This window comes from Bufo bufo, chromosome 3 (genome assembly GCF_905171765.1).
Source record: "Bufo bufo chromosome 3, aBufBuf1.1, whole genome shotgun sequence".
NCBI lineage: Eukaryota > Metazoa > Chordata > Amphibia > Anura > Bufonidae > Bufo > Bufo bufo.
Window position 1 is genome coordinate 65,552,490 of NC_053391.1, and position 144,179 is coordinate 65,696,668.

At 44.1% G+C, this 144,179-nt stretch overlaps 1 protein-coding gene across 1 annotated transcript; it reads left to right on the forward strand.

Annotated features, from left to right (window-relative positions):
• The first annotated feature begins 16,055 nt into the window (after window positions 1-16,055).
• Window positions 16,056-94,356, forward strand: NRIP1 (nuclear receptor interacting protein 1). The gene is made up of 2 exons (XM_040423227.1): window positions 16,056-16,243; window positions 87,998-94,356. The coding sequence occupies exon 2, from the start codon at window positions 88,293-88,295 to the stop codon at window positions 91,695-91,697; it is 3,405 nt and encodes a 1,134-aa protein (XP_040279161.1). The 5' UTR covers window positions 16,056-16,243; window positions 87,998-88,292; the 3' UTR covers window positions 91,698-94,356.
• The last annotated feature ends 49,823 nt before the right edge of the window (window positions 94,357-144,179 follow it).

Genomic DNA, 144,179 nt, shown 5'->3' on the forward strand with positions numbered 1-144,179 from the left:
GTACATTGGCCTTCTCATAGGCCGTGTGATGTCACGTTCACATGGCCGAGGCCCAGCTCAGCACCTTTCAATGCTTCACAGGTTTTTTTTTTGTACACATGGAGGTACCGGGTTAGGGAACTTACCAAAAAGTGCAGTACTAGTGGTTAAATGGTGGAATATACAGAATTGGGGGCATTGCAAAGATCAAGAGCATTATGATGCAGTACAGAAGGACCTAGTGTTGATTTCCATGTGTATGCACTTTCCATGATCCTTGGACCAGTTATCCACCCCTTTACCCAATACTGTGTTTCCTTTGGAGGGGAAAGTCATGCAGAGATACCCAGTAGCAAAGGACTTGCCTCTATGGTACTGTTTCAGGCTATAGATCTTTGAGTATGCACTAGTGATACACAGAGAAGATATCACTGACCGATCAATCCTGCAGTTGAGGAAACCTCAGAAAGTCCTATTCTGGTGTGAACGGGAGAAGAGTTTTAATAAAAAAATAACTGTGATTACTTCACTGGACTCTCACGTTTCTAGTAATATAAAGATGTAGGGGGTCATTTACTAACAGAAATTCACCTATTTTTGGTGTATTTCTGGATCAGATTGCAACACAAAGGTTATTTGCGCCATAATGAGCAACTTTTCCAGGTCTAAAAAAGGGGGTTTGGCATCGGCGAAGAAGGGGATGGGCCGGCAGGCCAGTCTCATTAATCGTTTTCTATGCCTGGTTAAGACGTAGAAAATGGTCTAAACTTAAGACAGCAAGGAAGCTGCGTAGATTGAGACCGGTGGTTGATGTGCCAAACTCATGTAGAGGCCGGCGCCAATTCATAATTTTGACAGATCCACCACCAGCACACAGGGTTATTAAAGCGGTTGTCCAGGTTCAGAGCTGAACCCGGACATACCTCCATTTTCACCCAGGCACCCCCCCCAGGCTCTCCTTTGCCCTGCTCTAAATCGCGCAGGGCAAAGGCATTTTCAGGAGTTCCGGTGACGAACCGGGCTCTCCATGGGGCTGCCAGGAAGCCCGGTGACGTCACCGGCACTTATGGGCGGGCTTTAGCGCTGCCCTAGCCAGTAAAACGGCTAGGGCAGCGCTAAAGCACGCCCATCAGAGCCGGTAACATCACCGAGCACACTGCCGGTCGAAAGCCTCCACCCGGCAGTGTGTTATTGTAAACAAAAGAGCCCGTGCACTGCGCGATCTAGCGCAGGGCAAGGGAGCACATCGGAGCATGAGATGCTCCGATGCTAACATCAGGGAGGCTGCCTGGGTGAAAATATGGGTATGTCCTGGTTCATCTCTGAACCAGGACAACCCCTTTAAGACTGGCGTCTAAAATGCTAATCTTAATAAATGACCCCCTTAGTCTCTCAAGGATGTAGTACACAGGAGGTTGATCACGGAACATAATATATTTCTAAAGGCATTAATTTATCTTATGAAGCAGCTTGAACCTGAAGAACAAGTTTGAGCTCTGCAAAACAACCTAGAGGACAATATCCTGATTAATCCACCCTTAAAGGGGGAGTATTCCGGAGCAGAGGGCTTCACTCCCAACTGTGACTCACATCAGAGGTCACCATCTAAGATGCCATCAGCAATGAGCCTAGACATAGGTCAAAGACCGTTAGGGTCACACTAGCAGGAAAAGCTTGAATGAATCTTACATGCTAGAACTAGATTAGAAAGCCTGCTAGACTTTGCTCAATTTCATATATATTGTATGCATATTTTTCTTATTTTTAGCACATATTTGATCTTCATTCAAACTGCATAAAAGAATAAAGGAGGCATAAATCTACAAAAAGAAACAAACAAACAATTGCAATAATTCACAACTATAGCATTCCCTTCTGGCTCTAATACCTGGTATTGCTAATTTGTAAGAGAAAGCCCCCAGCAGGCATTTCACATTTGTATGCCAGTATCCCACAGAGACTTGGAAAAAGTTTACAATATATTTTTATTTTTTTGCATAGTCAATTTCAAATTCCTGTCACAGCATCTCAATTGGATTTAGAGCCGAACTATCCTCTGTATAGGTCATCAGTACCTAATCAGTAGGGGGCTGACACTCGGGTGCCCAGCCGATCAGCTGTTGGAGAAGGCACCAGCGCTCCTGTAAGTGCCGTGGCCTGTTCACAGTTTACCAAACACAGCGCCGTACATTGTATAGTGGCTGTGCTTGGTATCGCTGCTCAGCCCCATTCACTTGAATAGGGCTGAGCTGCGCCTAGGCCGCGTGACCGATGACATCACTGGCCTAGGGTCAGCAGCAAGAAGGCTGCGGCACTCACAAAAGCGCTGGGCCTTCTCAAACTGCTGATCGGTGGTTCAGGGTGTTGGACCCCCACCAATCAGATGCTGATGATACGTAGGTCATCAGTTAAAAATAGTCGAATGACCCGTTTAACAACAATCCAATTTTCTTTCTCAAGCCATTCCTTGGTGGATTTACTGGCATGTAAAGGAAATGTGTCACCAAAAATGTTGTCTGCCATTTTTTCTAATCTGTTTTTATTTTCTGGTTGTAGATCTTTTTATTTTATTTTCTGAACATGAATATGGGGGCTGCCACCATCTTGCCTGAGCTGTTCTTAAATAGGTTGTCCAGGCTTTTACTATTGATGACCTATCCTCAGGATAGGTCATCAATATCAGATCGGCGGGGGTCCGACACCCGGCACCCCCACCGATCAGCTGTATTAGGAGACGCAGTACGCATGTGCCATCTGCCTTTTCTCTTCCTGTCTGCTGCTGTTAGACAGCCATAGACAGCAGCAACGGACAGGAAGAGAGAAGGGAGACAGCATGTGCGCACTACGTCTGCTCATACAGTTGATCGGTGGGGGTCCGGGTGTCGGACCCCCGCCAATCTGATATTGATGACCTCTCCAGAGGAAAGGTCATCAATATGAGAAAAGCAGACAACCATATTAAATGTCCGATAGGGGCTGGTCCCTGCGGGAGGTGAATACCTGCGTTCGCGGCTCTAATCATTCACCACTCTAGGACTTCCAAAAAAATAGTCATTTTGCGCTTAGTCAGCTACTTTCAAAAGTCCCACAGCAATTAATGGAGAACTGCACATGCGCAGACTCCTCTTTATTCCCAGTCAAAATGAAAGGGGTTGTGCAGGCAGTATATATGGATGACCTATCCTCAGGACAGGTCATCAATATCTGATCGATGGGGGTCTGACACCCGGCAACCCCAGTCGATCAGCCGTGGCGCCCCATGTGTCATCTCAGAAGTGCAGTGTAATGACCAGTGCTCGCTCTATTCAAGTGAATGGAGCGGGTTCTCGTAATTACACTGTGCTGACGAGACTTCCAAGAAAATGATGAAGCAGCTGATAGGCAGGGGTGCCGGGTGTCGGACCCCCGCCGATTAGATAGTGATGACCTATTGATGACATCAATATAAACAGGCTGCACGACCCCTTTAAAGATGGATTCATTTTTCACCATTTCGGCCTTCATTGTCATCTACAATTGGAACGCGGCTCTGGAATAGGAAATTTGCCCACCGCCAAAATTTCGGCTGGGTGACTTTTCACAGATTTGCTCATATTTACATACGTCCCAAATCTTACAGGAAACTTTGCAGGCTTCCTGTCCGTAATCTTGCGGAGGAATACTCTCAGACTGTACACCACTGCACGGCAAAGACAAGTTTCAGCTTAGTGCCCTATATATGTCCATCTGAATGGCAGGCGGTCAGGGTTCACCCTGTGTTACAGGACTTCCTCTTTAGTGAATAAATAACAGAGATAGCATGACTGTCAGGTTATGTGCAGGAGCACTTTCCAATATGTGGAAGCATAACATAGGAGCATGCAGGATCGCTGCGCTGCGCAGAAAGGCACCAAAAATTACAGCTTAAAAGGGGTTGTTCATACTGACGAGCCGAGATATTCAGAGCCGATCAGATATTGATGGCCATAGGCTATAGATTAGGCCGTCAATATTAAAGGGTTGGTGCAGTGCAAAAGATATTGATGACCTGTGCACAGGTTAGGTCATCAATATCCGATCGATGGGGGTCCCACTCCCAGCACCCTCGCCAATCAGCTGTTTGAAGGGGTAGCATCGCTCATTAGAATGCTGCTTCCGCTTCTAAATTAGCTCACTAATATACTTTTGAGCAATTAAGCCAGCTTTCCTTTGCAGCAGTTTTGATAAATCTCCCCCAATGTGTGCAAAAAATAAATAATTTGAAAAAAGCCCATAAAAATGCAGCAAAACATGGAGGTGCTTTTGTTCCAGCAATAGATGTTTTTATCCTCTGAATATCCAGTTTATTTGGTATGCAAATGAGCCATAAGGTGCCCAGAGGGGCGTCACTCTTGCAGGAAGGAGACCAGACAGGCCCCCTGCCACAATGTGCCCACCCTCAAAAGACGAACTTAAAGCGAACCTTTCACCAGGATTTCACCTAATAAACCATTACCAGTACCTTATAGATTATCCTCATTCTGTTTAAATGCATTCTTGTCCCGCTTTCCTGGGATGTATATTGATGAAAAAAACGACTTATAAAGTCCTTGTCTCCAGCTCCTGCAGTCACGCTAGAAGTCAAGGGGGTAGCCCTTCCTTCACTCCGGGCTGTAACTCCCCTGCCCTAACCCCTCCTCTAACTAGTGTAACTGACACCCGGCTCAGTCGCCGGGACCGCGCTTGTACTGGCGGCGCATGAGGGGTTAGGGCAGGGGAGTTACAGCCCGGAGTGAGGGAAGGGCTACCCCCTTGACTTCTAGCGTGACTGCAGGAGCTGGAGACAAGGACTTTATAAGTCGTTTTTTTCATCAATATACATCCCAGGAAAGCGGGACAAGAATGCATTTAAACAGAATGAGGATAATCTATAAGGTACTGGTAATAGTTTATTAGGTGAAATCCTGGTGAAAGGTTCGCTTTAAAACCCTGTCCCCGGGTCCCACTAAGCCACGCCCCCTCCCACCCCTCAGCCAACAGGGATTGAAAAAATTAAGTTAAAAATCAACTTCTAGGTTCCACTAAGCCACGCCCAGATCTGGTTACGCCACGCCCCTCCAACTCCTCAGCCGACAGGGATTGAGAAAGTGAGGTTAAAAATGAACTTCTGTCAGCTGCAGGGGTGGGAGGGATGGTGACTTTCTCCCTGCAGCTCACACTCAGACAGCACAGTGCTGCTGTCTGAGAGTGAGCTGTTCAAAAGGACATCCTTGTGTCCGTCCAGGCCCTACGCCAGATGGAGGACAGGGAGCCTGAAAGTCGGACTGTCCAGCCTAACACTGGACCTACGGACACCCTAGGGGCAGGCTGCTGTGGAGGTCCCAGTTAAGGGGATGGTCCACTATGGAGGTCAGTGTTAAGGGGCAGATTGCTGTAAAGGCCACTGTTAAGGGGGCGGGCACCTATGGAGGTCACTGTCAAGGGGGTGGTATGCTGTGAAAGTCACTGTTAAAGGGGAAGGCTGCTGTAAAGGTCAAAGTTAAGGGGGTGGGCTGCTGTGGAGGTCCCATTTTAAGGGACGGGGCACTGTGGGGGGGGTCAGTGTTAAGGGGTGGAGGGCTGTGGAGGTCACTGTTTTGGGGGTGGGGTGCTGTAGAGGTCACTGTTAGGCTACTTTCACACTTGCGTTCAGAGCGGGTCCGTCTGGTGTCTGCACAGACGGATCCGCTCCTATAATGCAAACGCTTGCATCTGTTCAGAACGGATCCGTCTGCATAACTGTTTATTTCAGATCTGATTTTTCACTTCGGAAAACTCAGATCCGACAGTATATTCTAACACAGAAGCGTTCCCATGGTGATGGGGACGCTTCAAGTTAGAATATACTGAGAACTGTGTACATGACTGGCCAGATGCTGCCAGGCAGCAGGGGGCAGACCCCCCCCCCCCTCCTGTATTTAACTTAGGCTACTTTCACACTTGCGTTCAGAGCGGGTCCGTCTGGTATCTCCACAGACGGATCCGCTCCTATAATGCAAACGCTTAGATCCATTCAGAACGGATCCGTTTGCATTACCATGAACAAAAAACAAACAAAAAAAATATATATATATATATTTTTTTTCCCATGATAATGCAAACGGATCCGTTTTGACTTTACATTGAAAGTCAATGGGGGACGGATCCGTTTGAAAATTGAGCCATACTGTGTCAACTTCAAACGGATCCGTCCCCATTGACTTACATTGTAAGTCTGGACGGATCCGTTTGCCTCCGCTCGGCCAGGCGGCCACCCGAACGCTGCAAGCAGCGTTCAGGTGTCCGTCTGCTGAGCGGAGCGGAGGACAAACGCTGCCAGACTGATGCATTTTGAGCGGATCCGCGTCCACTCAGAATGCATTAGGACTGGACGGATCCGTTTGGGGCCGCTTGTGAGAGCCTTCAAACGGAGCTCACAAGCGGACACCCAAACGCTAGTGTGAAAGTAGCCTTATTGGTGGCCAGTGCGGCCCCCCCTCCCTCCCCAGTATTAATTGTAACCAGTTCGGCCCCCCTCCCTCTATATTCATCGGTGGCCAGTGCGGATTCCCAGTATTAAATATGACCTGTGCGGCCTCCCCCTCCCTCCCTCCCCAGTATTAAATATGACCAGTGCGGCCTCCCCCTCCCTCTATATTCATTGCGGATTCCAAGTATTGTGACCAGTGCGGCCTCCCCTCTTCCCACCCCCCCCTAATTAAAATCACCCCCCCCCCCCATCATCGGTGGCAGCGGAGAGTACCGATCGGAGTCCCAGTTTAAATCGCTGGGGCTCGGATCGGTTACCATGGCAGCCAAGACACTATTGCAGTGTCTGTGACCGGCCGGGAGCTCCTCCTACTGGTAAGTGACAGGTCTGTGCTATAGGCAATGCGCCGCACAGACCTGTCACTTACCAGTAGGAGGAGCTCTCCGCCGGACACAGACATCGCAGCTCGCAGGTAAGTATAATGCTTCTATTTATTGCTAAGTAACCATGGCAGCCAAGACTGCAATAGCGTCTTGGCTGCCATGGTAACTGATCGGAGCCCCAGCGATTTAAACTGGGACTCCGATCGGTACTAACCGCTGCCACCAATGATGGGGGGGGGGGTGATTTTAATTAGGGGGGGGGGAGAGGGGAGGGCGCACTGGTCACAATACTTGGAATCCGCACTGGCCAACAATGAATATAGAGGGAGGGGGAGGCCGCACTGGTCATATTTAATACTGGGGAGGGAGGGAGGGAGGGGGAGGCCGCACTGGTCATATTTAATACTGGGAATCCGCACTGGCCACCGATGAATATAGAGGGAGGGGGGCCGCACTGGTTACAATTAATACTGGGGAGGGAGGGGGGGCCGCACTGGCCACCAATAAGTTAAATACAGGAGGGGGGGGGGGGGTCTGCCCCCTGCTGCCTGGCAGCATCTGCCAGGCAGCAGGGGGCAGTCATGTACACAGTTCTCAGTATATTCTAACTTGAAGCGTCCCCATCACCATGGGAACGCCTCTGTGTTAGAATATACTGTCGGATCTGAGTTTCACGATGTAACTCAAATCCGATGGTATATTCTAAAATAGAGGCGTTCCCATGGTGATGGGGACGCTTCAAGTTAAAATATACCATCGGATTGGAGAAAACTCCGATCTGATGGTATATTAATAGGGACTCCTGACTTTACATTGAAAGTCAATGGGGGACGGATCCGTTTGAAATTGCACCATATTGTGTCAACGTCAAACGGATCCGTCCCCATTGACTTGCATTGTAAGTCTGGACGGATCCGTTTGGCTCCGCACGGCCAGGCGGACACGAAAACGCTGCAAGCTGCGTTCGGGTGTCCGCCTGCTGAGCGGAGCGGAGGACAAACGGTGCCAAACTGATGCATTCTGAGCGGATCCTTATCCACTCAGAATGCATTGGGGCTGGACGGATCCGTTCGGGGCCGCTTGTGAGAGCCTTCAAACGGAACTCACAAGCGGAGCCCCGAACGCTTGTGAGTTCCGGTTATAACTAAGGCTACTTTCAGACTAGCGGCAGGACGGATCCGACAGGCTGTTCACCCTGTCGTATCCGTCCTGCCGCTATTTCGCCGTGCCGCAGGACCGCCGCTCCGTCTCCATTGACTATAATGGGGACGGGGGCGGAGCTCCGGTGCAGCACGGCAGTGCACGGCGAAAGGCCGCCGGACTAAAAGTACTGCATATCCGACTTTTTAGTCTGGCGGCCTCTCACCGCGAACTGCTGTGCTGCACCGGAGCTCCACCCCGTCCCCATTATAGTCAATGGGGACGAAGCGGCGTTCTGGCGGCACAGCAAAATAGCGTGAAAGTACCCTAAGCATGTAGCATAGGAGGCGGTACACATGCGCTATTTAGTGCTGTTTTCTGCAAAAGTAGCAGGGATGAGATCAAAGCATAGCACCTGGATGTGCGATTCATTTCTTTTCTTTTTTATAATAACTAAGGGTACTTTCACACTAGCGTCGCTGGATTCCGTCAGGCAGTTCCGTATGCAGGCAATCCGTATGCAAACGGATACCATTTGTAGACGGATCTGGATCCGTCTCACAGATGTATTGCAATACCGGATCCGTCTCTCCGGTAATCATCCGGAAAAACGGATCTGGTATTTATCTTTTTCACATTTTTTAAAGGTCTGCGCATTTATTTTTCCGGAACACTTAGGGCCGGATGTGCCATTAATGCATTTTAATGTAAAATAATGCCGGATCCGTCATGTGTTCCGGTATTTTCTTCGTCCAAAAACCGTACAGTGACTGAACCGAAGACATCTTGATGTATACTGAACGGATTTCTCTCCATTCAGAATGCATTAGGAAAAACTAATCAGTTTTTTCCCCGGTATTGAGCCCCTAGGACGGAACTCTATACCAGAAAAGAAAAACGCTAGTGTGAATTAAGTCATACCCATAAGTTATACAATGCACTTAAGAAAAATAACTTCTACTTGTGTCTTCCTGTAAATAAGAAGCAGTGACCTCACCGAGGGACCGGCACAGATTGCAGAGACTTGGCAGAGACCTGAAAAATCTCAGGACAGTCTGGATCCCTACTGCTCCGAGGCAGACGGCGAAGCTCGTACACAGCTGAGCATATTGTACCTGAGCTCGTAATACAAGCGACAACGTCACCTCGCTGCTCCCTCGTCTTTTCCAAATCCATTGCCAGTACACCATGTACTCACCCGTACCTGTGAGTGTGGCCTACAACAATGAATTACTTTCTGCATTTATTCTGATGATCAACATGAACTGGTCACAGGCAGGCTGGAATCGCACTCAGCGCTGGGAAGAGTATTTGATCCCTGTTATTGAACATATAAGAGTAGACAAAAACAACCCGGGTAAACGCATAGCAATTTTATCCAACAGCCCATCAGTCATGTCAGAAAGTAATGCTACATTCACGTGGCAGTGAAAAAACGGACACACGGGGAGATTTATCAAACTGGTGTAAAGTAGAACTGGCTTAGTTATCCATAACAACCAATCAGATTCCACCTTTCATTTTCCAAAGGAGCTCTGAAAAATAAAAGGTGGAATCTGGTTGCTATGGGCAACTAGGCCAGTTCTACTTTACACTAGTTTTGATAAAGCTCCACCACAGTCAGTTTGTATGGCCATTTTTCAAATATTTGTGCATCCATTTTCTGGCTATCTGTCCATTTTTAATGGTCGAGAAAAATGTCCATTACAGGCCTCATGCACACGGCCATGCAGTTTTTTGCGGTCCGTGTGTCGTAAAAAGATATCAACAGTTTACCCGATAACAGTGACCTCTACAGTAACCACCCCTTTAACAATGACCTCCACAGTGCCCGCCCCTTTAACAGTGATTTTCACAGTGGCCGCCCCTTTAACAGTGACCTCCACAGTGGCCACCCTTTTAACGCTTACCTCCACAGTGGCCGCCCCTTTAACAGTGACCTCCACAGTGCCCGCCACCCCTTTAACAGTGCCCGCCCCTTTAACAGTGACCTCCACAGTGCCCACCCTTTTAACGCTTACCTCCACAGTGGCCGCCCCTTTAACAGTGACCTCCACAGTGCCCGCCACCCCTTTAACAGTGCCCGCCCCTTTAACAGTGACCTCCACAGTGCCCGCCCCTTTAACAGTGACCTCCACAGTGCCCGCCACCCCTTTAACAGTGCCCGCCCCTTTAACAGTGACCTCCACAGTGCCCAGCCCTTCAACATTGACCACCTCTTTAACAGTGACCTTCATAGTGGCTGCCCCTTTAACAGTGACCTTGACAGTGCCCACCCCTTTAACAGTGACCTTCATAGTGACCGCCCCTTTAACAGTGACACAGTACACAGCAAGGGTTTGTGGAGTGACTGTCCCCGCATGTTCAAGTGGATGAGGTGCGTTTTTTTTTAACTCCTGAAGGAAATTCGTTTTTAATGGCCATTAGACGGGTGCACTGCTGTCTATACAGCCGTTGAAAACGGGCCCATTAAAAAATTAATTGGCAGAGATTAGCCCCATAGGCACGGATGTTTTTGTGAATGTCGTGTCATGTGAATGTAGCCTAACTGTCCCCACTGATTGAAACACTATTCTCTACTGAGGAATTGCAGCCAACTCATCTTGGCAGAACAGACTTACGCCTTTAAGGCCCCTTTCACACGGGGGAGTATTCCGCGCGGATGCGATGCGTGAGTTGAACGCATTGAACCCGCACGGAATCCGGACCCATTCATTTCTATGGGGCTGTGCATACGAGCAGTGATTTTCACGCATCACTTGTGCGTTGCGTGAAAATCGCAGCATGCTCCTCTTTGTGCGTTTTTCACGTAACGAAGGCCCCATAGAAATGAATGGGGTTGCGTGAAAATCGCAAGCATCCGCAAGCAAGTGCGGATGCGGTGCGATTTTCACGCACGGTTGCTAGGAGACGATCGGGATGGAGACCCGATCATTATTATTTTCCCTTATAACATGGTTATAAGGGAAAATAATAGCATTCTGAATACAGAATGCATAGTACAATAGCGCTGGAGGGGTTAAAAAAATAAAAAATAAATTAAACTCACCTTAATCCACTTGATCGCGCAGCCGGCTTCTCTTCTGTCTCCTTCTTTGCTCATTGCAGGAAAAGGACCTGTGGTGACGTCACTCCGGTCATCACATGATCCATCACATGAACTTTTACCATGGTGATGGACCATGTGATGACCGCAGTGACGTCACCACAGGTCCTTTTCCTGCACACAGCTAAGATGAAGACAGAAGAGATGCCGGCTGCGCGATCAAGTGGATTAAGGTGAGTTAATTTAAAAAAAAAAATTTTTAACCCCTCCAGCCCTATTGCACTATGCATTCTGTATTCAGAATGCTATTATTTTCCCTTATAACCATGTTATAAGGGAAAATAATAAAATCTACACAACACCGATCCCAAGCCCGAACTTCTGTGAAGAAGTTCGGGTTTGGGTACCAAACATGCGCGATTTTTTTCACGCGAGTGCAAAACGCATTACAATGTTTTGCACTCGCGCTGAAAAATCGCGCATGTTCCCGCAACGCCCGTGTGAAAGAGGCCTAAGGGTCCTTCCACACATGAATTTGCACTAGTGTTTTTCCCTATAGTAAAGGAGATGTCAAAATGCCAGAAAATAAAATGCCAAAAGCTTCAGCGAGCTGAGTTTAAAAAAAAATGCCACCTAATTAACACAATGCCAGTGGCAGAAAATGCTTGTGCGTCCTGCGTTTCCCATCTGGAGCTGGTGCTTTGGCCACACCAAAAAATGCCACAAAATGCACAAAAACGAAGTAAAGACCTATACCCTAATACCAGAGTTCTTTTGGTCCTTAAAGGGGTTGCAAACATTTATCCCCTAGGAGGTGACTGCTGGGACCCCGGCCGATCACAAGACCAGGGGAGGGTGGCCACGCTTGCGCGGCCTTCATTCACCGCTACTGCCAATAATAGCCAAGCGTGTGCGCTCACAACTTTCTGGACTCCCATAGCAGTGAATGCATGCATGGTGATCTCTCCTTCACTTTGGGGGTCCTGTTCTGCAGATAGGAGTGGGTCCCAAAGGTGAAACCGGCACCTATCTGACATTGATGGCATATCCTAATGATATGCCATTAATGTCTGAGTTGAGAGTATCCCTTTACGTTTAAGATTAGACCTAGAGAACCCCTTTAATTTAATATCAGAATTGGAAAACATGGCCGTTGTGATGCCCACTGGTATCTCAGCATTAAAGGGGTTATCTAAGACTATAAAAAAGTGTCCCCCATATGCCGGGCCCCTCGCACTGAATCTACTTACCCCGCTCTGCTCTTGATCCCCGTACGCGGATGAAAACATCCGGTGTCGGGGGGAGCAGCCAATGGCAGGCAGGGACAGGGAGGAGGCTCCCTAGCGTCACCTGCGATACTAGGGAGGCTTGTCCCGCTCCCCGCCTGCCATTGGCTGCTCCCCCGACACCGGATGTTTTCATCCGTGTGCAGGGAGAAGCAGCAGAGGCGGTGTGGGGGCCAGGAGCGGGGTAAGTATATTCAGTGTGAGGGGTCCGGTATATGGGGGACATTTTTATAGTCTTGGATAACCCCTTTAACAGCTGAACATCAATATCTTATGGCACACTTTTAAATTCCCTGCAGCCATTTTGACTGTGGGCACGATTCCTGTTTCCTGCCGCTGACACTGCCCTGCACACTTCGGGGGAGCAGTAGCGATTGATGCTGCCTCTCCGCACACTGACAGACCCTGCCGAAATCCCCCAAACAGGTCAAAGATTTATACGATGACCACTTGCTGAAAACTTTATATAGATGATATGTGATCAAATGCTGATAAATATCAATATTATTAAAGGGGTTGTCCAAGATTTTGATATTGATGACCTATCCTCAAGATAGGTCACCAATATCAGATCACTGGGGTCCAACTCCCGACACTCCTCCCTGCCGATCAGCGCCGCAGTTCATCAGTCACATGGCCTAGGTGTGCAAGTGAATGGGCCTGGGCTGCAATACCAAGCACAGCCACTATACAATGTGTGGCACTGTGCCTGGTGAGCTACAAGGAGGCTGCGGCCTCCTCAAACAGCTGATCGATGGGGGTCCCCGGAGTAAGACCCCCACCAGTCTGATACTGATTATCTATACGAGCCAATTCATCTATATCAGAATCTCAGAAAACCCATTTAATAATAGACGTTAATAATAATAATAATACTGTAAATTTCCTTTAATACAGAATCAAATAAATTGGACGCTATAGATCCTGAATGACTGAATATTCTGGACTATCAGACAGTCATAGAAATGCATAGAAACTACCCTGCACAGAATAATCCATAATACTTTCTATGTTCGTCTATTGTATTTTGGTGCAGGAAACAGGTGGCAGATTATCAGACATCCTGGATTATCAAATAAAGGAATTTTTACTACAACTGATAAATATACTGAGACCTGTTTATGCCATTCAGATGTATTCATCAGCATTATTAATGTATATCCCAACTATTCCGGGTCATTGTGCCTGTGGGAGCCTGCAGCATCCTCCCCCAGATCCTGACAGCCCCCACAGGTGTGCCATAGAGGGTGCAGGGGTAGCAGCAGAGGCGTTGCTAGGGTCTCAAAAGATCCGGGGCCAGCTATACCTCTCACATCCAGGGCCTCCAGGTGACGTCTCCTCCGATGTAGATCTTCTCTGTCATCATCTTCGCCATTCGGTCTGGACAACTTCTCTCAGCCGCCTCGTCTCTGCAGAGTGTGACACACGGACATCTTAGGTTCCTCACACTTCTATCATCATCTCCAACCTGGAGTCCCAACAGTGTTATCCTGCTGCTCGCTGTGCCCCCCAAATACTATCCTGAAGAAATATGAGTGCCACCCATAGTAATAGTGCTCCTCCAAGTCCCACCAATAGTAATTCCTTTCCAGAATGCCCCCATTAGTAATACTGCCCCCAACAGTGATAATGTTCCCCAAGAGTGTCCCCATTCATAGAAGAGTCCTCCAGTATTAATAATACCCTCACAGAGCCCCCAGTAGAAATAAGCCCCCCTATTGTTCCCCCAGTGGTAATAAAGCTCTCTACAGACCCCTCAGTAGTAATAAGGCCCCCATAGTGCTCTTAGTAGAAATAAGGCAGATTTATAAGTCCCTCCTATAGAGCCCCCAGTAGTAATAAGAACGCCTAATGTCTCCTGGATTTGCAGTAGCTCTTTCCCGCCTCTACTATACAGTCCCATGTAAATAACATCACACCATCAATCCTGCCCTCTCCAAAATACAGTTCTATGTAAAGAACATCACTACCCTCCCTTCAGCCCCTCCAACATGCAGTCCCATGTAAATAACACTATTTCCCTCCCTCCGCCATAGAGTCCCATGTAAATAACATCACACCATCTCCCCAGCCCCCTCCAATTTACAGTCCCATGTAAATAACATTCCTCTCTATGTACAGCCCCATATAAATAACATCACCTCCTCCCCAGTCGCCTTCAACATACAGTCCCAAGTAAATAATATCACTCCCTCCCACAGCCCCCATCAACATACAGTCCCATGTAAATAACGTCACTCCCTCCCCAGCCCCCTCCATCATACAGTCCCATGTAAAGAACATACCTCCCTCCCATAGCTGCCATCAACATACAGTCCCATGTAAATAACATGCCACCCTCCCCCAGCCCCATGGAAATAATATAACTTCCTCCTACTGCCACCATCAACATACAGTCCCATGTAAATAACATGACCCCCTCCCTTCAGCCCTAACATACAGTTCCAGTTAAATAACCACAACTCCCAGCATTGCTCTGCCTCTCCCTTCCCTTACCTCTCCTCCTGTAGCAGACATTACCACAGCTTCTTCCCCCAAGACTTCTACTCTTCACTTCTGTCCTCTCCTGCACTGGTCACATGATGGTGACATCATCACAGGTCCTTCTCAACTACTGCCTGGTTTACTGGTCACATGACCTGTGATGTCACCACGGGTCCTTCAGATCTTCCACTGGATTAGATTCAATTGTATTGCCCTCCTGAGGATGGCAATACAGTTACCGTAATTTTCGCCCCATAAGACGCACTTTTTTTCCCCCCAAGGGAGGGAATGTACACGGACGTCACCCGTATTTTTTGCGGATCCGTTTTTTACGCACTGCAAAATACATATGGTCATGTGTATGAGCCCTAAAGATCAGTTTTTATTTCTATTTGTAATTTTTCTGCACTTTATTACACATAATGCACCGATTATTATTGAGTGCACACATTTATAAAGAACTGTGCCGATGACGTCACCTGCCTGAGCCGCAGGATCATTTCTTATTGGTGAATGACGGATCCTCACTTTTTCACCTTGAGCTCAGAGTGTTGTATTGTTTAATTTTAGAGAAGATAGATAGACACATCCAAGTGTGTGTGTTCTTCCGCTGCCCCGTGTGTAGGCACTGACCCCTCACGCTGGCAGCACGGCTGGGTGGCAGTGGTGCTGTGTGTGGGCACTGACCCCTCAGGCTGGGTGATAGTGCAGTGGGCTCCTCCTCAGGCTGGCAGCACGGCTGGGTGGCAGTGGGCCTCCTTCAGTGCTGTGTGTGGGCACTGACCCCTCAAGCTGGCAGCACGGCTGGGTGGCAGTGGTGCTGTGTGTGGGCACTGAGCCTTCAGGCTGGGTGGCAGTGCAGTGGGCTCTCCTGCTCAGGCTGGCAGCACGGCTGTGTGGCAGTGGGCCTCCTCCTCCTCCAGTGCTGTGTGGGCACTGATCCCTCAGTGCAGTGGGCTCTCCTCCTCAGGCTGGCAGCACGGCTTGGTGGCAGTGCAGTGGGCTCTCCTGCTCAGGCTGGCAGCACGGCTGGGTGGCAGTGCAGTGGGCTCTCCTGCTCAGGCTGGCAGCACGGCTGGGTGGCAGTGGGCCTCCTCCAGTGCTGTGGGTGGGCACTGATCCCTCAGTGCAGTGGGCTCTCCTGCTCAGGCTGGCAGCACGGCTGGGTGGCAGCGGGCCTCCTCCTCCCCCTCCTCCAGTGCTGTGGGTGGAAGGTTGAGCTGCGCCGTGTGATGAGTGGCAGGCGGTGGGAGGGCCTGTGCGCGGTGCCGGGTGAGCTGGAGGAGGACACTCAGACATTGCAGCAGAGCCCTGAGCCTCACACAGGAGGAGGACGCGGCGCCGGGGAGGACTCTGCAGCCGCTGCTCCCTGCAGGTCACACTCTGGGATTTGGGGGACAATGTGGATGCTTGGTGCGCTGTTCCCTGGACATGTGAAGACCTGAGGCCTGACTCTGGGGTGAGTACTAGTCCTCCTCCTCCTCCTGCTGTATTGTTACCAGGGAATGGCCGTGACTGTGGTGCTTCTCCTGCAGCCCAGTGTCTGGCTCAGGAGGAAGGAAGGGGCGGCCGGGGGCTGCCAGCATTATGTCCCCGGAGCACCCGCCTATGTCCCCGGAGCATCCCCCCTATTGTCCCCCGGTGCTGGGGCAGGAGCCCGTGTCACCAGGAGATTTCTGGGTTTGTCACCAGACCTCTGGATATGAGGTAATGCTCCACCTTGGGCTCTGGCACAGTGACACCGCCTGGGGTTATGTTCCCAGCCCCCCAGGATTAGGCTCACACCGGAGGGGCTTCTGCTGGTTACTTACAGGAAACAGGGGGGAGAGCAGTACCCTCAGGGCCACCTACCTGAGCTGTCACAATGGACACTGGCTGGGCAGGGTGGGGGAGTGAAACTAGGCTGCAGACTTTGTTATTGGCAGGATGTGAGACTTGTGTGTTATACATTGTATCTCCAGTCACTGAGCAGTACCCCGGAGCGCCAACCTAGGCGGCAGCGCTGTACGACGTGCAAGGGGCATCGTGTAGAGATGGCGCCAACATAGACCGGAGCGGTTTATATCAAGAAGGAGCAATGACAGTGATTGTGTATATTAATGCATCACCGTCATAGTAATACCAGTATGTTGTGATGGCACCAACATATACTGGAGAGCTTTATATCAAGAGGGGGCAGTGATAGTAATATGGTGTAGTAACGTAATAACATAGTATTGCTGTGGCACAGCATAGACCGGAGTGGTTTATATCAAGAGAAAGCAATGACAGTGATTATGTAACTATATATTAATGTATCACCGTCATAGTAATACCAGTATATTCATATGGCACCGGCATATACCCGTGGGCAATAATAGTAATATTATATAAAACCAGTGTATTGATATGGCACCAACATATACCAGAGAGTTTCCCTATCAAGAGGGAGCAGTAATAGTAATATTATATATTAATGTATCACCGTCGTAGTAATACCAGTATATTCATATGGCACCAACATATATAGAAGAGCTTCACTATCAAGAGGAAGAAATGATAGTAATATTGTATATTAATGTAATACCAGTATATATATATATGGCACCAACATAGACCAGAAAGCTGTACTATCAGGAGAGAGCAATAGTAGTAATATTGTATATAGCACCAGCACAGTAATACCAGAATATATATATGGCACCAACATATAGCAGAGAGCTGTACTATCAAGAAGAAGCAGTGATAGTAATATTGTATATTGCACCAACATATACAGCAGAGCTTAACCCTCTGGCGACATAACTGTATTGATATGGCACCTACATATACCAGAGAGCGTCGCCATCCGGAGTAACGTCCGTCATATTGTGTATTAATACAGCATGACCAGACACTGTAGTGCCGTACCATCGAGGGAAGTTATAACCCTATAGTGATATGGCACCAACCTATACCAGACAGCTTTACTGTCGTACATGTGAGAGTCTGCACTGACAGAATGTGGCCGATCAATCCTTTCGGCAGATGGTTCCTACTAGTAACTGGCCGATCAAACCTATCAATGCGCTTGCGCAGAGATGATCGGCCGCATTTGAGCAATCGTGCCATAAATGTGTCGTTTTAGCCAACTATGTCCAAACTTTTCAGCCTGACAGATCACATCTTCATCTGCCATCGCCCATCATACAATTTTCAACCGATGGTGAGCCGGAATGGGCAAAATAAGCCAGTCTGGCCAACCTTATCTACTACGTCTATGCAGCTCAAGAGGGAGCAATGACAGTAGTCATATATATTAATAAACCAGCGATGTATACTGTTGCGCCTTAGCGGTATATAGATATGGCACCAACATATTGCGGTGCTGTACAATCAAGTGTAGGTATATATAACACTGCATACAGCACCCATATAAACCACAGGGCTTTACTACACAGTGGAGTCATGGTCATTATGGATAATACCGCAATCATTACCATTTAAAGTGAATGTATGTATCACCACCATACACCAAGGTGCCTTAACATTAGGACGAGTAATAAGAATAATACAGAAATGAATAATGCCTATATGGACTGAACCCCTAAGTGCTGGCTCAGCTGTATGTGATAGATTGCAAGCTCTGCAGGCCAGAGCGCCCTTTCACAATGTTTGACTGTTCAGCTGGTGATTTATTGCATGTGGTAGTCCCAGTTAATCTCCTCAGTGGGGTGATGGGGGTTACATAGTACAGACCGACCTCAAAGTCATGTAGAGGAGGGAAAATGACTGTTTCAGTGACTCACGCTGACGGCCCACTGACTGGCAGCGCTCCCAAGTTATGGTTGTAATCATCACACAAGTGCGGTTTACGTTAACCACAGCTGGCTTCCCCTGCATTGTTTTGACCTTATATTGCAATTTAAGATGTCACATTTCATGTAGCACAAATGTTGGAGACAGAACAATTGGTCCTTATTTTTACCTTGGAACAATTTGTGATCTGTCCTTACCAAAAATAGTAGTGAGCACATGGCCGTTCATGTTCACGTCACTTCTCCTAGCCAATAAATATTGCATATTTGCTAAGTGGGATATTTGTAGGACCTGATATGGTGGCACTTTTTAATTGAGATCTATGGTGTTTTACCTAGGACTATGTGAATTTAGATACAAATATAGTTTATGTTTTGGGGACAGGCGGTGGGTGATATTAATGCTTCTCAAGACTATTGAATGGCAAACCTACCTATATATAGTGAGATTTCTCTGACAAACTGCATATCTCGATAGTTATGGCGTTCAGGAGTCTGGAAAATCTAGGTATAAGATAAGTCCATGTTCTGCAGTGGAGACCTTTTAGTTGTTGTCTCCTTGGAAAATCCAGCTTAGACCAGGGATGGCCAAGCTGCGGCCCTCCAGCCTTTACAAAACTACAACTCCCAGTATGCCCAGATATACTACAGCCTACACCCCTGTGTTAGCATCGCATACACATAGGATTCTGGTCCACCACAATGTGATGATCAGTTGTGATCCCACCAGCAACCTAACAGACTAAACCGGCTAGGGCAGCGATGGCTAGCCTCCAGCACTCTAGCTGTGGTGAGACTAAGACTCCCATCATGCTCCATTCATTTCTAAGGAGTTCTGAGAACAGCCAAGCAAGTGTGCATCTTGGCAGTTGTAGTTTTACCACAGCTGATAAACCAGAGGTTAGCCATCACAGGGCTTGGGACTCCATTTAAAAATGGCCTTCCTGTTCCTTGCCACAATTGGAAAATGATCGGTAGAATTCATCTCATTACGTCATACACTTCCTGCCAACCTTCCTTTCTATAACCTGATGGATCACATTTTAGGCGTCCAGAAATTCTTGGTAAAATTTTCAAATGATAAGTTGGCCAAAATCGGCCATGTCAGCTGACTTTTATCTGGTGTATCTGGTTAGCTTAACTCATAATGGGTGAAAAGAAAGGGCATTTTACCCATATGCTGTCCTTAGACATACCAGAAATCGGCATTGATGGAGGCGTGGGCACCGGGATCTACTCTGTGTTCTGCCTCTCCAAGCTATACTATTGGACTGCATGGTATGGGCCCCAAGGGACCTTGTAATTGGAAGGACCTTATGGTCTCATTGTAGATATTGGTGGGGGTTCTGCCGGGATCCTCACTGAGGATATGTCTCTGTGACATATATATATATCAAATATACCTCCTTTTGAAGCACCTTTTGTAAGAGGTCCTATATTTGAAGCTCCTTTTGTATTGAGGTCCTATATTCTCTATTGCCCTGTACAACTGTTTCATCTTCTGAGGAACCACAGATCACAGAAAACTCTCTAAGGTGTCGGCTGACAAACTTTGCTTGGACTTGTGGTTCCCATGAATCAGGTAGGTCTTTGGCTGTGATATGTGATGGGCTTTTTATAGTTGTTTTCCCTGTACATATATAGGTGTTTTTGTAATCTAAGATTATGAATGTGGGATGATTTACGTTATCTCGGAGACCATTGGCCTTCTGGAGAACATGATCCCATCACTGAATCGTCATCTCCTTAGTCAGTGTTTGTTGCCCTCTAAATAGCACTCGCCAACGTGATGGGCAGTTACATTTGGGGTCTTCGTTCATGCATTTGAAGGAGTGTATCGGGTATCAGACTGTGTGTACGTCAGGAGGGGATTAAGACTTAAACCCCTAAAAAACAACAAGGGAACAGTATAAATGACATCTCGATACACAGCCCTGCATGTCCCCATGCAAATAATTGAATTAGATATGTGTAGTATTGTCAGTGATCCATGTCCTCCTGCTGGACTTTGTGCAAGGAGATTACAGCGGATGGACTAGTGTTTATAGAGCGTTAACTCCTTAATGCTATTTTGTGTGCCCTGGTTTAAACCACTGTCCCCGTATAAGGCCACATACACCTTCATGATTGTGGTTGCACAGTGTCGTCTTCATGCTACTTCATAAGATCAAGTGTTCTCTGATGTGTCCCTCAAGTCATGAAATGTTCTGCTATCTTATCTAAGAGATTCCTATGTATTCTTGATTAGAGATAGCAGTATACTTTATATACCGGGATATAACCAGTAGCCAGGCTGTGGGCTGACGGTCTGGCCTTTGCTTTATGAATCATGTGCAGGATCTTGTGTGCTTGCACTTGACGGTTCATATGAGATGGTGGCAGATATTGATCCATGGTGAGAAGTGTCTTCTGGTTACCGTATTATTATTTCCTATTTTTGCTTCTTGACTGAGATCCACGGGGCCTTCATAAAAGAGCGACCTGGGCTCCTGAAATGTCCAGTTGTATGAATGGGGAACGTAGCATTAGAGAATTCCTAACCTGGACACAAAGACCTGGATTTACTAATCCTAAAGATAGCTTAACCATAGACCGGGTATCTAGACCTGCACTAGATTTATCACATGGGTTCAGTCTGGATGATACATGTGGTGCAGGAATAGACACTTTTCTCCGACTCTATACCAACTATTGATTGGCTTACTTTGAGACGATTTTTACGCCAGAATTTTGACACAAAATGGTGCATCTTTGGTCCACCCGCTTGGCCTCAAAGCTCCACAACTCCTTGGTGAGCATATTAGAAAAAAGTGTAGGAACACTAGATGAGTCAAATTGTATCGATTTGAGCCACTTCTAAGCCAGATTTTTGGTGCAGATGTATTCGTAAATCTGGGTCAAAGAGTTGTTCCATCTGGATCATCCCTGATCATAGCCACTATTAGGTCTCCTAGACCACCTAGATGGACCCCATTTAAGGCCTCCATTTCTATTTTTGTGTTTAATTTATATTTTGCACACAAAGCCATATGATGTGTGTGTGAAGCCCTACAAATCTTATATATACCTTTTATATCTCCCAGTTGTCCAAAACTTCCTGTGCTTTTCAGGAACCCTACTGATATGACCTGACGCTGACTGGCATTACTTTATAGGCACCACATCGGGACTTATGCATAATTTGGTCATGTGTCTGAAGTCTATGTTGCAGGGTGACGTGGCGTGCAGTGGTTTCCATTTTTCATGGGAGCCACCATCTGTGGTTGCTTCCATTGTGGCTATTGACTTTGCTCACAGGTTGCTGTAATAGGAGAAGGCTATTTCATCACCTAGTGACCTACACGCTTTGTTGTGGCTGAATGTGCAGAGTTTTCATAGATTTCATTTTGTAGACTCATGTTGAATCAGCTTGAGAACACTGGTCATACTAGATGTTAGAGTCTCAGATGTAGCAGAGCTGAGTGAGTTATCACTGCACACAAAATCAACAATGTATTGACAAAATTCAGCTCTGCTACATGTGTACACCATACCCTTTGTCAGATGGATAGATTCTACTGAACCTTTTATGGCTCAATGTATTGTCTTTTCGTTTTGCAATATAGAAAATAAGATTGCACCAAGGTGAAGTGTGCAGCTCCCACGCGTGCAAATGGAGCAATAAACTAAGTTCTGTGGGAGGCTTCTTCCCTAAATTATGTAAAGGATTGCATGTGCTTTGACATAATTTGTCCTCTGTCAAATGTTTGTTCAGCTAAGCGTTGCCATCATAAAAAGTGACCTCTGTGACTGTAAGGCTGGCCACGCTTAGATAACTGTCTCTCCCGAGCCCTCCATACACATGCCCGTCTGAAAGGGGAGAGGGGAGAAAGCTGCCACCATAATCCTCTGGAAGCAGCTTCTTCCCATGAAAGAAAGGATCAACGTTTCCAAATCTTACTGGACGATCTGATATTGAAGACCTGTCCTGAGGATAGGTCAGCAGTATCATGAAATCGGAATTCCCCTTTAAGGCCTAATTCAGATGGGTGTATAGTGGCCTGTGTTCTACAAGTTACATCTGGACCCCATAGATTCCTATGATGCTGTAAGCTCGCTTCAGCAGAAGTGTGGGCTTTGGGTGTGACGTCAGGAATACAGACAATTAAACAGGAAATGGGAGTGGGCAGTGGGAGGCACCGCCACATTTAGGGTTCAGTATCTTATAGTAGATATCTCCTATAAAGGCCAAGATGACAGATCCAGAGTCTGAATTGATTAGACTGTTGCGGCGCTACCTACCCCCCCATTATGCTTAGCATGTCCTGCAAATTGGCCATTATTGACCGGTCTTCTAGTTAGCAAAGATTTTCATTTGTATTATTTAGCTGTAGAAAGGCTGTAATTCGGTTAACCTGTACCTGCTCGGCTTATTATCTTTATGGTTTGTGAGTCATAAAATTATCAGTAGATATTTGCAGCGCTAAGCACTTTGCCCTTGGCGAGAATTGAGCTGCAGTGCTGAATGCTGAATGCAGACCCTGACTTAGGCTACTTTCACACCTGCGTTTAGGTCGGATCCGTCTGGTATGTGCCCAGACGGATCCGCACCTATAATGCAAACGCTTGGATCCGTTCAGAACGGATCCGTTTGCATTACCATGAACAAAAAAAAAAAAAAAAAAAAAAAAAAATTTTTTTTTTTTTTTTTTTTTTGTTCATGATAATGCAAACGGATCCGTTTTGACTTTACATTGAAAGTCAATGGGAGACGGATCCGTTTGAAAATTGAGCCATACTGTGTCAACTTCAAACGGATCCGTCCCCATTGACTTACATTGTAAGTCTGGACGGATCCGTTTGCCTCCGCACGGCCAGGCGGACATCTGAACGCTGCAAGCTGCGTTCAGGTGTCCGCCTGCTGAGCGGAGCGGAGGACAAACGGAGCCAGACTGATGCATTCTGAGCGGATCCGCATCCATTCAGAATGCATTAGGGCTGGACGGATCCGTTCGGGGCCGCTTGTGAGCCCCTTCAAACGGAACTCACAAGCGGAGCCCCGAACGCTAGTGTGAAAGTAGCCTTACGTGCACGCCGTATACGCAGAAATATCCCTCGTTCCAGACTCGCTTTAACCTCCAGGAGAGTGAAATGTAAGGACTCTGAACACAAGGCATGAGCAGATAACTCCGGTGTGAATTCTACGAATTTAAATGCAACTAATGAAACCTGTCGTCGTGTTTTATTAAACTTGAACGCTCTCATATGTGAGATCTTGTCACAGGCGAACACAGGATTTTTAAGCGCGGGGGAGGGGGGGGGGGGGCTTCCAAACGCATTGGAGCCTCTGACAGAAATGGCAAAGTTCCCCTCTACCACAGATTTTATGCAAAGCTCCAAATCTTCTACTTCTTGATAAAATTCCGACTGCCTGCTGCCATCACTAGGGGGAGCTCTCTGTTTATGGTGTGTATTATGCACAGATTTTCAGTGAGCAAAATCCAAAAAGTAATAAAGTACCAGTAGGTAAGATTTTCTAAATCTCGTGTACACTGTGTGGAAATTTTCAGAATGGAAATTGACCTGTAGTGTGGATTTTGAAATCTGCAGTGTGTCAATTACTTGATTTTCAGTGCAAAGCAAAGGGTCAGATTTGGGGCATGTTCGCATCAAAATCTCTGACCAAATCCGCAAGTTAAAAAAACGTGGATTTTAATCTGGATTTGGTGCGAAAACTGTACGAAAATCTGTGTGGAAAATCTGCAAAAACGACTGTCACTCGATAGATTTTTGGTGCTGCGACGAAAAAGCCACCAGTGGCTGCCTCCTTTCCGCCTCCCTAAGGATCTCGGAGCGGCTGTTTTAAAGCGGGAGCCGTGCCGAGAAGGGACATGCCCCCTACCGGCGTAGCTGCGGCTGTCCACGCTGTACAATCTGTCGTGTGAACGTCCCCCTAAAGGCTTCATTCACATGTTGGTTTAAAAACTGATGTGTATTTCTTTGGAAGAAATCCGAGACTGACCCTTGGATTTTCGCCATGGATTAAGCGCGGACACGCTGCAGTGTGTGCAGCAGATGATTAGTCCTGTTGTCGTTTCTGTCTGAAATAAGATGTTTTGTGCCCCGTAGACAAATATCTACGTGTAACATTTAAGGCGGCATGTGAACGATGCTGCAGAAAGCCCATTCAAATAAATACACGACATGTGGATTATTGTTGGATTTAACGTAGATTTTAGCAGGAAATCCATGTTTAAAAAACACATTAAATCTAACCCATGTGAACAAGGCCCGAACCACAACAATACATTGGCTTGCACGGAGCTTCCGCTTCTGATGACAGAAAGAACTTTTTAATTTATTTAACCCGAAGCTCAGTCTTAGCTTTCTGACAGAGGTTCAACCGGCAAATTATTTAGCAGATTTTTCGGAGCCTCCTTTGTTGCCCATAGCAACTGAATCCCTGCAAAACTTACATTTTTTTGAGAGCAGAATCCGAAATGAAAGCTGCATTGTGATTGGTTGCTATGGGCAACGTAAAGACGTAAATCTCTCCTAATGTTTTCTCCTCAGCTGCTTAGGGTACTTTCACACTGATCAGTTTTATCCTAATGCATTCTAAGGCTACTTTCACACTCGCGTTCTGTGCTGATCTGTCTTGTATCTGCACAGACGGATCCGCACGAATAATGCAAACGCTTGCATCCGTTAATAACGGATCTGTTTGCATTATTCATTCAAATAAAAGTCTAAGTCAAAACGGATCCGTCTTGTCTTGACTTACATTGAAAGTCAATGGGGGACGGATCCATTTTCAATTGCACCATATTGTGTCAGTGAAAAACGGATCCGTTCCCATTGACTTACATTGTAAGTCTAGATGGATCCGTTAGGCTCCGCATAGTCAGACTGTCACAAAAACTCGACTATCTAAAAAAACGCAATGGAGGCCAAACGCAGCCAAATTGATGCATTCTGCTACTGTTTTCTCTCCGGCCAGAAATCCTGAACACTTGCCGGAATGCCAGATCCAACATTATTTTCTATTGAAATCAGGGCTGTGGAGTCGGAGTCGAGGAGTCGGGGGAAATTTTGGGTACCTGGAGTCGGAGTCGGCAAACAATGCACCGACTCCGACTCCTACTCCTACTAAATTTAGATTGGAATAAAAAAAAAAAAGCAAGTTTAAATGTCCCAATTCACAAAAAGTTATAATTAATGACTTCTCTACTGTAAGAATAAAGACCAATGCATGCAGTGCCTCACGTAACCGCAAAACGAACACGTTAAGTGACCGTGAAGAAGCATGCTTTTCATGTGCTTCACTATATGGCACGCAACGCACAATTAGGAGCTGCAATACTTATACTTTCCATAGTGTTGTGTTCTGCTTTTACAGGGAACGCAGCGTCCAAGTGTAACCTAGCCTCTCACTGATAAGGGATTAAATAAATATGTTTTTGCAGGACTAGAGACACTTGTATAAGTGAAGGGAATGGAGGGCCAATAGTTCAAGACTGAAGATGTAAACCATTGGAAAAACTGCTGTCATTCAGCTAAGGCTATAAAAACTTGTAAACTCAGATTGTTAGCTTAAACTTTAAACATGACTATGGGATTCTCCTAGGAAAATCATGTTTTAGAATAAATGCCCCTTCCTGGATCCTCCCACTGCCCTATCTTCAGCAGCAGATAAGCACACAAAGGAGAAGGCAGCTTCCCAGCCAGTAGTCCTGTGGTAGGTTGCCTTTCTTTCCCTCAAGGAATGTATAAAATACATTCGCATATTAATACAGAGGAGTCGGAGTCGGGGAGTCGGAGTCGGAAGTACATAAAACTGAGGAGTCGGAGTCTGAACATTTATCTACCGACTCCACAGCCCTGATTGAAATGCATTAATTTCGGATCCAGCCCCAAGTGTTCTCATCCGGATCCGTCTGACAAATGTGTCCGGATTGCTGGATCCGGCAGGCAGTTCCGGCGATGGAACTGCCTGCCAGAATCCTCTGCCGCAAGTGTGAAAGTGCCCTTAGAGGGGAGTTTCTAGGTACCAGGAACCCTCCTCATAAAAAGGGTGTTGGTCCCTGCAGTCCTCATACATAGACCATGACACATAGCGTCTATGTTTGAGTGTATTACAGATCCCTTGGCTGTCTATATAGTGCCTCCAAGAGGTGCTGTATATTCTCCTCTAAAAACTATTTTTTGTAGAAGAGAATACCCAAAAAAAAAATAATCTTCATTAAGGAGTTTTGCCTTTGCGACAGAGACTTGCAGCGTGCATGCTGAGAGTTGTACTTATTCATGCAGATCAAAACAGGTGTAAAGTAGAACTGGCTGAGTTGCCCATAGCAACCTTTCATTATTCAGAGCTCCTTTGGAAAATAAAAGGTGAAATCTGATTGGTTGCTATGGACAACTAAGCCAGTTTACACCTGTTTTGATAATTCTCCCCCAAGGTGTCTGAGCCATCACCGCTTTATCCTATATCTGCATTTCTGATAAGACAGGTGATAAGTAGCGTTCGCTCTGCACCTGCTGGGTTCACACAGTTTACATGCGATCCTCAGTGACTACGCTTTATGGGTAGCTTGTATTACATTTTACCATTACCTTTATCCTAGTGTGTGTGTGTGTGTGTGTGTGTATGTATGTATGTATGTATATATATATATATACATACATACATACATACATACATGATGCAAGCATGTAGGAGATGTACCACATGGAGTCAATTGGAGAACAGGAGGACCTTGCCATACTGATCCATATTCCAGTAGTGATGGGTAGTGCTGGTCTATAGCTGTGGGCTTCAACTCCCAGCTTCCCCGGAATGTCTGTGGCTGGCATGATGGGAGTTGTAGTTGCACAATAGCTGGACAGCCACATTTCTAAGTTCTCTAATATCAGTTTCTACACTACTTTAGGCTCCATTTGCACAGGATAACGGAAACCGAAACACGCTGCCTTCTCCTGAGGGAAACCACCCTTGGTCAGCAGGCCATTTTGACTGTCAGCAGATTTGTACCTATGACACGGGCTGACCTGTTACATGTGCACTTGGCAGCTGAAGACATCTGTGTTGGTCCCATGTTCATATGTGCCCGCATTGCTGAAAAAAATTGATGTTTTAATATATGCAAATAAGGCTCTAGAGGCAACGGGGGCGTTACCATTACACCTAGCGGCTCTGATCCCTCTGCAACTGCCGCACCCTCTGCACTTTGATTGACAGGACCCGGTGTGATGACGTTTTCACGGTCTCATCCTGTCAAAGTGCATAGGGCGCAGCAGTTGTAGAGAGAGCGGAGCCTCTAGGTGTAATGGTAACACCCCGTTGCTCCTAGAGGCTTATTTGCATATAGTAAATCTTCATTTTTCTCAGCAATGCAGACACATATGATCATAGGACCAACACAGATGCCTTCAGCTGCCAAGCGCACATGTAACAGGTCAGCCAGTTTCAAAGATACAAAACTGCTGATAGATGCCCTTTAAGGGGTTTGTCAGTTTCTGCTGTGTTTTTCAGTGAACTGCATTGCATTCAGTGTCATCCTTCTCATCAAATCTGATGAAGTCTGCAGCAGATGTGAACATTATCTAAAGGCCCCTATTCAGGGGCTAACAGATCCGGCGATAACTGCCTGCTAGTTAGAGGAGGTGAGAGCTGCATAATTTCCATGCAGTGATCATCGACTCTATGAGGGAAGTTGAGATTTCTCCTGTGATCGCTCATCCCCGAAGAGAATCCTTGTTTCTTGGCAGTAGATCCCTGTTTAGACAGGACAATCTGCTGATTAGAAATGATGGGTGCCATATCAATCATCAGCAGCTCCTTTACACAGGCCAATTATCGGAAATAAACGCTTGGACGAATATTCGCTCCTGATAATCGGCCCGTGTAAAAGGGCCTTAAAGGGTTTTTCTAGGAGTTTAATGTTAATGACCTATCCTCAGTTTAGGTCATCAATATCTGTTTTGTGAGGTCTGACTCCTGACACCGCCACTGATCACCCTTTTTGAAGAGGCTGCGGCGCTCGGGTGAGTGCTCCGCGCTTCCTCAGGGGGCGTGGCGTGGCGTGGCGAAACGTACGTCGGGGGTTTGTCCTGTGCTCCCCAGGTCCTGGTGTGTATGTCTTTTCTTATCTTTGTATCTTTTGTTATGCCATAGTATTAGCCCTCCCTTCAGGAGGTACCCCGCATCCATAGTTGGTGTATTGTTATTACCCATGGGTTTGAGTCTTCCGCACACTCACAGGTGCAATGGGGTGATTTAAAGGTGGAGTGTGTTTTGCGAGCTTCTAGACTTGTGCATAAGATACAGGATACGGTGGGAGTTTATTTCTTACCTCATTATCAGTGTGACATACATTGGGCCTAGGTACTGGGGGGTTTGTACCATCACAGTACCTTCTGCATTGACTCTTATATATGTGTATTGCATGTCCTTTTTTACGAGACTCAATAAAGATGCTTTTTGTACTGCATGTGTGGAGTCTGTAGTTTGGTGTTGGACTAGTATCAAAGTGCTGACTCTTAAATGAAGGCTGGTGAGATCCCAAAAAAGGTCGCTTGCTTCTTAGAGGAAAATGGAAGATATCAGGATGCCTTCCAAATGTGTCACCTTATTGGTCCATATGCTTAAAAAAATAGATTCTGGCTCTCACAAAGCATCTAGTTTTAAAATGCGAGACAGAACGTACATTTTTGTGAATTGTGTACATATGGATGATGTGCAGACATCTTCAATATAAGCTTTGAGAAAAGGAAGTACAGGCATGAGTGACAGCAGGGGGAGGGGACTGACAAAAATGGACCACCGTTCGTTTTTAATATTTTTTTATCCGAAGTCTAGTTGGCAAACGGCAGTCTGCCATATCACACGGTGCACCCACTTACTTACAAACCATCTGCTCCGGAGAAGTTGTTATTATTTCCTGTTGCTCACACCCTTTACTCTCGTCCCTCTCTTTTATGTGTTTGACGCATAGTAAACTTTGTTATATTGAACTTGAACTTTTACCCCCCTACAGTTTTTACACTAAAGACATTTCCTCTTTTCTGAATGTCTATGCTTGAACTGCTTGATTTATGCACCGGAATAAAAAAAATAAAAAGCACTAGAAATTGACTTTGAACTTGTGAGCTGAACTTGACTTGCATGAGAACTGTATGGTATGATATGAAAGACACGACCTGAGGATCATCAGCTACTGGAAAGAAGTAGACAGTCTGTGGGGTAGCACTTATTGAAGACTTTTACCTCTGTGGTGTCGACTGAGGGTTGATTTCAGGAAAAAAATAAAAATAATAGTTGCCTATTTATGTCCGGTGAATGTGCCCATGACCAACCAGTAGTGCCACCAAAAAGATGCCATACCGTTTTATATACCTCCCAACCTTTCAAAAGCCCAAGGAGGGACAACACAGCAGCGTATGATTTTTTTATTTTCTATATTTTTTTACTCTAAACCATGCTTTTTATTCCACCCAGTGTTTGTTTATACATGCCCAATCCCACCCAGTCCTCTTTTTGCCCCCACACAGTAATTATTCCCCCTTAATGCCCCCACTAATGTAGTTATAGCCCTCGTACAGTGCAGTAATGCTACCTTCTGTTTTTCAGAAATTCCACCTAAAGTTCTGTGCGTTTCTGTACGAAATCCCCACTAAAAACCTTATCTGTTACTTGGGTTTTTTGGTGCGGATTTGATCCGGTTTTGCAGCAGATCTCTCCCTTGCATTGAAAATGGTGAAATCTGCACAAACAATTGACATGCTCCTTATTTCGAAATATGCAGATTATGCATTGTAACAAAAACACAAAGTGTACATGAGATTTGTGTAATCTGAGACACTTTGATCGTACTGTATGGCAGTTTTTCTGCATGAGAACCCACACTGGAAAAATAGGCGGAATCGGCAACATGTACAGGTAGTATTAATGCCCCCATTACAATACTGTTGCTTCCTTAGTGTTTTTATTATTCTAAAAAAGTAATACTCCCCTAGGCCCATTCCACCAATGAATGGACCACATTATGCTCTGCCCTGCAGAAGGTGCTATGTGGCGACATCATTGCGCATTCTGGGCTGAGCAGGAGAGCGCACCAGCAGATTTCCTGGCCGGGGATCCCTGTCCTTGCACTGTTCTAGGCAGATACAGTTGAAGTCAGGACATACCTCAGCCCTCCTGTGACTGTGGGAAAGCTGCCAAAATCCGGGACTATCCCACCGGATAGGGGATGGCTCATTTGCATTTCTTCCCTCCCAGAATTCCAGAGGAGCATGTATGGCCTATAAGTCTCCTCACACTGATTAAGGTGCTCTCTCCCTAAGGAGAGTTAGTTCCCCCCTTGCTCGCAAATGAAAGTGTACACCTAAAAACTGAATTCCCATAAAACTGTCCAGGTGCTCACTTTCATGACAGCTGTCCTCCTCATAGTGTTCATAAACAGTTTACTTTCACTTTAGCGTTTTCAATTCCGCTATTGAGATCCGTCATAGGATCCCTATAGCGGAAGAAAACGCTTCCGTTTTGTCCCCAAGCAGCGTTTTTCTGTCCGCGATGTGGTGTGGAGCAAGACACAATAGAAAACGGATCCGTCCCCCATTGACTTTCAATGCTGTTCAAGATGGATCCATCTTGGCCATAGAAGACATAATACAACCATATTTTCTATGATAGATTTTCAGCTCCATTATATTGTGCATACTGTCAATTTTCTTTGAGAAGACCACCACCCTAGAAGAGGACTTTCCAAGTTTGGGAGGTTACCTCGAAGATGTTTTACTGTGCTTATTCTTGAAGATGTAAAACTGCCCATGCAGTGTGTCCTGTTGGGACTACTACCTAGAGCTAATGAACAGGTAGGTATTAAAGAGGACCTTTTATCTGTTTAGCCTTAGTCTACTTAGGGTCTTGCCTTATAGGGCGGCCCCCACTGATGTCATCACACTTTTCTTTTTTTTGTTCTAAAGACTAGGCGGAGCTTATTCTCCCTGGCTATGAGCGGTGCGCTCTTATTGGATGTGCTCATAGCCAGGGAGAAGAGAACCGCTCCAGTCTCCGCCTAGTATAACCAAGTTGGCTAATTAGAATATAAGGTGCCAAAATCAACAGGGCACAACAGCGGACGAACGGGGGGGTCTTTGAAAAAAAATAAAAGTGCAATGACATCTGTGGGGGCTGCCCTATAAGGTAAGACCCTAATTAGACTAGGGTTAAACAGATGAAAGGTCCCCTTTAAGACTGAAATGGAGGAGTATGTGTGAAAATATTCTGGAGTTTCAAGATTGCTAACAGTGAAATGTTCAGAAGTGCAGTACTTGGAGGCTTTTTCTTTCAGCTCTTCCTGGCAGACAGTCTCAGTGAATGAACCCCCCCTATCATTGTATAGAGAAACGCTTGTATGTAAAGTCTAAAAAAGTGATCTTGATTCCCTGGCCAAATGTTTGTCTATCAGACATATGTCAGATAAAGCAGAGCCTTTAGCCTAATTTGCAGCATTAAAGATTAAAAGACTTGATCCTATTGTGAAACATCCCAGCGTACCAACGGGTTTGACCGGGATAAAAAAAAATAAAAAAAATGACATACTCCCCCGTTTCTCCAGCGCTGGTTCTGTACACCCTGCACTGTTTGATTTCAGACAGCAATGGTGACGTTCCTGGATATGGCATGTGACCACTTCAACCAATCACTGTCCTCAGATGTAGACCAGCTGGAGAAACGGTATATAGTGTATTTTTTTAATTTATTATTATTATTATTATTATTTTAAGACATCTTAGGGTTGTCCAAGATGTTTAATGATCTCGGACATCCTTTTTACTTCTTGGCCTAATAAAAGTGAACACTGTGTGATGCACATGTTTAAACTTGCAAATCGGTTTATTCACAGTATGTTTGTGCCAGCTGACGTCATCACTGATTCACCTTCGAATTTATAGCTCTGCTACATCCGAGTTTGTCTTGACTTAAAGGGAACCTGTCATCACCTTTATGCTGCCCATACTAACGGCAACATAAAGTAGAGACAGGTGAGCTGATTTCAGCGGTCTGTCATTTATAAGTTAAAAGTAAGTCGTTGTTGAGAACCAACATCACAATCATTGCAGACTGGACCTGGAGAAGAGTCCCGGCCACCTGAGAAGAGTCCTGGTTATTCATGACCTCCTGCTCTCCTGCCACCTGCTGATGGCTGACCGTCTTCTACCTAGTTTTCTCCCTTTCTCTCTAGGAGAGAACTGCCAGTCATCAGCAGATGGTCGGGGAGAGCAGGAGATTATGGAATAACCAGGACTCTTCTCAGGTAGATCTGACTCTTCTCAAGGCCTGGGCTGCAATGATTATGATGCTGGTTCTCAGCAACTACTTACTTATAGCTCATGAGTGACACACCGCTGACATCAGCATTTATGTCACTATTTATGCTGCCCTCATTGAGGTTGATGATGGGTTCACTTTAAGGTTGATTTTTTTTTTTTTCACAAATTTTTTTATTTGTCTAAATTTATGTTGTGATTCAATGTCTTACTTTGTATGACTATAGAAGGTCTTATATCTCCCACTGCTCTGTCCTTAAGAACTCTAGATAAATGACTGTGGATTGGCCGTTGGCCTCTAATGAGCTCAGGGTGACATCATGCAGATTAGTGAATCACGCCCTTCATCTTAAAATGGGAGAATTTAGATACCCTTATAATCTCTTACAAGTTGACCTAGAGACACATAATCCATACCGTCTAACTTGGTAATGTAGCTCTAACTTGGTAATGCATCTAGACAAATAAGCTTCTTAGTGAACAAGGATTATGATGACAGGCGCTCTGTGGAGGTCTCGAGACATGAAAGCTCGTGTGAGTTGGAGTTTTTTTGAGAGTCGGGTTCCCGCCACATCTTTTCTTTCAGTGTTATGACCTTGCTCATGCAAGTTACTGGTTCTCATTGTGGAGATCGAGCTGGTGTGATTCTTATCTGTAGACAGCACTTTTTGTGAGTTTTTGCTCCTCGTCGGTACAAAGTAGGATTCTGATCAGTTGAGTAAGATGGCTTTGATAGAGCTCTTGGAAGGCATTTGTTCTCCCTGTGGAGATTCAGATGTCTAACAGGCAATGCTCGCTGGGAAAAAAGTATGCAAATTAGCTGTCCTCCAGAAGCAAGAAAACTGTCCTTTTAGTGCCACCTATAGGTGACTACCCTGCTAGACTATAACCCATTGTAGAGCCTTATAATGTTATTAACTTGGAAATAAGTTGAAAAGCTGTGTCTTAGGCCTCATGCACACGGCCGTGCCGTTTTTTGCGGTCCCCAAACTGCGGATCTGCAAAAAACGGAAGCCGCCCGTGTTGCCTTCTGCAATTTGCGGAACGGAACGGGCGCTGGGAATGTAAATGCCTATTCTTGTCCGCAAAGCGCGGACAAGAATAGGACATGTTATATTTTTTTAACGGGGCCACGGAACGGAGCCACGGATGCGGACAGCACATGGAGTGTTGTCCGCATCTTTTGCGGCCCCATTGAAGTGAAATGGGTCCGCATCCGAGCCTTAGGGTGAAGGACGTCAGTGGAAACCAATGGCTGAATCGGGACCGGGTACAACTTTCTAATATATTCCGACTCCTGGGTTACTTGTGTCTAATGGAAGCCATAAACGTAGAGTAGATATCCGGCTAGCAACTATCCTCCTCCATGAACATTCAGATTGCACCAGAGTGCATGTATATTTTACTGGAGAAAAGTATTTGCCAGGCATCCAACGTCGTCTTCTTCTTTTCTCCAGTTTCTCCAAGAGTAGACATCTGGAGAAACCATGTGGTCGGCATTGTTGGACTTTGCTGTGGATTCCACTGGCATCGCCATTATCAAAGGACAAAAATCTGGTGTCTATGTCCATCTTTAGAGCAAGTTCTGAACACCACATCCATAAAGTCCTCTTCTATATGTGGGGTGACCTTTTCTATAGTATAGGCTGTTCTGTACACATGAGGGTGTTTTATGGCTTCCATTATTGTGGTCCACCACCGGGCACTTTGGAGGCCTTGTGTAGTACACACCACGTTACCAGTAGCCGGACTGGGGAATAACAGACTTTTATTTATATGATATAGATTTTTCCTAGTCACCGTACAGTTCAGTTTTGCATTTTCTTCACCCGTTCATTTGGGTAGATTTTTTTATGTTTAGATCTTGCACAGATTCGATGTCAGATTTACCTTTCGCCTTTTGAAATTGACCTCAGGGTTCATTGATTTTCCCGTAAATATTCTATGCTCCTGTAATTTAGGATTCTAGGGAAGAAGGCATTTTAGTAAAGAGCACACAAAGGAGCGGAGCCGTCATCGAGCATAGTAGGTGTATGAAGGAGACGTGCAACGTGCTTCTTTATAATCCGCTTTATGCCTGAACTGTAACCTACATGACATGGCAAACAAAGCTTTCCTATCCTCCGTCAGTCACTGCACGCTGCACATTCCCCAATTAAGTTTATTTTTCTTAAGCATTTGAACTTCTGCTTGGTAGGGATAATAGAAGAGAACAAAAGGTCACAACGTGAAGACATGGCGTTAATTAGAGGAGTGCAGGAGTGTCTTCCCTGTGTGACAATTAAGGAGATTTCCCACAGTCCTCTTACTCTTCTGCTATTTTTCAAGCTAAATGACTGTCTTGGAGTAAAGGGCAAAAAAAAATCTACCACGTTGACACGTGAAGTGTCCTTTATCATTTTCATGAGAGTAGATGTTTCCGTGTTGTATTGGTCGGAGCAGAATTTCAAAATATGAGCAAAATGCTGCTTTTATTCTTTATTTTATTGGAGCGATGTTATATTTGTGCCCCAAACAAATTATTAAAGAGAATTTTTATTTTGCTCACATATAGCGCTGACATATTCCGATGCTCTTTATAGACATTATCATCACTTGCTGTCCCCCATGGAGCTCACAATCTAAATTCCCTATCATTATGTCTTTGGAGGGTGGGAGGAAACTGAAGTACCCGGAGGAAATCCACGCAAACACAGGGAGAACATACAGACTCCATGAAAATATTGCCCCTGATTGGATTCAAACCTAAGATCTCAGCGCTGCAAGGCACCAGTGGTAACCATGTATATAGAATATCAAACGCCATGTAACAGCCCTCTGCAAACACACAATATATGAACTAATGCCATACTCGCCATATGAATAAATGTGAGGTTCTTAGCAAATATATTTTAATCAAACTCTTTTGTGCCCATCCACCACGGCAAGGTGACCTTTTTTTGGACAGAAACCTTAGCTAAATGCTACCTCCTTTGGTGCCAGCTGGCCTACAGTTAATTTAGGGAAGATAGTCTACACATATATACTGAACCCACTCTGTATGATACTTTTCAAGGTGCCAGGAGAGCAGGTAGAGGTGGGGTTAAAATGTCACCCTTTTTACTTTTTAAATGTTGGTTAGTATGTAGCGCTTGTATCAGTATGTATATCTTTTTGTCTGTGGAGCACATTTGGCGTATAAGCTAGTTTAAAAGGGTATTCCCACCTTGGACATTTATGGTATAACCACAAGATATGCTATACACTTGTGACAGATGTAGATCCCTGCCATATGTACAACAAGGGGACCTCCTGACACCCAGTGGGCTCCAGGTTAGGCTGGGTGCCCATGCACTGCAGATGAAATGCTGCTGCATGCAGCGAGACTGTCTGGCAGAATGCTGGTACCCCTGCTGGTGGCCTGACAGACCCCATTATAGTAAATGGGATCCATTGGGTGCCGGCAGTGTCCGGTATATGCCAGATCCAGTGATTTGGTATTCTGTTCCTAGGCCAAAACAGAATACCAGAATTTTGGTGCATATTCCGGTGAATGGACTACCTGTGATTTGTATACATGTATATGTGTGCATTTACATACACTGATGTAGCAGATCTGCATTTGGTATTTACGGTAACTTTTTTTAAAATTTGAGGCTGTCTTCTTTCTGCATTGAGAGCACCATCTTGAGTCCACATAACGTGGTAGGTTTATCTTCTGATTTACAGCAAATGGCATGTATCATGTAGATTAATACAAGACACTTACTAATGTATTGTAATTGTCCATATTGTCTCCTTAGCTGAATTTATTTTTCCACCACATTATACACTGCTCGTATCCACTGCACTGCAGGCTGACACCTTTCCCTATAGTGTGCAAGCACGAGCACCGCTGCTGGATTACAGGGTGGTCCTAATGTCTGGAAACGAGCAGTGTATAATGTGATGGAAAAATGGATCAAGCCAACAAAGGAGGTGACATAATAACTAATACATTAGTAACTGCCTTATCGTAACTTTCTCTACATGATAAAGGCCATTTGCTGAAGTGAGAAAACCCCTTTAAAACCTGCAGATACCATTATGGTATCAAGGTCTTAGGTGGTCGACCCAGCCTTCTGTATCTGTGTAAACAGGTTCTTATTTAGGTATCGTTTTTGATCACCGTTTCTACTTGGCTTTGTAATCTTTTGTGATATTATTGTTATTTTATGTTGTAAGATGGTATGTCTTTTACGTTTTTTTACCTTTTTTTTTTTGCTTATGCATCCCATTAAATGTGTTTGTGTCCACCGCGTGACTCTCTGTAAAGTTAGAATTGAGTTATCTCTCGCAATTCGATACTATTAATAAAATGTTGATGAGAGAAAGCTGCCGGGGATAAGGTTTGTAGTTCATTTACAGTTCAAGGTTGTTCTCCGGTTTAATGTCAAGCGGAGGTCAGGCGGTGTTGTCTAATATTAACACAGTCTCAAGGACGTGTGATTGACTTGGCAACGGAGGGGAAAAAATATGTTGACTGTGAACATCAGAGGCGGTGTTTTTTTTTTCTTCTGCTGTTCTGGATATAAGCTGTCACACCCCTTCGGAAAACAGATCATTGACTTTGCTTGTACCCCTTGCCCCATACTTATTGTTAACAGTGAGGCGTTGTTCAGTATATGGCGCGCTCTAAACCAACATTGACATCTGTTACCTCACGGTAACCTCGGTGAGCGGGTTTTTATGAGGTTCTTGGTTATTGTGCTAGCGTTTATACGTGACGCGTACTGTGCAATATATACCAGTAAATCTGAATCACAGGAAGTAGGCCCGGATATCTGTAGAGACTGTAGCCTAGAGTTGTAGGGAAGCCGTCTGTTCACTTTCCTCAAGGCCTCTTGCACACGAACGTTGTGTGCCTGTGGCCGTATTGCGGCCCGCATACGGTGGGTCCGCAAAACACGGGCAACGGTCCGTGTGCACTCCGCATGAACTTGAATGGGTCCGCAATCATGAAGAGGCGGAACGGAAGCGCAGATCGGAACCCCACGGAAGCACTACGTAGTGTTTCCGTGGTGTTTCTGTCCGAGCCTCCGCACCACAAAAAAAATAGAACTAGTTCTACATTTTTGCGGTGCGGACGGATCACAAACCCATTCAAGTTTAATGGGTCTCGATCCGTCCCGGCCACCGCACGGACGTTGACCGTGCATTGGGGACCACAAATTGCGGCCCCCAATGCACGGAATAGATGCACAACGTTCATGTGCAAGAGGCCTAAGATAGATATGCAGCCAGAGACACCCATCTGTAGACCGCTGTTTCAGGGTCCTTGCCCCTCATCAGTACAGAGCAGACAGTAAAAAATTCTGTGGGTCTGGAGACTGTGATGCAGGAAATACCTACCTGTATTAGGTTTATTGTAAACCATAGAACTACTTTTATAGTTAAATATCATGTATGATGCGGCATACTCTGAATTCTTTACTACTGTATTTTTCCTTTTGTAGGCTGATAAAATATAGTCTTTAGCTTAGGCCTCTTTCACACTGCCGTCAGTAGTTCCAGCAGAGACTGTGCAGCAGTTTTTGTCCGGCCGAATTCCATCATATTTGCTGGGTAGCAGCCGAATCCCATCCAGACCCCATTATAGTCAATGAGGTGGGTGGGCATTTCGGTAACATCTGCCAATGCCGGATCTAGAGAGCGCCAGCAGGCAGTTCTGTGCCAAAACAGCTTGCTGGAACTAATAAATAAAGCTTAAAATTTTTAAATATAGTCCAAAGGATCCTCTGGGGTTTTCATGTAACCCAAGGAAGGAAGATCGTGTCACAATTACTTACCTTACCATTGTTCCACCAATTCCAAAGTGCTTACTTGCCTTACTGACTACCTGCAGGCTCTTCCGTTGATGTCTTGACCGGATATACTCCTAGGTCTTCTTGTTCAGGTACTTAATGTACATGCAACTGAACAGGAAGACATAATGTCTTCCTGTTCAGTTGCATGTACATTAAGTACCTGAACAAGAAGACCTAGGAGTATATCCGGTTAAGACATTAGTGGAAGAGCCTTCAGGCAGTCACATGTGCACAGACTAGATTGCAGAATCTGAGGCACATCGGAATGGTGAGTAGGTGTGAAACGATCTTCCTTCCACAGGTTGTATGAAAGCTAGAATTTTGTCAAAACCTTGGAGAACCCCTTTTATGCCTGCTTTTGGGAAAGCAGACTACCAGTAGACCACGGCTGTAGCTCATTAGTGGAACATCTGCCTAGTTGTACCGAGGTTTTGGGTTTCGAACTAGACTGTGTAATTCAGAAGTCTAAAAACGCTGAGTGACAACCCCTGTGGAAGCTGTAAAGCCAGCCACCATATTGTCTGTCACACCATTTTCCCTGAAATATCAATGTAATGAAGAATGGCAAGCGACTTTGTAGACCAAATCAAGGACTTGTATCTACTGATTGTATTTAGAAGAGAGTTCTGTGTGGTGTAGATGTTTCAGAGACTAGTAGTCCTCATGTTGTAGGATTGTTTGATATGGGATGCAGCCAATTATTTTCTTTTCCTTTTGTTCATTAAAAAGCTCCGGTAACATTTATTTCACACACACAGATTGTTTGCCTTTGCCCATATGACCTTCCAGATTGGGAGGGTTATTGGAGGTTAATAGAGGTTAGTTTTCCATCTCTGATATTTTTCCAGTTCTGGAGGTCATGGGAGAATGTGCGATAAGGGAGTAACCTGACCTCTGTTCCACGACCCGGTAATTATTGCTGCTGCAAAGATATATGACCCATACCAGACTTGAGAGGCATCCATAGGAAGGTCTTCTTCATGTCAGGAAAAATATGTTTATGAATTGCGTCCAAGAACACAGGATTATATATGTTGAATATGTTGAATATGCATCGCTGTAGCTACATGGCTTGCAAGAACACAAGGTACAATGTGTTGAAGTCCAACTTAAACAATGAACCATGTGTAGAAATATCATAGATATTCCCTGATTATTAGTTTTATGCAAATATAGAAATTATGCTGCCATTTCTTTTGAAAAGTCAGATAACTGAATTTTCATACACTTTGGTTGTATATGAATAGAATATGCAATAAATTTCTTATAGGTAGGAGTCCAACTGTTGTGATGCTCACAGACGCCATGGTAATGAACATTAACCACATAAGTGGCCTCCTCTGCATCAGGAATGGGAGACCAGGCACCCTTAGTTATAGGATTTGACAGAAATATCTGCAGGACAGTGAACCCTATAATTAGATATTTAAGGCCTTTGTTATCAATATGGTGGGAAAATCCTTTTAAGGCTACTTTCACAATTACGGCACAGCAATCCGGCAGAGAACAGAATCTGGCCGTACGGACAATAATTGCTGCAAGCAACAGATTGTGTCTGGCTGAATACTGCCATTTATGCTGGGGAGCGGCTGGATCCCTGCCGCTTCCCACTATAGTCAATGGGCTCCGGCGGTGAACTGCTGTATCTGGCTAGGCCGGATCTGGAGAACTACTCTGCCAGAACAGCCTACCGGATTGCTTTAGCACAAGTGTGAAACTAGCCTATATTGCTCTGACTAAGCTGTCATTTCACTGCACGCTGCTATATGTACTTAAGTAGGCAGGGGGAGTACGGTTTGCTATACAGTAGACTGCCTCCACAGGCTTTGTTTAATCCTCTGCTGCTCAACAGGAAGGTAAGGAGAATGACCTGCAGAACTGCTGGGGCAATCAGAGAACATGTTGGATGATGATGTTGACCACTTGTAGCTGGACTTACTGTCCTGCCTAAAACAATTATGTAATCAACCTTCTAAGCAACAGGGGTTGTCTGATTTCTGCATAAATGTAAAAAAAATGGCATTAGAAATTTCTAAATTACTGCCCACAACACCCTTAGCTTCTCATGATCTCAGCTGTGGTCTCTAGTTGCTGAAAGCATTGGGTTCGGGTGCAGATGCAGGAGATACAAGGACCATTTTCAGCACCATTGCAACAGAGGACACAGCCGCCATCATAGGAGGATACGGACACCACAAATTGTTTATTTCGGACCCCTTGGAAGCTTCTGCCCTGGAGCAATGTAGCAGTTTCTTATGCCATTTACACATCATTGTAGAGTAAAATGTATGCAGGAAGCGGACAACCGCTGGGGACTCCTTGTGCTGCCATATGGTTCCACTGCACGTCCCCTGGATGTGGCAGAATCAGAGGTCCAGTATTTGCCTATAGTAGAATAAGAGAACCATATTATGGATCCATACGACACAGATCTGTAAATACAGTGATGCCCATGAGGCTTAATACTTAAAAATATATTTTTAAAAAATGCCCACCTACCCAGTGTTTTTACACGTGTTCCTCCTTGGATTGCCAACATTTTTCTTCCACCTCTAGTTCATTATAATTTGCTTGCATTTCTCAGAGGTGAGCACATTACTGGGGTGGCATTCTGTCCTTTGGTTCTCTCACAACGTTATTTATACGGAGGAAGTAGGTGCTGGTATGTGAAGGTCAGTGCTAAGATCGGTCTCAGTCTACGGAGGCAATTTTACATTTTGAAAGAGTTTCAGTAAGACCTTGAAACGTCTGCGCTCTTCCCCTTGCCAAGTAACATTTGCAGCTATAGCTTTGGATATATTTTATCAACCTTGCCAGAAGCAAATTGTTGCCGCGTTTCCATAAGTTGCAAACAAAAGCCGTTGATCTTAAGATTATTTTGCTTTCAATTGTTTTAACTTGAAACAGTAATTGCGTATTTGCTGAGCATCACAGTATATGACACCATCATTGTATAAACTGTGTACCCAAGGGTTCATGGGCTTCTTATTCTGCAGCCGTTTCATGCAGCATCAATATCTCGGGCTCTGCTTCACCAAGGGTACATACATAGCCAATGTAGAAGGACTACAACCTCTAGCATGTTCTACTGAAAACCATTCCAAAGTTGTACTGATTGGTTTCCTAAAAATTAATGTTAGGTTATATGCATGGCTAAAGAGCATAAGAGTGAGCCGGCATGTACGTGATTTTTGTTTTGAGACCCTGCGTGGTGGCTCCCCAAATTATTTTTATTTATTTTTTAGGTCTTGGACCACCCAAGGTGTTATCCAGTAGTCAAAGGGGCAGATTTATCATTAATAAATATAAAAATAAAATTATATATATATAGCAAAAAGATGATGTGAAAAAGTTGCAAACTACAAGTTTGCGACTCCACTTGCCAAACTATTTTGTACAAGTGCCGTTTCTCCACTGGCATTGCCACTTTCCCGAAAAGGGGGGCATGAGGAGGGTGTGAGTAGGCGAGGCCAGTGGCTACACCACATTTATCATCTTTTACGCCAGTTTTTTGGCATAAAAGAACACTGAAATCTATGCCCGCCAGTATAGGTGCACGGACTGCTGGATGCTGTGCCGCCGTTCTATGGTAAATCTGTCCCATAGAAACAGTCCGCTGCAGATGTGGCTGGACACAAGGCATTTGTGCAATGTGTTTTGTTTTTATTTATACAATTTGCTGCTGCCATTTTTTTTTTTATAGATATTTTTCAGTTAGGCCATAACTGTTTGGTCAGTGTGGTGTCTAACCCTCGAGACCCTGACAATGGGCAGAATCATGGGACCATGGTGTTCCAGCAAGCATGGCGGCCCCTGTATAGACAATGAAGGGGGATGCTAAAGGAAACCCCTCTGAGTGTCTTCGGTGCACATATTAAGGTACTACTACTTCATCATTTGACAGTATATAGTTGACATAATTTGCAGATCATGTCGACAATGGGTCATGCTTGTCTGCCCTGTATGTGTGCCTGTACATACAGGTGTACTGCGTGTAGGCACCCTGTAAATGTAACCTGTCAGGCTTTCTTCTCCCGATGACGTTGACTGTATCGGCATAAGGTCGTCGGCACTTTGCACTTTTTGTTGTTAATAAAGCCGATGCAGTTATTCACTATTTGTTCAGTTGCATGGAGGCGTTCACTCTTTTCAGAATGAATAGAAGTGCATTATCTCCTGCGTGGGAAGAGTTCTTTACAGAATAAGAAACAATATTTCTTTAATGATAACGGGCTCTTATGTAACTGTACTTTTCGTAGGGCCAAGGAGGGAGGTCGTTCTTAATGTCATGCCATAGTGCACCAAGAATACTACCATATACAATGTGCCCTCAGTCGTATTTAGTAATGAAATACATTTCTAATCAAGATGCCCTTTCTTTACTGGAAAATGGTTCTGCAAATATTATGCAAGCATACAAAATATTGTATCTGCACTTTGTAGGAAGGCGGATCGACCATTCGGTCATTAGATCAGTGCGTGAGGGCGTAAGAATGGAAAGGACGTGACCCTAGTCTTTTGTTACAGGGTCAGTTTTGTTAACTGCAGCATCTACAAAAAACGGAATTAATGAATGCTTCTCAAATGTAATATATTAACGCAGACCAAGTGTTTCAAGGGAACCCGTCACCTGAACATGGTGTCTGAACTGCAGGCAGCATGTTATAGAGCAGGAGGAGCTGAGCAGATTGATATACAGTTTTATGTGAAAAGGTTCAGTAAAACCTGTAATTTACTCATTTATATCTGTATTCATCCTGGGCATTGAAGTCCAGGCGGTCCTATCAGTGATTGACGGCCTTTCCTCTATGACTGTGTATACAGAGAGAGCTGTCAATCACTGATAGGACCGCCTATCAGCCAAGAATGAGCAGGAATTTAGGTGAATGAAATACAAGTTATACTGAATCTTTTCCTTTAAACCTATACATCTTCTTGCTCTATAACATGCTGCCAGATTACTTTGCGCTTTCATGGTGACCGCTTCCCTTTGGGGGGGGGGGGGGGGGGGGGGAGTTGGAAAACTTCTCCTTTTGGCCACACCTGTAAGGGAAGCCTACTTACCTGCATCCTGGCTTTCGCTCCTTCTGTCCCTGGCCTCAGCAGCTCTGCTGCACTCCCTGTAAGTAAACTTCAGTTTTTATGCCATCGCAGTGGTGACCTTCTCCCCTTGGGTCATGTGACACAAGGAGAGCAGGTCACCACTGCGGCCAGTAATTGGCTGCAGTGGGGTCAAAACGGAAGTTTACTTAGAGTTGCACACCCTCTTTTGGTAAATGGCCTCTTCGTGTTTGGTAAAGGGCCCATAAGCTGTGATGATAGGGGCCTTCTCCTGCTTTGGACTATAGATGAGATATATTATTTTATATCGCTTGTGTATTATTTGGTATAGGTTGTACAGTTACTCCAGATGTTTCTGATGAATGATTAACACTGTGTTATGCAGCAGGTGTGTACCCACTGTGTCACTTGACCAGATTTGGCATGTGGTCTCTGTGGACCAGCGGTCCAGTCCAAGTCGGACTTATTCCATTTAATGGGTGGTGAAAACCTGCCCAGGGATGTACTTGTATCGTGGAGGAGTGGTGTTGGGTGTCAAGGGGTTGAATGTGTGGTGGTGTCATGGGGTGGGATTTTAATCTTTACCATGAGGCCCCCGATTCCCTATAAGCCAGAGTTTAAGTCTATTCTTTGGGGATCTTGTAGGTGGATAAACACATGCTCACATTACTCAACACGGATTGTGGTGGTGACATTTTGAAAGTGAACTTTGTGCCCAGATATTTCTGACAATTATTAGCTGTGAACATTTGTACGTGCATGAATTTGCTAATAATATTTCGGGCTTAAGAGTCCTTCAAGAAAATGCAGGACATTCTGTGCTATGCCTCAGTGATGTCATGTTATGAACATTTTTTAGGCCCCCTGATCTGCATTTAGACGGTGGGAGTACTTTATCTTGGATTAACCCCCCATCACCCTATGTAATAGAGGAAGGTCCGAATTCGAGAACTGTAAACTGTAGGTTTTGCCAGAAGGGTTGTCGAGCCAATATAGGATACTTGTCCTCAGACAACCTTTCAACCCTAAGCTTTTTTATAAAATACTTGTGGGTTCCAGTCACTGGTTGAGCGACACTGTTCTGCTTTGTTATTGGGTTGGCAGCAGTATTAGTATCTGCATACTGAAATGTCCTTCTATAAACCACAAATGATTTTTTTAATCCAAGCCCTGGAGGCATGGTCTACAGATTCGACCTTTGACAACATAATGCTAAAGGTCTGGTGGTTATGACCTTTCACCGCACAGAACGCTCAGTATGTTTTCTCAGTTCTTTTTTGCCTTTTTTCTTTGTTTGCTGTATACGTGATTTTCTTTCTTTCTTCTACAAGTATCAATGGTAGATCTAGACATAATGATGTACAATTTGTGTCTGCGCCACCACGAGGCCGAACACTAAGGCTGGATATAAATACAGGCCCACAATCAGATAAAGCTTTGACTTTCGATGACTGCATAGTAGAAAGATGTTTCTGGAGTCATCCTGCTGATAAATGAATAATGAAAGTCAATTACTCGAGGAGGAAGCCCAGTCATTAAGTATTCAGTAAAAGCTCTTGATCTGTTGGCGATGGAAATGTTTCACCCTTTTTTTTTTTTTCCCCTCCCTTATAAAATCCGTTAATAAATAACTTATTGCACGTCTGAACCCTTTTGTGACAGGCAATAAGGAGTCGGCCAACAAAGGGCTGTGTTCTTCTACTTACCCGTTTATTATGATTCACTTCTCTGTGTATTTTTACAATTATCTTAAGTCATCTGCTGTAACGGGAAGTGTTTTTGTTAATGGTTGATCATGATGCAATCTCCTAGAAACTTTCTTCAACATCTGAAACTATTTTATTTGATCTAGTCTTCTCATTATCATTGATTGCTTCTGTCTGAAGGGATACACCATACAAATTAATTTGGTTTGACCTTTCTTGGTGACGGAGTCTATATGCTATATTGGTGAGGAACTCCCCTCTATAAGCCGCTAACAAGTAGCAGCTCTCACTATGGTGGTCCTGGTCTGTCCATAGATGTCCGTTCATTTGAATGGACACATGAAATACTTCATTTGGCCTTTAGTGGCCAATGCAGGAAGAATGAGCAGCCTACAGCAACCTTACCCAAAATATCATCAGCTTGTCTATAAAGGGGACAAAAACAATATTTTCCATGTTTAGTTGACCTAAACATAATTCTAGTGGTTAAAACTTTTTTACTCATGTATCTGAAGGACTTTATTCCCTTTCTGTGGGTGGGCAGCAGCTTTTAGACACATAAGACAACCAAGCACCTGCATCTCCCAGAATGCGCTGCAGTTATCTTTAAGGCGGGATCGCATTGGCGTTATTGAATTCTGTTATAGGTTCCGTTATAACTGAATTCCACGACAAAATGGAAGCCTTTAAGAGGCATTCCATTTTGCTCCGTCCTAATACATGTCTATGGGGGCACACAATGTTTCCGTTATACATGACAAAAAAATTGTCCTGTCGACAGGACTCTGTTATAACGGAATTAAATAACGCCAATGCGAACCCGCCCTTAGTTAACCTCTTTCCTTCCTGACATATAGCCCCAGAGATACACATGGCATATATAATGCCCCCACTGTTTGCTTCTTCACTGTCTAGAGAGAGATATACTGTAGCTACAGTATACATTTCTGTGAATTTAGAAGTAGAGATGAATGAAAGGTGACTGGGCTGCTTCACGTGCCTCATCATGAGATATATTTCCCTGCAAACAAAAGTTAAGACCCTTATCTCCCCGGCATTTACCATCGGGTGTAGAGTCAGGACCCCTTGGTTGGCTGGTCTCACTAAAATTGTCAGGTTTGGTTGACATTTATCTGTGCAGTAAGATAACTTTGTATAACCCCCAAAGACAGATGGATATGAGATAGATATTTGATTTAATATACGGTATAATCGCTGATGATTACATAACAGGACACTTTAAAGGGGTTGTCTCATCACAGATCATGGGGCCACTGGGACCCGCACCTATATCAAGAAAGGAGCCCCAAAAGTGGTGAAGAGTGCACTGCACAGGCGCAGCCACCTTCCATTATTTTGTATGGGGTCACTGAAAATTTCCTTCGGGCCCATAGACGTGAACGGGAGCGATGGCCGGTCATGCATGGTGCGCTCCTATTTACTTCTATGGGGGGGAGCTCTTGGTGGTGGCCGGACCGCAGTCTTCCAGCTACCACCTTGCAGGGCTCCGTTCCTGATAGAGGTGCGAGTCCTAGTGGTGGGACTTGCACTTTTAAGACAATGGGGGCATATCCTAGCAGTATGCCCCCATTGTTTGAGATGAGACAACCCCTTTAAGTGATGAACCTCTCCAGGAAACATTTTGACCTTTCTAGTGATCAGGTATTCCAGAAATCTAATAGAAGACAACACAAAAATTTTGTTCCATGAGCAACTTTCTCTGCTGCTTGTATCTTGCCCAGCTTCGGTATGGTGATTTATGTAGGTGTTGTGTTTGTGCGTCAGTGCAAGTGGTCTTTAAAGCCTTATTTTACTACTGCCTCCCTGCTTGGTGACCTTGGAGTCGCTGACTTCAGATAGGAACAATGTTATGAGTCATGTAAATAAATGAAATTAAGGAAATTCTTAACCAAGGTGTCTGCTGTTCTGTCCAAGGGTGGTATGGCTTATGTGACTGGATCAATGTCACCTGCCCTTCCAGGAAGATTTCTTGTTTTCCTGTGTGATGATAAGAAATTTTTATTCTGATGTATGATTGCAATTAGATAACTATTACTAATTCCAGATTAAACATCCCATGCGGTCTCTGAAATACATTTCTCATAGTCTTCTGGTCAATATCTTATGGTAGATTACTATATTTTAGTATAAAATATAATTTTGAATTATAAAATATATTCTGCTTTTGATATTATGTGAACTTATAGATATTTTTAATGCAGTATTAAAGGGGTATTCCCATCACATACAATGGGGGCATATCGCTAGGGTTTCCTGGGGTCCGTCCACCACCAAGCGCTGCTCCCATACAAGTAAATGGGAGAGCACCGCGCACACGCGGCCCCTGCTCCCAATCATTTCTGTCGGGAAGACTGAATTAGCTGAGCCAGCTCGGCTATTTTCGGAGTACCCATTGAAATGAATGCGCCCTCCATTCATTTCCCCGTTCCGTTCTGGTCACCCCTGAGACCCAAACCTATCAGACAATGGGGGCATATTCTAGCGATATGCCCCCATTGTATGTGATGTGAAAACCCCTTTAAAGGGCTTGTGCACTTGCAGTTTATTCCATCTTAAACGGTTTGTTACTTCATTCTGAAGAAAAAGTACCCCTAGCCCTGATCTGATACACCCCAACAAGTTTACTAAGTTGGCAGATGAGGGGGATGTCAGTCCAGGGACAGCACTGCTGCAGGGGACCAGGAGAGCAGGGCAGGCCAGACCGGTGCTGGTAGTGGGAGACTCAATTATTAGGGGTACAGATAGGGAAATCTGTCACAAAGACCGGGATCGTCGAACGGTGTGTTGTCTTCCTGGCGCTAGAGTTCGACACATCGTGGATCGGGTTGACAGATTACTGGGAGGGGCTGGAGAAGATCCAGCAGTCATGGTCCATATCAGAACCAATAACAAAGTTAGGGGTAGGTGGAGAGTCCTTAAAAATGATTTTAGGTATTTAGGTCACAAGCTTAGGGCAAGGACCTCAAAGGTAGTGTTTTCCGAAATACTACCTGTACCACGAACCACACAAGAAAGGCAGCGGGAGATTAGGGAGGTTAACAAGTGGCTCAAGAACTGGTGTAGGGGGGGGGGGGGTTGGGTTCCTGGAGAACTGGGCCGACTTCTCTGTTTGCTACAGGCTCTATCGTAGGGATGGCACCTCAATGGCTCAATGGGGAAGGGGCAGCTGTGTTGGGGGAGAAGATGGCTAGAAGGTTGGAGCTGTGTTTAAACTAGGGACTGGGGGAGGGTAATTACGCTATAGGATGGGAGGATAGTGCAGATAGAGACCGGGGGCAAGGTAGTGGGACTGGGGGAGGAATGGAAGGAGGGACTAGAACAGTTCAGAAGGAAAGGTGTAGGGTAAAAAATATACATAAACCTCTTAATTGTGTGTATACTAATGCCAGAAGCCTGACTAATAAAACTGGTGAACTGGAATTAGTGATGTGTGAGGAGGACTATGACATAGTGGGAATAACTGAGACATGGCTGGATAATAGCTATGACTGGGCGGTTAATGTACAGGGTTACAGCCTGTTTAGAAAGGATTGCCAAAGCCGGAGAGGGCGAGGGGTCTGCCTTTATGTAAAGTCCTGTCTAAAGCCCACAGTCCGATAAGATATAAGTGAGGAACATGAACATGTGGAGTCACTGTGGGTAGAAATACATGGAGGAAAAAACAATAATAAAATACTAATAGGAGTTTATTATGAACCACCTAATATACCAGAGTCCACAGAAAATCTGCTACTAAACTAGATAGACGAGGCGGCAAATCATAATGAGGTCATTATTATGGGGGACTTCAACTACCCAGATATAGTCTGGAAAAACTAAAACTTGTATATCTCATAAAGGAAACAGGTTCTTGGCAATAACCAAAGACAATTACCTTTCCCAACTGGTTCAGGACCCGACTAGAGGGACGGCCATACTGGACTTAGTATTAACCAATAGACCTGACAGAACAACAGATGTGCAGGTTGGGGGACACCTGGGAAATAGTGACTATAAAGTAATAAACTTCCAATTATCATTCAAAAGAGTGTTTGTTTCTTCAGGGAGGAACAAAAATACCAAACTTCAAAAAAGCTAAATTTAGCCAACTAAGAGAGGCCATAGGTCTAACTAACTGTGAAAAAGTCCTCAAAAATAAAATACAGCCACAAAATGGGATATGGAATACCTTATGGGAATAAAAGGTTAAGGAACAATAAAAAAACAACGTGGATAAATAGAACTGTAAAGAAAGCAATAAATGACAAAAATAAGCATTTAAATCACTAAAACAGGAGGGTAGGGAGGAAGCACTGAAAAACTATAAGGAAAAAATTAGAATATGTAAAAAAAAACTAATAAAAGCAGCCAAACTAGAGACCGATAGACTAATTGCCAAAGAGAGCAAAACTAACCCTAAAAAGTTCTTCAATTATATAAATGGTAAAAAGTATAAATTTGAAGGTATCGGCCCTCTACAGTGTAATGAGGGGGGAGTTGCAGAGAGCGATGAGGAGAAAGCAAAGCTACTAAATATTTTTTCTCCACTGTATTCACTGAGGAAAATAAACAGTCAGATGAAATGCAGGATGTGAAAGTAAATTCCTTATTAAAAGTGCACTGTCTAACCCAGGAAGAAGTACAGCGGCTTCTTAAAAAGATTAAAATAGACAAATCGCCAGGACCAGATGGCATACACGCCCGTATCCTAAGAGAATGAAGTAATGTCATAGCCAGACCCTTATTTCGGATATTTAAGGACTCTATACTGACAGGAAGTTTTCCACAGGATTGGCGCACAGCAAATGTGGTGCCAATATTAAAAAAGGGTCCAAAAACAGAGCCTGGAAACTATAGGCTGGCAAGTTTAACATCTGTTGTGGGTAAACAGTTTGAAGGTTTTCTAAGAGATGCTATCTTGGAGCACCTCAATTAAAATAAGCAAATAACGCCATATCAGCATGGCTTCGTGAGGGATCGGTCATGTCAAACTAATTTAATCAGTTTCTATGAGGAGGTAAGTTCTAGACTTGACAGCGGCGAATCAATGGATGTCGTATATCTGGACTTCTCCAAAGCATTTGACACCGTACCGCATAAAAGGTTAGTATATAAAATGAGAATGCTCGGACTGGGAGAAAACGTCTGTATGTGGGTAAGTAACTGGCTGAGTGATAGAAAACAGAGGGTGGTTATTAACGGTACATACTCAGATTGGGTCACTGTCACTAGTGGAGTACCTCAGTATTGGGCCCTATTCTCTTCCATATATTTATTAATGATCTTGTAGAAGGCTTGCACAGTAAAATATCGATTTTTGCAGATGGCACTAAACTGTGTAAAGTAATTTACACTGAAGAGGACAGTATACGGCTACAGAGGGATCTGGATAGATTGGAGGCTTGGGCAGATACGTGGCAGATGAGGTTTAACACTGACAAATGTAAGATTATGTACATGGGAAGGAATAATGCAAGTCACCCATACATACTAAATGGTAAAACACTGGTTAAGGGCTCATGCACACGACCGTATGTATTTTGCGGTCCGCAAAAAAACGGATCCACAAAAAATACAGATGATATCCGTGTGCATTCCGTATTTTGGGGAATGGAACAACTGGCCCTTCATAGAACAGTACTATCCTTGTCCGTAATGTGGTCAGACGGAAACAGAATGCGCACGGAGTAACTTCCGTTTTTTTTTTGTGGACCCGTTGAAGTGAATGGTTTCGCATACGGTCCGCAAAAAAAACGGAATGGACGTTGAAAGGAAATACATTTGTGTGCATGAGCCCTAACACTGACATGGAAAAAGACCTAGGAATTTTAGTGAACAGCAAACTAAGCTGTAGAAACCAGTGTCAGGCAGCTGCTGCCAAGGCCAATAAGATAATGGGTTGCATCAAAAGGGGCATAGATGCCGGTGATGAGAACGTAGTCCTACCACTTTACAAATCACTAGTCAGACCACACATGGAGCACTGTGTACAGTTCTGGGCTCCTGTGAACAAGGCAGACATAGCAGAGCGGGAGAGGGTTCAGAGGAGGGCAACTAAAGTAATAACTGGAATGGGGCAACTACAGTACCCTGAAAGATTATCAATATTAGGGTTATTCACTTTAGAAAAAAGACGACTGAGGGGAGATCTAATTACTATGTATAAATATATCAGGGGTCAGTACAGAGATCTCTCCCATCATCTATTTATCCCCAGGACTGTGACGAGGGGACATCCTCTGCGTCTGGAGGAAAGAAGGTTTGTACACAAACATAGAAGAGGATTCTTTACGGTAAGAGCAGTGAGACTATGGGCTCTTTACGGTAAGAGCATTGAGACTATGGAACTCTCTGCCTGAGGAGGTGGTGATGGTGAGTACAATAAAGGAATTCAAGAGTGGCCTGGATGTGTTTCTGGAGTGTAATAATATTACAGGCTATAGCTACTAGAGAGGGGTCGTTGATCCAGGGAGTTATTCTGACTGCCTGATTGGAGTCGGGAAAGAATTTTTTTTTCAAGTGGTGAGGGCAGTGGCGGCCATCTTAACTGAATAGTGAAATTGCAGTTTTATGCAGACTGGTTGCTGAGGGCTGAATCTTATTAAATATGGGGTAAGTCAGTCTAATAGTAACTGATTCTAGAATATCATGTTATTAGTAACTACATATATGAAAATTGAAATTAGGGTCTAAATGTGACAGTTATCCTTTAAAGGGGTTGTCCGGGTTCAGACCTGAACCCTGACAGAACCTGATCTGCACTCATTTTCACGCAACGCACAAGTGATTTGTGAAAAACAACGCTCATGTACACAGACCCATTAAAATGAATGGGTCCGGATTCAGTGCATTCGCATCATGCATTGCACCCGCACTGAAAACTTGCATCCCTGCCAAAGCCTTCTCTTTCCTGAGAGCAAAGGTTTGACCTGCTGAAAGCCAACATGCCTGATCCTTCTTCCTCTGACGTCTGCTGTTGGGAGAGACCTGGGGCACCCTTATACAAATTAGATGGTAGTCGGTTTCATCTGACATTCCTCCACACTTTATGGCCACCTTTAGGCCTCCTGCACATTGCAGGGTCCTGAGCGCTGAGCCTGTAGGGAGGAACACGGAGATTTTACAGAAGGGCCCCTCGTTTGATAATTCCTATTTTGTTATTTATTTCTAAGAGCAGACTGACTGGTCGCACTGACCTGCTTAGAACTCTGCTCGCCATTCTTCTGCTTCTCAGCCTCCTGTTTATATAAAACAACCTGATAATTTACAGATTAGAAACTTGTATTTTTTGCTTGTCTTTATCTCCTGAACGCACCAACTTTCTGCGGTCCTTCCTCTGCCGGAGGGGGCTGCCGAGTGTTTATTTTCCTCTTTACCTCTCCTATAGATAGTTGTAGGTACATGGCCGCTATATGGAGGTTGACATGCTGGCTTAGCTTTTTATTTTTCTCTTCTGCGGGTCACTTACTTGTGCATTTGCTCTGGGTTTACTTATAGTTAAAGGAATTGTCTAGATTGCAGTATAAATGCTTGATGGGGCACTTACTAAAATGTAAGAACATTCATTGTGTCAAGTGTTCTCAATCTAGTAAGACCGCCATACTAGCTAGGCTAAGGCACCTACAGTAGTAAATGTTTTTTTAGCTGTTGACCCATTTAAAGGGGAGGTCTTCCTTTTGACACCTTGTATTTTGAAGGTCCAGTATTCTGTGCTGATTATTTCCGAATATATTTTTATAGTGCTTGCAGCTCAGTTTTTCTGACACAATTCTAAACTTCCTGCAGTGGCCACTAGGGGGAGCTTAAAGGGCATCTGTCAGCAGATTTGTACCTATGACACTGGCTGACCTGTTACATGTGCACTTGGCAGCTGAAGGCATCTCTGTCGGTCAAATGTTCATATGTGTCTGCATTGCGGAGAAAAATAAACTTTTAATATATGCAAATGAGCCTCTAGGAGCAACGGGGGCGTTACCATTATACCTAGAGGCTCTGCTCTCTCTGCAACTGCTGCGCCCTCTGCACTTTGAATAACTTTAGGAGAAGTCAGGGCCAGGTGTATTCATGTTTTTGCTCTCTGGCCCTGTCAATCAAAGTGGAGAGGGCGCGCGGCAGTTGCAGAGAGAGCAGAGCCTCTAGGTGTAATGGTAACGCTCCTAGAGGCTCATTTGCATATATAAAAACATCATTTTTCTCAGCAATGCGGGCACATATGTACATGTGACCAACACAGATGTCTTCAGCTGCCAAGTGCACATGTAACAGGTCAGCCAGTGTCATAGATACAAATCTGCTGACAGATGCCCTATAATAGCTTGGGCTAGTTTCACATTTGCGGCAAGAGAACCGACAGGCTGTTCCGGCAGAGATTAGCGGCCGAATCTCTGCAGGACCTCATTATAAATAATGGGGCCGCCGGGCATTACGGTACCATCTGCCAGTGCCGGACCCAGACAGCTTCGGCAGGCTGTACTCTGCTGTAACAGCCTGCCGGATCTCTTGCCACAAGTGTGAAACTAGCCTTACTCTGCTTAGATATCCGTAAAGTAAAGGGACATGTCGGACAGGTGCATGACCCTCCTCGGGGACCCGCACCTATCTCCAGAACGGGCCCCTGAAAGGGAAGGAGATCTCACTGTGCGTGCGCTCTCCTATTTCATTTCTTTGGGAGTACCGAAAATAACCAAGTGAGCGTGCTCGGCTATTTTCTGAAGCCCCATAGAAATGAATGGAGAGCCCACTCCGCTCCATTCACCTCAATGGGGCTGCCGGAAATAGCCGAGCTAGCACAGATTTGTAAACCTACCTAGCCTTATCCATTCTGCAAGCATATATATTTCACGCACGTTGGCACATAAGTAAAGACATAGCAGAACTCCCTGAGTGAAGTGATTAGTGGCCCTAAGGGCCTTATTCAGATCTGCACTTCTATCCGCCTTATTCTGCTCCACAATAAAAACCGCACTCGATTGACCCCATTTCCATCAGGAACCCTGACATTTTACCGAATAGCACAGCATGGACAAACCTGTTTTATAAGAAAGGTTCCTGCACATAAGCCGATGACCTGGAGGTTCTGCTGTAATCTGCAGGGGAATTGATGTGGTTCATCCGATAATATTCAGATACTTTAACGACGGTGTATTATCACATACAATAACGGATCATTCCTAACTACGTAAATCAATAACCTTTGGATTTGTTTCCGATCATTTTGGTGCCGCAGTTGTCATGATTGTTGACCCCTTTTTATTTTGTGGCCACCGAGGACATTGACTGCGCGGTCTACCATTTCCTACAGCTACAGACACCTCTCATTTATAGTGACCTGAGATGAGTGTCTAGACTGTGGTTTACTCGCTTGTCTTCAAAGGGTTGTACGTGTTGTAGATGTGGCCTCCTCCTACATGGAATATCAAAGGTCTGTATTAGTCTACTTTCACACTGGCGTTTTGGCTTTCCGTTTGTGAGATCCGTCATGGGCTCTCACATGCGGTCCAAAACGGATCAGTTTTGCCCTAATGCATTCTGAATGGAAAAGGATCCGCTCAGAATGCATCAGTTTGACTCCGTTCAGCCTCCATTCCGCCTGACGAAGCGGAGCCAAACAAATCTGTCCTGACACATAATGTAAGTCAATGGAGACGGATCTGTTTTCTCTGGCACAATCTGGCACAATAGAAAAGGGATCCGTCCCCCATTGACTTTCAATAGAGTTCATGATGGATCCGTCATGGCTGTAGAAGACCTAATACAACCGGATCCGTTCATGACGGATGCATGCGGTTGTATTATTGTAACTGAAGCGTTTTTGCACATCCATGACGGATCTGCAAAAAACGCTAATGTGAAAGTAGCCTTAATGACATGCAAAAATTGCGTGGCCAAGTGAGTACATCAGTATAATTCAGCCATGATTGTACTGCTATCTACCTGCACTGTATTTACTGTGCTGCTATATCACTACATTACACATACTCTATAGTTCTCTACCTGTATCATATGCACTGTACTGCTGTCTTACCTGTACTACATAGACTGTACTGCTGTCTTACCTGTACTACATATACTGTACTGCTGTCTTACCTGTACTACATATACTGTACTGCTGTCTTACCTGTACTACATAGACTGTACTGCTGTCTTACCTGTACTACATAGACTGTACTGTTGTCTTACCTGTACTACATGGACTGTACTGCTGTCTTACCTGTACTACATGGATTGTACTGCTGTCTTACCTGTACTACATAGACTGTACTGTTGTCCTACCTGTACTACATGTACTGTACTGCTGTCTTACCTGTACTACATGTACTGTACTGCTGTCTTACCTGTACTACATAGACTGTACTGCTGTCTTACCTGTACTACATGGACTGTACTGATGTCTTACCTGTACTACATGGACTGCAATGTTGTCTTACCTGTACTACATAGACTGCACTGTTGTCTTACCTGTACTACATGGACTGTACTGCTGTCTTACCTGTACTACATGGACTGTACTGCTGTCTTACCTGTACTACATGGACTGTACTGCTGACTTACCTGTACTACATGGACTGTACTGCTGTCTTACCTGTACTACATGGACTGTACTGCTGTCTTACCTGTACTACATAGACTGTACTGTTGTCCTACCTGTACTACATGTACTGTACTGCTGTCTTACCTGTACTACATGTACTGTACTGCTGTCTTACCTGTACTACATGGACTGTACTGATGTCTTACCTGTACTACATGGACTGCAATGTTGTCTTACCTGTACTACATAGACTGCACTGTTGTCTTACCTGTACTACATGGACTGTACTGCTGTCTTACCTGTACTACATGGACTGTAGTGCTGTCTTACCTGTACTACATGGACTGTACTGCTGACTTACCTGTACTACATGGACTGTACTGCTGTCTTACCTGTACTACATGGACTGTACTGCTGTCTTACCTGTACTACATGGACTGTACTGCTGTCTTACCTGTACTACATGGACTGTACTGCTGTCTTACCTGTACTACATAGACTGTACTGCTGTCTTACCTGTACTACATATACTGTACTGCTGTCTTACCTGTACTACATAGACTGTACTGCTGTCTTACCTGTACTACATAGACTGTACTGTTGTCTTACCTGTACTACATGGACTGTACTGCTGTCTTACCTGTACTACATGGACTGTACTGCTGTCTTACCTGTACTTCATGGACTGTACTGATGTCTTACCTGTACTACATGGACTGCACTGTTGTCTTACCTGTACTACATGGACTGCACTGTTGTCCTACCTGTACTACATGGACTGTACTGCTGTCTTACCTGTACTACATGGACTGTACTGCTGTCTTACCTGTACTACATGGACTGTAGTGCTGTCTTACCTGTACTACATGGACTGCACTGTTGTCTTACCTGTACAACATGGACTGCACTGTTGTCTTACCTGTACTACATGGACTGTACTGCTGTCTTACCTGTACTACATGGACTGTACTGCTGTCTTACCTGTACTACATATACTGTACTGCTGTCTTACCTGTACTACATGGACTGCACTGCTGTCTTACCTGTACTACATGGACTGTACTGTTGTCTTACCTGTACTACATGGACTGTACTGCTGTCTTACCTGTACTACATAGACTGTACTGCTGTCTTACCTGTACTACATATACTGTACTGCTGTCTTACCTGTACTACATGTACTGTACTGTTGTCTTACCTGTACTACATGGACTGTACTGCTGTCTTACCTGTACTACATGGACTGTACTGCTGTCTTACCTGTACTACATGGACTGTACTGCTGTCTTACCTGTACTACATGGACTGTACTGCTGTTTTACCTGTACTACATGGACTGCACTGTTGTCTTACCTGTACTACATGGACTGTACTGCTGTCTTACCTGTACTACATGGACTGTACTGCTGTCTTACCTGTACTACATAGACTGTACTGCTGTCTTACCTGTACTACATGGACTGTACTGCTGTCTTACCTGTACTACATGGACTGTACTGCTGTCTTACCTGTACTACATGGACTGTACTGCTGTCTTACCTGTACTACATGGACTGTACTGCTGTCTTACCTGTACTACATGGACTGCACTGCTGTCTTACCTGTACTACATGGACTGTACTGCTGTCTTACCTGTACTACATGGACTGCACTGCTGTCTTACCTGTACTACATGGACTGTACTGCTGTCTTACCTGTACTACATGGACTGTACTGCTGTCTTACCTGTACTACATGGACTGTACTGCTGTCTTACCTGTACTACATGGACTGCACTGCTGTCTTACCTGTACTACATGGACTGCACTGTACCTAAACAAAATAAGTTTGTGTGCATGAGCCCTAAATCTAAGGCCTCACACGGCCATTTCCCGGCCATTCCATGCATTAGGGACCACAATTTGCTGTCCCCAATGCATGGGCAACATCCGTGCAGGTGCTGCAGATGGATCCAGACCCATTCTTCTTAAATGGGTCCGTGATCTGTCCGCATCGCAAAAAAATAGAAAAGTTCAAGTGAATGGGTCCGTATCCATGATGTGGTGCACAAATGGCCGGGGCCTGTATATTGTGGACGTGCTATTCGACCCACACCTACAAGGAGAACGGAGCTAGGAGAGCTGTGGCTGGAGGACTCAGATTTTTCTGGGGTCCGTCCACCACCAAGCGCTGCTCCCATACAAGTGAATGGGAGTGCACCGCGGCCCCTGCTCCCATTCATTTCTATGGGGCAGACGGAAATAGCTGGCTCGGCTATTTTCGGCGGCCCCATTGAAATTAATGGAGAGCGGCTGCGCATGCGCAGTGCACCCTCCATTCATTTCCCCGGACATACCTCCATTTTCACCCCGGCAGCCCCTCTGACTTGAGCATCCGAGCAGTTTATGCTCTCCTTTGCCCTGCGCTAAATCGCGCAGGGCAAAGGCATTTTTTGGAGATCCGGTGACGTACCAGGGCTCTCCATGGGGCTGCCAGTAAAACTGCTAGGGCAGCGCTAAAGCCCGCCCATCAGAGTTGGTGACGTCACCGAACACACTGCCGGGCGGAAGCTTCCGCCCGGCAGTGTGTTATTGAAAACAAAAGAGCCTGTGCGATCTAGCGCAGGGCAAGGGAGCGCATCGGAGCATGAGTTGCTCCGATGCTGGCCTCAGGGGGGCTGCCTGGGTGAAAATAAGGATATGTCCGGGTTCAGCTCTTTAACAAGAGCTGACTGCAGTGCACTCCTGAGAAATGCAGGTGCTTGATGGCCACATCAGTGATGATCTTCTGCCCACCCATAGAAATAGAAGAGGCAAGAGCTCTAGATCAGGGATACTCAACCAGAAGCCCTCCAGCTGTTGCAAAACTACACCTCCCAGCATGCCCTAATAACTGTAGGCTGTTCAGACATGCTGGGAGTTGTAGTTTGGCTGGCAACAGCTGGAGGGCCGCAGGTTGGAGATCCCTGCTGTAGATAGTTTGAGTAAAAGAGAAAAAAAAATGAAAATAATAGTGAAGAGCTGCATATTTTTTTGCATTGACCTAGTTAAAACAATGATGTGCATTACTCCAGAAGTCCAGAGTAATTTGTGGGAAAACCCCTTTCATTTTTCTGGTGTTTTTTTTTTTACAAAGCCTTGTTTTTTTCCTGCTACTCTGAAAAGCTGCTGCTATATTGCATGGAGGTCATTGGTTGTAATAAGACATCTCCTTGACCTCTTTCTTCATTTTGACTTTTCCTCTTTCCCAGTGATGAAATGGCTGTGATCCTGTGTACAGTAGGTCGTTCTCACAGTACAGCTTCCTCCACTTGTTTGTCACTTGACTGTTTGGTTTGTGGCGGTCAATAGTGTCACTTTGGTTACAAAGGTCTTCTCCTGGACTTTAGCCTGGATATGCAGTTAAAAGCTTTTTGTATTTAAAAAATGAATGTCATACACACAGGTACGAATGTAATGCAAGCTGTGCGTAAATGCAGCCTAAAAAGTGTACTTCAGGAACAGCTGATTTAAAGGGGTTGTCCCACGAAAAAGAAAAAATTTTCAAACCAGCACTTGGATCTGAATACTTTTGTAATTGTATGTAATTAAAAAATTTAGTATAGCCGCTGAGTTATTCGCTGCAAACTATCTGTATAGCGCCATCTGCTGTTCGACCCCCCCCTTTTTTTTTTTATTCTTTGTCAAGCTCACGGAGATGGAAGCACATGCTCAGTTCCAGCTACCAACTGCCACCAGCTGTAGCAGAAAGGACATGCCCCCTGAGAGAGGACACGCACCCTGAGCTGCCAGCTTGAAATACATCTAGCAGAGCACTAAAATCCACGCAGAATTTCACACCTCCCATTATACTTAATTGGCCGGTGGACATTCTTTCCGGATCCAGCAGCGCCAGAATGTCCGCCGGCCCCAATAACTATAATGGGGTCTAGCGGAGAATTGGCGAGTTCAGCCATGCCTAAATTTCACACCGGAGGTGTGCAAGTAGCCCAACCAAAGATCGGAAAAGTTGCAATGCAGCAATATAATGTCCGCAGCCAGCTTCACATGCAGCACCTACAGGGATGAGTACGTGGGACCCCGTCTGTAATGAAGCTTTGTCTACAAATAGATATTTGGTTTCCAATCTCCTATTACAAGGAGAGGTGTATAGGCCCCAAGTCAATGGTTGGATGACCCCACTGGCAGGAGCACTAGGCTCTTGGATTTCAAATGCCCTTGAAGGTTTCATTAAGACTCATTTTAATACAAGCAATTTAAAGAACTATATATAGAGAACCTGATGATATACATTGTGTGGTTCTTCTGAATTAATTGAATAATTGGGCATTATGCATAGCAGGTCTGCAGTAACCTCTGTCCTGGTTCTTTACAACTTGCTCACTTTTTAAATTCAAAGAGCAAAAACACAGTAGGGCGGATTTACTAATCCTGTAGATGCCGTAAACTTAGGCCAGCCGTCTAGATCTGCACCAGATATATCCCAGGGGCCAGGGTCGGTTTTAGACAAAATGTGGCCCTGGGCAAAATCAAAAGTGGGGCCCCAAATCTTGTAATAATGCGCTAAACACACAGTCCGACACCTGACACCCCTGCCGATCAGCTGTTTGAGCAGATGGCGTGTGTGGTTTACTGCTGCTGTCCCATAGACATAGGAAGAGAGAAGGGAGACGACATGGGCGCATGCACATCGCACGCCGTCTCCTCAAACAGCTGATCGGCAGGGGTGCCGGGTGTCCCTACATTACCCTAGTAGTAGTAATAATATAACCATAAGGCCCCTTTCACACGAGCGAGTTTTACGCGCGGGTGCAATGCGTGACATGAAGGTTTCAATGGGTCTGTGTACATGAGCGTTTTTTTTCACACATCAGTTCTGCGTTGTGTGAAAAACGCAGCATGTTCTATATTCTGCGTTTTTCACGCAGCCCTGGCCCCATAGAAGTGAATGGAGCTTCAGTGAAAAAAGCATTGCATCCGGAAGCAAAGTGCGCATGCAATGCGTTTTTCACTGATGGTTGCTAGGAGATGTTGTTTGTAAACCTTCAGTTTTTTATCACGTGCGTGAAAAACGCATCAAAACGCATTGCACCCGCGTGGAAAAAACTGAACGCAATCGCAGACAAAACTGACTGAACTTTCTTGCAAAATGGTGCGAGTTTCACTGAACGCATCCGGACCTAATCCATCACGCTCGTGTGAAAGGGGCCTAATGCTCCTAGTGGCTCTAATCTCCCCCTGTAGTGCCTTCCACTAGTTCCATATAATGCCCCCCCCCCCATAGTGCCAGTATATATATAATGTTTCCCCGTAGTGTCAGTATATAGTGCTCCTCCATTCCTCCCCAGTAGTGCCAGGTATATATAATGATCTTCTTCCCCCCTTTCCTAGTGCCCCCAGCACTGCGGACATTTAGTAATTCCCCGTCGCTGTCTGCGATGCAGACCACAGTGTTATCTGCGCCTCCCTTGATGGGTAGCGAAGTGGTGCCCTAGGCAGATGACTACCATCGTCAATCCATTGTCCCGGCCCTAATTCAGAGCACATTACTGCAGGAGGTATAACAGGAGAGGACTATAACTCCCAGCATGTCTAAGCCATTATTATTTAATATCCGAGCACATTACAGGGGGACGTATAAGAGGATGGGACTACAGCTCCCAGCATATCCAGGGTGTTGTAATGTACCCTGATATTACATAATAATGGCCTGGACATGCTCTGAGTTGTAGTGCTCTCCTGTTATACCTCCTCTTGTGATATACTCTGATATTACATAACAAGCTGGTCATGCTGGGAGTTTTAGCCCTTTCCTCATACCTCATCTTGAAATGTACTCTGATATTACATAACAGGAGGTATAAGAGGAGAGGACTACAACTCCCAGCACTTCCCTGGCACTTACATTAAATCCTTCACTTCTTCCCATGCATCACTGGTCTTGGTCTTCATTACTTTACTGCACTGCTTAGCTCCTCCTCCTGTTCTGGTCACATGATAGTGAGGTCATCGCAGGTCCTTCACCCCCCTCTTCTCTGCTGAGCTCCGCCTCCTGCACGTGACATCATCGCAGGTCCTACAGCTCCAGTAGTAGAGTGTTGCTGGTGTCCAGAGCTGTCAGTTTGCAGAGCAGCACTGTGGTAATGATTTGTGTTATGTGTACAGGAAGGGGGCTTTTCACTGTATTGTAAAGTGCAGCTGTTCAGCTGTCCGCCCCTCCGCTTCCACGGACGTTCAGCTCAACAGCAGCACTGAACCAGGGGGCCCCTTAGATGATGGGGGCCCGGGGCGATGGCCCAGTCTGCTCACGGGGACCCCACGGGGAACCCTCTTTTTTTTTATATCCCTTCACCAAAACAACTGCAGTGAGGACTCCCACTAATCTAGATCCAGCCCTGTACTTCACATGGATCTGGAAATCTCCCCAGTCATTGCTCCAATACCTCAGCTCAGGGGGCATGTCCTTTCTTCTGCAGGTATCTCCGCATCACAGGGGGCGTATTCTTTCTTAGGTGGTGTGTCCTTTTTGCTGAAGCTTTCTCCCTGTAACTGTCACAGCTTCTAACAGTAGATAAAGCTGGTGGCAGTTGAAGGTTAGAACTGAGCATGTGTGACCACCTTGGGAAGAGGGACATAAAAATTAGGGGGAAAAATGAACAGCAGGTGGCGCTATACAAATAAATTCTATAGAATAGCTCAGTGGCTATACTAACTTCTTAATTTCATCCAATTACAAAAGTATTCAGATCCAGGTGCTGGTTTAAAAAATGTAGAATATTTTTTTGTGGGACATTCCTTTTAATAATTATTATTTTTTTATAATTATTATTTGCATATAGGCTATATTAGATGACCCAGAATAAATTAAAGGAGTTGTGCAGCAACTTTTATTGATGACCTATCATCAGGATAGGTCATCAATATCTGATCAGCAGGGGTCTGACACCCAGCACCCCCCTCCCCCATTTGAAGAGGAGGAGACTTCAATGTGAGCGCCGCTTCCTCTTTATTAGGGCTCATTCAGACGGCTGTGTGAATGAGTCCGCATCCGTTCCGCAAAATTGCGGACCCAATCATTTCAATGGGTCCGCAAAAGATGCGGACATCACTTCGCATTCATAGTTGCTCTCCGCATTCATAGTTCCGTTCCGCGGCCTCACAAAAAAAGATAGAGCATGTCCTATTCTTGTCCACAGTCAAGAATAGACATTTTCTATTATAGTTGGATCCGCAAAACACTACAGTCGTGTGAATGCGCCCTTACGCTTCACTAAATCTCGGAAGTGCAGTGTAATACAAGTAACCGCTCCATTGAAGTAAATGGAGCAAGAGCTTGTAATTACACTACGGCACTGCTCAACAGGAGACGACGCGCAGTGTAAAGATCAGGAAGCGGCGCTTGCATGGAGCGTCAAACAGCTGATCGGCGGGGATGCCGGTTGTGGGACTTCCACCGATCAGATATTGATGAGCGATCCTGAGGATAGGTCACTAATATAAATTGCTGCACAACAACCCCTTCAATTTTGTAACTTGAGGGACTCCATTACTTGAATGAAACTTTTGCATACCCCTACCCTGAAGTCCTGATATGTGTTTGTCGTTTCGTGCCTTTGATATGACACGTCAGAAGTTTCTTCACACCGGAGAACCACTTTAAATATGGTAACTGAAACAGCAGTGGAGGCTGATATTTCAGTCGCGCGTTACTGGTCCGGGAATATACCCCTGGAGGGGGCCATCTCAGTATTAGCTTTCCGGAGCGGTCGTTCTCAGGTGCTTGTAAGGTTGATTTCTCCGGCCAGTGTTTACAGCAGTGAAGGGATATTTGGGGCTTTGCAGATCGCTCATAGCAGCTTTCTAAGTATCTCCCTCAACCGCAATTTGCTTTTCACAACACAGCAACATCATGCTAGAGATGAGTTTGTCATGTGGCACCACTTATCACAATGCAGAGACTAAAGAAGCACATTTCAGAACCTCTACGAGCATACAGACACCTGTAGCTGTAAGTAAACCATCCTTGCTTCAGATCATCATTAAAGGGGTTTTCTGGGAGTTTTATACTGCTGACCCATTTTCTAGATCGGTCATCATTATCTGATCAGTAGGGGTCCAACACTCGGGACCCCCGCTGATCAGCTGTTTGAGAAGGCAGCAGCACTCGCAGTAGTGGAGTGGCCTTCTCTCTGCTTTTCCAGTGACGTCACGTTCATTGGTCACATAGCCTAGCCTAGGCACAACTCAGCCTCATAGAAGTGAATGGGGCTGAGCGCGATACCAAGCACAGCCACTATACAATGGATGGCGCTGTGCTTGGTAAGCACATAGAAGGCCGTGGCGCCCATAGGAACGCCGGTGCCTTCTCAAACAACTGATCGGTATGGGTCCTGGGTGTAGGACCACCACCGATCAGATACTGATCACATATCCTAAGGATAGGTCATCAGTATTAAAATCTTGGAAACCATTTTAACTTAGACTGTGAGCTCCATTGGAGACAGCGTGCGATGATGATGTCTGTAAAGCGCTGCAGAATAGGTCAGCACTATATAAGTGGGTAAAATAGCGTTCCAATAACTGCAGCCCCTTCCTTCCCAGCAATGGTCTTTACAGCTCTTGCAGTGGTGTCGGCTTAGGCTGCTTTCCCACTGCTGGTGTTCCCAACACATATATCAGTTGTACCCACAGGGTTACCCTAAACCTTCACCCAGCAGAGGCCAAAGAGTGTTGTTATAGCTTCTGTTGGGCTGTATACGGTTGTATAGCTCTTTTGGCGCCACCTTCTGGAAGTGGCTCCCTATCAGACAAGTCTTCGAACATGTCCAGGGAAAATAGCCAAGCCAAATATCTATCCATAGATAGCTGTCTACAGATGGATATTTGGCTTGGCCATTTTCCCTTGTCATGTTCCTTGTTAAAAGGTCGGACTTTGTCTCCTAGGGAGCCACTTCCAGAAGTTGGCATTAGAAGATGCTTCTCTTTCCCTGGGAGATACCCCTTTGCATATATTCATGGCGGCTACGATCAGCAGGGTCTTGGGAATTGCCCTTTCCCCCCATGTATCAAACAATATTTTAGCCCCCAAAAACCATTTTGAGACAATTTTTTTGGGTTCCGGAGATGCTCTATAATCCAAGGGAGACCTGATGGCAAGTGTTCAGTTCCTCTGCAGCGCTACCACTGGAAATGTAAAGTATTACAGTCATTGGGATGGTTGAGTAATATGTGGACATCTTTGGTCCTCCAAAGATAGAAGGAAGTCCTCGTTGTAGCCCTTCTACAGTCTGGCTGATGGTCTATTAGAGTTTTAAAAAAATTCTCGTTCTCTCCTATGTATGTTGTAAATGCTCTCAGTAATTTGTGTCACTGGTTTCGGAGAACAAACCAACAAGGAATTTTATATAGGGGTGCAGATAAAACTACTGAACGTACCAAAATGTATGAACAGCTAAATGCAATAATCAGCTGGTCTCATTTGGTCCGATTGCTAGTAGGGAATATGGACAGCAGATGTCCCATTGGGACACCCCCTTTAAGGCTACTTTCACAACTGTGTTTTTGCTGAATCCAGCAGGGATCAGCAAAAATGCTTCCTTTATGATAATGCAACTGGCTGCATCCGTTCTGAACAGATCCGGTTGTATCATCTCTAAAATGACCAAGACGGATCCAGCACTAAAACCATTGTAAGTCTTTAGGCGCCAGATCCGTTTTCTTTCTTGTCCGAGAAAATGGATCCAGCACTATTGACTTGAATGGGGACAAAACTGAAGTGTTTTCCTCCGGTTTTGAGATGTGAACGTAGCTTAGATGAGAATTCCAACTCTGCTACATCAAGTAGTTTAACATTTTGTTTCGATGCACAAATATTAAAAATTTCAATTTTCAAACAAGGGTCTGTTCCATGTCATCTACTTGACTTCTGCATGCCGTTATGCTGACCTGTGCCATTTTTTTTTTATCGCTGTTGGGCAGGCTTGGACTGGCACACCGGGGAGCCACGGAAATCCCCGGTGGGCCCCTGCCTAGTTACAGTCTACATATTGATCAGCAGCGGCAGGCAGCCCCAGCTTTCTGCTGTCAAGCGCCGCTGCCTGCCGCTTCAGTAGGAAGAGCAGACCTACACAGACACACAGAAGGTGGCAAGATGATCTTGATCATCTCGCCACTTAACTTGCCCTGCAGTGATGCTGGTGCTGCAATCTTTTAGGGGGTGGTAGTACCCGCCTCTAGATACATGTGGTGCGGTGCCTGCGCTACCTTCTCACTCCCTGCGCTGCACACACGCTGCGTCCTCAGAGACCTGCCGCCCGCCCATATTCTAGAGTCTGCAGAGCGCAGCGGCGGGCTTTTACTGTGCTCCTGAGTGTGCAGACGTGCTGGTGGTGCTGCTGTGTCCCCCATGAAAGAGAAGCTGCCTGTGACTCAGTGGTGGACATCACAGGCTGCCGCTAGTCCCCCAAGACAGTATATAATATATGTAAATCTATAGCTTAATAAAAATATTTCACATTTTACTGCAACTTCTAGCATGCCCTGTGAGATGCAAACCTTCAGGACCTGCTGGGAGTTGTAGTTTTCCTGCAACATTGCTAAAAAGTCATACACACTCCAACATACGGTATCAATATAGTACAGATTGGCCCCTCAAAAAATGAGTCCTCACACAGCTCCGTAGACGTAAATGTTAAAAAATACTGTATTTTTTGTTTCATTTTGTGCATTTTTATTTTTTAGTATTAACCTGTCGGATACCTAGGTTTCAAGTAAAAAAACAAAACAAAAAAAATGCAGCTTTCCCATAATAAAGTCATATACAATTATAAATAACAGCAAAAAAAAGAAAAACAGACATATATTGGGTATCGCTGCGTCTGTAACGACCTGCTTTCTAAAAATATGACACGATCTATCCCCTCAGGTAAATGCCATAAAAAAAAAATATAAAAACAGTGCCAAAACAAAGTCTAATGCCAAACAATCTAAAAATCGTATGTGCTCTGAAATGGTACCAAAAAACAAGCTCCTACATAAGACAATCGCCCAGAAAATTTAAAAAATATGGCTTTCAGAAAATGGTAACGCAAAAATATATTTTTCACTGTGTAAGAATTAAAGGGATTGTCTTATCCCAGACAATGGGGGCATATGGCTTGTCTTATAGATGTGGGTCCCACCTATATCGGTAACGGAGCCCCGCAAGGTGGTCGCTGGAGGACTCCGGTCTGGCCACCACAAAGCGGTCTCCCCATAGAAGTGAATGGTAGTGCACTGCTCATGACCGGCCACCGCTCCCATTCACTTCTATGGGCCAAACAGAAATAGCCGAGCCAGCGCACGGCTATTTGTGGCGGCCCCATAGAAAATAAATGAAGGGCGGCTGCGTATGCGCAGCGCGCCCTCCACCACTTTCAGGGCTCCGTTCTCAATATAGGTGCAGGTCCCAGCGGTGTGACCCGCTCCTATAAGACAATGGGGGCATATCCTATCGATATGCCCCCATTGTCTGAGATAAGACAATCCCTTTTAATAGAATAAAAAAAAAAATCATATTGGGCATCGCTGCGTCTGTAACTACCTGCTCTATAAAAACATGACATGACATATCCCCTCAGGTGAATGCCATTAAAAAAAAAGCTATTTTTTGGTCCCCTTGCCCCAATATTGAACGGTCAAAAAATCATATGCACCCAAAAAATGCAACAATAAGTATGTCAACCCTTCCTGCAAAAAAGGAGCCCCTACACAAGATCATTGGCAGAAAAAAAAAATATATATATATGGCTTTCAGAATTGGAAAAATGTGTTTTTTTAAAAAAAATGCTTTATTATGTAAAAAAATTAAATAAAAATAGACATATTGTCGCAGTGTAGTTCACCGTTACACGGGTTACCGTGTTGCTTGCTTTAGTAGCTCTTGAGCGTAATGGCTGCGGTGGATGCCGTGTAGGCTGATTACCTGATGAACAAACAAATTCATCGGGTAACGTAATTCTATCATTTGTACTCACATAAAAAAATGATCTTTTACTGGAAGTAGATTGTGCTGTCTAATCACGATCTGCTGCCGGCAAGTATGGGGTAGAACATTGACAGTGGTGATCACTGCTCCCCATACAATGGTGATCACTGCTGCCCATACAATGGAGATCACTGCATGTAAATACAGCGATCTCCTCCGTTAAAGAGAAGGCAATTGTCGGGAAGGAACGCTTCCTTCCCAACAATCTCCTGCTCTGTCGCCCTGTGTAAAGGGATTTTAACAGATTAGGTTATCATCTACAATGAGCTTCCTAATGAGAAACAATCTGATATAGAGCAGTGCACAATACCGTTCTGTTTTGCACACTGTATTGTGCGCTAAACTGCAAATATTCATGTGCATGAGCCCGAAAAATTAACAAGTAATATTTATTTTTGGTAGCTGTAGGGTGGGCCCCTAGAATGATTTCCACTGGTGGGCCCTAGGCACCCCAGTCCGACACTGCTGTTGGGTGTCGCTTCCTTCTAAGGGTCCATTCACACGTCCGCAACGTGTTTTGCGGATCCGCAAAACACTGACAGCGGCATTTTGCGGACCGCACATTGCCGGGACTAATAGAATATGCCTGTTCTTGTCCTCAATTGCGGACAAGAATAGGACATGTTCTATTTTTTTCGGGAACGGAATTGCGGACCCGGAAGTATGGGTCCGCAATTCCGTGTCTGGGCAGCACATCGTGCTGCCCCATAGAAATGAATGGGTCCGCAATTCTGCGGAACGAAATTGCGGACGTGTAAATGGACCCTAAGGGTCCATTCACACGTCTGCGTGAATGGGTCCGGAAAAGAAGCGGACAGCACACAGTGGGCTGTCTGGATCCACATTTCCGGTCCACGGCTCAGCAAAAAATAGAGCATGTCCTATTTTTGTCCACAGCTGCAGATGAGAATAGGAGTCCTCTATTAAGTGCCGGCGATGTGCAGCGTCAGTATTTTGCGGTCCGCAAAACACTGCGGACGTCTGAATGGCCCCTAACTATGCAGAGGTGTTCAAAATAGATTGTATGATGCATGGTGAGTGAATCCGATCACTCTGTAAGGCAGTATTGGTCTCTCTTTCACCTCTTCTGTCCTCCCCCAAGGACATCTGTGACCTATACTAGGCACAAGATGCTTCAAGGCATTGTCATAGTGAGCTTTACTCGCTGGAATTCTCCCGCTCTCACCACACAGAACCAGTGCTGCTACTGATGCTCGATATGAGAGATAGGATCAGAGCCCCGCTGCAGGAATGGATTCCTACTTATTTGCTTTATATATTCGCTCCAGCCTATTTCCATCTGTTTGATGCAATCTAAGTCAATATTAGCTCTGGTTGAAGATTTAAAGGTGAATTCCTTAAGGTCAAAATAATAATTTCTTTCAGATTCCCAGTTCACATTTCAATTAATAAAATTTCATTTTTTTTTTCTTTTTTTATGCTTAAGTCAGAAAAGAAACAGACTCGTACATGAATAATTTGTCCCTGGAGTCTATGCTTTTAAAGGGCTTTTACAAGATTTTTATATTGATGGCCTATCCTTAGGATAGGTCATCAATATCTGAATGGTGGGGAATCCGCCCACGTTCTGCTAATCGGCAGTTTCCAGTTAGCTATGGCGCTGGAGATTGGCAGCGGGGCTACGCGGCTCTCTCTATTATGTAGCGGACAGGACGGGCTGCAGTAACGAGCTCCATCCACTACAAAATGGATGGAGCTGTGCAGTTCCACCTATTCCAAAACAGCTGATTGGTGGGGGAGTAGGGCGTTGGGTATACACCAATCAGGATAGGCCATCAATATAAAAATCCTGGAAAACCCTTTAAATAGTGCCAGTCTACGCTTTTCAGTCCATATCAGTACATTTTTTAAAGGGCATCTGTCAGCAGATTTGTCCCTATGACACTGTCTGACCTGTTACATGTGCGCTTAGCAGCTGAAGCCATCTGTGTTGGTCCCATGTTCATGTTCATTTTCTCAGCAATGCGGCATATATGAACATGGGACCAAAGTATCCTCCAGTTTCCCTAACTTTCAGCTTCAAGATTACCTTTATCACCTATCCAGTGAAGCAGCAGGTGCACTAGGTCTTCATGCAATTCTATGGTGTATTGTAAAGTTATTGCAGAGCCTTAAAGGGGTTGTCCCATGAAAAGTATTCTGCATTTTTCACACCATTATCTGGATCTGAATACTTTTGTAATTGCATGTAATGAAAAATTTTGTATTGCCACTGAGTAATTCAGTAAAATGTATCTGCATAGCGCCACCTGCTGTTTATTTTTCTTATTTCTCTGTCCACCTCACTAAGGTGGACGCACATGCTCAGTTCCAGCTTTGACTGCCTCCTGAGCTGTGATAAGGAGAGAGCTGCAGCAGTAAGGACACGCTTCCTGAGCTGCCAGCTTGATTTGATGCATTGAATGGGGAGATCTCTGGACCCATGTGATGTACAGGACTGGTTCTAGCTTTGGTAGAAAGAGATTGTCATGTGCTGTATGATGTCTGATTTAAATTTTCTTTCTCCATTAATCATTGGATAACCCCTTTAAAGGAGTTGTCTTAAAGGATGGGGTCCCTCTATGAGAGAAAGCAGAAAGCTGCTCTGTAAGAGCTTCTACTTTGCCAGATTTTATGGATGGCCATCTCTCCGAATGGCAGCCATCTAATATTTCTTCTACTCTGCCGGGGTCAGTGGTCCTAGAAGCTGGCCGTACCTCTGTGTGGTGTTGTTTTCAAAGGGTACCATAGTGATATGTCATAGGTCTTGGTCAGTGGGGGGGCTGTATGGTGGCACGGAGACTCAGCTGAGCACTGTGCTCCTTTTGTTTCTGATCTGCTCTGTTTTCCTTGGAGATCTCAGCAAATGGTGAACGGACTTGTAGAACGTGGCCACATCCAGACATGTCACCACTCAACAGTTTTTAAAATTATTGGCGACCTTTAAGACACTTGAGTTAACGTAGTCTTGTGCTAAGTTACCCAACTTTTCTGTAGAGCACATTTTATAATTTTATTGTAGTATTTCGAAAAGTCTTCTCCTGTTCATGCGTCCACCGTAATTTGTTTTTTTTAATCAATTTTGAAAAATATCTGTTGTTCGCAGTTTTACTTTAATAACTTTTCCTTCTTTTGACAACTAACATCATCGAAGCATGAGGCACATTGTGTTTTATGCCTCATTGATGTCCTAAATTGCTATCCTAATATTATTTTCAATAGTTTTTGCCTTGTATTTCCCAATAATGTTACTGGCTTCTAAGGAGTAGGTCCAACGAACGAAACGGCAGATGTTGCGGCACATTGGTGTTGGGCAGGTTCATAATCAGTGGGTCTGTCATGTAATCTGTCGCCCATGAGAATGTAGCAGGTCCGTCATAAGCTTGTTGCATTTCTACACATGGTGTTGTCTTTGCCCATATCGGGATTTTGTAAAAAATGATGATCACAACAGTGAAAGTTATGACGGCCCGAAAGGGTTAAAAGGAGACCACATGCCTGTCAAAGACCTTGTTTTTCATTTTGCCTTTCATACTGGCACAGATCCGGCTAAGAGCAGCCCAGATTAGTTCAGAAAACCTTTGAAGAGATTTAAGATGTCCTTCAGCCAGTTTGAAGGTTTTTGTCTTGTAAATCCAGTACAAGGACGCCTGCAGGCATCTCGACCCTTGCTGTGTTGCTGATGCATCTCAAGGTCAATCTAACCCGCCCTGTGACATTCAGCACACACAAAATTATGCAGTGAAACTGCTACAGCATCCAGCCAACCAAAACTTCTCCGCTCATCAGTAAACGAGGTGCTTATTTTATTCCCCTTTTCCTCGTGTTCTTTTCTTTTTTTTCTTTTTTCATTTTTTTTTCCCCGCTGTTAGACATAATCCAGGATTTCTGCTGTGTGTGATGACAAGGTCATTTCTTACTTAATTAGAACACATGTAAAGAACAAAGCTGGACTGCTTCAAAACGGCTTTGTAGTTGATGGAGAGGATTTCAATTATTTAAAGGGATATTCTTCCACTGTAGAACAGAATCTTAATTCTTGTGACCGTTCCTTTTAATCTTTGATCTTCCTCGTGTTGTAAGGTGGTCACAGACACATCAATAATTCTGCCGATTTCATCAATAATGAATGGTTGGAGCTATGATTGATGCATATGTGGCGACCATATCATTGATTGAGACAGACAGGAATCTATAGAGTTGGGCAACATAAATGTATTGGACCATCTGAAAAGGAAACTCTTAAGCTGTCCATACACATTAGATGTTCATTGGCCAAATGGCAGGACCAGATGATCGTCTAATACAGGGTTCCTCAACTCCAGGCCTCAGGGCCCACCTGCCGGTCATGTTTTCAGGATTTCCTTAGTATTGAGCAGGTGATTATAATTAGTGCATCAGGACTTACCTCAGGTATTCATCTGTGGGATATTCTCAAATCATGACTGGTAGGTGGGCCTTGAGGACTGGAGTTGAGGAACACTGGTCTAATACACATAGGAGCCACCAGACTTGGAAGATTCTTGTAGCTGTGATTGAACACCCCAATCCTTTTCTTCTCAGGAAGATAATACAACACCATAGGTGTCTGACAACGGCTTACACCCCTCTCCCTATTCAGAACACATGCACGCTCAGCCGAGCCAAGCGGCCATAATATGTATAGCTTTCGGGCTTAAAAGGGTTTGGCCAACAGATATCTCATGTGTATGGCCGGCTTATTCACCTTCCAGATTCCATCTGATTACTTGTCTCCAACTTCCTTCAATGACCTCCCAATGGTTGAACATTTTAAGCCCCATCCCAAACACTTCCTAGAAATCCCAATCTCATTTCGGTCCCATTTCCATGACAGTCCCACCAATTCAAGCCTATACCTTGGCGCTAGGTTAAAGTATACTGGGAAATGTGCACAATGGAGAGGAGCTCCTGGTACATCACCCATTGTCTATGATTTATCTTGCTTATAAGACATTGGGGCCCAAACTACAGTATTATTTATTAGGATGTCTGAGGGACCTTCTTACTAGGAATCTCAGCTGCTTGTCTCCAGCATTGCACCCACAGTGCCATTGTTAACATTATTAAAATTCTAATGAGAATCCGCGACATGTCCACGGCATTAAAGTGGAATGAAATCTACTACGGTTGAAAAGGTTTTACTATGGGAACGTCATTTTAGTCATTGCAACAATTTTTGCTATATCCAGGCTGCATGCATTTATAGCTATCTCCAGCACTGTGGTGGATTTTAAAGAAATACTTTGCATTCTTGGTGAAACATTTAGACCATTTACATGAATACTTGTGCTACTGAAGAAGGACCCAAAAGTCCTTGCAGTCATTCCTTCCCAGTACATTCACTAGATGTCCTCCGTAATGCAATATATTCTGCATTGAGTTACTGTTGTGTAACATAATTGAGACCCATTAGCCTTCAGGTTTTCCCATAGGTACAAGATGCAATACAGCGAAATCACCCCATCGGAGATATGTCAATCTGAACTGAGTTGTTTGTTCTGCTGCCACCTAGGGTAGCGGCTATGCAGCTACTTAAAGGAACAGATCTACATCTGTGTGTAAAGACATCAGTTCTGGTCTCCGGTTTTTCCATAAGTTCATGTCCTGGCTTCCATTAGATGGATCTTCTTTGCTGAAAATGGAGGACGGGTTTCTTGGTCTACATACACTTAATGAAAATAAATTGTTAATCAGACAAGGGGGCAATAATGTCTTCTTCACCCCTCCCCCAAAGCATTTTAGATGTACCCTACACATGGGGATTGTTCTACACATGGTGGATTGCACTTGACCAATGATTGACCATTGAGCCCCCTTTAAAACATTTGATTTACCGTATATCATTATTAGGACATCCTAGGTTATTGGGGCCTGATTTATCAGGCAGAGTGGTGAAAGGCGGCACAGAGTGTTTCTGCCGTAGTAGGGTCCGAGACCTCCTTGTATTACATGAGCAGCTCATTGATTTCAATAGGCAACTGTAATGTTTCATTTGGCCTGTGGTGGCGCTGCAGAGAAATTGAACACTTGCTGCTGAGTTCCCGCTCAGATGGTGGCTAAAGTCCTAGCGGTAGTACAGACTGTGAATAGCTTTTTGTCAAATGGCCCTTCTTAGAAACAATAATTGTCATAAGTGAATTTATTTTAAAATGAATGTGTTCTGCCAGTTAAAACCAGATAGTAACACACCTACTTTTCCTGAACACGATTATGGGGATGGCCATCTTGCCTGATCTGTTCTTAAAAGCATTCAGACAGCATTTCAAGCATTGCTTTACGGCAGCCCCATGGGCCATAGACACAATGGTCAGGGACTATGGGAGAGTTGTCTAAGCACGCTCTGTGACTTATGCAGAGGTCAGGAGGAAGTACATAAGCTTTGACAATCACCTAATGTGAATGAAGGATCAGGTGTTATCTATACACAGAGGTGATATGTCATTCTAATCCTGCATGTGATGATAAGCAGATAAATGCAGTAAAGTGATCTGTAGAGACCAAGAATTGGCGCCTTATATTAGGCCTAGTGCGAAATCTGCAGGATTTTATAGTTTTTGTTCAAATATAGATATTGACATGAAAAATTTAAAATATCATCAAAAATTCTTAACAAATATGTTTAACATAAAAACAATAGATCGTTTTCTGATGGCACATTCCCTTTAAGGCAACTGCTAAACAAAGAAACGTGGGACGTGTACTGCAGTATATACTGTACGAGTAGCACTGAATGATATATGGGATATGTGCAGAATTTGTATTTAACTCCCCCCATCTGTCAATTATTATTTTTTTTATTGCACTCGCATCTTTTCATTGCATGTCCGCGCTCTTAGCTGGTCATACATGGTGTGATTTTTCACAATTTTGGGGCCAGTCATTTGCTGTAGCAGTCATCACAATGGACAAACGGTTGCGTCTCTCAATATGACATCTGTCTCAAGGGGACCATCTGTCAGACATTGTGAAAAATCATTTCAACAGACGTTTGCTATTTGGATCAGTCGGAGCGGTCATTTACACTTGTGTGCTGGTTCCGTAATTAATAATGCTCCTCACTACTTCCTCTTCCCCAAACTTGGCGCAATCTACCGGTGATGCTATCTGCAGATATATTTTACGTATTACCTTAACATACTGTATTTTAAGGTAATGCTCTTATAATGTACTAAAGCTGTAGAACTTACTAGAAAACTGCACAATAAATTATTCCGTCATATGTACTTTATATGACTTCCTTTACAGCGAGTCGTTTTATGATAGGGCAGAGCAATGGCGACGAAGGAGCTAGGGGCATGCACAGATATCATAGGACCGCAATTAATACCTAGTAGCCCCCCTATGATACTTCTGATTAATTTATAATTTGTTTTAATTAAGTGGAATAAATTTAAAGTAGTTATCCGACCCCTGAAATGCCCCAGCCCCTCACACACAATGTACTTAACTTGCTCCCCGGCACCCACGTAGCTTCTGAAGCCCACATGGCCGCCACTGCAACATCCGCGGGTGGGGGGGCAGAAGGTTACCCGCGATGCTAGGGAGGATTGTCCCCCGTCACCGCTTGCTATTCGCTGCCCCCCTCCAAACGCCAGCTTTTTTCATCCGTGCGACAGGGAGATTCAGAGGCGCCCGGGCTTCAGTAGCGCCGCAGGTGCCAGTGGGCGAGATAAGTACATTGTGTGTGAGGAGACCGGGCATATGGGGGTGCATTTCAGGTGTTGGATAACCCCTTTAAATTAAAAACAAAAAATAACACTCCCCATTCACCCACTTTACCCGACTTCTATGCCGGAAAAAGAGAAACAGGTGCTATATTAATATGTGGTAATTCTGAACATTATATTTCTCCGTGTATTTACACCTGACATCTGGCATAAATACATTTTTAAATCTTCTCCATACGGATCTATGGGGGGGATTTATCGAGATTGCGACTTTTTAAGGCCACTTTTCTGGCGCAAGGGAGAAGATAAATCCCCCCCCCCATGTCTTTTGCTTTCCCCCAGTACATGATAAAACTGTCTGCCTGCTGCCACCACTAGGGGGAGCTCAGTGCACAGGAAGGTATACAGTTACCATTGAATTGGCAGCTGCAAAATCTCTTTGCACTGAGCTCTCTAGTGGCAGCTGAAGGGAAAATGCCATGAGTCTATGTTGGGGGGGGCAGAAGGAGTCCAGTGCCAGGTCCCCCACTTACCATGGGCCCCATAGCAGTCACATGGTCTGACTTCCATAGTAAGTAAGCCAATGGGAGGAGTAGACATAGGCTGCCATAGAATAGCAGTTTTTTGCCAGAAGTGGATCCAAGAAGAAGTCCTTCCTTTATATTTTCCATTATTTTTGAACCCACGCAAAAAAAACTGCACTAACAATGCACCAAAGAAAGATATATAAATCATAGCTATAGATGAGGGAATAGTTCCAGTAATTAGTGTAGGATCACCTGAGGTACATGTAAATAATGATGAATTTGAATTGTTAGTCCCAAGTTCCCCCTCACGGTCACATCTGTCCACAGCTGTTTTGTCTCTTGGCTGTCTGGAAGGGGAAATGGATCTCTGTGTATCTCAATGCGGCCAAAGTTTTCCAGGATCTCCTGCTGTAAGCGGAAAGTTTGCTCCTAATGCCAGGTCCATGCTTTGTGTCCTTCCCAGTGTCTGATATTTAACTGCTATGTGGACGAAAATCCATTGACCTTTTCATTTGTAACATAACTGTGACCACTACTTCTTTTGCTTTTACGTTTCCCTTCTAAATATAAAGAGCAAAATTAAAATGTAAAATTAGAAAATTTCTGATCAGTGTGCACAATATAAGAACTAGTTTTTTTTAATTTTTTTTATCAGCATTGCACTTTTTTTTTTGCCAGTCACCTGCACTCAGTGAGGTTAGTATGACTGAGAATCTATCTATCTATCTATCTATCTATCTCTCATGTCTATGCATCTCTTCTATCTATCTATCTATCTATCTATCTATCTATCTATCTATCTCTCAGTGTAGATGCCATCAAACGCTCTTCTATCTATTTCATATTTATCTATCTCATATCTGTCTATCTAATATCTGTCTACCTGGTGAAGGTTCCTGTGTTGATCACTGATATCATACTGGTTCTGTGAGTGATCTGCCCCGACACTTAGTTTACCAGTACATTACCTAACACAAAGGCAGTGCTTTTAACCCCCTAATTGTTGTGTTTGTGCCTCCACAAGGACCCAAGTTCATGAGGGTCATTGAGGAACATTGTGTCTTTCAGTGACCCTCTGGGCATGGCCATGGTCATTTCACATTACTGCTCCAGTTCAATGCCATGTTGTGACATTCTCCCCTGTAGTTTCTGTCTGGTTTCCGGCAGCCAAAGGGTGGAAAGATTGTTGTAATTGGCACCCGCAGCTGCTCTTTCTTTTGACAGGGGATAATTTTGCATCCAATGCTTTGTGTGACAGCTGCCTAATTGGGCATTCTCTCCTTGTAGCAAGCATGCCTCCTTCAAGCCTCCCCGCTGACAAATGGTGGCGGATTATAGATGGGGACATGCTGACCCATTCGACCTTGCTGAGACAGCAAGGAGGAGCCTCCTGCCTCATGCAGGAGGCTTCGGGTCATCTAAAGGACAAGGTCACAAGCCAGGTGGAGAAGCGACTCGGTATCACATGGCGGCGATCCAATGTCACAGTGTCAAGGACGAAGGCTGGCGTTATTGATTATTGTCCCTTTCATGATGTCTCATTGCGGCTGCTTATATATTGGATGTCAGTGATTAAAGTACGGTGCAGTGAGCAAGCCATGGAGAATGGAAATGATAACATGGAAAAGCCTGGGACATTGATCTACGAATGTGGGTGTCCCTGGGGAGCAAAGGGCTCATCTCAAATTCTACATCCAATTTGCAAAAAGTTATAGACAGGGAAACAATTTTTTATTTTTTATTTAACTTTTTGCCCGGTGATGGTATCTCACATAGCTTTCGTGTCACATCAGAAGTATCTAGGGTAGAAGGTTCTGTGGGCTGTTAGACATTAACTCTTCTTTCTTTTCTTCCTCCTTCTTTTGAAAGGTTAATAAGATGTTTCATGGCTGAGCGCGCCTCTCTGACTGGTTTTCTAGATGTAGGTGCTCACTGAAGGGGAATAGCTTGGCAGATTTTGTGTCTGCCCTCAGACGTCTCTGGACAAAGAGGTTACCTGCTGTTTGATGCTATAGCAGCATAACAAACCGCGCACAGGCAGTTGCGTTGGCGCCCGGGTGTAGTGACATGGATCGAATTACATTTTTATTTATTTATTTATTTTATTTTTTGCTATAGGACCTCTGTAAGTACACCCAACGAAGTGGCACCTGCAGCACACAAGATTTTTAAATCTTCTATACTATCCCTACCCTAAGACGTAATTTGCAATCCCCGGAGGTAAAAGTCAGTCAATGGCAATGAGTGATGAATTAGTGTACTCAAGTCTACTTGTGTGTGTGTGTGTGTGTGTGTGTATACGTGTTTAACGCTGACCTTGTTCTGCATACGCTTAGCTGCTTGGAGTGATTTCAGGCGTAGTAAAAGGTTTTAATCCTATGCCCTGACGCGCATGCTGTTGATTAGCACCAGTAGGTGTCTTAGAGGATATTCTCTCCCTCCTTTCGTACTGGTCAGGACCTGGGCACCGGGGGAGTCAAGTCGAAGGAGAAAGAAGGTTGTATTTTCATTAGTATGCTAAGGAAGCCGTTGTGTCTGCAGAACAAATTGATTGCCATGCCGTACCTGCGCCGGGCACCAGTGCTTGCAGAGAGCGAGAGAGAAGCACAGAGGTATGCTTGTAAGCTGTTGTTACCGTATCACAAATCGAGGCGTTCCAAGATTATTTTCTGTCGTTTACGTCGGGAAGATTGAATTATAATTAAGGATAAGTGAAGTGCAATCTTGTAACGGCATTAGGTCTATCATCTCCGTAGTCTTGGGTTATATAGAAAGTTGCGTTGTTTACTGGCAGACGATGTCAAGTCTTTGTATCTCCTCGTAGATAACCGCGCTTAATGTGCTCGAAGTCCAAGTCGATGTCTTCTCCAGCACATCTCGTGAAGTGGCCCGAGATGGGCTCTCCTTGTGATTTTGGCTTAGCATGTGAAAGATACCCTTTTTGCATTAATACTAGAGGCAGCTCATTTGGTATTTGGTCCACTTTCACAGAAGAGACATTACTGGGCAGGTGGCCGACGTACATGAGTTTTAAATCTGCATGGGAGCTTATAGTATAATATGAGGAGGGGGAAGGGAAGGTATCTCTGAGGGAAAAGACCTCAGAAGACCTTTCTCTACTGTGGCCTGCAGTATTGAGAAGTACGTACTATGCATAAGGTGAGGAGAATTTGATGTAACATTCAGATGCCTATGGTGCATGCATATATAGGGATATTACATAGTGTATATTCTCCATTCTTCAGGCATCATAGGTTTTTAGCCTGCCATAGAAATTTATGAGGCAGGAACTTCCACAGGATTATTGTTATTGCTGCTGACTATTAATAGGGAACATAAATTCTGTTTCCGACTTTAGGAACTTTTTACATACAACAGAAACCAACCTGAGTGTATGAAATAATATGCCATTTATTCACCCACATTGACTGTAAACTATTGAATATCTCACAGTGATACTTTTGGTAGTATTACACTTTAAGGGCTCCTGCACACAAACGTATTTCTTTTCCGTATCCACACCGTTTTTTTTTTTTGCGTCCCGTATGTGGAACCATTCACTCAAATAGGTGTGCAAAAAAAAAAGAAGGAAATTACTAAGTGTGCATTCCGTGTCCGTATGTCTGATGGCCGTTATGCAAAATAATAGAACATGTCCTATTATTGTCCCTATAGGACAGTTCTATAGAGGCCAAGACGGTCCGTTCCGCAAAATGCGGAATGCACAGGGCTGGTACCTGTGTTTTGCGGACCACAGAACACCCTACGGACATGTACATCAGCCCTAAAGGAGACATTACACACTAAGGGGGCATTCACACAGCCGTATGTATTTTGTGGTCCACAAAATATGGATGACGCCCGTGTGACATCTGTGTTGCATCTGTATTTTTGCAGACCAATTGACTTCAACGGGTCAGTGACCCGCATTTTGTGGCCCAATATAGGACTTGTTCTACCCTTTATGGAACAGACAGGGAAAGCACACAGATATTTCCGCCTAAGTCTTATATATGAAGACAAACAGAGACAAACATATTATTTTCATTTAGCCATAATACAGTCACATAACATCCACAATGGCCGCAAGATCTGGAGTCCTCTGTTTGTGTAGAACCCTATGGTGGCTGGATTTTGGGGCAATTATATGGCCCTTAAATGCATCCTCATTATGACCACTTTCAGACAGTTCTTAGGCTACTTTCACACTAGTATTTCTATTTTCCGGCATTGAGATCCATCATAGGTTCTCAATACCGGAGAAAAACGCTTCCATTTTGTCCCCATTCATTGTCAATGGGGACAAAACGTAACTGAACATAATAGAATGCTCCAAAATGCATTCCGTTCCGTTTGGTTGCGTTCCCATACCAGAGAGCAAGCTGCTGTTTTCTTTCCGTCGTTGGATGCGGAGCAAAACGGATCCATCATGACCCACAATGCAAGTCAATGGGGACGGATTTGTTTAACTCTGACACAATAGAAAATGGATCCAACTCCCATTGACTTTCAATGGAGTTCATGACTGATCCGTCTTGGCTATGTTAAAAATAATACAACCGGATCCGTTAATAACGGATGCAGACGGTTGTATTATCGGTAATGGAAGCGTTTTTGCTGAGCCCTGCCGGATGGTGGTGCTGTATTATAAGAGCAAAATCTGCATCTTTATACAAGTCTATGGTTTTCCAACTCTAATGAACCATGGAAAGTCCACACATGGTGTCCATAATGTGACCAATATCAGATTAGTGAGGGTCCAACTATCGACATCCCAGAAATCAGCTGTTTGAATGGGCTCTTGTGCGCAATGCGGCCTTTTCATTGTATACCTGGGGCTAATTAACTTGCATGCCATCCAGATATTGTAGTTTTTCCCCATTCCTGTGATTTTTAGGAAGCTGCAATACCCTGCACCACCGCTACTATATGTACACTGTTCAGGTAGACAGACTGAGGTAAACGCTGTAGAGGCTGCAGCGATCACATGAGCACCTCTCCTGACATATCTGTTGTTGTTAAAGAGGTTGGTCCATCTCCTATATTGGTGGCATATAGGCCACCAATGTCTGATAGGTGTGGGTCCCACCTCCGGGACCTGCACCTATCTCTAGAATGGAGCATGCAAAGTGAAGGAGAGTGGACTGCATATGCGCGGCCGCCCTTTATTCATTTCTGTGGGACTGCCGAAAATACGTGAGCGCAGGCACATCTATTTCCGTTAACCCCATAAAGATGAATGGAGTGGTGAGCGCGCTTCCTATTAATTTCTATGGGACTTCGAAAAATAGCTGAGCACGCGGTTATTCAGTTATTTTTGGCAGTCCTATAGAAATGAATGGATGCGGCTGCGCATGTGCGCTCCACTCTCCTTCACTTTGCAGGCTCCATTCTAGAGATGGGTGCAGGTACCAGAGGTGGGACCCGCACTAGTGGCATATCGTAGTGATATGTCCCCAGTATACGAGATGGCCAACCGCTTTAGCTACATTTTGCCATTCCACCGTTATTCCTACTATAAATTTATGAATAAATTGACAACTAGGTGTTATCGCATTTAGCATTGTCAAGGGGGCATGTCCCTTCAGTCTTCCACTGCCTGCCCTGATTGGACAATGTCACACTGTGCAGGGACACAACCCCAACTGATAACACGCTGCGGTCAATTTATTCATAATCATCTAGTAAGAATTGCAGAGGACCAGTGCAATGTAATCCTGAGAAAAGATGCTCTAAAACTGTCATTTCATGTGAAATACAATTATTTAATAAAACGGACATGTCAGGAGGGGGGAGAGGTCCTCTTTAAATGGCTCTTCCAGTTGTGAGACATTATCTCTTATCCTGTGGATTGGAAATAAGGTCTCACAACCGGACTACCCCTTTAAGCCCATGAGTGGAAATCCACTTAAATGTAACTTGAAAGCAACGGAGGCTCAAAAAATTCTATATTTTCATAATTTACTTGAATTCTATGTACATCTGAATGCAGGAGAGTGTTGTGCAGGATCCATGCACATTTCTCATGATGTTGTACAGTGATATAGTCATTGACAGAAACTTTTACACAGTAAGGTCCCATTCACATGACCGTATTTTTATTTCATATCCGTTTTGCATTTTTTCGGAATAGTAACGGACCTGTTCATTTCAATGGGGCCATAAAAGATACGGACAGCACACTATGTCCTGCATGTATCAGGATGTCCGTTCCGTGGCCCTGCAAAAAGATAGAGCATGTCCTATTCTTGTCCGTTTTGTGTCGTACGCTGGGCTATGATAACCCGATGCGCTGCCGGATGCTGCACCTGATTTATGACGAGGCGCACACCTCAGAAATTAGGCGCAGCATTTGGCAGTCCGTGCGCCTGTACTGAAATCTAGCTTTCAGTGTTCTTCTATGCCAGAAAACTGGCATAGAAGATGATAAATGTGGCAGGGCCACCCGCCCTCGCCACACCCCATTTTTGTGAAAGTTCCAAGATCGGCTGAGAGACGGCACTTGCACTAAATGTTTTGCGCACTGTGTTCTGTGAAAAAAGTTGCGAACCCGCAGAAAACTGGCATATGATAATAATAAAGCCCCCCCCCCCCCCTAATGTTATAATATAGGAGGCTGTGACTCAGAAGACCTCACCAGATAAAAACGTACAAAGCACAAAGGCAAAATACGTTGTTGATTCAGTGACATGGCCGGTACAGTGAGCGCATTGTTTTTAGCCGAGAGTTCATTTATCGGGTCATTTAACTGCTTTAAGTAGGTACAGCATTGTACTGAATGCCTTGATGCCAAATTAGCCGAGTGGCTAGAGTTTAGCGTGAGGTCATGGACTTTAAATAAATGTAAGCTTTGTTCAGAGGGAAGACTGCATGTCAGGTTTATGCAAATTGCATTTCTAGCAAACACCAGGAGGTTTGCTTCTTAATAGGCCACTGTACCTGGAGGTCCTCGTCTAGAATTGCAATCTGCAGGAAATAAAGGGAATTAACTTTTTTACCGAGGCAACGTTCCGATTGCTGTCTTTGTCTAAAGCGTCATGATGGAGGAGATCATTGGAGCAATTAAACAGGATACAAGAACCCCACGGAACGACCAATATAGGGTCCCAACTAGTACGTAGCCTGTGTCACACGGTCCGTATTTGTAAACCAAAACCAAAATGGGAACCTACGGAGAAAAGGTATAATTGAAATGTTTGTGCCTCTTCTGTGCTTGGGTCCCACTCCTGGTTATGGTCTTACAAATACCATGATGCAAAAATACTAACCATGTGAAAGAGGCCTTATAGCCATTCAGTTGGCCTGATCTGGGCACTTATAGAAGCCATGGTGCAATAGTTGTCTGCAGTAATACAGTCCGAGCTGAGAGCACAGAGCTTGTGTGGTGGCTCATGGAGTTCTATACTACAGAGCCATAGGCATAGTGCAAAAGTATGGAGCCTCCATACAGCACCGTATTATGTGAATGTTTTTCTATATGGTTGTAAGGGACAATATCTCACTTATATTGCATCTGACGGACCACGCCACATTTCTTTGCCTGTATATGAAATCAGAGGCTTACCTCATTATTCAAAGTGACTGTAATATCAATTTATAATGACCCAAGGAGCTGCGGTACTACGGTTATACCGGTCATCAGAGTTTTACTCCATACATGACCGCCACCACTGCGTGACAAGGTGGTACTTGCGTAAAATTTATTTTTTGGTTGTCTTCAGTGTGTGTGTGATATTGTGTGATATTGGCATTCTCTCTAGACACGTGCTCTTCCATTATTTTTGATCAATAAGCTTGTGAGGATGCGTTCTCGCCCACTTCATGGATTTCTGCTTTTTGTTTCCGCCATAGGACACCATTGGAACCCATTGACTTATAATGGACGCTGTTGGGTTTCATCATGGTGTCAACGATGCACGGTGCATGTTTTTTCGGGAAATATAGAAGAATCTGAGGCAGATCCTCCAAAGCAGATGTGAACATAGCCTAAAGTAAAGTTTGTCATCTTTCTCTGATTTGGGACTTGCGTGATTTAGTGTTAGTCATTATGACTTTTTAGAGCTGATCTGTGGTTCATACAGTAAGGGCCCTTTTACATGTTTGCTGATGATTGGGATAATTAATGAGGAAGAACATTTGTCAATGGGCCACTGATTGCATATTTTATGTGACACCTAAAATCATTGTTTGTCGGAAGCACAAACTGGGATATGCTGCCGACAGACACTGAATCTGTATGGGGATGAATGGTCACAGGAGCGATTGTTCATCCCCATACCGAGAGAATGACTGCTGCATGTAGATGCAGCTGAACGAGCCGGCAAGCATAGGGAACAAGTGGTTCACCAAGTGTTAGGTGAAAGGATATCCTTTGGCATATGTTCTGTTAATGAAGTCAGGAGGTTTTCCACGCCGGACATACAGGTGAAAGATGGTGGGAACCTAATCTTACACAAGCTGGAAAGGAAAATGGCTGAATGATTAGTTGCAATCAATATTTCTTCATGCATGGTGCTCCTTATTATCCTCGGTTACAGTACGTTAAGTCAGACATTGGGCAAAGACTCCATTTTGGCTCTAGGGCGTTGCTTACTCCTCAGGTTTTATTGAAGAAAGTAGAAGAAATTTAACTTTCTGTTCTGTTTGCTGATTTGGGACTTTCGGGTTATTAGAAAAGTTTGCATTGTTGCTACAAAGTTATTGCCTTAATGTTTACAGGAATCTGATATTTACACTTTCCAAGAAATGTGTCTCCGCTAGAAAAGTCGAGCAGTCTTAAGAAATTTATATGCGGCATCAATTAACTGTACACAGGGAGAACCTCCCGTCAATAGGTGTATATCCAGTGATCCAGAAAGACTCAGTGTTTCCAAAAATAAAATCTAGAGCAAATAAGTCATCACTTTCTTTCACACTATGGTAAATTAACTATGAGGAGCAAGGCATGCAACATTTATTTTATTAGAAAGAACAAAATGGAGTCTGTGGGTAGCCTCGTACCCAGCTATTAAAAAAATATAATAAATGGAGATCGCATCAGCCCACCTGTCTTCTTGAAAAGCATGAACAAGCTGAGCCGGCTCTCAGATTCGATAAGATTTCCAGCACACACATGTTATTATTTCACTACACATAACATATTGGGATGCAAACCTCTTATGCATGTCTAGAAAGATCTATGATTAAGAGTGAGGTCTCGCTCGAAACGCATAAGTGGTTTGATTTCAATAAGTTTTATGGGTCGTCGTGGTTTCTTTTTGTAATGGTCAGGTAATCTCCAATGTATGGGCAATGACATAACTATTGAGCTGTGAGCGGAGGTAAGGGTTGCAACTAGATCCAGGTGCCTTATGAGAACCAAAGGACTGTCTGCTACAATAGAGTATACCAGTACTATATCTAGCACTGATTGATTTCTTAAAATATCTCGGTAGCAGTCAGAGTGCCATATTTCTGCTACAAAGCTCCATATTTCCTGAAAAGGCATAGAGATAGACTATAACATTATAGCTGCCTGCAGCCACCACTAGATGGCGCTTAGGAGCATAGCGTGTACTGTTTATGTATTGGACTCATGATGGTCTCCACAAGGAGAAATGTTATTATCCCAGACCCATGTCAAAGGCCTCTCACCAAGCCACTCAGTCCTGCTCTGCATACAGGAGGGGCAAAACCCACAAAACAGCTGTCTGCAGATGGGCCTTTTTATTATGAAAAATATACTAGTTTTTACCTTATAACCCAAGTCATGTTCTAAGACGGGGATGCTCAACCCTTTGCCCTCCAACTGTTGCAAAACTACAACTCTCAGCATGCACTAATAGCTGTAGGCTGTCCAGGCATGCTGGGAGTTGTAATCTTGCAACAACTGGAGGGCCACAGGCTGAACATCCCTGTTCTAAGACCTGTTAAAGGGTCAGACATTGACTATGGTAACCATTCTATAGGTGGCACTAGAGAGCCAAACTTTTGACCACCTGGATAAGAGCTTATTTAAAGAGGACCTTTCACCTTGAAAAACATTGTGAACTAAGTATGCTGCCATGGAGAGCGGCGCCCAGGGATCTCACTGCACTTACTATTATCCGCGGGCGTCGCTCCGTTCTCCCGTTATCCTCTCCGGTATCTTTACTCACTAAGTTATAGTAGGCGGTGTCTACAGCATACTTGGTTCACAATGTTTTTCATGGTGAAAGGTCCTCTTTAAAATCTCATGCTCCCTCTAGTGGTGGCTGTAGATTCAGGAGAGTTTGAGTTCTGTATTAGAAACGGAGCATTAGTTGCTGCAATTTTATTCTTGGCCTGAAAACCACAAAAAGTCAAAAGGTGAACAGTTCTGAATGCCGGGGCCTATTATTTTAACGGCCATTTGGACATAATTTAGTCATTCATGGTCAAGTAGATAGGAGAAAACAATACTCATCAAATGTCTAAGAGATCTTAAATATAGTTCTGAAGCCTCCAATCCATTTGATATTTTTCCGACATCTTGACTTTTTACATTAGTCTCCTTTTAATTTACCGGTAAGTCCTTTTTAATTTCAGCACGAGGATGACTGGCATGGTTGCTGATGTGCTGTAATTAATGATACAGTGCTTTGTTCCAGTGCTTTATTTTCTTCTTTGGTTGCTGGATTTCCGATGGTTTACACAGAAAGTCACACAAGGCTAAGTATTTGGCCGTCCTGAAGCGTGCTAAACACTTGTGATACAATGTACAGTATGCGTAAATTGAGTGTGTGTATGTTAAGTGTATTCTAAACCCCAGGAGCCTGGATCAAATGCCAGCTGTTACATCAGTCCTGGTTGTAATCTTGCATACTACTCTGTGACCTTGACATTGTCGTTGAGGGCTTACCCTGCGTTACATCTATTTTTAAAGGTGATTTAAGTTGAATGTGTGGTGTTTAACCTTCCAGCACGTTTTAAGGATATATACAAATATTTTACATGGTAGATTACAAAGTAGAGTGAAAAATAATAACTTCAGTTTTATTTCCTAATAAGTGATTGATTGAAGTGGTTTATCAGGGCTAAAGGTTTAACTTCTGACCATTCCTGTTCAATTCAGCAGGATCAGCCAACCATCTAGGGTGTATGGGGGCCTTCTGACGGCCGATGTCGAGGAAATAAGAATTGGACAATTGAATCTCAAATGCCTGATTCATTTCTTCTTGGGGAGACAATCCACCGCCAGAGTTGTTTAGCCATGGCATTCTCCCCTCCCCCATTTATGACACATGCACGATGAGCCATGAGGAAATCTGAAGAGCTAGCTCTCAGCTGAACAAGCTTTTGGCCAACAGATATCTCATGTATGGTCAGTCTTGGTGTACACCTATTCTATCATTAGAATTGACCATTAAAGTTTGAGAGTTGACTACAAAATCCCTGGGACTTTTTTGATCATCAGAATTATGACCTCAACCTCAATACTTATCCAAACACAGCACCATATGTATTTGGATGAAGATTAGTGTTGGTTGAACCACCACCAATCAACACTAATGGCCTATGCTAAAGTTAAGCCATCATTTTTAGTTGGATGGTACCAATCAAAGGGATTATGTGCATATGAATGGTTTTAAGTACCTGCTAGTTGCTCATGCATGTAATTAATACATTTTTTAATACATTTTTTATATTTACGTTTAATATTACATTCCTATGTTAGATTACCTTTTTCTGTTGAGTAGTAATGATTTTATTAGGACCAGTTAAAACGGCATTGTAACTACTTCTGATAATTTAATACTTACACTTGTTTTCTTTTCTTTGATTTTAAGGTGATCGATTATAGAAGAATTAAAGCCCTGTTTCCATGGATAAATTGAGAAGATTGTCTTATGTGAGCAGAGTTCTGACAGATTGATACACACCATTTCAACATGTTGCCTCAACACTAATTTGATGGAACATTCGTACTCTTGGCAAAGATTCTTCAGAGGACATCTGTTTGGAAATTAATCGAGAAATGATTTTAAAAACAACATAGATATCTGCTTTAGAAAATTTAGCCTAAATCTTCAGCATTCTCTAAAGTAGGTAAAGACATAGCTTCTACGCATACGTTTGTTGAACATGACTCATGGAGAAGAGCTTAGCTCTGAAATGCAACAGGATCCCATTGTTTTAACGTATCTAGAAGGATTACTAATGCATCAAGCAGCAGGCGGTTCTGTAACAGCGGTGGACAAACACTCGGGCCGTGTAAAAGCAGATGACCACTTCAACATTTCTGGGAATGTTTTTACGAACTGTAAGAATAATGCCCCAGTGCACAACAGCAGTCAGTCATCCGGCATGTTGCATCTCAAGAAGGCCAGGCTCTTGCAGTCTTCAGAGGACTGGCATGCTGCAAAGAGGAGAAGAATATCTGATTCCGTCAATGGAAATGGCCAGAATGAATCTCTCTTAGCTGGGATGGTTGAAAATGTTCCAAAAGGGAAACAAGATAGCACATTGCTGGCTTCTTTGCTGCAGTCGTTTAGCTCTAGGCTGCAGAGTGTTGCACTGTCTCAACAGATTAAACAAAGTCTTAAAGACCAAGGGTTTTCCCTCACTCAGCAGGGAAACCTGGAAGAAAAGGATAACCAGTGCTATGGTTTGGCTTCAAATCACCTAAAGACTATCTTAAACAAAAGCAAATCTAAAGATAACACAGTGGACAGTAATCTGACTGGTCTGGCCAAAGGTTCCATTCAGGAAAAGTTTGTTGAACCTTCTCTTTCTGCACAAAGTAGCACTAAAATGGTAGGTGAGCCAATTTCATGTGCTGCAAGGCTTCAAGCTGTTGCAAATATGGTGGAGAAAAGGTCAAGTCCCACCGCTTCGCCTAAACCAAGTGTGGCCTGTAGTCAGCTTGCTCTTCTGCTTTCCAGCGAGGCACACTTGCAGCAGTACTCCAGAGAACATGCCCTTAAAGCACAGAGCGCAAGTCAGTTAGCAAGTGAAAGGTTGGCAGCAATGGCAAGATTGAAGGAAAGCTCGGAGAAAGATTTTGGTAGGCTTCAACTGTCTTCAAATGTGCCAGCTAGTCTCAATACTCAAGCAAGGACAGTCACCAATGGAATAAGCAATGCAGGCAATAGCTCTCCTTTCTCAAGCACGCTTAGTGTTTCAAATTCTCCTCCGAAAACAGTTGGATATAAAAATCATTTGGAAAGGAGCCACGGAAAGCCGTCGCCCAACAACAGTTTACTTTTGCACCTTCTAAAAACCCAAAATGGTGCAAGTGTTGGAAAAAATCTTTCACACAATGAAAAATATGCCGCATTTGACGAAAGTGCTACACCTACAACTATAGATGACTGTTCCGATAACAATCCTAGCTTTACAGAAGAGGAGAGCAGTGATGATGAAAGCACTCATTCCAACTGTGTACCTATAGATCTGTCCTTCAAGAACAGAGCAGACAAGCCTCAGATATTACATTCTGCAGCTTCTATTGAAAATTTAACCGAGTCGTTGCTTCACAACTGGGATCCAAAAGTCAATGGAATTGATATCGGCAAAGAAACTAAAGACTCCTCAGTGGATACTACACTAAAACCATATCAAAAGGTTACACTATTACAACTATTGCTCGGGCATAAAACAGAAGATGTTCCATCAACAATTGAAGCTCTTCAGACCCAACAGAAGGCTTCAGATGTGTCTAAGTTCAGTTTCTCAACACCTGGTCCTCTCTCCGAAAGTCCAGGTATACTTAATTCCTCTCCATTAAATGCACTGTCTTTGCACACATCTACAAAAGCAGATTCTCCAATGAACCTAACTCACCAGCCCTTTCCAGCCAAGCCTCCCTTTACTTCTTTCATAAACAACATTCAGACAGATAGGGTCATAAACTCAGCATCAAGCCATTTGATAGAGCTTACCAGAAACAAAGCAATTAAAACAACTGTCCCACTAGCTAACGAAAATGCACAAAATTCATCTTTCAGTGCTAGTAAGTTGTTACAAAATTTAGCTCAATGTGGAAAGTCAACACCCGCTCCTGATGAACTAAGGCAATCTAAATCAGTAGGCCCAACCAATTCCAAATCTTTAGGGTTAATTGAAAGACTAAACAGTCCCTTGGTTGCAAATCCATCACAGACATTTGAAGAAAGCAGAGCATTTAGTAGTCCATCTACTCCCATGGATTCTGCGTTTCCAGGCTCTGAAATTGAAAACCTTCTAGAACGTCGCACTGTACTTCAGCTGCTGCTAGCCACACCCAACAACAAATGTAAAACTGAAAAAGTACAGAAACCCATCATGAAAGATGAAGTTAACATAAATAGGACTGAAAAGTCTCCAAATCAGCAAATTGTGGCTTTCAGAATTAAAACTGAGCCTGAGGATGACATCAGTGCTGCTGACCAAGAGATGAGTGCTCCAAGCCCCTCAGCGGCCTCGGTGCACAAAGCTGCAAGACCGGGTCCAGAGGATGTCAGATCTCCACACTCTTATCCACAGGATTTTTCACTTTCAAAAAATGGCCTTTTAAGTCGCCTGCTACGTCAAAACCAAGAGGCATATGATACCAGTGATCTAGAGGTAAATAGTAGACATTCTGAATCCAAACAGACAGATTCAAAAATATTTTGTATTGTGCCTAAAAAAAGAAAAATGCACCAAAATGACCCAGTGGAAAGCCAAGGAAAAATGGCAAAAAGGAATTCACCAGAGGCTGGAAATTTACAGTTCTGCACTTCACCCTCTTCAGGTGAGGGACCCATTCTCCATGAACACAAAGTCAATGGCACAAAGACTGATCATGATAACAAGAACCTTACGGGTCAGAATTCCATGAATGGGAATAAAAACTTGAGTTGGACAAGAGAGAGTAAAGGTTTTAATGTGCTGAAACAGCTCTTGCTTTCAGAAAATTGTGTCAGGGACTCTCAGCATAGGAACAATACGCCGGTTGATGAACTTATAAGAGGAAACAGAAGTAACTTGTCAGGAAACTCCGATTTTATGCTTCCTTCTCTAAATATGTTTATGGGAAAGCATTCTCATCAAAATAATTTAGGTCAAATGCCATTTCAATATCCATCTCCTTTAAATAACTCTCCTCATTCCTCCCCAGATATTTTAAGAAATAACCCTCCACAAACTGAGTCCGGACATATGAATATGTGCCCTCCCCCTAATGACAAAGGTCCCATTAAATGGGTTATCACAGACATGGAAAAAAATTACTTTGGGAAAGATTCGCCTAGACTGACGAAAACCAACCCTATATTGTACTATATGCTACAAAGGGGGGCACATACAGCTGCTAGTCAGGACTTAAGAGATCGAAACAGCTGGACTGAGTCACTGTTGGGACAAACTGCAGAGATGGCCTACAGAAGGGAATCGGCCTATAGTAGAGGAACAAACGGGATCGGTTTTACCAAACCGCCCAATGTTGTAAATAACACTTTGCATAATTCCAATAGCAGCAAATATGGACTGCTTGATATGCTTACCATTAAGAAGGAGCCTGAATAAAATGCTGAGAAATTTGCAACAGATTGTTTCACATTTTAAAAAATCATGTTTTTTTTCTCCGTTGTATCATGCATGATGTAATAAATGGCATGATCTTACGGACATGTTATCATTTTGTGGACTTAGGTTGATCTTGCTTGTGGTTCTAGTAAATGTACTGTTATTAAAACTTCTTCTTTTTTACCTTTTAATATTTTATGTTGCTCCTAATTTAGCAGCTGGGTACATTGGTTTTATAATACGTGTTACAGATAATGTCAGCAGTTTCAAAAAATTATTCTGGTAAAATGGGCGTTTTCTTCTGGGGTACTTGAATAAAGATTTTTTAATATTGAACACTTTCATTACGGGTAAACTATGACATGACAACTCTAACCATACATCTATCATTGCCAAAAAAAAAAATCCACAAAATTTTAGTTATAAAAAATCATCTATGTAATAATAATCATCGTACAAATTTGGATGGTTATTTAGGCATAATACCCAAAAGTAGCCTTTAGATTTTCTCTGTATTTTTAAGCACATAAGTGACCAGATGGCGACATGTAATCCTTATTGTGATTACTATGGTTTTTCTTTTGGATACTTTTATGTTCTCGGCAGTTTGTCTTTAATGTAAAATCAATCCAGCAAGCACAGTGAACCTGGCCGGTTACCACAAGGTCACAGCCGTGTAACCCAGTGGTAAATGGAATACTTAGTCTTTTTCCCAAGGTAACAACATTGCCTTTAAAATGACGCATGGCTTTCCATTTTGACACAGAGAACAGTGTGAAAGAGCCCGGTTTGTGTGAATATACGTTCTGATGACATTTTGTTATGACCATGATGGTAACTATTATGTGTTTGACTGATTGTCAGTTAGGTTGCTGGTTTTATTTGTATTTTATTTTTTTAAATCCCCATATTTTACATTTTTGTCTCAGTGGTACACATTTACATTAGAGATGTTTTCAAGGGAACAAACATTAAAGGGGTATTTCCTGTTACTTCAAATGATTCCTTATCCACAGAGAAGGGGATAACTATTATAATTCGTGGGGGTCTGACTGCAGGGGCACCCATTGATCATAAAAACAGGAGCCTGGTATGACATGGGGACCCCTAAAATGGAGTAAGCTGCAGGTCGAGCATGTGCACTGCCTCTCATCCCTTTGGGAGTAGTGGAGCGGAGTACAAGCAATTGGCTACATTCAGCAGTCCCATAGAGATGAATGGAACGGCAGTGTGCATGCTCAACCTGCTGCTATATTTTGGGGTTATGGGGCCCCCATTCTCATTATTGTGGGGTCCCAGTGGTCTTACCCTCACCATTCCAATAGATATAACTTGAACTAAGTGGAATAACCCTTTAATGGTCTATGCTTATGATAGACGCTCAATGTGTGACCAGTACTCTCCTCAATCAGAAGACTACGTTGGCTCCTTTAATGTTTTTCCAGGTGCAGCAACTTGCCCATGCCACTGTGATGATGATGCAGCTCAGCCTTATTCACTAGAATGGAGCTGAGCTATAGTATCAGTTATAGACTCATGTAAGAAGCCACTGTGCCTGGGCAAGCAATGGAGGAGCCATGACACACTTTCATTCTGCTGATGGAGGGGGTAGTTGGAGGTCAGTCCCTAACCATTCCCTCAGTGATGCCCTACCTTATCTTAAAAGGAACTTGTCACATTGAACATGCAGTCTGAGCTGCCCACAGCTGAAGGAGCTGAGCAGACGGATATATAGTTTTGTTGACAAAAATTCAAGGCCTCATGCGTATCGCGAAACACGGTTCAGCAAAATACAGAAGATAAGATGTCCGTGTTGCATCAGTTTTTTTTTTTCTTTTGTGGACCCATTGACTTCAGTGGTTCCATGGTCCCCATTTTGCGGCCAAGATAGAACATGTCCTACTTTTGGCCGCAAAATGCAGGCCAAGAACCGATTGAAATTAATGGGTCTGCAATGCATCCGTCATCTGGATTTTGTGGACTGCAAAATACATATGGTTATGTGCATGAGGACTAACTTGTAATATACTGTTATAAGAGTTCAGTGGGCGATCCTAACTTAGTTTGTCCTTCAAAACTTTATATCTGCTCAGCTCCACCTGCTCAATAAAATGCTACTGATAGGTCGGACTGGATGCTCAACACAACAGCGTGCCTTTTAAGGATAGGCTGTGAATGTTAATCTTCTTGTTCTTTCAGAATATGCATAGCATTTTGGAGTTCAGGCCCCTTCACTCCAATATGGTCATGATAAAGCACAGTACTATCAATGCAAATACATATATTCCAGCAGGAATCCAACTCCTGGCACTCCTGCTGATCAGCTGTTTGAAGAGACCATGCAGTCGGTGTGTGCTGCAGCCTCTTCCCCGATCACGTTCGTCGGTCATGTGGCCTAGGCGCAGCTCAGCCCCATTCAATTGAACAGGGGCAAGCTTCAGTACCAAGCACAGCCGCTGTCCAATGGATGGTCTAGTGCAGTGCCCACCAGGATGCTGCGGTCTCTTCAGACAGTGGATCGGGGGGACTTCTGGTCTCAGACCCCCTCCCCCCACCGATGTGATATTGATGACCTATCTGGAGGATAGGTCGTCAATATTGGGCTACTTTCACACTAGTGTTTTTGCTGGATCTGGCAGGGTTAGCAAAAATGCTTCCGTTACTGATACGGATCCAGTTGTATTATCTTTAACATACCCAAGATGGATCCGTCATGAACTCCATTGAAAGTCAATGGGGGACAGATCTGTATTCTATTGTGTCAGAGAAAACGGATCCGTCCCCATTGACTTGCAGCTGCAGCTTGCTCTCCGGTATGAGAACGGAACGGAATGGATTTTGGAGCGCTCCGTTCTGTTCAGTTACGTTTTGTCCCCATTGACGAATGGGAACAAAGCGAAAGCATTTTTTTTTCGGTATTGAGACCCTATGACTGATCTCAATACCGGAAAATATTAACGCTAGTGTGAAAGTAGCCCTAAAAATCTAGAAAACCTCTTGAATGTAGCATCTTTTTACTTGTTCTACCGGTTTCAGCAGCCTCTGTGTAGAACACATATGCTGACAAATCTACGTATAATATACTGTATGAATGAGAAGAACTAGGAATATACCAAAAAGTATAATAATCAACGTACTGCAGTGCAACATTTCTGTGTTCATGGCATTAAGTAATGTTCCGTGCCTGGATCGTCTTTCTAGCTCTTTAATTAATCAAAATCCATACTGCTGTGTATCACCTAGGGGCCTCATACACACAGCAGAGCTATCTGCATAGAGCCCACCGGGTCCCTGTATGGCACCACATCTTTAGCAATGACTCTAGGGGACAATACCTGTGTGATACAGCATCTAGCAGAACATGAAAATATATGCCTCTGTATAAAATAATTGGCATACAGGCGCATCTCCTAGAATTTTGTGGGTGCCATCTGCTCCATACATCTTTGAGATGCTTTCATATTGCACCATAATATGTTCTTGGTCATCCTAAGAAATGTAGAAATCCTGATAACATATTGAAAAAAAAAAAAAAAAAAAGTTGCGCTGCCACTTTGATATTTCTTATTTATTTGTTATTGCACTGCACATTTTTAGCAACCTAAGTGATATTTATTTTAAAGAAAATTATCATATCCAAAATACAGTATACAGTAATCTTTCTGAAATAAGAATTTTTTTGTACTTGGGAAAAAAAAAATTAAAATAGTTTAACTTTTTTTTTCCTACCTTTTGAACATTGTATAAATTCAGATTGCTTTAGCTACATTAGACTTTTTTTTTTTAATAGTAAAAATATGTTTTTCTCATATGGTAAAATAAGAGGCACAAAATAAATACATCATTTATAATTTACAGATTTTAAAGCCAATAAAACTGAAAATTTAATTCTGTAGTCTTACAATTGTGTTTCTCCGGACACCTGTTACACAGGCTGCTGGGATCCCAATTAATTGGATGGGATTTTGCCCTGTCTATAAGAAGGGGAATCAGTTTTATTTGTACATGTCATGAGAAAGGATCCAAATGTTTTTAGGTCCGAAACGCGTAGACTGTACACACTGTACATATAATTGATTTTATCCCTAATTAATAAAGAACTTCTTTTATGGGAAGCTGGACTTAAAAAAAAATTGGGGGGGGGGGGGGAACTTTGGTATGACCGCGTCCGGGTCTTTTGTCTGTGCCGCCCAATAAGTTTTACAGGTGAGCGCTGCAGTTTTTACACTTATCTACATTCTTACAATGTATTCTTAATGTAATGAAGCCTACTAAAATCAGTGACTGAGATGTATATTGTTCTGTACTATTTCTGCATTTACCGGTATTTTCTTTTTACACTAGCTAAGCGAAGCCTGACTTTAAGGTTATTTTAAGTTGAATGCTGACTATCTGCTACTGAAATGATCGGAAGCTAAAGTTTCATTATATAATTTCTCCTAACTTATTTTATGGGTGATTAACTTTAAACATCTTGTTTACAGTCTGCCAAAAAAATAATAATTTGCATTCATCTCCAGACTAGTGGCCCCCACCTTTTACAATTAATTACAAACCCATAATAAATCAGTACGCTCCCGTGTGAACAGATTAATGCTTTATTTGAAAGAGAAACTTTTTTTCTCCTTATTTACTTCTTTAAGAGGCAGCTAATGAAGTTTACATGTTAATTACAGAAGAGAAGATTTTACTATAGGAGTATCTCTGCCCTCACTTGTGTGCCTAAAATATGTATATAGATATATGTTGTGTATGTAAATAAGAGGTGATACGATACATATAGAGACATATAAATCTGACTTCAGAAAAATATAATTTTTCTGTTCTATAAGGCATCTCTGACTTTTTTAATTCTACAAAAATTACACAATGGGTGAATTTTCGTTTTTAGTAAATGAAATAAATTACCTTTTGTGATGAGCTGAGAATTCTGGGGGGAAAAACTGCAAAACAAATATATTTTAATGCATTTAGTTTTAGTTTGTCACCTCCAAAACCAGTTTCAAAGTAAACATACCGCCATGTAAGGCCAATTTCCACATATCCAGTGTTTGATCAGTGATTTTTATCATTGATTGTGGGTCAAAAATACCTTCTACCTTATTTCTGTATAGGCTTGACTTATGGTTTTGGTTCATAATCACTGATGGAAATTACTGATCAAACACTGTGTGAAAGGGGCCTAAGGTAGGGGCCCCTAAACATAATCATAGCTTTAATGTGAAAATCCAGTCCTCTAATCCTGAGAAATGTTTATTTTTATTTTTATGCAAATATGGTTTTCGGTGCACTGTGGGTAGGGCCACTCATTTCAGTGCACATGGCTCTCCCATGTGCGTCATCGCTACCAGCTCTGTAATCCGACTGATGGTGCACCTAATGGTGTGGACCCTGTCCATGGTGCACTGAAAAACGTATTTGCATAAAAATAAAAAGGACCATTTCTCAGGATTAGATGACTAGATTTTCACAAGAAAAGTATGGTTATGTTTTTGAGATTACAGACTCCCTTTCTACTGCAAAAAATAAGTGTTGGTGAATTCTTACGGCTCCCTACTACAGAGACGTATGCCATGTGCCACCCTTAGGTGCCTTTATTAGGCATTGTTTTAACTTAAGAAGATGCAAATATTTCCTTTTGCGTTACTCTGTTGGGTATTAATTATTCTATATGTGTATGCGTGAGAATGTATCGAATTTGTATCATTAGAACAACCATTAGATCGAAATCCCTAATATTCGCAGAAAGGTAAAGGTGGACATCTGTATCCTCCCCTAGAAGCAAATACATCTGTTATATACCATTTCAGTAAAGCATTTATTTTCTGTTGGACTCTGTATGATATCAGAGGCATACAGAGATCCAGTATGGCCCTGTTTTACTTTTATACATCTCAAAGGTGTATATGAGGCCATACTCCAGCATTTTCAGTCAGTGCAAGGTAAAAAATCCTCCAAAAGATGCAATTATGGACCATTTATATTTAAAAAAAAATTGGTAATTATTTTCTAAACCCAAGGAAGAATCACATAAAAAGTAATGTGTGAACCCTGACATCTTTAACCTACATGTATGTCCAAACCTGTTGCAACTAATTTCTTCAAATTGCCCCGCTAGACATAGCGTTTAATGATAAAATTCTGTCGGCATGAAGCCACCACTAGGGGGAGTTTTTGAGTCTGTTGCCTACTGAATATACATTGAAATCAGTAGTTAACAAGTATGCAATAGACGGCAGACCTCCTCCTAGAAGTGTATAATTTAACTCTCTTGTCTATGCAGGCAATTTGGAGATTTGAAATAGAAATTAAATTAGATTTGACCACTTAAAAGATATAAGACATTGATCAGCACCGAATATCGGACCTCAGAACGGCATGCTGTTAAAAGATGTATATTCACTTGATAAAGGTTGGCTGCTTACTTTTGCAAGGTCTAATTGTTTCGTATGCTAGCATGGTTTTCCTTATCACATCATGCACTGGCCTAAAATGCTTTTTTCTCCCTGCAAAAATCATGAAGCTAATTCAGATTTAAAATGTGTTTATTTTCGCAAAATGAAGAAATTGTGAGTTTTTTTTGGGTTGTCAAACAATATTTAAATTTATGTAAAAAAATAATAATTTGGAGAACATTTTAAAATATATTGTATGTTTTTTACAAATGAATAAAAATGATTTTCTTCCTTTGTAAATACCACTGTAAATAATCAGTTATGCGTTGGTATGTTAGCATTTTTTTAAAGAAAATGGCTGTAAATATTGTTTTCCATAAGTCAACCTTTTTGTATTGTTTTATTGAAACCTGTTTTTGGGTTCTATACAGTCTATAAATATATATGAATATGTATATAGAAGCAGATGGGTTCTTGGCCTTCTTGTTTTGCATGTATGCATATCATTGTACCTTGGGAAAATGTACAGAAATTTAATTTTATTTAAAACTGTAATTAAATTCTGCATGTACAATGCATGGGAAGATGTCCTGTGCATTACGACTTAACAGTCAGGTCAGAGACTAATAAAAAATAACAGTATTGTGGGTTTTTTTCATAGTCCCCTGAGTGGAAGGTCCCATTTAATGACACAATATTAAATTTCAATCGTGGGGCCCAGAACTGCAATGTGACCGATTTTAGTTCATATATTTTCATTTTATAAAAAAATAAATTGTAAATGAAGTAATTAAGCATTGCAATATGAAATCTTGTTTCTTTGCCATCCAGTTATGGATTATAAGGTTTACAGAAAACTGTTTTGTGTTATTTTAATGAGAAATTTCTCATTTTCCTGTGGTGTCACAAGCCTTGTATATAATGCAGTGTGATTCTTTTATTATTTTTTTTAATCTTAGTGTTCATTTCCTGATGAGGATTTGAATAAATATTAAAATGAAAAGTGTTTATGTATTGTTTATTATTTTACCTAATAATAATTTTAAATTTCTTAATTTCACCTCAGTAGCTATTGTTGATGTGGATCCACTGTGTCACCAATAATGGTCAATTTGGCCGACTTGCTAATGTGTGTGGGGAGCTCCGGACTCTCCACTGGCAGATGATGTCGGGAGAGACAAGAATCAGGTGCAATGAATATTGTTGTCCCAACAAAAATTTCTGGCAGCGGCTTTCTCTCCTCTCCCCATACAATACACAAACATGTTTGGCCAAGCCGAATGTGTATGGGGAAGTCCGGAGGTAGTTGGGAGAGAGAGCTGTCAAACGATTGTTTAGCCGACAATTATTGAATATGTATAGGCATCTTAAATGGCCCCCCTTTCTGCCCCTTTTAACCAATATACAAGGACTGTGCTGCAGGGGAACTACCAGGCCACCACCTCTTGGAGTAGTCTCTGCTCAAGTGACTGCTGACCCACAGGAGTCAGGAGACACTGGTGCAGAACACGGAGGGATCAGGCAAAACCATAGTCAGGGACAGGCCAAGGTCAGATTATGTGCAATCTGAAAAACAGTGTAAAGTCAGGGATGGCAGCTCAGGGTCAGAACAGAGATGGGGCAGAGGTGAAGTCAGGCAGTGAAGGATCAAATCGATACACCTTTACAGGACACTGATGAACTAGAACCTGAAATGAGAAGCATTGCCAGCAAGAAGCAGACCACAACTTATGTGGGAGGAACAGCAGAAGTACTCCAAAGGCTGGGCCCGCTGGGAATCAGGCGAGAGAGGTCGGCGAGTCCAAGCCATTGGTAGCAGAGGAGCAGGTGCACAGAGTGGCAGTGGGCACAGATTGCCACCAAAACTATAGCTAATGTACAACAAAACCTACTTCATATTATGCTAGGTATTACGATAACAAGTCAGACTTCACTGGGTGCTTCAGTATTGCTGTCATTTATGAATAGATAGATTAATAGTAAACTGTTTATCCAAATAGTTAACTATTATGTCCATACACTTTCAATAGCTGTCAGCCAAAAGTTCATTTAGCTGTCCCTCACAACTCCTCCTTACACATGTACGCTTGGTTCAACCAAGTAGGCATGTATTGTCAGTGGGGAGTAAGCTGCTGCCGGCCACATGTGGTGGCTTATCTCTCCTGAGAGCAAAAGGGTGGCATAACATGCAGGATCCTTGCCCTGACTTGATCTGTCAGGGGAAAGTCGGGAGATAACTTGACAACTTCTCATTGTTTGCATTCAGGAGGTAAGAGTGTACAGCGGGTTTTGTATACCATCAAATTTTTTTTTTTGCACAGACCTGCCCCTTTCTCCAAGATCACACCCCATTTATCAAAGGTCACACCCTTTTTTTATAATACATAGCACCCCTTTTTGTGACATGTCACACTTCCTCAGTTGAACGTATGTGCATCGGGGCTGTCTCTGATGATGCAGCATCCCAGTGCCCCATACAGTGACCATTCATAGTGAGCTGTTTTCCAGGAGAAAGCAGCCCTCCATGTGGCATCTGGTATATTTGCCTAATCTCCCTGGAGTCTCTGAGGGTCTTCTCTTTTTCTGGGAGCCTCCTGAAACATGAGCATGAATAGTTCTAGAGCCCAGGATAGGTAAGTAATCCCCTAGACAACAATGATTAAACCTTCTGGAATACTTATAATGATACCCTTCACTTCCCTAGACTAGTGTTCACCAACTCCAGTCCTCAGGGCCCACCTACCAGTCATGATTTGAGAATATCCCACAGAATTAATACTTTTGGTAAATCCTGATGCATTGACACTAATTATATCCCCTGCTGAATACTAAGGAAATCCTGAAAACCTGACCGTTAGTTGGGCCCTGAGGACTGGAGTTGAGGAACACTGCCCTAGACCACCACTGATTGTCATTTTTATCACAGTGGTGATTAGACAGCTTCTATCACACAGTTACAGCTGCAGGAAAAAGTATATGAACCCTTTGGGATTATATGGATTTCTGCACAAATTGGTCATAAAATGTGATCTGATCTCCATCTAAGTCACAATAATAGACAATCACAGTCTGCTTAAACTAATAACACACAAAGAATTAAATGCTACCATGTTTTTATTAAACACACCATGTAAACATTCACAGTGCAGGTGGAAAAAGTATGTGAACCCTTGGATTTAATAACTGGTTGAACCTCCTTTGGCAGCAATAACTTACACCAAATGTTTCCTGTAGTTGCAGATCAGACGTGCACAACGGTCAGGAGTAATTCTTGACCGTTCCTATTTACAGAACTGTTTCAGTTCAGCAATATTCTTGGGATGTCTGGTGTGAATCGCTTTCTTGAGGTCATGCCACAGCATCTCAATCGGGTTGACGTCAGGACTCTGACTGGGCCACTCCAGAAGGCGTATTTTTTTCTGTTTAAGCCATTCTGTTGTTGATTTACTTTGGGTCGTTGTCCTGTTGCAACACCCATCTTCTGTTGAGCTTCCGCTGGTGGACAGATGGCCTTAAGTTTTCCTGCAAAATGTCTTGATAAACTTGGGGATTCATTTTTCCTTCGATGATAGCAATCTGTCCAGGCCCTGATGCAGCAAAGCAGCCCCAAACCATGATGCCCCCACCACCATACTTCACAGTTGGGATGAGGTTTTGATGTTGGTGTGCTGTGCCTCTTTTTCTCTACACATAGTGTTGTGTGTTTCTTTCAAACAACTCAACTTTGGTTTCATCTGTCCACAGAATATTTTGCCAGTACTGCTGTGGAACATCCAGGTGCTCTTGTGCAAACTGTAAACCTGCAGCAATGTTTTTTTGGACAGCAGTGGCTTCCTCTGTGGTATCCTCCCATGAAATTCATTCTTGTTTAGTGTTTTACGTATCGTAGATTCGCTAACTGGGATGTTAGCATATGCCAGAGTCTTTAGCTGACACTCTTGGATTCTTCTTTACCTCATTGAGCAGTCTGCGATGTGCTCTTGCAGTCATCTTTACAGGACGGCCACTCCTAGGGAGAGTAGCAGCAGTGCTGAACTTTCTCCATTTATAGGCAATTTGTCTTACCGTGGACTGATGAACAGCAAGGCTTTTGGATATACTTTTATAACCCTTTCCAGCTTTATGCAAGTCAACAATTCTTAATCGTAGGTCTTCTGAGAGCTCTTTTGTGTGAGGCATCATTCACATCAGGCAAAATCTTCTTGTGAAAGGCAACTGGTGTGTGTTTTTTATAGGGCAGGGCAGCTGTAACCAACACCTCCAATCTCATCTCATTGATTGGACTCCAGTTGGCTGACACCTCACTCCAATTAGCTCTTGGAGATGTCATTAGTCTAGGGGTTCACATACTTTTTCCACCTACACTGTGAATGTTTACATGCTGTGTTCAATAAAAACATGGTAACATTTAATTCTTTGTGTGTTATTAGTTTAAGCAGACTGTGATTATCTATTGTTGTGACTTAGATGAAGATCAGATCACCTTTTATGACCAATTTGTGCAGAAATCCATATAATCCCAAAGGGTTCATATACTTTTTCCTGTCGGTCTAGGTGTTCCGTGAGGCTGGATCCAGAGGGCGGCTGTCGATGGGTTGGTTGCAAGAATGATCTCATACACATAGTGACCAACACGTCTTCAAACCACCCTCTTCTTGCATGCGCTGTTGGATTGGTACCCGCAACAGTTTCTCTGTGAGTGGAAATTCCTCTGCCGGCACCCGCAAAAGCAGAATGCAGTATTTCTCGAAGCAAGGCCTGGAAGTGCTGCATTCTGAAAGCCCTCTGTGATGCTGGTAACATGTCTGCAATTTTGTGTTTGTACCAGGGGTCTAAGTACGTTGCCACCCAGTACTGGTTCTTGCCCTTTATATGGGGGTCCCTCTTCAAACACTGGAGCATAAAGGCCCCCATTTGCACTAAACTGGAAGCGGTGGAGTGGCCTGGCTCCTGCTCATCATCCAGGATAATGTCATCCTTGTGCTGGTTGCAGAGTGCTATTGCATTTGTGTTTTTGCGGTTATAATGTCATCCTTGGTCTCCTCCCCCCAGCCACGGACAACACCAGGGATCCCAGAAACGTTTAAAGCATGCTCTTCTTGCTCTTGCTCCGCCCCAGCACCATCCTCCTCTGACTCCTCTAGAGACTCCTGCTGACTTGTCTCAGATGGAGTAGCTCCCCATGGGAATTCATTCATCATTGCGACTTCCTCATCTTCCTGCTCCTCGGCGGCTTGATCAATGACACGACGCAATGCATGCTCCAGAAAGAAGGCATAAGGTACAATGTCACTAATGGCGCCCTGGCTGCGACTAACTATCTTGGTGATCTCATCAAATGGCCACAGAAGTTTGCATGCGTCGCACATGAGCAGCCACTGGCGCAGTGAAAAAAAAACAAGCTCCGGAACCTGTCCTGCCACAGAGTTCGTACAGGTAGTCGTTAATGGCACGTTTCTGCTCGAGCAGCCTATCAAGCATATACATGGTAGAGTTCCATCGCGTCGGGCAGTCAGAAATCAGATGTCTGATAGGCAGGTAATGTCGCCGCTGAACATCAGCAAGGCGAGCCATGGCCATGTAAGATCATCTAAAATGGCCAAAGACAGTTCTCCTTACTGCAGCAGGAAATTGCATTTTTGAAATCTGAGATATTTAAATTATCTGTTAAACAAACTCCAGCTAGGACTGCTGCAATGCCACTGCCACAGAGGACCCCCAGAAATAGCAGATGGGTTACTGTAGGTTCTGGAAGACTTAGAGTGGTGGATAGAAGACATGTCCTACAGTCGGTGGTTCTCCATAATTCATTTGCAGCACTCTCAGAATGTAAGGACAACATGGATATGGACTCAAGCACAGAGGGTGAGAAACCATCGACTCCTATGTCTAATCTATGCAAGACTGCAGCCAAGGACAAAAAAGATAAAGTGAAGTCTCAAAGGAAGCAGCTGTTGCTGGGTGATTCAATCATAAGAAGTGTGGAGCTTAAAGAAAATGGTTTTGTAAGATGTCTCCCTGGGGCTACTGCTAGAAGAGATAGAAGACGTATTATTAATATTGTTAAGCAAGCAAAGCAGGAAGGGGACGTGGATGTTCTTGTCCATCTAGGGACAAATGACCTGGCTTGCAATGAAGTGTCAGAGGTGAAAAAATCTTTTATCACACTTGGTAATGACGTACAGGATTTTGCATCCACCATTTCATTTTCTGAAGTTCTGCCTGTGCATAATGTTCAGAATGATAGGCAGAGGCGCATAAAGGAGTTCAACATATGGCTTGGTAAATGGTGTCAAGAGCAAGGATTTGGCTTTGTTTCTCATGATAGCTCTACTTGGAATAGAAAGGAACTGTACAAAAAAGATGGTTTGCATCTTTCTCTCAAAGGACAAATGTACTTAGTGAACAACACCAAGAATTTGCGGAAGAGTATTTAAACTAGGAAGGGGGGGCAAAAGAGTGAAAATAAAAGAGTCCAATTGCCCCCCGAAACAATGCCAGAACAGGTCAGAAGCACAGAGGTTAAGAAATGATAAGCTCAGAGTCCTGTCTACAAATGCTCGCAGTTTAGGTAAAAAAATCAATGAACTTGGGTCAATAATGGCATCTGAGAATGTAGATTTAGTGGCTGTTACGGAGACATGGTTTAATGAAAGAAATGACTGGGACATAACCATACCAGGGTACTCTTTATACAGAAGAGACAGAGAAGGCAAGAAAGGAGGAGGAGTGGCCCTGTATGTGAAAGATAGCATTAAATCTAACCTAATACAAGTTGGTGAGGCCAACATAGTCAGTTTGGGTTACGTTGCAGTTTGCTAACCATGCAGTAACTCGTGTAGGTGTGATATATAGACCACCTGGTCAAGTTAAAGAACTAGATGATCTACTAGTTGAAGAAATAGCTAAAATGACAATAAAAGGAGAAGTTATCATTATGGGAGATTTCAATCTTCCAGATATAAACTGGAAAACCAAAATAGCAAGTTCTACCAGGAGTACAGATATTCTAAATTCCCTACTGGGGTTATCTCTACAACAAGTGGTTGAGGAGCCAACCCGGAGGGAGGCCATTTTGGATTTGGTATTCACAAATGGGGATTCGGTATATGATGTCATTGTAGACGAAACCTTGGGATCTAGTGATCACCAGTCAGTGTGGTTTAATAGAAGAACTGTGAAAGAGTCCCACCACACAAAAACAAAAGTTTTAGATTTTAGAAAAACAGACTTTTCAAAAAAGAAATTAGTCATAAATGAGTCCTTATCAGACTGGAACGGATTACATGGAGTCCAGGAGAAATGGGACTACTTAAAAGGTGCATTATTGAAGGCCACAGAAAATTGCATTAGACTTGTCAGTAAAAGCAAAAAAAGGAAGAGATCACTGTGGTACTCAGCAGAAGTGGCCCAAATCATTAAAAATAAAAAGCTAGCATTTTGTAATTGTAAAAAAACCCAGAGCAATGAAGATAAGGAAATCTACAAGATTAGGCAGAAAGAGGCCAAGCAAGTTATAAGAACTTCTAAAGCGCAGGCAGAAGAAAAACTCGCTCAGTCTATGAAAAAAGGGGATAAGACATTCTTCAGATATATAAATGAAAAAAGGAAATTAAAACAAGGAATAACTAAATTAAAAACAAAGGACGGAAGGTATGTAGAAGAGAATAAAGGGCTAGCCGACTGCCTTAATGAATACTTCTGTTCAGTTTTTACAAAAGAAAAAGAAGGAGAAGGACCTCCACTAGAAAGGATGACTAATAAATCGTTTGATGCATGTGTCTTTACAGAGGAAGATGTTCTAAGTTTGCTGTCTAAAGTGAAGACAAATAAGTCACAGGGGCCTGATGAGATACACCCAAAATTATTAAAAGAGCTTAGTGGTGAGCTGGCAAAACCGTTAACAGATTTATTTAACCAATCATTAGTAACAGGAGTCGTCCCGGAAGATTGGAAATTGGCAAATGTCGTGCCCATTCACAAGAAAGGTAGTAGGGAGGAATCGAGCAACTATAGACCAGTGAGTCTGACATCAATAGTAGGCAAATTAATGGAAACCCTATTAAAGGATAGGATTGTGGAACATCTAAAATCCCATGGATTGCAAGATGAAAAACAACATGGGTTTACTTCAGGGAGATCATGTCAAACAAATCTTATAGATTTTTTTGACTGGGTGACTAAAATAATAGACGGTGGAGGTGCAGTAGACATCGCATATCTAGATTTTAGTAAGGCTTTTGACACTGTCCCACATAGAAGACTTATCAATAAACTGCAGTCATTGAGCATGGACTCCCATATTGTTGAGTGGATTAGGCAGTGGCTGAGTGACAGACAGCAGAGGGTTGTAGTCAATGGAGAACATTCAAAACAAGGTCATGTTACCAGTTGGGTTCCACAGGGATCTGTACTGGGACCAATTTTGTTTAATATCTTCATAAGTGATATTGCAAAAGGTTTGTCTTTTTGCTGATGACACAAAGATATGTAACAGGGTTGATGTTCCTGGAGGGAAACGCCAAATGGAAAAGGATTTAGGAAAACTAGAAGAATGGTCAGATCTCTGGGAACTGAAATTTAATGTGGATAAGTACAAGATAATGCACCTGGGGCGTAAAAACCCAAGGGCAGAATATAGAATATTTGACACAGTCCTGACCTCAGTATCTGAGGAAAGGGATTTAGGAGTAATTATTTCAGAAGACTTAAAGGTGGGAAGACAATGTAATAGGGCAGCACGAAATGCCAGCAGAATGCTTGGATGTATAGGGAGAGGTATAAGCAGTAGAAAGAGTGAAGTGCTTATGCCGCTGTACAGAACACTGGTGAGACCTCACTTGGAGTATTGTGCGCAGTACTGGAGGCCATATCTCCAGAAGGATATAGATACTCTAGAGCAAGCATGTCAAACTCAAAGGCTAACATGGGCCAAAAAAAAAAAAATTTAGGTTTATGTGGGCCGCATCAAAAAAAAATAATTTTTTTTACAATATAATGCAGACGGATCCGTTCTAAACGGATCCACCGTCTGCATTATATGAGCGGATCCGTCTCAGACGGATCCGCTCTGAACGCAAGTGTGAAAGTAGCCTTAGGGGCGAGAACCTGGGATCTTTCATCCCTTGTCCTATTCAGCTCTATTAGGGTGAATAGGACTTCACACTGTCCCTGCTGCTCTGTGCCTTGTGCACACAGCATCAGGGATGTTACCATGGCAACCAGGGCTTCTGTAGCGTCCTGGCTGCCATGGTAACTGATCGGAGCCCCAGGCTTACACAGCTGGGGCTCTGATCAGAAGCTGCCACTGCACCACCAATGAGGGGGAGGGGAGAGGTCCCTGTGGCCACTGCCACCAATGATTTTAATACTGGGGGGGTTGAGAGGGGCTGGCGCACTGTGCCACTAATGATTTTAATGGGATGGGGGGTTGAGGGGGGCACACTGCACCACCAATGATAAATTTCCCCTTTATACAGGAGGATGGTACTGGCAGATCAGCAGTTAACCCCTCAGGTGCGGCACCTAAGGGGTTAACTGCCTCTGATCGCAGCTCCCTGTCAGCGGCAGGGTGCCGGCAATGCGATTCTGCTGCCGGCACCCGCCTCCTGTATTGTGTTAAAGACTGACTCTTACTATCAGGCCACACAGAGCGGCGCCCAGCGATGTCTCAGCACTCACCATTAGTTCTGTTCGCCGCTCCGTTCGCCTGCAGTGCTCCATTACTGTCTCCTCTCCTGCTCCACATGCTGCTGATTACTATCGGAGCGATGGGAGGAGACATCAGCTTCACTAGTGGGCGTTCCTTCTTCCTGGCTGTAGCGCTGTCCAATCACAGCGCAGGAAGAAGGAACGCCCACTAGTGAAGCTGATGTCTCCTCCCCATCCCTCCGATAGTAATCAGCATGTGGAGCAGGAGAGGAGACAGTAATGGAGCACTGCAGGCGAACGGAGCGGCGCCCAGGACTAATGGTGAGTGCTGAGACATCGCTGGGCGCCGCTCTGTGTGGGAAATGGGAATAGTCCTATCATTGGTGGCTCAGTGCGCCCGCCCCTCTCTCCTCATTGGTGGCGCAGTGCGCCCGCCCCTCCTACCCCCCTCTCTCCTCATTGGTAGCGCAGTGCGCCCGCCCCTCCTCCCCCCCTCTCTTCTCATTGGTGGCAGCGGCAGCAGCACAGGGGGGAGGGAGGACAGCTTCCTTCTCCCCGTGCTGCTGAGAGAACATGAGCGCGCCGACAGCAGCGCTCATGTTCAGAGATACTAGACTGCCGGGCTGCAAAGATATTCATTGCGGGCCGCATGTTTGACACCCATGCTCTAGAGAGAGTTCAGAGAAGAGCTACTAAACTAGTACATGGATTGCAGGATAAAACTTACCAGGAAAGGTTAAAGGACCTTAACATATATAGCTTGGAAGAAAGAAGAGACAGAGGGGATATGATAGAAACTTTTAAATACATAAAGGGAATCAACTCGGTAAAGGAGGAGAGCATATTTAAAAGAAGAAAAACTACCACAAGAGGACACAGTTTTAAATTAGAGGGGCAAAGGTTTAAAAGTAATATAAGGAAGTATTACTTTACTGAGAGAGTAGTAGATGCATGGAATAGCCTTCCTCCCGAAGTGGTAGCTGCAAATACAGTGAAGGAGTTTAAGCATGCATGGGATAGGCATAAGGCTATCCTTCATATAAGATAGGGCCAGGGACTATTAATAGGATTCAGATATATTGGGCAGACTAGATGGGCCAAATGGTTCTTATCTGCCGACACATTCTATGTTTCTATAAAGATTTTCCTAGCTTGCCGCAAGACGTCCTGAACCCCTGGACTTATGCGTTGACAGCACAGGCTGCAGATGGCAACACTATTGTCAGCAGCGGACACGTTAATAAAAGCCCACTCTGCAGAGCCATGTGTCGGCGTCCTCGGAGCGCCAGATGTGACCGTGCATGGTGGATGGCTCATTCCAGATACATTAGCAGTCTGCTTTTTGCCTCCTGTTCACTGCAAGTTCTGACTGCTTCTCCTCCCTATCTGCTGCTCCGTCTCTCCCTCTGAACTACCCTCCTCTTCCTCTCTTGTGGGCACCCACGTGACATCCATAGACACGTCATCATCGTCCCCTTTACCACCACTGACATTAGAGATCTTGGCAGCAACAGCGGGGACCACCCTCCTTGGGCTGATCTGGGTACTGTCATCAGACCACTGGGTGGCGACCGTTGATACCTCCTCTTCCTGATCCTATGCCAAGAATGGCTGCGCATCGGTAAGGTCTTGGAATGGATGGGAAAATATTTACTCTGACTTGAGCGGAGGGGATATGGTGTTGGTGGTGGTGGTGTCTTTGGGGGTGCACACAGCAGAGAATGAAGAGGGTGCAGATAGAGAGGATGAGGAGGGTACAAAAGTGGAAGGCTGAGTGAGCCACTCAACCAAGTCTGGTGCGTCCTTTGATGTAATCGCACGCACCTTCTGCAACTTCCCACTTAGGCTCCAGCCTGGTGCACATGCCCGACCCCTACCACCCCTGCGGAATGGCCTGGCCTGCTTCTTCCTCTGCCTGTCATTTTCAAAATTAAACTGTGACAAAAGTACCTATAGAAGAGCAGTATTTCTGGAAGAAGGTATATCACACCCCTGCTTCAATCAGTTTTTTTGGGGGGCAACTTTGGTATATCACACCAGTAGAAGTTATTTGTGCTAATGGCGTTTGTCACTATCTGTAGCAGAGCTAACGCAGCAAAACCGCAAATAAATGCTGCACTACCCAAATGCACTATACACCCTGTTCCAAATTATTATGCAAATTATATTTTTCTCATTTACCTAAATAATTGATGTAAATAACAGCATAATTCTTATGTTATCAACTATTAAGAGTACAATTCAAATTTTATTGAACAAACCTCCTAATGATAACAGTATTTTTTTTAATGTAAAAAACGTACAATACACTGTTCCAAATTATTACGCACAGTAAGTTTCAAAACACTTTATAGGTTGTAAAGAACTGAAAATTGGCATTTGTTGTGTTTGCAGCATATTTACTGAAATCAAAAGCTATTTCAATCAAACTTTTAACAACATTTTAACTTTTTAAACATTTTAACAGGACACGTTACATTTTAACATAGGGCCCCTTATTTGATAGCAGCGTCACAAGACTTGCATCCATTGAACTTGTGAGGTTTTTGGACAGTTTCTACTTGAATTTGTTTGCAAGATGTCAGAATAGCCTCCCAGAGCTGCTGTTTTGGTGTAAACTGCCTCACACCCTCATCGATCTTTCGCTTGGGGATGCTCCAAAGGTTCTCAATAGGGTTGAGGTCAGGGGAGGATGAAGGCCACACCATGACTTTCTCTTCTTTTATCCCCATAGCAGCCCTTGATGCAGAGGTATTCTTTGCAGCATGGGATGGTGCATTCTCCTGCATGAAGATTATTTTATTATGGAAAGCATAGTTCTTCCTTCTGTACCAGGGAAGAAAGTGGTCAGTCAGAAACTCCACATACTTTGCAGAGGTCATCTTTACACCTTCGGGGACCCTAAAAGGGCCGACTAGCTCTCTTCCCATGATTTCAGCCCAAAACATGACTCCATCACTGCCTTGCTGACGTTGCAGCCTTTTTGGAACAGGTTGGCCGTTCACTAACCATCCACTACTCCATCCATCTGGACCATCCAGGGTTGCACGGCACTCATCAGTGAACAGGACTGTTTAAAAATTAGTCTTCATGTATTTTTCTGCCCAATGCAGCCCTTTCAGCTTGTGAGCATTGGTTAGTGGTGGCCAAATAGAAGGTTTATGCACAGTTGCAAGACTCTACACCTTGATGTCCGTGGGACTCCAGAGGCACCAGCAGCTTCATATATCTGTTTGCTGCTATGTAATGGTATTTTCGCAGCTGCTTTCTTGATCTGGTGAATGGATCTGGCAGAAATCTTCCTCAATGTGCCTTTATCTGCAGGCTATGAGCTGTGCGCTGCGATTGGCCAGCGCTGCAGCAAGGGACACGCCTCATACAAGAAATCAGTCAGAGAGGAACGCAGACACCGGAGCCTATACCGGGCGAACGGAGCGGCGCCCAGACATACTAGTAAGTGCAGGGGGACCCCTGGGCGCCGCTCTGCCCACTGATATAGTTAGTTTTTAGTTTCTACAGTAGTGAAAGGTCCTCTTAAATTGGGGTCAACTGCCAATCTAATTATCACAAGTGTCTAAGATTGTTTTCAGTGATCAAAAGAGCCCTTAGACACGATGCCATCTATGAGTTAAACTGAAAAATTAAATATTTATTTTTGGGACACTTAAATAGAATTTGCATAATAATTTGAAACAGGGTGTACAGAAAGTATATAATTGGTATATCGCACCCCTGCTTCAATCAGTTTTTTAGGGTGGCAACTGGTATTTCACACCAGTTGAAATTATTTGTTCCAATGGCGTTTGTCCCTCTGTATAGCTGCGGTATCGCAGCGGAACCGCACACAACTGCCGCAAAATACAAATGCACTATAATATATTTTCTATGTTAGAAAATATATTATAAGTATATCACACCCCTCAGTATGTCACACCTATCGATAGCACACCTATACCAGTCCTTAAAAAGACTTTTGTGGCCCTATTAGCTAGTGTTTGGTGTCCCTAACAGTCTGTCCCTGCTCCACACAGCAACCTCTCCCTACACTGGCAAAAGACTGAATGTAAAATGACGGCCAGATCAGGTCTATTTATAAGGTAGGGGGTATGTCCATGTGCTAAAACGTCTCAATTGGCTGTCCTGTACCACCTCATGGATAGAATATGGCACCCGGCGGATATCGCCATAAGTTCGCTCGTTCGGCTAACTGTGAACGAGCAAAGTTCACCGCAAAACGACCGCCGGGCGAACCGCAAGGCCTTCTCTAGTCTGCACCCTCCTTATTCCTTCTTGTTATTAATACTGTAATAGCTCTGTATCACGCTCCCTGATGTTCGGGCAGTGTGAGCATCTTAACAACATCTCTGGGAAGAGCAAGGATTCACCTACACTTGAGGGTCCACTGTGGAATTTATCCAGTGTAAAATCTGCAGTTTACCGTGCCAATACAGATTTCACCCTTTGCATTGCATCCATGGTGAAAATCCTCAGCATTGCAAAGCAATTTAAAGGGGTTATCCTATGAATAATGTAAAACATGAAAAGCAGACATCATATAGTGCATGACAATCTAATTCAGCCCTGTACCTCACATAGATCCAGAGATCTCCCCAGTCATTGCTCTGCTAGATTTATATCAAGCTGAAAGCTCAAGGGGAATGTCTTTTCTGCAGCAGCTCATAGGGGCGTGTCCATGTTCTCCCTATCACAGCTCAGGAGGCAGATGAAGGATGAAACTGAGCATGTGCGGCCTTCTCAGTGAGCAGGTCAAAGAAATAAGAAATTAAGTGGCACTATACGAATACATTTTATTAAATAACTCACTGGCTATACAACATTTTTAATTACTTGCAATTACAAAAGTATTCAGATCCAGGTGCTGGTTTGAAAACTGTAGAATATTTTTCGTGGGACAAGATCCGTACCTTATGTCAAGTTATCTGAAGATCTGGTTGCGCAAACTTCCCATATCCACCTTGCTACTGCTATAAATGCTGTGGATTTGACCTATGGTTCGTATTTTAATCCACAGCATGCAAGTTTAGGATGCAGATTTCTTCCGGTGCAATGCCTTGCTTACTGGTGGATTACCCCCTGTACCATCAATGCGACCATGACTACTGGTTTGCGGACCCACCTACTCCATGTTGGCAATGCCTTCTGCCTGTTTGGAACTACTAACAACATGGGGCCACTTTAAGTTCCCATTCCATCCCTATACCCTGTTCATTTTGTCACATCTCAAGGAAAATACCATACTACTCTAAGATTTTATTGATAGAAAATGTCCATTAGTAATCCCTTACAACTGTCTTCCAGAACATTTGCTGGAGTTGGAGGAAGTACAGTGCCAAACAAATCATCAATCATTTGGTCTAGAGATGTTTATTATTCCAGGCATCCTGAAGTTCTCATAGCTGGAGACATTCCTCTGGACTTCCATAGATATACTTGGCAGCATCCGTTAAAAATCATTGATCTTTAATGTATGGAAACACACAAAAGGTTGGCTAGTTGTTGCCCCGTTGTAATAGTTGGGTCTTTTATGGACTGCCAAATCCAATTCTTCAGGACTTGACCGTAATCCCGAACCCCAGCCTCAAATGGCTGCTATGACTATAGTTAATTAGAGAAGTTGAGAGAATCAAAACTTCCTGTTTAGTGTCCCTTTTAGATGACTTGAGATGTTACATTAGATTGTGTTCGCTGTGCACGTTATAGTTTTTTTGCCTATCAGTGTTATTATTTCTACTGGCAGCTGCAGTGTCCATCAGGAGCTGGCTGTCAGGTTAGAAGCAGATCTCATCTAACAGTGGTGACCTTATCTGAAATATTTACTGCTATGATAAGCTGTGGAAAAGTTTCATTCTACATCTGTGAATGTAATTAGTAGATCATCTTTAAGGCCTCATGCACACGACCGTATGCAAAAAAAACGGATCGGCGAAAAATACAGATGACGTCTGTGTGCATTCTGTATTTTGCGGAATAGAACAGCTTGCCCCTAATAGAACAGTACTACCCTTGTCCCTAATGCGGACAATAATAGGACATGTTCTATTTTTTGGCGAATGGAAATACGGACATACGGAAACGGAATGCACACGGAGTACCTTCTGTTTTTTTTTGCGGACCCATTGAAACGAATGGTATACGGTCCGCAAAAAAAACGGAACGGACACTGAAATAAAATACGTTTGTGTGCATGAGGCCTAATGGGAATGTGTCATCAGAAAATGACCTCTTGTTTAAAACATGTTTTTATGTTAAACATATTTAAAAATAATTTTTGGTGATTTTTATTTTTAATTTTCCATGTCCCTATCTATGTTAATTCTACCACTTTCATACTGGCCACTAAACCTTTATTATAGGAGCCACTTCTTGGTATATACATTTCACTTTACTGCAGTTATCATTATAGACAGGATTAGAATGACAGATATCACCTAGATATACAGATAACACATGCTCCACCATTCATAATATGTGATTTTCAAAGCTTATCCTCCCTTTGCTTACAAAATGACCTCTGCACAGATTACAAAGCATGCCTAGACAACTCTTTTCAATAGAAGTCAATGAGGTCCCCACCAGACCATTGTGTCTATGGCCCATGATGGAAAGCATATCTCTAAATGCTGTTAAGAACAGCTCATGCAAGATGGCCGCCCCCATAATAATATTCAGGATATAGAATTAAAAAAATCTTCAATCAGACAATTTAAAACAGATTACGAAAAAGGATATCTGGTTTTAACTAGCAGAAAAATCACATTCCCTTTAAAAGTGAACTTTCAGTTTGAAGGGACACTTCCATTCAAATTTTTTGTATCCCATATTAACAACCTATATGTGATTATTTTATGTCATCTTGTTTTATAAAAATAAAAAAAATAAAAAAGCAGGTAGATGGTATTCTGAATATAATTTTCTGTCCTGGCTCTTAAAGTTTAGCTTTGATTACTGAAGTGTAGGTTAAAATGAGTACCTCAGGTGATGACATAGGACAGGTGATGACGTAGGACAGTTGCGTCGCACTCCTCCCCTCTCGCTCCATCCACTCACGCTTGCACATCCTGCTTGATGCTAACTGATGCGGGGACGCTACCCTCTCCCTGACTCGGGAGCCTGCAAGTTTGCTGGGATCATCTGAGTGTCCTCCGTGCGCCTGCGGCTTGAGGCTTTGGTCTGCGTTTGGTGCCTCGTGCTGCCTGATGCCCCCGATATCCCTTTGGCTCCCCTCCTGGTCTCACCCCTCTCCGCTTAATCGGTCATCTGTAGGGTTGAGCGAACCGAACTTTAGGATTTTTGGACCCCGGACCCGAACCCAGAGCAGAGCAGCCAATCAACAAGTGTTTAACTGTGTGACCTTAGAAGCCATCACATTAGCCATTAGTAGGCATGGTTGTGATTGGCCAGTGCAGCATGTGACACAGCCTCTATATAAGCTGGAGTCACGTAGCGCTGCACGTCACTCTGCTGTGCTTAATGTAGGGAGAGGATGCTGCTGCTGTGAGGGAGAGAATAGGACACAATCTTTAATCAGAACTGCAATTGAACTCAGCGATCTACATAGATTTAGTTGTGTGGGTGCACTGCACAATCTTTTTACCCTGCCCTGAGCCCAGTGACAGAGAAAAATAACTTTTATCTGTCAGTTAGGTGGGCTGCGGCGGCCATTTTATGCAAGCTCAGTGCACCAGCACAGCATATGTGCTTTTGTGACATTCAAATCCAAACTTGAAATACTGCAATAATAATATGGTTTTAAAAAAAACACAATTTTTTGGCAATATCCTACATCTGGTGCCTTTGCAGCATTAGTCAGTGTGCAATTTAAGCTAGAAATACAGCTATAATTTTCTGGGTTTTAAAAAACACCCTTTTTGGGCAAAATACACAATTTTACAGCCCTTGCTGCATCTGCACATGTGAAATTTAAGCGTTATATATAGCTGTCATATTCTGTTACTAAAAAAAAAACACCCTTTTTGGGGAAAATACTTAATATTGCAGCCCTTGCTGCATCTATTATTGTTAAAAACAAGTTTGAAATACTTCAATAATTTTCTAATGCGGTTCTACGAATGGTGAGGCCTGAACAAGTACAGGCGATAGTAGATTGGGTTGCTGAAAGTGCCTCTAGTTCCTTCACATTGTCTCCCACCCAGTCTCCTGCTAAAAGATCAGAGTTGGCACCTACAGCCGATGTCCATCAGTCTTTCACCTCACCCCCTTGCAAATCAGCCATGCAGTCTGAGCCCCAAGTCATGCAGCAGTCTCTTCTGCTTTTTGATGACTCTGTTAGGTGGATGGCCCTGGGGAACCCTGCTATCTCTGCCCCAGAAGTGGAAGAGATTGAGTGCACCGATGCCCAACTACTTATGTTTCAAGATGAGTACATGGGAGGACCATCGCAGCATGTCTCGGATGATGATGAAACACAGGTGCCAACTGCTGTGGCTTTCGAAAGTGTGCAGACCGACAAGGAGGGCAGGGGTGAAGACTGGGTGGAAGATGATGTGGAGGACGATGCGGTCCTCGACCCCACATGGAATCAAGGTCATGCGAGTGACCTGTGTAGTTCGGAGGAAGAGGCGGTGGTCGCACAGAGCCACCAGCACAGTAGAAGAGGGAGCCGGGTGCAAAAGCGGAGCGGCCGTCCCCTAGACAGTACGCCTGCTACTGCCCACCGCAGCAAGGGCCCGAGCACACCAAAGCCAGCTCCAAGGAGTTCCCTGGCGTGGCAATTCTTCAGACAATGTGCTAACGACAAGACACGAGTGGTTTGCACACTGTGCAATCAGAGACTGAAGAGAGGCATAAACGTTCTCAACCTGAGCACAACCTGCATGACCAGGCATCTAAGTGCAAAGCACGAGCTGCAATGGAGTAGACACCTCAAAAACCAAAGAAAGGTCTCTGGCTCCTCCTGCTTCCTCTTCTGCTGCAGTCTAGGCCTTTTCATCCACCTCTGGAGTGACAGTGCCACCTGCCACCCCGCAAACAGAGGATCTGCCAGCAACACCACCATCTGGGTCACCAAGCATCTCCACAATGTCCCACAGAAGCGTTCAGCTCTCCATCTCCCAAACACTGGAGCGGAAGAGGAAGTACCCCTCTACCCACCTGCGATCCCTGGCCCTGAATGCCAGCATTTCAAAATTACTGGCCTTTGAAATGCTGTCATTCTGTCTGGTGGAGATGGAAAGTTTTAAAAGCCTTATGGCGGTGGCTGTCCCACAGTACGTTGTGCCCAGCCGCCACTACTTTTCCAGGCGTTCCATCCCTTTCCTGCACAACCAAGTGGGGGACAAAATCAGGTGTGCACTGCGCAATGCCATCTGTGGCAAGGTGCGCCTCACTACAGATACGTGGACCAGTAAGCACGGTAAGGGACGTTATATATCCATAACAGCACACTGGGTAAGTGCAGTGGCGGCTGGGCCTGAGGCGGATAGCAGTTTGGCGCATGTCCTTCCACCACCGAGGATTGCAGGACGCTTCAGTTTGCCTCCTGTTGCTTCCTCCTCCTACTCTGCTTCCTCATCCTCTACCGGCTCCTCACCAGGTCAGCGTAACACCTTCACCACCAACTTCAGAACAGCCAGGGGTAAAAGACAGCAGGCAGTTTTAAAACATATCTGTTTGGGGGACAAACCCCACACCGCGCAGGAGCTGTGAATGGGCCTTGAACAACAGATCGATGAGTGGTTGGTGCCAGTGAGCCTCAAGCCCGGGCTGGTGGTGTGCGATAATGGGCGAAATCTCGTAGCAACTCTGGGACTAGCCGGTTTGACACACATCCTTTGCCTGGCACATGTGCTAAATTTGGTGGTGCAGAGGTTCCTTAAAAATTACCCCGATATGTCAGAGCTGCTGCATAAAGTGCGGGCCATCTGTGCGCGCTTTCGGCGTTCCCGCCCTGCTGCTGCTCGCCTGTCAGCGCTGCAGCGTAACTTCGGCCTTCCTTCTCACCGCCTGATATGCAAAATGCCCACAAGGTGGAACTCCACCTTGCACATGCTAGCCAGAGTGTGAGCAGCATCAGGCGATTGTGGAGTTTCAACTGCAGCACGCACGGGTGAGTCGCTCTGCGGAACAGCACCACTTCACCACCAATAAATGGGCCTACATGCAAGACCTGTGTTCCTTGTTGCGCTGTTTCGAGTACTCCACCAACATGGCCAGTGCCGATAACGCCATTCTCAGCGTTACTATCCCACTTCTATGCCCCCTTGAAAAAACGCTGCTGGAAGAGGATCTGGCACAGGAGGAGGAGGAAAAAGAGGGATCATTTCGTAGGGTTTCTGGCCAGTCATTCACAAGTGGCTCCGAGGGTGGGTTCCTGCACCCACAAACGCCAGGTACACAATTGTACAGCCAGGGCACAGTTCTGGAGGATGACGAGGTGGAGGAGGAACCTTGTTCACAGCAGGTTGGCACCCAGACCAGCTCATGGCCATCACTAGTGCGTGGCTGGGGGGATACAGAGGACACAGACGATACACCTCCCACAGAGGACAGCTTTTCGTTGCCTCTGGGCAGCCTGGCACACACGAGCGATTACATGCTGCAGTGTCTACGCAATGACTGCCGAGTTGCCCACATTCTAACTTGTGCTGATTACTGGGTGGCCACGCTGCTGGATCCCCGTTACAAGGACAACGTACCGTCTTTAATTCCCTCACTGGAGAGTGATTGTAAGATGCGCGAGTACAAGCGCACACTGGTAGACGCGCTGCTGGTGGCATTCCTACCTGACAGCGGGGGCACAGTGGAAGCACAAGGCGAAGGCAGAGGAGGAGGAAGAAGTCGCCAATGCAGCTGGGACACCGCCAGCACCTCAGAAGGCAGGGTTAGCATGGCCGAAATGTAGAAAAGCTTTGTCAGCACGCCACAACAACCAGCACCACCAGCTGATATGGAACGTCTTAGCAGGAGACAGCATTTCACCAACATGGTGGAGCAGTATGTGTGCACACGCCTACACGTACTGAATGATGGGTCTGCCCCCTTCAACTTCTGGGTCTCCAAATTGGGCACATGGCCTGAGCTTGCCCTTTACGCCTTGGAGGTGCTGGCCTGCCCTGCAGCCAGTGTATTATCTGAACGTGTGTTTAGCACGGCAGGGGGCGTTATCACAGACAAGCGCAGCCGCCTGTCCACAGCCAATGTGGACAAGCTCGCGTTCATTAAAATGAACCAGGCATGGATCCCACAGGACTTGTCCGTACCTTGTGCAGAATAGACATGTAAACCGGCCTTACCCAGCCATTGTTATACTACAGCGCAACTGCTCATTCTTATATTTTGGATATTTCACGCTCTTTTGGGCTGTACCCTAAGGAAAAAAATATATATTAAAACCAAAAACCAGTGTTGGCTACCTCGTCCTCCTCCACCACCGCTTGAATTTACACCGCTACATCCACCGCCTCCTCAAAATCCTACTCCATATGGACCTCCTCCTTTTTTATGTCATTTCACATTTTTAAAAGTAATTTGTTCCATTGGTGGGTGACATTAACCCATTTCTGGCGATGAAAAACACTAAATTCTTCTTTAATTGGCCCTTTCCTTCGATCCTTCTGCTTTAATAATTTGTCCCACATTTTACGCTTCATCCCATTGCAGCCATTGACCTCCCTTGGATGAGGTCTTCCTTTCTCACGCTCCCTCTCTGGCGTGGAACCCTGATTCGCCGATAACCATGATCAACATGGTAGGCTAAGAATGGCCATCACAGTGCCGAAGCCTTGACATGCAAAAGTGTGAGGCTATTCTGCTTGACAGGCAACTAATGTTAAATAGAGATTTTCGCTCCTGATGAATTGTGGCTCACATTGCCATAGCGAAACGCGTTGAGCCGGTGATCTTGTATTAGGACACGGCTCTCTAGGCAGGGTGTTACTTTGTACCAAACAGCGCAACAGCTGACTTGTTAATACACTTGCGGTCTGAGACCATAACCAAATACTTTATTGTTTTGGGCAGGCTGATGGAGATAGCTGAGTGAGCGTCCACATATACTAGCACCTTGTGGATGCTTTACACCTACCAGGGGTTACTCCACTCGCTAGCTATTTCACATCGCTTAGCTAGGTAGATCCGCTTATTACGCATCTGTGCCTGGTTCACTCACATGAACCGTGTCCTTTTCCCTTGCCAGCATATATTAGCACCTATGTTCTAGCTGGATAGGGATCTAGTCCAGACTTTTAGGTTGTGGTGTGGATCTAATCCCACTCCTACATCACACTACCTGAGTCTGGAAGCCTGATAGTCACGGATTGTGATATTCAGTTTTCCCGTTTTAATTACTTAACTTAATAAACTATTTATTATTTTCTTTAATACGTCTTTCAGGCAGTGATCTTTATATATTTAGTGGACGTAAAACTAATTTCCATTGTTTGTGTGAATTTATCTATTAAAGAGACTGAGACCGAAAGCAAAGTAAAGAAAAGAGGAAGGGAGTAGGGGAGGAGAGTAAGAAGAAAGGAAGGAAGGAGGGGGGGGAGGGAAAAAAGGAGAAGGAAAGACAAAGAAAGTAAGAAAGAAGGGGAAAAAAACGGAAAAGGAGAGAAGAAATTATAAATAAAAAAATAAATAAAAATATATGGCTCCCAAGCAAAATAGGTGACCTGCTGAGCATTCATCCTTCAAAACGGGTCAGAAAGCGGTGGAATGTAAGCACAAGATAAGGTCAAAAAGGCATGTCTGATCTGAACGTTTAAAAAAATGGCGGATCCAGAGTGATAGAAGTTTTGGAAGATTTTACCCAGGAGGAGGAGGCAGAGAGAGATAAAACAAATGACTCATCTAAGGAGCAATTCTCCCCATTAAAGGAAATTCTCTCTGCGGTGAAAAAAAATGGTGATCTAATAAAATATATTTCACTACAACTTGGGGGAATTCAGTCTGACGTGGTCCTGATAAGGGACGACCTCACAAACATACGGGACAGAGTCACCAACACAGAAAACTCTGTGGTCCTGGAGAAGGAACTTAAAATGGTTAAAACCGAAATCCTAAAGTTGAGTTTGGAGGGTAATACTTAAAAAAAAAAAAAAAAGGGACGAATCTGGAAGACAGGTCGAGGCGATGTAACGTGAGAATTGTGGGCCTACCAGAAGGCATGGAGGGAGACAATCCTGCTGACATGATTCAGTCCTTAGTTTTGGAGAAGTTGGAAAAGAGCACTTTTCTCCATTGTGTTGTGTAGACAGGGTACATCAGGTTCCAGCTGGTAAATTAACCCCCGGAAGGCCTCCAAGGATATTTCTTGTCAAGATCCTGGTTTCACAAGATAGGGGCATGATTTTAAGAAGGCCCTTCTATTCTTTGTAATGGTAATAAACTGTCATTTTTTCCTGATTTTTCTAAGGACGTTCAAGAAAAGAGACATTGCTATAAAGAGATTAAAAAACGTCTCCAAGAAAAGGACATTAAGTATTCACTTATTTACCCGGCCAAACTGGTGATAATAGTTGCGACAAATTTTTTTGATACCCCCGACCTCGTGGTGGACTGGTTAGACCATAACAACATCTGAGCAGTTACTACTTTGTTGAAGTTTTAATTTCTTCTTGTTGATGGTGGTGGGGTGGGAGGAGTGGTCTGGTGCAGTAATTTGGTGGATCAAGAGGATTGGGGGGTTTATGGGAGGGTTTGTGGTGCGTCTTTTAGGAGAAGGAGGAGGAGGGTGGCCGCAAGGTTTTTCTGGGACTCTATAGGTTGAGTGGATGTTGACCAAAATATTAACATAGAATGTTCGGGGCCTGGGGGATAGGCTTAAAAGACAAGCGGTTTTTGTTCTGATACTCAGACATTTGCCTGCGATTGTGTGTTTTCTGGAGACCCATCTCACTGGGACGCGGCCAGGCGGCTCAATAGAGGATAGGCCGTGCAGACGTATCACTCTACCTACTCTGGTTATTCTAGAGGGGTGTCCGTTTTAGTTCATAATCTGATTGATTTCGTCTGCAGGGCATCCTCTATTGATAAGCTGGGTAGATATGTTTTTCTTTATGGAAAGCTTGATGGAAGATTGTTTTCTGGCTTTTATTTAGATTCCCCCATCCTTCTCTCTTAAAATACTAAACCTTTTGTTAACTTTCAAAGATCGTTGACCTGAGTGTCTCTCATTAGTTAACAGGGATTTAAATTGCGTTATAAAACCAGGGGTTGATAGGATTTCAATGGGGGCTAATAACGAGATTCCTACACAAGGGTCCCCCCTGGCACGATTCTGTCAGGAATCAGGCTTTGTTGATGTATGGGACCTTGTTGGGAGGGTGGAAAAGAGTGTACTCCTGTGTTAGTAAATCAGGGAATTCCATGTCCAGGATAGATCTGGCTTTGATAAAAAAAAACATACTAGATGCATAAAGCGGATTAAATATGTGGCTGGGGCTCTGTTGGACCATGTACCGCTTTCTCTTGAGGTATCTATGGTGGATAATATGCCTAGGGTAAGACCCCTCTTTAGATTAAATCCCCAGTGGATTTATTTAATGGATAATCATAACATTATTGGACAGGAGATTGTTCATTTTTGGGACATTAATTACAACTCTGCAAAAAAATCAACCGGCATGAGATGCATTTATGAGGGGGGTATTTGTCAGCAATATTTCTTATTTAAGAAAGGAGTACGGTATAAAATAGAGGGACCATAAGAAGCAGCGGCAGGTGCCATGATGGAATTTTCCAGAAATAAATCCGAAGAAAATAGGGGAATTATGGAGAAAGCAAGTCAGGAATACTCCAACTTCCTTTTGGATAAGGCTCAGCAGAGACTCTTTTTTTTTTTTAAAGGACAAAAATATTTTGCCGAACCAGGTCGCCAAAGGAAATTATTGGCTAGGGTGATTTCGAATCAGGGAAAAAAAAGAGATATTAAGTATTCGATCAAATGAGGGAATAATTGGGGATCATGAGCATATAAAAATAATCTTTGTTAGGCACTTTGCGGGGTTATACAAAGATAATATTCCCGATGAAATGATAGATGTTTACCTGAATACCATCTCTTTAACAGCTCTTACCGATTCCCAAAGGGAATCTCTTGATCTTGATTTTTCCTTTCTATGACATAGAGGCAGCAATAAAAGTCTGCTCGGGAAGTTCTTCTCCTGGCTTAGATGAATTTCCATATGAATTTTATCGTAAATATAAAGAGCTTATTCTCCCTTATTTATTGAGGGTATTCACTGAATCATTGGAGGAAGGTATTATTCCAGAGTCAATGTCAGAAGCCGTGATAATATTAATATAAAAAAAGGAAAAGACCCCCTAGATACAGAGTCATATAGGCCGATCTCATTACTAAATACAAATGTGAAGATTTTCTCAAGGCTTCTGGCTACGAGGCTTGCTAAGGTCATTAGTTCAATTATACATCCTGATCAGAATGGTACAGAAGGGTACACATATTAATCTCCATCGTTTGTTTGCAAATCTACAATCTTCCGGGGGGTTGCTCGCTCCATCCTGTCTCTTGATGCCTCTAAGGCCTTTGAGTGGGTGGAGTGGAGATTCCTCTGCAAGGTTCTAGAAAAAATGGGTTCAGTCCCCCAAGGCCAGCCTGAATACTAATGGGAGTTTGACAAATAGCTTTTTACTGAGTAGAAGTACCCGTCAAGGGTGCCCTCTGTCCCCATTATTGTTGGATATTTATATTGAACCTCTTGCAGCTAGGGTAAGGCAAGATTCTGGGAATGAAGGGTTTGGGACATCAGGTTTAGTGGATCGCATCTCGTTATATGCAGACGATGTGCTATTCTTTTTACATAATATTAATGTTACATTCCCAAGAGTTATTCAGATAATGAACTATTTTAGTCAAGTTTCAGATCTTGATATTAATTGGGCAAAAACTACTCTTATGCCTGTAGAAAGATTTAAACTTCCCAGAGAGGGGCCCCTGACTATGCTTAAGATCTCTGATTCCTTTGACTATTTGGGTATCGTGATATTTTCTAAGATTCAAGAATTTCTGCACCTTAATTTGAACCCATTAATAACAAAATTGAGGTCCAAAATAGGGATATGGCTGAAACTCCCTCTATCAAGAGCCGATAGAATATCTCTAATTAAGATGGTGATTTTACCTCAGCTTCTTTATATTCTCATGAATTCCCCAATATGGATTGAGGATAAGTTTTTCAAATTAGGCTACTTTCACACTTGCGTTCAGAGCGGATCCGTCTGGTGTTTGCACAGACGGATCCGCTCCTATAATGCAAACGTTGTGATCCATTCAGAACGGATCCGTCTGCATTATAGTCCAGAAAATATTCTAAGTGTGAAAGTTAGTCAGACGGATCCGTCCAGACTTCACATTGAAAGTCAATGGGGGACGGATCCGTTTGAAATTGCACCATATTGTGTCAACTTCAAACGGATCCGTCCCCATTGACTTACATTGTACGTCTGGACGGATCCGTTTGGCTCCGCACGGCCAGGCGGACACCCGAACGCTGCAAGCTGCGTTCGGGTGTCCGCCTGCTGAGCGGAATGGAGGCCAAGCGGAGCCATCCTGATGCATTCTGAGCGGATCTGCATCCACTCAGAATGCATTGGGGCTCTACGGATCCGTTCGGGGCCGCTTGTAAGAGCCTTCAAACGGAGCTCACAAGCGGAACCCCGAACGCTAGTGTGAAAGTAGCCTTAATTGAGAGAATTATTAATGATTTAATTTGGGGGGAAAAAAACGGGTAAGACTCAAGGTGGAATATCTCTATAAGTCGCTGGAAAAAGGAGGGTTGAACCTTCCATATTTTAAGGCGTAGTTTATATCTGCACAGTTATGGCTATATTGTCAATGGAAGAAAAGTCCACTATGTAGGACATTGGTGAGTAGATCTGGTTACGATAACATGTTTACTTTATTGGAATCTGGACAAACTTTATTGGAATCTGGATCCTTGTGTTGCACACCCCTTTGGCATAATTTACCATCTACGAGTTTTAGATGAACTAGCAGGGGATCAATACTGGCAAAAAAAATTTTTTTACGTTGCACAGGTGGTGAGCAACAGTGACATTTTTTCATTTTTGGATTTAGCACAAGCAGAGAACATACCTAATTTATCATGGTTTAGGTATTTTGTAGCTTCGTTCAGCACTTTGTAGTCTTGTAGAAAATGTTTTGTTAGATATAGACACTTCTACACCTTTAAATGAATTAATGGGGAACTGTGGTCACAATGTTAAGATTGCTCAAATTTACAAATTATTATTTAAATCACTATTTAATAACATAAGCTCCTCTGGTCAAAAAGCATGGGGAGCCGATTGTCCGTTGATACAACTAGAAGATTGGGATAATATATTGTCTAACTTAAGATTAGTGTCTCAAAATTTTAATCACGTTTTAGTGCAATTTAATATTTTACACAGAGTTTATGTTATGCAAATATGGCTTAATAAATGTGGTTTGAGGAAAACATCTAATTGTCAACGTTGTGACTTACCTGCGGCTGATCATTTACACTATCATTTTTGGGTCTTGTACAGAACTAAAAGAGTATTGGGGAGCAATTGACACGGTTATTACTGAAAAATTGAAAGTAATGATCCCCTTTATGGTTGAATGTTGGATATTGGGTGTTAACTGCCGCAAAGATAAAAAGACGTAATTGTTAAAAGTAATGTTTTTGGCCAGACTCTTGATTACAAGGGTCTGGTTTTCACGGAATACGTCAAATGTAACTACATGGTTAAACTTGGTTAAGAAGATCAAGAGATATGAGAAGGTTCTTTATAAACAAAGAAACATAGAGGAAAATGGACTAGGATACGGGTTGCTTGGAAATTTTAGTCTTTCTTGCCCTAACTCCTTCTTTAGAGAGACGCATCACAAAGGGGTGGGGGGAGGTATTAAGGGTGGGATTAAAAGGGAAGAAAAGTATTAAGGATGTTAACTTGAGTATGTTTGAATAATAATTGTTTTGATTGTTAATAACATTTTGGGGGAAAAAAAAGTTTAGCTTTGTTTGGGCTTTTAGAACAGCAGATACTGCACACCTTTGCTTAACCCTTAGAGGACCTTGCAATTTTCAGTTTTTCAAAAAAAAAATTCACTCACAGTCTTCCCAGAGCCAAAACTTTTTTATTTTTACATTCACATAGCCTTATTTTTTGCTTGACAAGTTGAACTTTCTAATGGCACTATTTAATATTGCATATGATGTAGTGGGAAGCTGGAGAAAAAAATCCAAATGTGATGGAAAAAACTCAATTCTGCCGTAGATTTTTATTTTTTCTATTTTTACGGCATTCCCTATGTGGTAAAATTGACCTGTTACTTTCATTCTCCAGGTCAGTACAATTGTAACAATACCACACTTGTATAGTTTTTCTTGCGTTTTAATACTGAAAAATCTAAAAATAAAAACCTTTTAAAAAATGTTTTTTTCATCCCCATATTCTGACCCCTATAACCTTTTTGTAGTTATGTGTACAGAGCGGTGTGAGGGCTCATTTTGTGTAGGGCGAACTGTACTTTTCAATGATTACATTTTGAATTGTGTGTGACTTTTCGATCACTTTTTATTACATTTTTTGGGGAGGTGAAGTGACAAAAAATGGCAAATTGGCCATTTTGAGTTTGTTTCCGTTACACCATTCGCCATATTGAATAAGTAATGTTATATTTTAATAATACGGGTGTTTTCACACGAGGCGATGCCCATTATGTTTATTTTTTATTTATTTATTATGTATTTTGATTTTGGGGAAAGGGGGAGATAGTAACATAGTACATAAGGCCGAAAAAAGACATTTGTCCATCCAGTTCGGCCTGTCATCCTGCAAGTTGAGATTTTAACTTTTTTTTTTTTTTTTTATAGTTTTAAAAACTTTTTTACTTCTACATTTTTTTAATCACCCTGGGTAACTATAACTGGCAATCATTAGATTGCCCATTGTGTTCTGTGATGGCTATATATACAGTATACCAACACAGTGCTGCCACCTGCTGGCATATATTACTATATTCTAGTAATAGCTATTGAAGTCTGCTTGAGGCTTCGGGCTATTACTGTAAAATAACGGTTTCCCCAATCTCAGCCGGCTCCCGTTTCTGGACTTCTCAGATGCCGCGGTCACATTTGATAGGGTTACATGTATGCAATTAACCGTAGGGCTGATCGCATACACCCGCCACGGGTCTCTGCTATTTGAAACAGCAGAAACCCGGTGGCTATGGCACCCAATACATAAGTGAGCTGGTGCCATTCTTAAAGTGGGGACTTCTACTGTGCGGCGGAGGTCGCCAAGGGGTTAAAGGGAGTCTGTCACCAACGATAGTGCTTTAATCAGGCAAACTACAGCTATGTGTCATAATCCTAATAATAATAATCTCTATTATATAGCGCCAACATATTCAGCAGCACTTCACAGTTCAGGGGTTCATGTACAAACAGAAATAACAAACTGACAAATCGATAATTACAACAAGAGGAATAAGGACCCTGCTCACAAGTGCTTACAATCTATGGGGAGATAGGGGTGACACAAAAGGTAAAAGTGCTTGTTTTGTACAATTGTCCAGCCATCTTGGAAAAATAGGGGAGTATATATATAAAGCTGCATGAGCCCGGTCACCAGTCAATATCTGTAGTGCTTCTGGGTGCATGGTTGCGGTGGAGGTTTAGGAAATGATAAATGGACTATATATGAAGAGAAGTTGGATTAGGGGATGTGATAGGCTGCCCTAAAAAGATGTGTTTTTAGGGAGCGCCTAAATCTGTGTATATTGTGATTTAACCTAATTTCTAGGGGTAGAGCATTCCAGAGAGCTGGTGCAGCTCTGGAGAAGTCTTGGAGATGGTAGTGAGAGGTTCGATTACTGCCCTATCACCATACTGAGGACAGTGATACAGTTGAATTTGGGAGGGCACCTGCGGCTGCTGTCCAGGTGCATATAAGTACCTGATGCTCCTGAGAAATGTTCATCAGATCTTCACCTGGTCAGTGGCCATAAGGAGTGCTCGGGCGTCCCCCTAGGCATCAAATTCCCCTGTAGGGTATATGGCCAGTCCACCCCTGACGTATTACATAAACATAATCTAATACCAGTCTTCCACTGTCTGGGTGACCATGGCTTTTCAGGCAAAATTAACTATTTACTGGGGTTTTAGGAGTTGAATCTGTATTGATTGGCTGATTACCGATGGAGATTTTAAGGTCCATTGTTCTGGAACCCTAATATGACATATATGGAAGAACAAATATAGAGGAATAGATATAAAATATCTAGACAGATATGATATTGATATCATAGAGCAGTGTTCCTCAACACCAGTCCTCAGGGACCACCTGCCGGTCATGATTTGAGTATATCCCACAGAATGAATACCAATTGTAAGTCCTGATGCATTGACACTATCTATATCACCTACTGAATGCTAAGTAAATCCTAAAAACATGACCGGCAGGTGGGCCCTGAGGGCTGGAGTTGAGTAACACTGGCATTGAGTGTTTCTTCAGTGCATAGGAAGCTTGTAGTAGCTAATATTACAAGGTCAAGATCCATAACCTTGTGAAGTCTTGGCAATGCACAGGATTTTGCAGTAATCTGAGTATGTTTATTGCAGGTCGTGGCATGTTATATATGTGACATCCTGCAGTAATGCACTTGCCTGCTGTGTCTGCATTTAACATAAGTAAACGAATGCAGAAGAAGGTAATAGCGGAACACGAGATTTCAACCTTACATTGCTGTTTAGCTAAAGATATCTCGCACATGGATTGGGATTTGGCAAAAAATCAAACTGAGGTCTTGATACGGTATGTCTGGAATGTGACAATTATTTGACAAGGCCATTTACATGCCTTGATAATTTAACCCCTTAAAGCAGATGTCCAGGATGTTTATATTTATGGCCTATTCTTAGGTTAGGCCATCAATATCTGATCAGCGGAGGTCCGAGTAGCCGACCCCCTGTGGATCAGCTCTTCCCAAGTGGCTCTGGTGCCAGAAGTTCACAGCTCCATCCACTGTGTAGTTGTCGAAGCTGGTCCCACTGAAGTGAATGGGATCAGAGTTGCAGTAACCAGTTCCATTCGCTATACATTTGATGGAGCTATAGTAATTGTGGCACCAGAGCTACTCGGGAGCAGCTGATCGGCGGGGGTGTGGGCTGCTCCACCTCCTCTGATCAGATATTGATGGCCTATTTAGTAGATTTGCTATTAGTATGAAACTTTTAGACATTCAATTTTTTTTTTACAGATTTTCGTTGTTTCATACTTTCATTTCAAAGCCCATAACCTTTCATTTCTGTGAGATTAATTTTCACAGCTTTTTTTGTGAGAAGAGTTGTATTTTTTTAGTGGCACCATTTAATGTGTCATATAATATATTCAGAAACTGAAAAAAATAAATACTTGTGGTGTGGAAGGAAAAAAAAGATACAATTCCTCATAGTTTTTTGGGCTTTTAAAAACATTCTCTGGTTGGTAAAACTGGTATGTTACTATTAGGGCTGCAGTAAAAGAATATTTCAGTAATCGAGTATTCTATCAATAATTTTTTACGATTAATCGAGTATCCGAATAAGAAAAAATGAATTAATAGACTGTTTTCCTTTATAAAAACTCACCAGACCCCTGCCATCAGTCCCCAACACCCTTCGTTCCCCAACACCCTTCATTCCCCCTGTGTGATCAGCCCAAGTGCTTCAGTTCCCCCCAGTGCCACCGGCTCCACTATCCCCAGTGCCTTCAGCTCTCCCCCACCCCAGTGCCATCAGCTCTCCCCCACCCCAGTGCCATCAGCTCTCCCCCACCCCAGTTCCATCAGCTCTCTCCCACCCCAGAGCCATTACCTCTCCCCCACCCCAGAGCCAGCAGCTCTCCCCCCTTGTGCCAGCAGCTCTCCCCCTTGTGCCAGCAGCTCTCCCCCCTTGTGCCAGCAGCTCTCCCCCTCTTGTGCCAGCAGCTCTCCACCCCTTGTGCCAACAGCTCCCCCCTCTTGTGCCAGCAGCTCTCCCCCCCTTGTGCCAGCAGCTCTTCCCCCTTGTGCCAGCAGCTCCCCCCTTATGCCAGCAGCTCCCCCCTTATGCCAGCAGCTCTCCCCCTTGTGCCAGCATCTCCCCACCTTGTGCCAGCATCTCCCCCCTTGTGCCAGCAGCTCCCTCCTTGTGCCAGCAGCTCTCCCCCCCTTGTGCCAGCAGCTCCCCCTTGTGCCAACAGCTCCCCCTTGTGCCAGCAGCTGTTTAGCTAAAGATATCTCGCACATGGATTGGGATTTGGCAAAAAATCAAACTGAGGTCTTGATACGGTATGTCTGGAATGTGACAATTATTTGACAAGGCCATTTACATGCCTTGATAATTTAACCCCTTAAAGCAGATGTCCAGGATGTTTATATTTATGGCCTATTCTTAGGTTAGGCCATCAATATCTGATCAGCGGAGGTCCGAGTAGCCGACCCCCTGTGGATCAGCTCTTCCCAAGTGGCTCTGGTGCCAGAAGTTCACAGCTCCATCCACTGTGTAGTTGTCGAAGCTGGTCCCACTGAAGTGAATGGGATCAGAGTTGCAGTAACCAGTTCCATTCGCTATACATTTGATGGAGCTATAGTAATTGTGGCACCAGAGCTACTCGGGAGCAGCTGATCGGCGGGGGTGTGGGCTGCTCCACCTCCTCTGATCAGATATTGATGGCCTATTTAGTAGATTTGCTATTAGTATGAAACTTTTAGACATTCAATTTTTTTTTTACAGATTTTCGTTGTTTCATACTTTCATTTCAAAGCCCATAACCTTTCATTTCTGTGAGATTAATTTTCACAGCTTTTTTTGTGAGAAGAGTTGTATTTTTTTAGTGGCACCATTTAATGTGTCATATAATATATTCAGAAACTGAAAAAAATAAATACTTGTGGTGTGGAAGGAAAAAAAAGATACAATTCCTCATAGTTTTTTGGGCTTTTAAAAACATTCTCTGGTTGGTAAAACTGGTATGTTACTATTAGGGCTGCAGTAAAAGAATATTTCAGTAATCGAGTATTCTATCAATAATTTTTTACGATTAATCGAGTATCCGAATAAGAAAAAATGAATTAATAGACTGTTTTCCTTTATAAAAACTCACCAGACCCCTGCCATCAGTCCCCAACACCCTTCGTTCCCCAACACCCTTCATTCCCCCTGTGTGATCAGCCCAAGTGCTTCAGTTCCCCCCAGTGCCACCGGCTCCACTATCCCCAGTGCCTTCAGCTCTCCCCCACCCCAGTGCCATCAGCTCTCCCCCACCCCAGTGCCATCAGCTCTCCCCCACCCCAGTTCCATCAGCTCTCTCCCACCCCAGAGCCATTACCTCTCCCCCACCCCAGAGCCAGCAGCTCTCCCCCCTTGTGCCAGCAGCTCTCCCCCTTGTGCCAGCAGCTCTCCCCCTTGTGCCAGCAGCTCTCCCCCTCTTGTGCCAGCAGCTCTCCACCCCTTGTGCCAACAGCTCCCCCCTCTTGTGCCAGCAGCTCTCCCCCCCTTGTGCCAGCAGCTCTTCCCCCTTGTGCCAGCAGCTCCCCCCTTATGCCAGCAGCTCCCCCCTTATGCCAGCAGCTCTCCCCCTTGTGCCAGCATCTCCCCACCTTGTGCCAGCATCTCCCCCCTTGTGCCAGCAGCTCCCTCCTTGTGCCAGCAGCTCTCCCCCCCTTGTGCCAGCAGCTCCCCCTTGTGCCAACAGCTCCCCCTTGTGCCAGCAGCTCTCCCCCCCCTTGTGCCAGCAGCTCTCCCCCCCTTGTGCCAGCAGCTCTTCCCCCCTTGTGCCAGCAGCTCTTCCCCCCTTGTGGCAGCAGCTCTCCCCCCCTTGTGCCAGCAGATCTTCCCTCCCCTTGTGCCAGAAGCTCTTCCCCCCTTGTGCCAGCAGCTCTTCCCCCCTTGTGGCAGCAGCTCTCCCCCCCTTGTGCCAGCAGATCTTCCCTCCCCTTGTGCCAGAAGCTCTCCCCCCCTTGTGCCAGCAGCTCTCCCCCCTTGTGCCAGCAGCTCTCCCCCCTTTGTGCCAGCAGCTCTCCCCCCAATGTGCCAGCAGCTCTCCCCCCATTGTGCCAGCAGCTCTCTCCCCCTTGTGCCAGCAGCTCTCCCCCCCTTGTGCCAGCAGATCTCCCCATTGTGCCAGCAGCTCCACCCCTTGTGCCAGCAGCTCCCCCCCACCTTGTGCCAGCATCTCCCCCCCCTTGTGCCAGCAGCTCTCTACCCCTCCTTGTGCCAGCAGCTCGCGCCTGGCCTTAGTCGCACCAACTTACCTTTACATCGTTACCATCGTTCCGCGCTGCTCTGCGTCTGATGTCACACAGCGCGTCAGGTCACAGCCTGCATACATCAGAAGGTCAGTGCAGCGCGGGACCATGGATGTACTGTGGAGTGTCCGGAGGCCCCCTGCTGGAAAGATGAGTATTGCAGGCCAGTGGGAGACCACGGAGCAGGAGTAATAGCAAGTGCTTCACTCCCGCTCCATGGTCATGTGACACAAATGAATCTTCGATGCCAAAAATTTGCATCAAGGATTTTTTTGTGTCGAATTACTCAATTCAATCGAGTAATCGTTTCAGCCCTAATTAATATATATATATATTGTAAGGGATCGCCTCTTATTTGGGGGTCATTGTCACAGATATCTTCAGGACACCAAGTTTAGGATCCAAACACGGTGCTTTATTGCGGCACATCCGCATAAACATAAACAATAATACAAAATAATAAACACTCGCCCGGCTGGGCTCTAACTAAACAAACAGATCCCTGACTCACCTAAGTCCCTGTTCACACCCTGTGAACACATGTGGCTTTCCGAGCCAATGTCCCACAGCCTCCTGGCTGTACAGAGCACAGTACGCCCACTGTCTCCAGTCCAGTGTCTCTTGGGGAATCGTGGTCTCTCAGCCCTCCTGGCTTGGACCACACTGACAGAGCCTCCAGGCCTCTGTCCACAGGTAACACACTCCCCCCTTGCTGACACCCTGGGAGGTGCTTTGTGCCAGCCTGATTTCTTCCAGCTGGTCTCGCCTGTGGTGGAATAGGGGTGTGGACCGAACTATCCACCCCTTCTTTGCCTCTAACCTGCGTGAGACCTGTCACTGTCTCACATATCCCCCCCCCCCCTTTGTTCAAGCCCGTGAGGGTGAACACCTGCATAACCACGGGAGGCTGGTGAGAAGGCATCCACCTGGCCTGGACGTGAAGAACAGTCACCCACCCTGCTCTTTGGCTGCTCCCAATAAGAACCGGCCCAGATTGGCTTTACAGCCACACTAAGTAACACAGTGTCAGCGAGCACTAGCTGCCGCTGACACAGAAAATTACCGGTTCTTATTTCACCGAGGCCAGGAACCTCGGTGACACGTACCTTCCCTTTGTTCTGCCAGACCCACGCCAGCAGAGCTTGGTTTATCACCAAAACCAACATCTTGCCTAACAGAAACTGCCTAACGGCCTCATGTACCCATCTAATGGCCAGATAATCTTTTTTTCTACTCTTTCCCGAGTGATAATGATGTGCTGTCGTATATTTTGATCTCTCTCTCTTTTTAGATCCTCTGGCTCCTGTACATGCGCCTCACGTCCTTTCTTGGACTGCTGCAACTCTTGACTGAACTGTTCCCAGTCATGGTCATGTCCCGACACTTTCTCCTTTGCTTTAAAGGGCTCCTTCAGCAGAGCATGCTTGCCCCAACTCGCTTCTTTTACGTGCATCTGGGTCACTTCTTCCTTAATTCCAGCAGTAGTTACGCCAGCTACGGTGGCAGTTTCAGAGACCTCTGCTTCTTTAGTGGCTTTTTCCACTTCGGCCGCGGCTTCCTTTGGCTTAACTTTGGTCTCTGTAGCACCTGGGGACTTCACGTCAACCAACACACCGGCCTTAACTTTTTCAGCCTTTGTCTTCTCGAAGTCTTCAGTCTCTTTGGCCGCCTTCTCATCCTTCTCGGACATGGCACCATACACTTGCCCTGTTAACCCCTCCCCCACTTTCTCATTGAGGCAGGAGGCACCAAGGTCTTCAGCATACTCCTCGTCTTCTGGCGTTTTCTCCGGAGGCTCACCCAGGACACTGGTCTCCTTTTGGGGAGGATTCAGGAGAGACAGCCCATCGTAATAGCCTGGATCCAAAAACGGATCGTTCACCTCCTCGTACTTCTTCCCCAGCAGGCTGCTGGCTATTTGGAAGGTCTTGTAGGCAGAGGGGACGTCTTCCCGGCCTGGGCTACACTCTACCACGGGTCTGTGCTCTTCGGCATCCACATCAGCCCCATCAACTGGTTCAGCAGAAGCATCTTCCATCTCTGCCACAGCAAGCACCGCAGTGCCACCATCTCCAGACCCATTCTTAATAGGGTCTAACTTAGACTTCTCCAACTCATAGAAGTTCTTCCCAACGTCATCCTTTAAGCTCACAAGATCAGCCATCTCAGCTCTGAGGTGCTTTTTCAGCCTCTCAAATTCATTTTTAGTGTAGCCAATTGCTATGGCCATTTCTTCTGCCTGCTGTATGCGCCAGCGCTGCCGGACGTACTCTTCCCCGAGACCCATGGTAGCAGGAAAAACTTTCAGCCACAAGTCCACTTTTGCTGGGCTACTGGCCCTTTAATTCACTACAGTTTTACTTGCACTACAGCAAAATAGTCCACAAAAGCATGAGCAGCATCTGCTCCACCGAACAAACAGGCTTCCAGCCCTTTAACTCCAGAACAGCAGGATTCAGCAGCACCTACTCTTTCTCATCGTTGCTCCTGGCAACCGACCGTTGCCCTTCTCTCATGGACAACGTGCCCGCATCCTCCACCAGATGTAAGGGATCGCCTCTTATTTGGGGGTCATTCTCACAGATATCTTCAGGACACCAAGTTTAGGATCCAAACACGGTGCTTTATTGCGGCACATCCGCATAAACATAAACAATAATACAAAACAATAAACACTCGCCCGGCTGGGCTCTAACTAAACAAACAGATCCCCAAGTCCCTGTTCACACCTTGTGAACACATGCGGCTTTCTGAGCCAATGTCCCACAGCCTCCTGGCTGTACAGAGCACAGTACGCCCACTGTCTCCAGTCCAGTATCTCTTGGGGAATCGTGGTCTCTCAGCCCTCCTGGCTGTACAGAGCACAGTACGCCCACTGTCTCCAGTCCAGTGTCTCTTGGGGAATCGTGGTCTCTCAGCCCTCCTGGCTTGGACCACACTGACAGAGCCTCCAGGCCTCTGTCCACAGGTAACACACTCCCCCCTTGCTGACACCCTGGGAGGTGCTTTGTGCCAGCCTGATTACTTCCAGCTGGTCTCGCCTGTGGTGGAATAGGGGTGTGAACCGAACTATCCACCCCTTCCTTGCCTCTAACCTGCATGAGACCTGTCACTGTCTCACAATATATATATATATATATATATATATATACACACTCACCTATAGAATTATTAGGAACACCTGTTCTATTTCTCATTAATGCAATTATCTAGTCAGCCAATCACATGGCAGTTGCTTCAATGCATTTAGGGGTGTGGTCCTGGTCAAGACAATCTCCTGAACTCCAAACTGAATGTCAGAATGGGAAAGAAAGGTCATTTAAGCAATTTTGAGCGTGGCATGGTTGTTGGTGCCAGACGGGCCGGTCTGAGTATTTCACAATCTGCTCAGTCACTGGGATTTTCACGCACAACCATTTCTAGGGGTTTACAAAGAATGGTGTGAAAAGGGAAAAACATCCAGTATGCGGCAGTCCTGTGGGCGAAAATGCCTTGTGGATGCTAGAGGTCAGAGGAGAATGGGCCGACTGATTCAAGCTGATAGAAGAGCAACGTTGACTGAAATAACCACTCACTTATTGTGAAGCCACAACACGCACAACCTTGAGGCGGATGGGCTACAACAGCAGAAGACCCCACCGGGTACCACTCATCTCCACTACAAAAAAAAAAGAGGCTACAATTTGCACAAGCTCACCAAAATTGGACTGTTGAAGACTGAAAAATTTTTGCCTGGTCTGATGAGTCTCGATTTCTGTTGAGACATTCAAATGGTAGAGTCCGAGTTTGGCGTAAACAGAATGAGAACATGTATCCATCATGCCTTGTTACCACTGTGCAGGCTGGTGGTGGTGGTGTAATGGTGTGGGGGATGTTTTCTGGGCACACTTTAGGCCCCTTAGTGCCAATTGGGCATCGTTTAAATGCCACGGGCTACCTGAGCATTGTTTCTGACCATGTTCATCCCTTCATGACCACCATGTACCCATCCTCTGATGGCTACTTCCAGCAGGATAATGCACCATGTCACAAAGCTCGAATCATTTCAAATTGGTTTCTTGAACATGACAATGAGTTCACTGTACTAAAATGGCCCCCACAGTCACCAGATCTCAACCCAATAGAGCATCTTTGGGATGTGGTGGAACGGGAGCTTCGTGCCCTGGATGTGCATCCCTCAAATCTCCATCAACTGCAAGATGCTGTCCTATCAATATGGGCCAACATTTCTAAAGAATGCTATCAGCACCTTGTTGAATCAATGCCACGTAGAATTAAGGCAATTCTGAAGGCAAAAGGGGGTCCAACACCGTATTAGTATGGTGTTCCTAATAATTCTTTAGGTGAGTGTATATACACAAAGGGCCTTGCAAAAGTATTCACCCCCCTTGACTTTTTTTGTATTTTGGTGCCTCAAAACCTGGAATTAACATAGATTGTTTGAGGATTTGCATAATTTCATTTACAGAACATGCCCACAACTTTGAAGATGTTTTATTTTATTTTTTTCTATTGTGAAGCAAACAACAAATAGGACAAAATAACAGAAAACGTCAATGTGCATAACTATTCACCCCCCTATAGTCAATACTTTGTAGAGCCACCTTTTGTGGCAATCACAGCTCCAAATCGCTTTGGATAAGTCTCTATGAGCTTGCCACATCTTACCATTGGGATTTTTGCCCATTTCTCCTTGCAAAATTGCTACAGCTCCTTCCAGTTGGATGGTTTACGCTTGTGAACAGCAATCTTTAAGTCTGACCACAGATTTTCTATTGGATTGAGATCTGGGCTTTGACTAGGCCATTCCAACACATTTACATGTTTCCCCTTAAACCACTCAAGTGTTGCTTTAGCAGTGTGTTTGGGGTTATTGTCCTGCTGGAAGGTGAACCTCCGTCCTAGCCTCAAATCACGCACAGAGTGGTACAGGTTTTGCTAAAGAATATCCCTGCATTTAGCACCATCCATCTTTCCTTTAACTCTGACCAGTGTCCCAGTCCCATCCCCCCAGCATGATGCTGCCACCACCATGTTTCACTGTGGGGATGGTGTTCTTTGGGTGATGTGATGTGTTGGGTGTGCGCCAGACATAGAGTTTTCTTTGATGGCCAAAAAGTTCAATTTTAGTCTCCTAAGACCAGAGCACCTTCCTCCATACATTTTGGAAGTCTCCCACAAGCCTTTTCGCAAACTCACAACGTGCCTTTTAGTTTTTAGCTGAAAGTAATGGCTTTCTTCTGGCCACTCTGCCATAAAGCCCAATTCTATGAAGCGTACGGCTTAGGCTATTTTCTCACTGGCGTTTTGAATTCTGTTTGTGAGATCCATTTCAGGGATCTCACAAACGGTTCAAAATGGATCAGTTCAGCCCCAATGCATTCTGAATGGATAAGGATCCGTTCAGAATGCATCAGTTTGGCTCCGTTCCACCTCCATTCCGCTCTGGATGCGGACACCAAACGGATCCGTCCTGACTTACAATGTAAGGCTACTTTCACACTAGCGTTCGGGGCTCCGCTTGTGAGCTCCGTTTGAAGGGGCTCACAAGCGGCCCCGAACGCATCCGTACTGCCCTAATGCATTCTGAGTGGACACGGATCCGCTCAGAATGCATCAGTCTGGCAGCGTTCAGCCTCCGCTCCGCTCAGCAAGCGGACACCTGAACGCTGCTTGCAATTTTCAAACGGATCCATCTCCCATTGACTTTCAATGTTAAGTCTGGACGGATCCGTTCAGGCTACTTTCACACTTAGAATTTTTTTAAACTATAATGCAGACGGATCCGTTCTGAACGGATCTAAACGTCTGCATTATAGGAGCGGTTCCGTCTGTGCAGACATCTGAACGCAAGTGTGAAAGTAGCCTAAGTCAATGGGGACGGATCAGTTTTCACTGACACAATATGGTGCAATTAAAAATGGATCCATCCCCCATTGACTTTCAATGTAAGTCAGGACGGACCCGTTTTGACTTAGACTTTAAAAAAAAAAGAATAATGCAAACTGATCCTTTCTGAACGGATACAAGCGTTTGCATTATATGTGCCGATCCGTCTGTGCAGATACCAGACGGATCCGCACCTAATGCAGGTGTGAAAGTAGCCTTATTGTCATCCTATGTACAGATACTCCAGTCTCTGCTGTGGAACTCTGCAGCTCCTCCAGGGTTACCTTAAGTCTCTGTGCTGCCTCTCGGATTAATGCCCTCCTTGCCCGGTCCGTGAGTTTTGGTGGGCGGCCGTCTCTTGGCAGGTTTGCGGTTGTGCCATGTTCTTTCCATTTGGTTATGATAGATTTGATGGTGCTCCTGGGGATCATCAAAGATTTGGATATATTTTTATAACCTAACCCTGACTTGTACTTCTCAACAACATTGTCCCTTACTTGTTTGGAGAGTTCCTTGGTCTTCATGGCAGTGTTTGGTTAGTGATGCCTCTTGCTTAGGTGTTGCAGCCTCTGGTGCCTTTCAAAAAAAGGTGTGTATATGTAATGACAGATCATGTGACATTTAGATTGCACACAGGTGGACATCATTTCACTAATTATTTGACTTCTGAAGGTAATTGGTTGCACCAGAGCTTTTTATGGGCTTCCTAACAAAGGGGGTGAATACATACGCACATGCCAATTTTCTGTTTTCTATTTCTAAACAATAGTTTTATTTATATATTTTACTCATTTCACTTCACCAACTTAACCACCTCAGCCCCCAGTGCTTAAACACCCTGAAAGACCAGGCCACTTTTTACACTTCTGACCTACACTACTTTCACCATTTATTGCTCGGTCATGCAACTTACCACCCAAATGAATTTTACCTCCTTTTCTTCTCACTGATAGAGCTTTCATTTGGTGGTATTTCATTGCTGCTGACATTTTTACTTTTTTTGTTATTAATCGAAATTTAACGATTTTTTTGCAAAAAAATGACATTTTTCACTTTCAGTTGTAAAATTTTGCAAAAAAAACGACATCCATATAGAAATTTTGCTCTAAATTTATAGTTCTACATGTCTTTGATAAAAAAAAAATGTTTGGGTAAAAAAAAAATGGTTTGGGTAAAAGTTATAGCGTTTACAAACTATGGTACAAAAATGTGAATTTCCGCTTTTTGAAGCAGCTCTGACTTTCTGAGCACCTGTCATGTTTCCTGAGGTTCTACAATGCCCAGACAGTACAAACACCCCACAAATGACCCCATTTCTGAAAGTACACACCCTAAGGTATTCGCTGATGGGCATAGTGAGTTCATAGAACTTTTTATTTTTTGTCACAAGTTAGCGGAAAATGATGATTTTTTTTTTTTTTTTTTTTCTTACAAAGTCTCATATTCCACTAACTTGTGACAAAAAATAAAAAGTTCTATGAACTCACTATGCCCATCAGCGAATACCTTGGGGTCTCTTCTTTCCAAAATGGGGTCACTTGTGGGGTAGTTATACTGCCCTGGCATTCTAGGGGCCCAAATGTGTGGTAAAGAGTTTGAAATCAAATTCAGTAAAAAATGACGAGTGAAATCCGAAAGGTGCTCTTTGGAATATGGGCCCCTTTGCCCACCTAGGCTGCAAAAAAGTGTCACACATCTGGTATCCCCGTACTCAGGAGAAGTTGAGGAATGTGTTTTGGGGTGTCTTTTTACATATACCCATGCTGGGTGAGATAAATATCTTGGTCAAATGACAACTTTGTATAAAAAAATGGGAAAAGTTGTCTTTTGCCAAGATATTTCTCTCACCCAGCATGGGTATATATAAAATGACACCCCAAAACACATTCCCCACCTTCTCCTGAGTACGGAGATACCAGATGTGTGACACTTTTTTGCAGCCTAGGTGGGCAAAGGGGCCCATATTCCAAAGAGCACCTTTCGGATTTCACTCATCATTTTTTACAGAATTTGATTTCTAACTCCTTACCACACATTTGGGCCCCTAGAATGCCAGGGCAGTATAACTACCCCACAAGTGACCCCATTTTGGAAAGAAGACACCCCAAGCTATTCCGTGAGGGGCATGGCGAGTTCCTAGAATTTTTTATTTTTTGTCACAAGTTAGTGGAAAATGATGATTTTTTTTTTTTTTTTTTTTTCATACAAAGTCTCATATTCCACTAACTTGTGACAAAAAATAAAAACTTCCATGAACTCACTATGCCCATCAGCGAATACCTTGGGGGCTCTTCTTTCCAAAATGGGGTCACTTGTGGGGTAGTTATACTGCCCTGGCATTCTAGGGGCCCAAATGTGTGGTAAGGAGTTTGAAATCAAATTCTGTAAAAAATGACGAGTGAAATCCGAAAGGTGCTCTTTGGAATATGGGCCCCTTTGCCCACCTAGGCTGCAAAAAAGTGTCACACATCTGGTATCCCCGTACTCAGGAGAAGTTGAGGAATGTGTTTTGGGGTGTCTTTTTACATATACCCATGCTGGGTGAGATAAATATCTTGGTCAAATGACAACTTTGTATAAAAAAATGGGAAAAGTTGTCTTTTGCCAAGATATTTCTCTCACCCAGCATGGGTATATGTAAAATGACACCCCAAAACACATTCCCCACCTTCTCCTGAGTACGGAGATACCAGATGTGTGACACTTTTTTGCAGCCTAGGTGGGCAAAGGGGCCCATATTCCAAAGAGCACCTTTCGGATTTCACTCGTCATTTTTAACAGAATTTGATTTCAAACTCCTTACCACACATTTGGGCCCCTAGAATGCCAGGGCAGTATAACTACCCCACAAGTGACCCCATTTTGGAAAGAAGACACCCCAAGCTATTCCGTGAGGGGCATGGCGAGTTCCTAGAATTTTTTATTTTTTGTCACAAGTTAGTGGAAAATGATGATTTTTTTTTTTTTTTTTTTTTTCATACAAAGTCTCATATTCCACTAACTTGTGACAAAAAATAAAAACTTCCATGAACTCACTATGCCCATCAGCGAATACCTTGGGGTCTCTTCTTTCCAAAATGGGGTCACTTGTGGGGTAGTTATACTGCCCTGGCATTCTAGGGGCCCAAATGTGTGGTAAGGAGTTTGAAATCAAATTCAGTAAAAAATGACGAGTGAAATCCGAAAGGTGCTCTTTGGAATATGGGCCCCTTTGCCCACCTAGGCTGCAAAAAAGTGTCACACATGTGGTATTGCCGTACTCAGGAGAAGTTGAGGAATGTGTTTTGGGGTGTCTTTTTACATATACCCATGCTGGGTGAGATAAATATCTTGGTCAAATGACAACTTTGTATAAAAAAATGGGAAAAGTTGTCTTTTGCCAAGATATTTCTCTCACCCAGCATGGGTATATATAAAATGACACCCCAAAACACATTCCCCACCTTCTCCTGAGTACGGAGATACCAGATGTGTGACACTTTTTTGCAGCCTAGGTGGGCAAAGGGGCCCATATTCCAAAGAGCACCTTTTGGATTTCACAGGTCATTTTTTACTGAATTTGATTTCAAACTCCTTACCACACATTTGGGCCCCTAGAATGCCAGGGCAGTATAACTACCCCACAAGTGACCCCATTTTGGAAAGAAGAGACCCCAAGGTATTCGCTGATGGGCATAGTGAGTTCATGGAAAAAATTTTTTTTTGTCACAAGTTAGTGGAATAGGAGACTTTGTATGAAAAAAAAAAAAAAAAAAAATCATCATTTTCCACTAACTTGTGACAAAAAATAAAAAATTCTAGGAACTTGCCATGCCCCTCACGGAATACCTTGGGGTGTCTTCTTTCCAAAATGGGGTCACTTGTGGGGCAGTTATACTGCCCTGGCATTTTCCAGGGGCCCTAATGTCTGGTAAGTAGGTAAATGACCTGTGAAATCTGAAAGGTGCTCTTTGGAATGTGGGCCCCTTTGCCCAGCTAGGCTGCAAAAAAGTGTCACACATCTGGTATCTCCGTACTCAGGAGAAGGTAAGGAATGTGTTTTGGGGTGTCATTTTACATATACCCATGCTGGGTGAGAGAAATATCTTGGCAAAAGACAACTTTTCCCATTTTTTTTATACAAAGTTGGCATTTGACCAAGATATTTATCTCACCCAGCATGGGTATATGTAAAATGACACCCCAAAACATATTCCCCAACTTCTGCTGAATACGGAGATACCACATGTGTGACACTTTTTTGCAGCCTAGGTGGGCAAAGGGGCCCAAATTCCTTTTAGGAGGGCATTTTTAGACATTTGGATACCAGACTTCTTCTCACGCTTTGGGGCCCCTAAAATGCCAGGGCAGTATAAATACCCCACATGTGACCCCATTTTGGAAAGAAGACACCCCAAGGTATTCAATGAGGGGCATGGCGAGTTCATTGAAAAAAAAAATTTTTGGCACAAGTTAGCGGAAATTGATTTTTTGGATTTTGTTCTCACAAAGTCTCCCTTTCCGCTAACTTGGGACAAAAATTTCAATCTTTCATGGACTCAATATGCCCCTCAGCAAATACCTTGGGGTGTCTTCTTTCCAAAATGGTGTTATTTGTGGGGTGTTTGTACTGCCCTGGCATTTGAGGGTCTCCGCAATCATTACATGTATGCCCAGCATTAGGAGTTTCTGCTATTCTCCTTATATTGAGCATACGGGTAATGAGATTTTTTTTTTCCGTTCAGCCTCTGGGCTGAAAGAAAAAAATGAACGGCACAGATTTCTTCATTCGCATCGATCAATGTGGATGAAAAAATCTCTGCCAAAAAAAGAAAAAGGAGGGGAAAGGCGTCTGCCAGGACATAGGAGCTCCGCCCAACATCCATACCCACTTCAGCTCGTATGCCCTGGCAAACCAGATTTCTCCATTCACATCAATCGATGTGGATGAATAAATCATTGCCGGGATTTTTTTTTTTATATATACAAAGTGTTTGCCAAAGTATATGAACACCGCCACCTCCTCAGCTCATATGCCTCGGCAAACATATCTTTTACTGCAGAGGAGAAATCTCGTCTTGCAGCGCCGCATACACCGACTTGCGTGTAATCTGACAGCAGCACAATGCTTCTGTCCGAATGCACATCAGTGCTGCAGCTGGTCGATCGGTTGGTCCACCTGGAAGGTAAAAAAAACAAAACAAAAAAGAAAAAACCAGGCCGCAAAGCAATAACTTTATTAACTTTAGAACAGAACATATTAACTTTTTTAAACTTTTTTAACTTTTTTACTTACCGGTAATTTTTTTTTTGTTTAGTTTTTTTTACCTTTATAGAACAAACCTCTCCTTCCCCATGGGACAATGTGCAAAGCGCAAATCGCCCAAAGATGTGGCGAAGTACGTTATGCACTTTATCCCAGGTGAAAGGAGAGGTTTGCAGCAGCTGAGAGTAAAAGGGCCCTAATAGCCCTGTGTGCCTGTCCTGTGAGATGCAATCCCTATGCTAGGTGTACCTGTGTGTGGTACTTCCGGAAACACTCTCCATAGCATAGGGCAGGGTGGTCAGCACAGTCAGGACAGAAATAGCGGGTGTCACGCCTTATTCCACTCCTGCTACAGACACGACATCTTTTTCGGGGTGACGGTTGGGTTGAGGTACCAGGAACGACACTGGGGAAATGTCGCTCGTGTAGACGGCTAACTACACTGGGGGATGGGGCCACGGAACCTCCTGGGTAAAGGAGGTTCTCGATGATCTCTTCCTGGAATTTGAGGAAAGATCGTGTTCTCCCAGCCTTACTGTAGAGAACAAAACTATTGTACAGCGCCAATTGAATTAAATATACAGACACCTTCTTATACCAGCGTCTGGTTCTGCGGGAAACTAAATACGGAGACAACATCTGGTCATTGAAGTCCACCCCTCCCATGAGCGCATTATAGTCGTGGACACAGAGGGGCTTTTCAATGACACGGGTTGCTCGCTCAATTTGGATTGTCGTGTCTGCGTGAATGGAGGAGAGCATGTAAACGTCACGCTTGTCTCTCCATTTCACCGCGAGCAGTTCTTCGTTACACAAGGCAGCCCTCTGCCCCCTTGCAAGACGGGTGGTTACAAGCCGTTGGGGGAAGCCCACGCGACTAGTTCGCGCGGTGCCACAGGCGCAAATCCGTTCTAGAAACAAATGCCTAAAGAGGGCCACACTTGTGTAAAAATTGTCCACATAAAGATGGTACCCCTTGCCGAATAAGGGTGACACCAAGTCCCAGACTGTCTTCCCACTGCTCCCCAGGTAGTCAGGGCAAC

Coding starts and splice junctions, on each gene's coding strand:
- NRIP1 (XM_040423227.1), top strand. CDS start 88,293: ATGACTCATGGAGAAGAGCTTAGCTCTGAAATGCAACAGGATCCCATT.